Consider the following 141,611-nt stretch of genomic DNA (forward strand, 5'->3'; position numbering starts at 1 on the left):
AACACTACTATAAGTGAGATTCATCTCTTGGCTGGATTCATACGGTTTTAATGGAAGTGAGCAGCCTGAGACCACTCAGAGGAGGGAAAAGAAATGATTAAAAAGCAGTCAAAGTTTCTTTAGAAAAACAAAAAAAAATGGTTCCAAAAAAGCAAACAAAAAAACCCCGCTTCAAATTCTGCCCCCCCCCCCCCCCCCCCCCCCGTCACTGCATGCCAGACAGTTTCACACCGCCGATTCAGACTGGAGTCATGCGTCAGCTCTGGAGATGTCAGAGACGGCGCCGTCTGACCGCTGCTGGCTCAGATGAGCTCACTGAGGCAGCAGCACACATGGATCCCCCCCACCCCAACAAACAAATACAACCTAACCCTCCTTTACCATCAGGACAAATTAACCACACAAAACATTCCACTTTTTACAGTTTTATTCATTAATATTACAGATTATTGCTCATCTTCTAACATGATCACTTCAGATTTTTTTTTTTGTTTTTGACAACTTAAAGCATGACTGAGAATTTAGCCAGTTTGTACTGTATGAGGATTTACATCAATAAATACAGAAGACTTCTTTACACCTTCCTATACACCTACATTTGTTTTTTTTGTCAGATCTGTCTATAGTTTGTATACACATAAACAATGCTGGTGTCTTCCCTCATCCAGTTAACCGTATATTAAAACAGTTCTCCTCCCTAAACCCGCAGGTCAGGATCCTGAGGCAGCTGTTAAAAAATAACTACGGCCTGCGAGACAGAAATAAAAACATAAAAGACATGGACAAACACACACGCATACGCACATCATTCATTAGCACACATTTACCGAATTAAAGGGGGGAAAAATAGGCCTTAAGACAATGGGTCACACAATCCTGTGTGGAGATTCAACAGCACAAGGAGACGAGGACACACAGACACCGACTGTGACACAGAATGGAGGAACAGATTTTTATACTACACACTTCTTTTGGGCCACCATTCAACTCTTTTTGATATTAACGTTTTGAATGAAAGTCAGAGATAAATTGTAGATGAGTGAAGAGTTAAAAAAAAAAAAAAAAAAAAAAAAAAACTCTTTCAAACGCTGAGTTGGAAAAATAAGCTTGAAATGCGCATCACAGTATGAAATGCTTTCTGGTTGGGATAAACATCGGCTGATTCTGGTTCCAGACAAAGCACTGACACCCTGGGTAAAGATGCAAACAAAAAGCCTAAAGTAAAGGCGCGCTGACCTCACGGCGTTTGCATGTCGTACACCATATTAAGTGCAAGCCGTGGTACCAGCAACACCCTTCAGTGCAGACGTCGTTACTGAAGGAGGAAAGTCAGGCGTTTTCAATGTGAGTGAAGTGTAAAGAGTTCCTGAAAAAGAGATGCGTCTAAATTTAGTCAGGCTGTGAGAGCAAGAGACTTAAAGCGGATAATGGGAAGGCTAAACCAAATGTGGTACCATTTCTGTTTTATCCTTTCAGTCTATTTCTGGCATTATAGTGGATTTGTGAAATTTTAGACTAAAGGTAAGGGAATACATTCTTTAATACTCATGGAGACAAAATTATTAATTTTAATTCACTGATTTTAAGAATGTAGTACTTTTTGACGCTACTTTGCTTTAACTCGCACAGTGTGACATCGCCTCCGCTTCTAACTCACTAATTGCACTGATGTTCACTTGAGATGCAGACAAACTGACTGTTGATTAGAATCAAACAAATTTTCAGAACGATTGGATTCAACTTTGGTGGTCAGAAACTCAAAAATCCAATCATTAACCTGACCAATGAACGCAACATACCATTGTTACAAGTTGACAATAGTCTTTGGTGTTGAAGTTGTTACCGAAAGAAGATTAGTTTCAGTGTAAGTGTTTCAAATGAAGTTGGGAGATGCAAAAAAAAAAAAAAACAAACTGCAAGAAGCGCCTTTGAAAGAAAGACGTCTGCTCTTAATTTAGGCTGCAAAAGAGTACGAATTACAGAAGATAACAGGAAGTACAAATGCATTTCTAGCTTTCAATCCGTTGTCATGGAAGAAGAGGTGGAAATGTTCACAGGAAACTGGAAATGGTCATCTGTGCTATATCATTTTCATACAGCAGCGGAACAGGAAGTCGTATTTTAGGGTTGAAAAAAGGTATTTAAACACTGATCAAGGGGAAAAAATTTTTTTAAAGAAATGAAAGATTAATTTAAGGCTTCAGGTTGTAGCTTTACTTGGGGTGTCAAAAAATCTGGAGGGGATGCATGATGGATTTTTTTTTTATATTACATAGTATAGCGACACTGGTTTGGGTTTACATCTGGTTAAGCATTGAGGCCTGTGCAGATGAGATGTTAATAGTGATTGCATCTTATTACACAACAATAAAAGAAAAAAAAGTCCTTCAATAGTGGATGGAAAGTCGTCGCAAAATCTGATCTCCAAACATGAAGATGAATGTGCTTCTGTGATTAGGATAAAAACAATCGTCAGTCAGAAAGTTGGCGAGTAATTGACACATTTCAGTACCCTTAACCTGTTCAATGTGTATGGCAAGTACAAAAAAACAAAAACAAGCACCATACTTTTTTATGGAGTACCTGCAACAAACTGCTTCATGCTATGTAAATACTCTGTCACAGTATTCAGAATGAGGGTTTGAGTACATTTATTACAGATGGTTAGAACATTTAGTTGCTTCTCTGTGCGACACGACGATTCGGTCAAAAATGAAAAATTAGATGGAGAGATAGAAAAATCTTAAATTCTATATAAATATCTAAATATACAGTATACCTTTGTAATGATTTGACAATCTGCCATGCTTCTACTACAGTATAGTCTTTCTCGTTAAAGAAAAGGACAAAGAAAAATAAAAACGAAAATGATTAAATACTTGTTGTGACTTCAACACTGGTGTGTTTTGAGCAGCTGGAGACCAAAAGAGCAGCCAAAGAGATGGTTTCACTGTGGGTTTAAGAGACGGGTGAGGAGAGCAAGTCAACATCCAGTTATGTTTATACAAATGGGGGGAAAAAAGCATTAAAATACAAGATATGATTGGACCCCTGAGGCCCTCACACAAGACCAGCAGCCCGCCCTATTTTTGTTTTTTGAAAAAAACCCTGAAAATCAAAGGGTAGAAAACAAAAGACGATGAGGGAGAAAACAATAATAGCAAAAAAAGGGAAGAACTGTCCATGACTAAATCTTCATTTGCACACCTTTTTTTTAAAAAAAAGAGAAACAATCAAAGTTTTGCTTACAGAGTCTTCGTTTCATCTTTTTAAGAGATAAAGAATCAAAATTCTGGCAGCGTGGGGGGAGGATAGAGGACTAACAGACAACTCGACGCATCTAGAGAGATGAGGGAGAAAGTAAAACAACTCTTGTTTGACGAGGAGCGAGAGTGATTATTCGTTTTATTAAAACAATTATTACTGTGGGCGGGTGGGAATAAAATAAAGAAGGAAACAGGAAAAGTTAGGGCTTCTTCTTTGCTCCAGATGTAAAGCAGATGTTTTCACTATGCTGTCTATCCTTCCTTCCCCCCCTGTCCTCCTCTTCTCCCTCTGAGTCTGTGCGATTCATGGAGAACTGATATTTCCTCATTCAACTCAATGGTTTAATACCTGGAAAACAAAACAAAACAATAGAAAGGTCTAATCAGAAAGTGAACAGAAGGAAGAGAATTCAGTAACTTCTGTCCAATTAAAAACCACAAACTTTCATGTATTATATGCAATAAAAGTTGCGACTAATGTGGAGCGGAAGCAGCCATTTTGGAGCAGTTTACCTATAGTAGTTTGGCTTAAAGGGCCCGTTCTTGTTCAAGCCCAGGTACTTGGCCTGCTCATCAGTCAACTCTGTGAGATGCGCGTCAAACGTAGGGAGATGTAGGCTGGCCACATACTCATCTGGACAGCAGAGAAAAAAAAAAAAAGAGAGTAAACATCTTAGCATTTTTCCAGGATCTCTGACCTGAAAAATTACAATTTCAAGAAGGAAAAAGAGGAAATCCAGGGTAACTACTGTCTTCTTTTTCTCATACGAGCCCTTTTTCATTCACTGACAGCGTGACCTACATCTGCCTTTCTTTACCAAGCTTCTCTCTCAGCAATGAATGCATGATCCATTTTTAATAGCATCAAACTGAAGACATTTTTACCCATTTTCTTGGGCAGCAGATAAACATCCTGCTTGTACCGTCCCTCGGGGGCGTTGTAGAGCTCTATCAGGGCCAGAGCCTGCAGGGAAACAAATGACATAAACATGTTTGAGCAGACTTCTCAGTTTGTCGCAGGCAAAAAAAAAAAAGCTGTAAATGTAGAAAAAAAGAAGAAGAGAGAAACAAAATCAGTTAAAACAACAAAGGTGTACCTGGGTCGTGGCAGTGATGGAGAGCACAAACGTGGGCACAGTGGAGCAGCTGAGGTTCAGCAGACGGCCCTGGAGAGAAAATTAACAACAACACACACACACACACACACACAAAAACCCGTTAGAAACACACTTCTACTAGCTTGGTGTTGCTCAAGCTTTTACCAAGACCAAACTGAGTAAAAACCTATATTTTACATATCAGGGTTTCCTCTACATGTAACTGGTTACAGTGCACTGCCGAGGCAAAATAACAGCTGCCACACCTTCAGAATGAAGATGTTTAAACATATGCTAAAACGATTAAAGCATACGAGATGTTTACCTACATATCTAGTCTGTATTTGCACACTTAAACTAACCATAATCATCATCATCATAATGCTGGCTCCTGTCTGACTGCAAAGCCAACTACTGTGCGCTGCGCTGCTCTCAGTAGTGAAGTAGAGAGAAAGAAAACACAATAGAAAGCTGCCAAAAGGAGGTTAAGTTGCATGTACTTTTAGTTCAAGCTTGTGAAAAGCAACCCTAACGTTCCTTGAGTGATATTGGTGACTGAAACGAATTAGTCACTTAAAGAGGTTGAAGTAGAGTTTTTTCTTTTGTTTAAAAAAAAAAAAAGGTCTTAGAGGAAAGCCTGCAAATCATAATAGAAATATAAAACAAGACAAGCTTTTAATTCCAGGTTCACTGATGTAGTTCCAACCTGCTTCAGATCAAACGGGCTCAGAATCGTCGGCTCCAAGGAGCTGGCAGCTCGGCCGGCCCTGCTGAGCTGCTCTCATTCTGTCATGGCTCATGATTCACTCACAAATACACCGCTTCTTATCCAGGCAACACATGTGCCCTGATATATATTTCACACTAACTTCATAGATTTGGATGCAACCAGATCTGTTTTCTGTATCTTTAGTTGTTCTCCGACTAACATCGATCAGCTCAATCTGCAGTGCAGTTCACAACAATAAGTCAGGCCGATAGGATTTGTTTGGACATTTTCAGGCGGAGAGTAAAGCACCTCTGCCAGCAGGACTATCCTCTTGGCATCCGGCCAGATGATGTGGTCCACCTGTGAGCGAACCCTCTCCCAGGTTAGTTCAGGGGTCCGCAGGCTGGCCTGCGGAACAAAAACAATTTCGAACACTTAGTCCTTTGTGCTCCTACTTGACTTAAAAGCCCCAAAAATGAAAACACGTTTCCAAATTTCTTACAAAATCCTGCAGCATAAACAGTAAGAGCAGCAGGCAATGTTAAAGGCGTCTGATGTCGTTATTAAGAGTTGCAAACTGACCACATCGATCTCGGTGTTGGAGTGCCCCATGTTGCAGACAATGCAGCCGTTCTTCATGCGGTCCAGGTGCTCTCTCACCACAACGTTCTTATTACCTAGTGAAGAAGAAAAGAAGAGGTGAACGCGTGATTCAATCTGCGAAAAGGTGCAGGAAAAGAGCACACTTTAAAAAATAAAAATCATAGGAGGTCAGGATAAGACAACCAAGTCTGCCTCTATCACTTATAATTTAATTACTTATCTTAGAATGTGAGCAAAATTAATTAGGTCTGGAAATAGAATTCAATTAAGAGTTGGCTCAACATGTCGAAAGGATCTGAAGGTTTAAAGAATTTTGTTTTCGGATTAAAACGACAAGCAAATATTCTTTATGAAATATTTTAACAGTTACCCATTACTTTGTAAACCTACAAACACAAAGTAAGAGGGGTCAAAGTTCAAATGGCGTTTTCTTTGAGCCTACAAACATTTTGAAATTATTTGCATCCCTTGAACTTTATTTCTGTCCTTCACAACTAGAAACTAAACTGAATTTGACTGGGTGGGGATTTGAAGCTGGTCATGTTGATGCAGGATGGACTGAACTAAACGCTGGAAACCATAAAAAAGAAAGACTTCTTACAGGCTCGAAAAGCATGAACAGCACACATACATGTTGGAACAGAGCAGTCATAGCGCAAAAACAAATCAAATTGAAAATATGTAAAAAAAATAAAAAATAAACAAAGAATTAAAAAAAAAAAAAGACTTAAATTTATCCATCTCATCTGATAAAGACTGAGCAATTAAGCAAAGAAGAATGGCCAAAACCTGTTGATGTTCAAAGGTGGTAGATGCACATCATTTTCCTTTTTACGTTGTGATTATACACATCTTTTTGTTGGTGTACTATAAGGAAATGGACCTAAATACATTGAATCATATGAAGATGCTCAAAAGAAACAAAACTTTCTCAATGTGCTCTATATTTGCCAAAAAAAAAAAAAATTTTTTTACACTAATCTTCCACACAGCTGAATTGTCAACATCACTCTTTTTACCTAAAGGTGCAGATCTCATTCGGGGGGGGGGGGGGGGGGACGTGAATGTATGTTTTTTTTTTTTTTTTAACGTTTAGGTTTTTTTTAAGGCTGCCTTGTTCCTGTGCAACTCGCTACGACTGCAGAGCCTCTGCATCAACCCTGACGGGCGGTATTTGGTAACAAACTGGTGACCAGTAATTCTCTGCTCTAATCCAAAGGTCAGCATCGGCTCCCTCGCCCTCGAGGTTCAGAACTTTATTAGCAACCACTGCAGATGATTTCGCCGACTCAATGACCCGTCTAGTCACCTTGAACAAGACGCAACAGAAACTGTGAACGTCTGCACCCTGACTAGATTAGCAGAATGTCAAGATCAGCAGCCGAGGGTGAAAGCAGCAAGCCAACCTGTGCAGGTGATGACGATGTCCACTTGTCTGATGACTTCGTTGAGTTTCACCAGTCTGAAGCCATCCATGCTTAAAAAAAAAAAGAAAAGAAAGATGATTAATCACTAATGATTAACTGATAATCATGATTAATCAATGAATTGAAATAACTGCCAACTAATTTAGGAATGGATTAATCGTTCCTTCAGTTACGGCCATTTGCTGAAAGAACATACTCAGAGCAGCAACTAAAAAAACAAAACTGTACAAGAAATATACAAGTTGTGCATTTAAGATAAAAACCCTTCTATGTCTGTGAATATATTATACCCAGAATTCAAATAGCACAGTTTTAGCTCCATCTGCTTCAAATACTATAAGACAATAAAGCACTTTTTGCTATGTAATCATTAATTAGTCAATCCAAAAAATGAATCAACAGATCAGCCCTACACTGTATTGATAAGTCGAGTAGAAAGGGCTGAGCTTTTCACATGTTGATGTTAGAAGTATTTTTATATTTTAGGTGCAGACACATCTTTTTCCTTTTAGGCAATACAATGTTTATTTTCTCATTTTAAAAAGGAAATATTTGTTTGTATTTTTTTTTTTAAATATTGTATAAAAGATGAAGATGTTAAACAAAAACTGCACAGAAAGTGCCAATTTTTTAATCCGATTAATTGATTAATCGCTAGAATAATCGATTACTAAAATAATTGTTAGCTTAATAGTGAAAAGTGACTTTCCTGCAATATGAGTGAGCCAAAATAAAGAAAAAACTAAAGCTTACCAGGCCTGCAAGGCACAGATGGGGTCGATCTCTGTGACGTAGACGATGGAGCCCATGGCTTTGAGGGCAGCGCAGCAACCTTTTCCAACCTGAGGGTGGTGAAAACAGAAGGGCTGGTAATTTACAGTTAACAGGGGCGCATTCAGTGTGTTACAGAGAAACACAGCCAGAAATGCACACAGCATTCCCAGATAGCAGGCCAGAGCTCGAGCTGTGATCAGTGCAGTCGCGGTCTACTGTGATGTAATAACAACACAAACACTGACACCTCAGATGATGATGCATTGATTTTTAACAAGAATTGGGTGGGCACGTTTGATTACTGTGGATTTTCTCTCATTCTCACAGGCTGTGAATTTTTTTTATAGAGTTGAAGTTTCTGTAACTTCCAGTTTTGGGCAGAGTGGAGTTGCTTGGTTGTTCTCAATTTTCTTTCAATCAAAACCAACAGTTTGAGTCAGATGGTTAAAAATTGGACACAATTGGCCGTTCCAACATTTCTATAAACCAAAACATGCATCAAATGTGTTTTAGGTATGTATAAATCAGGCTAAGTTTGTTTGAACCGCCTTCCCAAATCTCTGACTGCCACTTGTTGAACATTTCAGGACCATTCTTAAAGATGAGGTTTGCTGGCAATTTAATGCTGGCAATTTTTCTCAAAAAGTGTTCAAACATCCTGCTGTTATAAGTGACACTGTGAAAATATTAGCAGTGTTTGACCTATGTTTCAATACCTGCGTTGATCACAGAAAATCCACAATAAATGTAAACTTTTTCACCCAATACTTATTTCAATTCTAGCGTGATTTTTTCCTCAGTTTTAGCAGAACACCAGCAGGAACACATGTGACTTAAACAAAACCATTAACCTTACCTCTCCATATCCACACACCACCACCTGTTTGCCTCCAAACATCACGTCAGTGGTCCTCTTCAAGCTGGAGACACAGATGCATGTTTCAGTGCTGCCGCTTCTCTACCACTGGAAGCAATTTGTACGGAAAGAAAACATGTTTTATACCCGTCTAAGATGGATTCTCTGCAGCAGTAAAGGTTGTCGAACTTTTGCTTGGTAACAGAGTCGTTGACGTTCATGGCTGGAACACACAGCTTCCCCGCCTTGGACAGTTGGTACAACCTTCACACACACGCCCACACACACAATTTCTTATTAGATCTTTTTGATGGCACAACTAAAAATAGAGTCCAAACATTAAGAGATCCAAATGTATTTTCTATTTTAAATCGTTTGCATCAAACTGTGAGTGCAGATAAAAATGTGTACCACTTTCCACCACCAGATGGCAATGTTGCCAAACTTGACAATGGATGCAAACAGGGCCTTATTCTGTTACTGTGCAGGTTTTTACAAATATTTTAATCTTTAAAGACACAGAGAATCAGTTTAATCATCTTTCAACTAAAACATGTCTGTAATATCCAGCATAAAGGACAAAAATCATGCAAAAAGAAGAGGACATGTGGACGCTGCTTATCCTACCTGTGGACACCAGTAACACTCTCCTCTACAATGCCCTTGATCTTCTTGAACATGTTGGGGTACTTTTTATAAATCCAGTGCGTCAGATCTCCACCGTCATCCAGGATCTGGGGAGAAAAATGGAGTTAAAATAAAGAAGTTAGGAAGAAAAATTGGAAAAGAAGTCAAGAATAAATTAAAAGAAAGGAAAGAAAATAGTGTTTTTGGTCACAAAGACGCATTTTATGAGACAGACCAACACATAGTAACACATGATTATGTGGGGTAAAAAAAAAACAATATAAAGGCCTTTGCGTTGTTTGGTTGGAGACAGTCTGACATGATTAGGTCTGCAACTAATAATTATTTTAGTAATTGATTATTCTATTGATAAATTGGCTAAAATTGAAAAGAATTTGGCAAATTCAGCAGATTTTTCATTCGACTACTTAAGCCATTTCATACAGTACCATAAATACATTAAAGATGAATAAACAAATAATTAAATTCCTTTTTAATAACGAAAATATACATTTTATTGCGTTGAACATGTGTCGAAAACTATGTAACAAAAAAAAAAAAAAAAAAAAAAAGACGGCTGCTACCATGTTGGGTTGCCAGCCTTCCACGTTGACGCAGCGGTCGATGCACCACCAGAAGTCATCCTCTGACTCACCCTTCCAGGCGAACACGCTGAAACCTGCAGAGTGGAAGGAAGCAAAGAGCGCAGAGTTGACAAAAACGTGACAAGAAGGAGAAGATAGAAAGATTTTAGATTAGAAGGCTTTCAAACTGTTCTCACCTCCTTCTGCCAGAGCTGCAGCCACTTCATTCTGGGTGGAGTAGATGTTGCAGGCTGCCCACCTGCACTGAGCGCCCAGAGCTGACAGAGTCTCCATCAGCACCTGAGAAAAAAAAACAACAAAGCTGCAGAGTTTGGCTTTTGTGCCAGACTAAAGACGTCAACACGTTGCCTTTTTTTTTTTTGTCGTGTCACTCACAGCGGTCTGCGCGGTGATGTGCGTGCAGCCCACCACCTTGGCACCGGCGAGGGGTTTCTCCCCCTGAGCTCGCTTCCTCAGCGCCATCAGTGCTGGCATCTCTGGCGGAGAGGGAAACACACACAAAGCGGAAGCTGGAATTAGCTGGAAGGTAAAAGGAATTCCCAGCTTTAATCTCATTAGCTGAACTCTAATCCATCCAGTCGTCCAGATGAAGGAGTTACAGATGCTACAAGATGCTATCAGTGTGTTTAGCCCTGCACTGCTTCGCACTGATGTGATCAAACGCCTTCCGAGTGTGTTGGATCTACCTTGCTCTGCGATCTCGATCTCTCTGCGCCCGAAGTCGGCCTGCTTGATGTTTTTGATGCAGAAATCTCCGTTGCCTTTGGAGTTCTTCTGCTGTTTGTCCCGGGGTGAGGTCTCATCGTCGGAGCTGTCGGTGTACGACGCCGCTGCAAGAAATCGCACGTGAGAACGTCAGTGAAGGGAAAGGACACAACGAGTTTATTTTCAGCAAACCTAAACCTGGCTTTGCAGAAAGGTTTCGCAGCACTGGCCTTTTTTTCTTAATACCCTGTAATTCAAACTTGACCAGGCCAAGCTTTCTGGATCACCCAGTAGAAGTGACAATAAATCTGTCTGGCACAGCTTCTCCTGTTACCGAGCAACAACAGAGAGACGGCGCGTCTGCCAGACTTCATGCTGCGGCTGCTTTTTCAGAGTTAAACTTTCACTCTGTGCTGTTTGTGCAGGATCATAATTACACCAAGTGTTACTCTGTTGGCTTTTATGTTTTAAAGTATAGAGATATTTGCTCTGATTAAAGACAAAATGACAAAACAATCACCTTTTACCCATTAGATCTACAGAAAATAATAACCTAATTAATCTCATTTATTGCCCAAAAAGTCACAACTTTTTGATAGAGACAATTTATTTTGAAGAACCGGAATTTTATTTATATTTTTACAATTTAAAATCAAGATAAATATAAAAAATAACAAGAGGATTAATTTTTTTTCTGTAGGATGAAAAATGATACTTAAAATTCACAGATTCCAACCTAACAACAATAAAAACAGATCCAAGAACATATTATTGGTACTTTTGTGAAAATTTGATTATTGTGGGAAAAAGGAGAACAACAAATGCAGGATTTTAACAGTTTTCCCATCTAAATTTCAACAATATTGGCTGGTTCTTTTTTTAATTCTACGCCAAAGTTATTAAGAGTCAATCAATCAATCAATCAAATTTTATTTGTATAGCACATTTCAGCAACAAGGCATTTCAAAGTGCTTTATTAAGAGTCACTCTTAATAAAGGCTGCAAGAGCCATAGGTTGGAGAAAACTTGCTTTCGAGTAAAGTTTGTGTATAAAAATGGCCTAATCAAATTTAGACTAAATTTAATTGAGAATCTGTGGGTTGAAAATTGATGGTCAGAGGCACTCCATGCAGCCTGAGAGTTGAGTTTGAACTATTTTGCAATGAAAAATTAACAACAGTGAATAAAATATGTCCCCATATGTAAAATAGATATAACCTCAGAATAATCTGAAGCTCTAATTGCAGCAAAAAATAGTTTTAAATTGACTCAATGGGGATGAATACACAGATTCTTATCTCTGCAAACCTTTTTAATCTGTGCATCATCGTCCTACCACTGCGACAAAACTCAAAGGTTTTGTCGCTCTAACATGACAAACTATCTCACTAAAAGCGCAGAGCGGCAAAAACTGCTTTTAAATCGCCTCTGATCCTGGGGCGTCCATCACTTCCCCTCCTCTAAGTGTGACTCAGCGTCCAAATGTCCATTTGGCAAAGCAGAGGACCACGGTGCAGATTAATTCATTAGGTTAATGGCTTCATTGGAGGCTCTGACTCCTGACACACAGCGGGGTATCAAAAAGCACAAGTCAGAGCACATTACGCAGAAAAGCATTTAAACGTTTACAAACACGAGGATGAGGTCAAAAGGTTAAGAGCAGTGAGCATCAAGAATGACAACAGGGTTCTGATGTTAGCCATTCCTCAGACTTTGCAACCTCTCCGCTCTGTCATCGTTCTAGGAAATCGGATAAATGAGTGTTTATGTAAAATGAGTGTTTACATACTCTGTCCTTTCTCAGAAAGGACACAGTAATTGTTCACAAAGGTGCTGTTCCCGTTAGTTATAAACTACAGAAAGTAGGTTGAATAGTTAATATTTTAACAGTTGTTTGTGCATCAATTTTCTAAGTCATCTCCTCTTTCACTAATTAACATTTCAACAACTAATCAATCTAAAGCTCAACTCTGCAGCCTCTTCCTGCTATAGCATAAGATACAGGATTTTATCTTATTTTATTTATTTTTTGGTTTCCTATTTAAAAAAAAAAAACCTGCGTGCACTCTGGAGACCACCGGCAGCTAATCCGCTAACACAGAGCCCACAGTTTCATGAAAACCACAGGGTTAGACTATGAGAGCAAGGACAGAGATGGTCGATGAGGAGACGGGGGGGATGGGAGGGTTAGTCAACCATTCATCCAGGTGGAATCAGAAGGAAAAGTGTTGTAAAGTCAGGAATGTCTGATAAGCGGCGAGTTGCGGTGACTTGAGTGACTGTCAGGCCGTTTGTTTACCTGAGCTGTAGCTGTCGGTGGAGGACTGGGAGATGGAGCGGGACAGAGAGCGCCGGCCGATCTTAGACGGGCGCTTGTTGAACTCCTGTTTCTGGTCTGCAAACTGGATCTGAGGAGAAGACAAAGAACAGGGATTCAGAACTAAAATGACACTTGAGACGCATGTAAAGCTCAAGTGCTGTCATACGTTAGAGATTAAAAACATCAAAATCTTGAAATTAGAAAACATCTTTGGTGGAACTATGTGGAATGAGTGTATGGCTACTCATTAGCAAACACGCAAAGTTTTAGAGTTCACAACACAACAGATCGCTCTAGTGGAATCTGTTGACATCAGGTGTTGTTTGTGAGCATAAACCTTTTCAGGTATTAAAAAAAAACAGTTTCACCACAGATTCTAGTTTTTTATTTATTTATCCATAGACCATGCTAATTCTACCAATAACCGCTCCCTTCAAGGGGTCTTTCAGCACAATTTACCCATAAGGACAAGCAGCAACGACTTGTTTTTTCTCTCAGCCAAATGAGAGACATGTTTAGTTGTTTTAACTTCCCCTCCAACCACCATATATGTACCTTTAGCTTTAAGTGATTTTTGTGCTGCAAGAAAATTCATTGTAGATGAACTCCCTCAAAAAAAAAAAAGACCCCAAAAAGATTTTAGAAGTTACATTAGTGCAGCTAAACTAAATAAAAGGCATTGGTTATGTGTAGAAAAGTGAGATTTACACAAATTTTCTTGGTTTTAAAATAAACCGGACTGCTTCTAAAGGCGGAATTTGGGAACGTCTAATCTGCGCCTTATTATACTTTTCATTCAAAAGTTTGGTCTTGGTTGGCCACTGGTTTATGGAGGGGTTTTATCCTCTCATGTATGTTTGGCAAAATACTATTTTCATTGAATTACTGTGAGCTACAAGCTTGAACAAATTTGTGAAGGAAAAGTTATAAAACTCTTGAGACTTTTTTTTAAATCAATAAATGTCAGCTTTTAAAATAAAAAGTTACAAAATCAAAACAATAAAAGGCAACCAAAGACGACAGAACAGCAGCAACGTCGGTGTGCGTACAGAGAGCCTAGCTTTGAGTTTTCACTCTCTTTGAAAGATAAAGCAAACAATAACTTTATTATCAAATCAAACAAGGCCACACAAGGTAGCACAGTCATACTAGCTCTTTGAAATGAGGCCACGCTCTGCAGCCAGACCACTAAACCGAGCATGATCCTATCACTTTCTTTCCACTCTTGCATCAGAGCTGATAGCCAGACGCATCATAATTCATGCTGATAGTTGTTCAGAGAACAAATGGCTAACCTATTAGGTAATAAATCCTGCAAGAAGGACTAAACATCCGAGTGGATGAGAATTAAATGCCAGAGACTGAAAAAAAAAAAAGATTGCTGAATGCCAAACAGAATTTAGAGCAATATTATTATTATTATTATTATTATTTATATAAAAGGCAGAGGTTTTTGCTAATTCTACAAATGACAAAAGTTGCAAGAAGCTTTGGAGAGTTGATAAATAGCCACAGCGTGCGTCATACTTCCTCCCCTGGTTCTCCGTCAGTTCGTCTTTGAAAAAAGACTGTCCTTGAAGACAGGTTTATGAAACGCAGCGGAGCTAAATAACTCCAGCCACTCGATTGTTTTGAGTCCTGTCGCTACAATGCAGGCCACAGAACAGACACGTCTACTGCGCGACGTTACGGTGTGCAGAAAACAAGCCCGTGCGCGCGCACTTAGATGCACGCATGGAAAACAAAACTTTTGATCCCGAAATTGTCCAAACCCAATTTGAGCCATTTAACAAAAATCCCTCCTCTCACCCCCAAAGAGCCAGCTGAATGTTGGCGAATGCTCGCCATTAGCTGATGAGCGTTCTGTCGTCATTTCAGCTGTTCTGACAAACCGACTGACTCTCTTCTCATCCAGATGCTAACATAACAGGATCAGGTTCCAACAGGACTCTATAGTCCTGGCTAAAACAGCCATTATTCTCTCCTTACCCTTTTCACACAGGGCTCAAAGCTCTCTTCCTCCTCCTCTTCTTCAGACCGGTCACAAGTGTGGGTGTGAAAGAGTAAAAGCATAATGTGCTTCTGATTCATACCAACTTCAAATCTTTAAAGGTCAGCTTCTTTTTTTGTTTTTTTAAAGAAGGTCAAATATTCTTTTAGCCATTTTTTCTTCCTCTCCTTTCCCACATTTGTAATTTTTTATAAAGACTGGAGTCCCTTAGAAACTTGATGATATCCAAAGTTTTACAAATTCAACATCACCATCAAATCAAGACATCCTTAAAATTGTGTTTTAGCTGATGTTGACTTTATCTCTGGATCAGAGAGAAGAAGTATCACAGCACTGAGAAGATTAGAAGGAATTTTATTGATGCATCAGGAGCTACGGGAGTTTCTGAGACGCTGCTCTACATCACTTCTATCGCGGTTCGGTTTCCCTGACCCCCTCCCTAAACGGGCCACAGCGAGGCTTTTGATCAGCTCAGGTTTATTAGATGGATGTTGTCTGGCAAGAGCTCTGGATTGCACTAAAGGACTGAAGGTCGTTTTATGAGCTCGTGGGGAGTGTATCAAGTGCTCACATGCTTTTTTTTTTCTGCTTTTTTTTTTTTTGGGACAAGATTACCACAGATTAGATTACGATTTAGAACGGGGGGTACTGCCAGAGAGAACAGGACATTCGCTTTTCTGGGTCTGACCAAACTAACCCTTTCTCTGCCCAGTTCCACTGTGTGGATGTTTGGCATCTGTAAAGGATAAATCCTGAGAGAACTAATTTTAGGTAGAGATTTTTTAAAAATTAAATTCCCAAGATACCTGTGTGTTTCACGTGTGCATTTATGACTAATGGAGAAAATAATGCACCTGTTTGATGGGAATTCAAGTGATTTTCATTTTGATTTCTCCCCCACCTGTTTGTCCTTACTTTACAATATGGGTGCTGTGTATTTATGAGGCTGTTGGCGTGGAAACCCTGCATGTTAATGCAATATTAGGACCCGCGGGACACACCGGTGTGTCCAGGACAAAGGACATATGGCTTGCTGTGAGGTCTGGGTGACATTATGGCTCAGGGAGGATGATTAGGCCTCCTGCTACTTTTATCTAGCAGTTTGTAGTAAAAATGGTGGGCAAAAGTTACTGTAGTACAGAAACCAATTGTGAAACTAGCAACAAATACTACATAAGTTTGTCATACAAGTTTCTGATTATTTATGGGTTTGATTTTCTTTATATCAAAGGACCTCTATAACCTCTTTAATATCAATTGGGTCAGTTCATTCCAGGAAAGCCTGGCTTTCAAGATATTTTTATTCGCGCTGCAGGAGAAATTTAAAAATAACCCGCAGTTGTGTTTTGAGCTGAAACAAAAGGTTGACATCCGAGCGCGACCGCAATAAATCTATATCCTTTTAACTCTAAATGGATGCCTCAAAGCACCCATAGAAAAAAAATGGTCAATTACTCACTTCATCCAGGGGCTTCATGTCCCATCTGCTTATTTAACGGCACGACATTATGTAAGGATGCTCTAAACGCCACTAGAAATACTAGAAAGTCCCTGGTTGGGTGGAAACGCTTTAGGATAGAATCCAGCAGAGCTGGTTGGACACATTCAGACCAGCTGAGCAGCAAAAAGACCCGCAGCACAAAGCAAGTATCCCATCTTGGCAGTGTTAAAAACCCCCCCAAAAAAAAAACAGAAACCCCCAGTGGGGTAAAAGGAAAACGTAAACAAACAGACACAGATGCAGCTGCGATGTGATATGATGCTGCAAGGTGTTTCCCGTGACCCAGTACTGGCAGAGACAGGGCGGACTAATTCAGGAAACTGCCCTTTAAATAAAAAAAAAAAAAAAAAAACAACCAAAACGTTTTACTTGGTTTCTCTCTGTGGTGTCGGTGTCTACCTCCAGAGACTGAACATGCTGCTCCGACATGCTCTGGCATTTATCTATGAAGCTCAAATAAACGGTTTCAGATTACTCAGATTTTTTTTTTTCTTCTTAAAAATAAAATAGAGAAAATCGAGAAGATCTAAAAGGAAACAAAAACAAGAGGGGCAGCAATCTGTGTTGGACCACTGGATTTGAAATTGATATTCAAAAGGTCAAAATCTCTTTCTGGATAAAGTCAAAAGGTTTCAGAATGACTCGCAAAGTTTTTAATAAATTTGTTTACTACTAAATGATACTTCGTTTTGATTTGTCCGTACAACATAAAAACAGCAGAGCCTGAACAGTGGTTTTAATTACAGACAGACTCATATTCAGCTATTGAAAGTGTATCTCAAAGAGGATTGGACAAGGAAGGAAAAAATGAAATCAGATATTCAACAGTTCAGGTTAAAACTTGGCATTAAACACAGGAGGAGTTCTGCAAACAATGGACATCATTCACACAAACACGTTAAGACTGACAAGTTAACAAAGCTTTATTCATTTTCTGTTATTTCATAGCAATTGTAGAGAAAACCCTGATAATTGAAACCTTTCAATAATAGCTTAATGTGCCGCTTATCAAAACACAGACCACAATTATTATTTTTTTTACATTAAAAAGTATTAAAAAAAATATAACTGCTTCCTGGTTTGATCATGCAAAAAATTCTATTTTCTTACTTTTCTAAAGTATATTTAATTACTACAGGATATTTCAAGCAGGAAGAAGAAGGTCTGCTTGTCAAATGATCCACAGTTGTCTGTGTGAGACTGTATGTTCAGCTGCAACAATTGGAGACAAGCTGGCCTTTATAATAAAAAGGAATGAAAAACAAGTGCAAATGTCTTCACAGCTGTGATTCCTGCTGGCTTTCTGTGCAAATATCTTCCATCTAGCTTTCCCCCCCACCCCCTTCTACAATCAAAATTAGGATTGTGGTTGTTAAAATGGCAAATTTTTAAACCATAACCACAATGATTCACCTTATTGAGTAAAGTGGAAAGGTGTCGGAATCAAACGCGCGACAGCTGAGGCCCCACAAATATCTCAGAGTTTCAATCTATTTGTTTCTCAGAACATTTAGAAAACGTGCATCTATGATATCAGATGAAAATTGGATGAAATTGTCAGGACAGCCCAACAGGGAAATTGTGGCATGCACCACCAGCAGGATGAAAGATGATGTAGTAAATTACTAATCTGCAATTAGATGGTGATGCTCAAAATACAAAAATGGCCAATCTGTTCTAACTTTGTTTGCTGCTATGCACACTGCTGTTAAATTATGTTTTAGTCTCTAGCTGAGCAATTTGCAATCATACAGCATTGGCCAAAAAAAAAAAAAAGGGTTAGAAACAAATTTGTCTAGATTGCACTCCCATTTTAACATGAAATTCAATAATTGTCAACTCACTATGCAGATGCGTTTTAGAAAACCAAGTTTTGAAAACAATCATTCATTTCTCATCTTCTTGTCAAGTAATACCTTAAAAACTATTATACTTGCTGACAGTAGGAAAGTAAATTTTCTCAAATTTACTTGTTTTTCAGTCTTAATAAGATGCACAGTAAAAGAGCAAAGTATGACTGTATGTCTAAGCTCAGTCACGTGGGTTGGAAAGGTCTAAGCACAGCAGTCATTAAATTTTACAGCGTTCAAAGCAAACAACTAAATATATGAAGCAGAGAAGGAAATTTTGTGAATTAAAACCCTTTACAATTGCCCCCAACATACCCCCAATCTTCTGAAAAAATAAAAAAATGAATGCATTTCATGAGTTCCTATTAGAGATGGATAATAATCTATATGTGTTCCATTATTGCTGAAACTATAAACATTGTGAGAACATCGAGTTGTCTCACGATAATGAAAAACTTAATATACTTTAATTCACCAAAGTTGGCTGTGGTATTAAACCATATTGTTATTAATGGCAACATCTTTTCGGTTCGCCAAGATCACCACCAAATGCTGCTTCCCTGCTTTAGCTACATACACCAAACAAACAAACACCACTTGGCCGGCCCCCTCTGCTACTTCACAAATAAACAGGCGAAAAGATGGAAATAAACAGTTATTAATATCAGTTTTACTTAGCAGTCTGATACTGAGAAAATTACCAACATCAGTTGATACCAAAGTTAATGCTAATATCGTTCAGCTCCACTTTTCATTGCTACTATAATGTAGGGATGGACAACGTGCCTGAAAAAAGCATCTGAATGTAAGCATTTCATAACAGTCGATAGATAATTATTGATTCGTTTAATGTTTTAAATATGTGAAATATTACCAAACTGGTGATTGGACCTTTCCTGTTATATCCACCGTTTTCCATGCTGTTTTTTTTTTTTTTTTTTGAAGGCGTTGAGTAACTGCTGCTGTGGAAATTACTAAACAGGTTGTTGCTAAGTAACCAAAGAGTGAGTTAGTTGATGCCACTAACCTCGCTTAGCTGGTCATAAAACGTTGAACAGCTAAAGTTTTCCTACATCCCCCAGAATGCTGAGCGGATCAGTGAAATTATATGATCTTTCAGACGTATTACCGATTGATATTGATCAAGATCAAGTGTCTATCGTGTTAAAATCCTAAAAGCAAAAAAAAAAAAGAAAAGAGTTCAAAATTACATCAGTAGTTCACTATTAAAGGGCAACAACAGCAATAATGATAAATGAATAACCACTCCATCTGCTTTAAAGACTCTTGTTTATAGACCAGCACAAAAAGCTCCACAGAGGATTAGGAACATGGTCACTCAACTCCTCATATATTCCAAGCAAAGAGCCATCACATAAAGGCCTTGTATCTTGTGCCACAGATACAAGGCCCCCCAACAGGCAGTAAAATTGAGTCCAGTTGAGATGACAAGCTCATGCATTTTAAAGCATTCCTGTGTATGAGTAAAGCCCCACGAACCAAATAAAGGAGAACATAAAAAGAGAGTGGCTAGAAGAAGAAGGAGAGGGGAGAATTGTAATTTTCCACCTCTGTTTAAAATCCTCAGTCACTTACACAACATGTACACCTCACAGCCACATAAAAAAAAAAAGGCAAAACGTGTTTAATCTAGTTTCCTAACACACAGAATCAGTGGACAAACAAGCCGAGAGAACCGAGACTATAAGAGTACATGTTGTACTGGGTCACACGTCTCTGTCGATAATTGCTTGCTTGTTTTAGTCCTAGTTGACAAGAGCAACATCAAGTGCTTGCACCCCATCATTTGTTGAAAAAAAAAAAAAAAACTACAGTCAGTCTAAACAGATCCAGAGCCAGCTGGGCCACCAGAGAGCTGAAATAAGAAGATGCTGGGCGACAAGACACAGGTGCTATATACGGTTGAACGAGGAAATCAGTTCATATTTTTCTCGCAGCATAGACAAAGAAACAGCTAACCACTCTTCTTTGACAAACTAGGAAGCTGACAAAAGCTCAGTTTCAGTGCAGTGCAATTACACGAGATTAGCCAACAAAGTTAAAAGTAGACCAGGCAGGCTGAGTGGAAGGATGAGTGCTCCAGAATCAAAATGCCAATGGACTCTTAATAGCTCTGTCTGTTTGGATGGCGTTAGCCAAAAAGCCTGGAAATGGCGTGATAGCAGTTAAAAGCCTAACGCCACAGACAAAAATCACAAAGTATCCTGAAAGCTAAATCCTAACAGAGCTTCTGTCAGACTATCTCTAATCTGAGACGGAGACTTTAAATGGAGAGTGAAGCCAACGAGAGCCAGGTCAGAAAATGAAACAGATCATCATAATCAATATCACACTGTAAAAGATGAACAACATGCCCAAACTGTGTGCATGACTCTATGGGTGTCGATCTAATTTAAATAATTTAGGGTTAGGGGCCTGTTGCAATAATATCTCCAATACAAGGTTCCCACAACATTATCATGACACATTTCTATACTCAGTTTTCTAGAAATTTATGGGTGGATATGTTGGACAGAAAGATGGTGTGATGGATATTTGACAGATGGGTGGAAGGGTAGATAGATGGCTGGCTAATATATGGATGGATAGATGGCTAACCAAACGGATGGTTGCTGAATCAAATGGATGGATGGATGGCTAGCTAATCAACAAATGATGGGCATATGGATAGAAGGATGATATGGATAAAGGAAGAATGAATAATGGACAATAGGATGATTGGAGGGATGATTACATAGAGGAACACCCTTCCACATAGCGGAAGTGGAAGGGTGGATCAATGGATAAATGGATGAATAAATGGAAACAATTTTTAGGAATTGAGAAAAGAGATGTCAGGAAACACAACTATGTTACCATCTGCTCCTTATTCTGTTCGCCCAAATATGAGAAAAACCAAACTCCCTCACACTGAAGTTGCATTACGACAAAGTTGCACCTCTGAGATCGGCCGTCGTCGGAAATAGTACCACTCACTTCAACTTACCTAATTATTCACTTTACATTTAGTCCCTACCAACTGGTTCAGCTTAATTATCTTGGTAGTTTCCTAATTATTTTTGCTCAGTTTCTCAATCCATGTCACGTAATATACAAATTACTCCTGGTGCGCAAATAAATCTCAGTAATGCGTCACCTTTTTCTAAAAACGTACTAGCCGGTGGCAGCAAGGTGCTCAACAGACCCACTGACGCAAAAGCGTATTGTCGGGACATCTTGTTACCTGCACACTCGGCCTTGGCAAAAAGACCTTTTAGTTTCTCCAATCTTTTAGGCCTGCAGGAGGGTCTCACAAGACAAAACAGCAGACGTCTTGTTCTTTAGCTCTCTGCCACAGTGCTCTGTGGAGGACTTATTCAGGCTTTCTTTTCATGTTGGTCACGTCAGCCTCTCCCTCCCTCTACTTGAACTAAAAGTAGCGAGCAGACAGCTAATTTTGACCATGTTTTTAACAACCTCTCGGATGCCACATCTAAGACTGGTTAGGCCGTTTCAAGTTTTTCCAAATGCTATTCCTGGTTTACCATTTTTGTGTTTGTGAAATTATACTTATATATATATATATACATATATATCACCAGAGACAGTGAAGGGCTTGTATTGTTTTAAATCTGATTCTGTTTCAAAAAACAAGGGTTTCCTTAATTGGAATCTTCTATAATGCATTTTATTTAAAAACTTTGCCCACTGGTCAGAGTAGAAAGCGTTCTGCATTCAGATCGTCCACCTCTAAGTTAGTTATGGGCTGTTTAAGGCAGTGGCAGCCAAACGTTTGGCCGTGAGGATGAAAATCGTTAAATTGAAAGCACATGCTGGACACAATTTATTTATTTATTTTTTTAACAAGATTTTTAAAACAGTGTGCCATTATTTTTCTGCTCAATAATAAACTAAAAATTACTATTTTACTGAAAAGCAACTGAATGGTATTTTTATATAAAAAAACTGATCAGTAAATCATCGGAGATACAAAGATTTTTTTAAAACGTCTTACAAGATTGCATCAGAGTAAGGCAGGCAAACAGTTGATTTTTTTTCCCCCCGTTGGGCTGATTTGCTTTCAAGGAAAAGCAGGTCAACAATTGTGGTTGTAGTTACTCCAAAATTAAGATGAACTCAACAACTTTGGTAATAAATAGGATTTTTTTGCACTTCATATATTTTTAGGTATAAAAAAGGTGAAAAAGCATCCATCTGCATCAAACAATATTTTGTGTTGCAGACACAAATTGTACCAACTACAACCATAACTAAATCTACCGACCATTAATCTATTTGTATTGTCTACAGCGACTTAAAATCTAACTAATTAAATCTTCCCAACTGTAATAAGGTTTCAACAATCAAAACAATATTATTTAGCAACAGTATAAATAGCTATTGATTTTCTGTTTAAATAAAAGTAATTCCATTATGTTACACCAGACATAAAGAGTTTAAAAAAAGGCTTCTGCAGTCAAGTTGCATTATTAATTGGAGTATTAAGGCATAAAGCGCAAAGTGGTAAAAAGTTGTCACAAGCCTAACTCCCACTACTCTAAGTATTTGCACAAAACACAACATCTATTTTATATCTTTTCTTTTCTAATATAAAACAATGTGAAGAAAATGTGCTTTTTACCAGCAGTCTATTATAACAAGACTGTTCTGCCTTTCAGTAGTTTACAAAATCCAGAAAAAATATGTATGTTGTTGTATTATATTGAGAGACTCTCATACCACCCCATGCATACCCTCAGTATGCGACTGTGAAGGTCAGAGGCAGTCTGAGTAAAACGTGAGGTCAAAGTTTAGTGAATTACATTTCCATAGAAGAATCAAAACTGTTTTTGTTTCTGAAGTTGGAAGTAACACAGATGGGAGGCTGTGCTGCACACAACCAAACAGATTCTGGAAAATCTTCCGAGCAGAGACAATGGTCCTGAACTCTAAGACCAGAGAAAAAAGACCAGACACATTTCTGGACATAGACATAAACGAGCGCAGGACTTTGGCAAAAACACACTTGGCAGTCGATAAAAAGACTCCATAGCTGGAGCTCTCACACAGAAAGGGAAAAAACAACCTGCAAATACATGCCTCCATGTTGAAGAGCAGCAGTGGGAGGCAACAGTGATCCTGCTGTTATGACCCTGACCTGACATTTACCCCTAGCAAAGCAAATGTGGCGCTACATTCCAACAATGGTCCACATATAACAAGTATCTCCTGTATAAAAGGGTTTATGCGGCAGCCATTATGAGTAATAAAACAATCCAGCTCCATCAGGACGGGTTGATATCTGAATACCAGAACCAATAAAGGGAATAGTAGAGAGGGGGGAAAAAGAGCTAGCGTGAGTTGAAGCGTGTTTCCATATCAAGCGTGCTGCCCCAGGGAAAGCTGGGATATAAGAACATTTCCTCCTGATTTATATACAGAGACATCCTCTGACTCTACATAATGACACACATGGACAGAAACTCAAGTCACGATTCACATGCCCTCACATAACCCGTTACCACACGTACGCAGAGCCCAGGCTCAATCAGCACCGGCCCAACACATGCCCAGCTTTGCCTCAGCCGTGATGCTCCAACAATGCTTTCTAACCGCGGATGGTATGCAGAGTGATCTGCAAAGAGCACTCCGTGCCGAAGCAATCCCACTTCCTCCGATATGGTCCGATAGTCACAGCAGAGAGGCCTGGGACACTGATACCAGGCAATGAATGATGGGCTTAGTAACAGATTAAACCCTGATTATTTGACACAGACGGGGAAGAGTACATCAGCAATTACATTCAAAACTTTCCACTGGTTTCCTCCCCGCCCCCCCCACTGCAGAAGCTGGACAATGGCCAAAACTGAAAGTTTCGGCCGTCCTCAAAACAGTTTGTTTTCCATTCATTTCATAGTTCATAGCGTTTTTGACATTCCTTTATAAATTGAGCGGTATATTCCAGTTGCTACTTCTCTCAGTTGCATAACCGCGTTCTGTTGCTCGTGTAGACCAAACCAGGGCACAATTTGGAAACCCAATGATCAGTCAGTGATGGAGGTCAAATAAGCTCCATTTACACAGACAGCAAAGTGATCGCTCATTGCTCCCATCGACCCAGTCCTTTAAAAGGGTTATCCCGTCTGCCTGTCTTCAGATTCCAGTTCTGTATTCAGATCAAATCGCCGATAATTCATACCCAAGATAACTTGGCTTTTGTATAAACTTATAAAGTCAGACCTGCATATACAACACTTCCACCAGTTTATGCTTTTCGCTGCATTTTACCAGTGGTAACAAACCTCATCTAGAATTAGACACAAATGGATTGGTAATGTATATTATTAGGCTAAATATAGCTATTAATTTCTAAAATATTAAAGGATTAACTGTAATTAATTAAGAAAAGGAAAAATAATAAGTCAGTCTTATTTGGGTTTTTTTCTAATTTTGCTCTTTCGAGTTGCCAAAAATAGCATCAGTCATTCCCTGAGGGGGAAGTATGATTACATCGAAGGCGCACAGCAAGGGGAGGTTCTGCTCTATTTCTGAACAAAGCCATTACTGGGTCAGTGGTCTACGTTTAATTGGGAGTGTGAAGTAATTTGCCAGTGGTTTATAGCTTTCATTTATTCATTTTCTTTTGTTTTAACCACCTATGTCAAACAATTACAGATTAATAAGAGAGTTTTGCTTCCTATTTTGGAATATAGCCCTCTCGACTTTCTAACATGTCTCGTCCACTCTAAGAGTGACATTTTTGGACGCATATGGAAGCCCTTTTTTGGACTATGCTGAAGGACACATGTCCATCATCCTGTCTCGAGCATTTATAAATGCTTATATGTGGACTATATAATGATGGAAGTACTGTATGTATGCCCCATATCTTATCTTTTCTTTTTGTCTCTTGTGGACTGCACTGCTGAGCTTTTGTTCTGTGTTATGTTATTAAACAAAAAATTAATAAACATATCTGTAAAAAAAAAAAAAAGGGTTTTGCTTCCTTTATAGTTTTTAAAATCCTTTACTGCTAGCATGTTTAGCAGTGGAGCAGAAAAATAAGCTTAATAAGTTGGTACAAGGCTCTAAGATTAGCAAGACTAGCCTTCTGTTTTTGTAACATCTTTGGCCAAATAGCTCAATTATAGAACATTGACATGTAGATGTGGTCAAGTGTGAATAAGAGCAAGGAGATATTCATATTTTACACACTTTGAACACCTCCGGTAATGTCCATTGTATCACATCTTTTAATCTTTATGTCTCCAAATCAATTTCCTCTCATCTTTGCTGTTGCCTAGTCAGATTTACCAGACCTGAATCTAAACTACAGTTTAGATCATTTACCAGACCACTGGAAAGTAGTGAGTCATAATTTAAATTACATACATACTGGATTTTATTGAAACCTGCATTTGTTTTGAAATGACTCCAAAAGCCTTCCCTCAATTTGTGTAAAGCCACAATTTTTCATATTTGATCTTTACAAAGTTCCCAACTTTCCCCAATACGCCGAGTTTCAGGCAATCCAGGAAGAACCATTAAAACCAATCTGCTTTAAGCTGCCGCATCAAAACCACCACTTTTCCTCAATCCTGACCATTATTAAAAGCGTCATATACCTTGAACCCATCAAAATACTTTCTGCAACCTTCACTTATTACAAAAGAGTCATTTTCACCACACTTCCAGAAGCCCAAAGACATTTCATGACTTCATAACTATTCCGTTCCACCCTGGAGTTCATTCAGCTTATTCTCTCACCAATGAATGAACTTTTCACCAGTTTGTAAAACCAGTTTGCATGCCAAGGTGCTAGATTTTACAAACCTTTGGACATGGAAATGGGAATGTGGTGTATCTCAGCTTGTATGCCTAAGTTTGACCCAGTTTAGGGAATATAAACATCTCTTTCAAAGCTCTGCAGTATTCAGGCATGAGCAGCTACACTCTCCATGTGCCAGGAGCTACTGGTTAGGCCTGACTAATAGGAAGTGAAGCAGACAGATGGATGCGTGGGGGATAAGGGGTGTGGGGGTTTGTTTCAGGCTTTGTGAGGCCTCTTTTGTGAGGCAGCACTTTTTGCACATAATGTCGCCTCTTTGTTCGCAAGCATCGCTTCAGAACGTGGCTGCATTCCTCTTCGTCCTGTGTAGGGAGTTCAGTGATAATGTTTCCTGATCCTCGTGTATCTCAACACCAGGGCCAACGAAGCTCTAACTCACACACACACACACACACACACACACGCACACACAACAACCTGGTCGGCACCCACTTGTTCAACTGAAACTATGGCGGCTTCCAATAAGCTAGAGCCTTAGAATCCCCCCTTTCCCTACCTTCACTGCTCATTTTTTGCTTCAGGGAGCTGAAACCTGCTGTAGGAGGATTTTGATGGAAAGATGTGTAACTCAATGAGCTGTAACGACGAGCCAGGAAATCTAACAGGGAAGTCAGAGTTGTAGATGTATGTAGGAGGTTCAGGGAAGCACAGACACAGTTACTGCCAGTACTAGCGACTCTCTTTACGTTTTCTTTCAAACGGTTCGTCTCCAGCTACCGCCACCACCAATGTGCCGCCTGCTCTGTGTGAGGCACACCGACCGCTTCAAAGCCTGTACAGAACATTCTGCTGCCTTCTTTATTTTTTTTAAAGCTTTTTATACGCCGCTAAATTTTTCCTCCATGTGCAGACACCAGCAAATGACAGGATACTAGAGCAAAGATTATAAAGAGTTTGCCGTCTCCTGCCTTCTGCCTGTCTGCACCCAATCCGCTCCGATGGAAGACTCACGCATAGGATTCACCCGCTTTTTCCGTTAAAAAAAAAACCTTTAAAATAAGTTTTACTGCAGTTCAAGGTTCCTTATAGTTAAGCTTGATTTCAACAGGTTGTCTTAACAACACACCACTGCATTCAACGTTCTGAAAAATTTGTACCTGTAGCTTTTTCACATTTTGACGTGTTTCCAACACACACTCAATTATTTTGGAAACTGACGCGAGTGTGACATACCTTTACAACCATAATGAAATCATTATTCGATTAGCAAATTGAGTCTACCTGTGTGCGAGTTCCTTTCAGCATAAATGCAAGCTGTACTACCGCAGAGGTTTGTTGGGTAACATTAGTGAACAAACAGCATCACGAAGACCTAAAAAACACAACAGCGTTTCTCCAGGTTTTACCAATTCAAATTTAAGAATTTTCAAGATCTTTTTAAGACCATTTTGAATGGAATTGAAGACCTCCATCTCCACAGAAATGTACAAACATTGTCCTGCATATAGCCATGATAGAAGTAAAAAAGCCAGCTAGCTAGCAAGGGTATGTTAGCAGCTAGTTAGTGGTAGCCTCAACCATCTCAAGTAGATGTCTGAGAGCAACTTAAGCTTTTGCAGACAGAAAAGTCCAGTGAGAAAAAAAAAATACGTAGAGTATACAGTGAACCCTCGCTATGTCGCAGTTCACCTTTCACGGTCTCGTGCTTCACGGATTTGCTTCTTGCATTGTGTTCTGCATTCTGATTGGCTAAACAGTCTCTCCGCTTCTTCTCTACCTGTGTGTCAACAACGTTGCGGTTTAATATGTACACCTACTAAACAGCTTGCCAAATTTAACATAATCGATGGTGGCATGTCGGTTTATAAGAATCTTTTTGCCCAGAAGAAAGAAGAGCGACAACAGCTACCGATAACTATGTTCTTCTCTCGAAAAAACACACCTGCACCGCGGGCTTTAGAAGAAAAAAAAACGCTACAGAGCGGAGTCAGGATGCAGCGGCTCAGTCAGAAGAGCAGTGAAATACACGGGAGTCACTATTTCTCCTACTGTACTTTGTTTTTCTTTTTTTCATAATCATTTTTTATTTTCTCCCGTTCTAATCCAATAACTCAGGTCGCGGTGGGGGGGTTGCTGATCTCCGTAATTCGGGCACGGGAATCCGCCTTCAGTTCGTATTAAAATGATTATTTTAAAGTACAGTAGTTATTTGTAAAAAAAAAAAAAAAAATGTTTATACAGTAGTTTTTGTTAAACAAATATTTGGGCCTGTAAAAAGGTTTTGTTCTTTGGTTTCAATGTATTATGGAGCATTTCATTGTATAATAATTGTAAAAAAAATAAAGGTTACTACTTCGCGGATTTCGCCTATCACGGGTTCTTTTTGGAACGTAACCCTCGCGAAAAATGAGGGTTCACTGTACAAGATTAAATAGTTCTGTCAAGACTAAATTTAAGACCTATAATTAGCATATGAAAGCCAACATACTTTAACGAATTTCAGATATTTTAAGGTTTTAATTTAAGATACACAAATTTAAGACTTATTAAGAATGCGCAAACACCGTCAGGGAGAAAGCAGGTAAGGTTATAAAACAATAAACCAAGCTTTGAATGTCTCACAGAGCTCTGTTCAATCATTCATCTGAAAATAGAAAGAGTGCGACACGACTGCAAACATACTAAAGCACGACCATAAACCTAATCTGACAGATAAGGGAAGAAGGTGGAATTAGTTAGAGGCATCCAAAAAGCCCATGGTAACACTGAAGGAGCTGCAGAGGTCCTTAAGTTTACGTTGGTGAATTGTTGATCGAACATCCTTTAATCTACAGCTCTAACAGTTCGCTCTGTGGACTTTGCACGTCAGGAACATCCCTTCGACCTTTGCCCCCTTGCTTGAGGTGCAGAAAATTTTAAATAATGAGAGTTGCACCAGATCAAATCTGCCAATATTCAACAATAGGGTGGGAGAAAAAGAACCTAAGGAGGATATGAATTCCTAGTAGACAACTCAAACTATCCAATTAGCGCTCATCCGTGTTTCTTTTAGTGACATTTTAACATAACTATTCTCTGTTTTCACATTTATTAAAAAATAAATAAATATGCATATTTTTTGTGCATGCAAATAATTGTAAAAATCCATGTGTGTATATGCTTCTGTTGTTCAATGTCATTCAGGTGATGGCAGAAATGCCAAATGTAAACAAGGCCTCAGTTGTGCATTCCACAAATCTGGCTTTTATGGGAGAATTGCAAAAAAAAAAAAAAAAAAAATCAAACCAAAAGGAAATCATAAGATGTCACATTTAAAACTTTGCCACAAGCCATGCCAGAAAGACAGCTGATATAGAAGACGGTGCTCTGGTTAGGCAAGATCACATTTTGGCCTTGCTATGTGTGATGCAAATGCAGGGCTACCGTGGAAGAAAGAAAAAGGGCCTAGTCAAAGTCTAGACCAGTGCTGGTAGCTTAGTTCATCAAATCACAAAAAAACAGGGAAGATTTAAGAAAGAAGAGATCTAGATGTACATTAGTTTGATTTTTAAAACATTTCTTAACAGGTTTTTATGACTCAACCCAGATTTATTTTTGTACCACTTACAGCTGGATTTTTATGCTCTTACCATGTCAAGTGGTCAGACTTCTATTTTTATTTTGAAATGTGTTTTGGCGTCCTCTAAACCCGAGATCAAATGTTCTGTTGGAGCCACTAAAATCAACTAAATACGGACTGTGATTTGCCGACGCAGGCTGAGAGAAACTAACTGGAGTAAAGTACCGACGGTCAATTCACCGAGTGGCTCCAAGTGGCACAGATAAAGATGGTTTGGGAGGTGTGAACTGACACCTGGCTGTTTACACAAAGAAAGAGAGAGAGAGGACACACAGTCTGCTGTGTTTAGGAACAGAATAAGACTGTGAGGAGGACAGACAGAGGAAGTGTCGGGTTTATTTTCAGAAGTCTCCCCCATCATTTGGAAAGCACTACAGAGCGATTTGACATCAGATTAACAGGCTGAGCTGAACCAAGAGGGAATATAAAGGAAATAGAAGTGCAGATTTGATGAGCAAAGGCAGCCAAGAATTACTTTCTGTAACAGAGGTTGGTAGTTCTGGTCATTGAAGACCTTGTACTGCATGTTTTAGATGCTCCATCAAACTTCTGTAAAATAACAGCTTGGCTTGGTATTTATACTTTCAAATTTACTAGCCCCTTAAATGGTTAAATGGTTAGGGTATTATATATTTTTTGGGCATATCATAGCAAAATCAAGTAACTAAATCACGTTCAGTCGTTCTAAAAATGCTGTACATATATCAAGCATAACTCAAAATAAAATTGACTTTGAAATTTGACACTTTGAAATTGGGTCTCTGTCTCTTTAAGAAGCTCCTGCTCTTTCCAACAGTTCATCTTCAGATCATTGTCACAGCGCTTCTCCAACATGCCATTTACAAACGTTCTTAGGAGAGTTGCACTGAGAAGTAGTTCATATGATGAGCTCAGTCACAGTTCCTATAGGTGTTTGCTAATTGCTGCTGCCGCTAGTCTAGAGGAGCTGAATGGGAAAGGGTGCTCTGTGGCTCTGTGGAAAAGATGTCGCTTTGTGAGAGAAAGTGTTTTGGCAATCGTGAATGAGATTCAATGATTTCTCAAACATGAATAAAAAATAAATAAATAAATCAAAGCAACACTTCAGGCAGGATTTTGATGAAGGAATTACATTATAAAGCAACATAAAGCGCTTAAAAATATTACACTTTACATAATGCCCACCTCTTAAGAGTGAATTTTTTAACTCCAAGTACTCCAATATTTAAAGAAAAAGTTGAAAACAAAACCATAGCTATAGACATATTTTCCTTCCACACAATTTTCCATCAATATTCCCAGTTACAACTGATTTGTCATTTTGTGAATGTATTTTAGTGAAGAAATACCCACTAGAGTGAATTATAAGTCTGTTACTGTATAAAAAACCGGGCTGAACAGAACAAGAAAATCATGGAATTTGTGGTATTATTAAATATTATTTTCATCAGTCCTCTCTCTCTCCGCCATTATGATGCTTTCAATTCTCTCTGAGGCTTTCAGCTACTTAAGCGCCATCTTCGCTGTCAGGTTTGGTGGCGTGAGCCTCCAGGCTCGATATGTAAAAGTGTGACAACAAGGTGTGAATTTGTGACACTTTAGAGCAGCCAACACTGCATTCCACAGAGCTCCTGCAACCTCACAGCGGTAAAATATCAGAGTCAACGGGTGAAGTTAAATACATAACTAAATAAATAACAGGTAATGCTTAATCTTTTATTGACCATCTGCTAAAAGTATTTGCTGGACATACGATAATGTAACATTAATGAAGGACAGAGTAGTATTACTTGAGGTAATGCATGTCGTTAACGCTACGCGCGCACTCATGAGCTCGTGTTTGCTGAAGTGACTCACAAACGATCGGGTGCCTGACGGAAAGACGGCCACACGTCCCTCCTTTAATGTTTTAGAGACATGAAGACACTCCAAGGCAAACCAAAGAGCAGCAATTCTCCTATAGACCCAAGAAGATATTTGAATAGCTATGATAATGATCCAAGCCGTTTAATACACAAGCAAGTCAGGTTTGCTTCAGCTCGCCATGATGACGTCACTTAAATAAAAACCTTCGGCAGGCCTGAATGCAGGGCAACTAAAAGCTTCCATTCAAAGTCGGATCTTAAAGTGCTTTGAAAATGTTTATAAATTACTTCTTTATCTAGATGACTGGAATTCTGGTCAGAACCACCGCAGTTCATTTACAATCCAAATCATTTAAATGTTTTCACAGTTTGGAATGGCGGTTGTGGCTTTCATGCCATAACCGCCATAAAATAATCTGAGATTAATGCTCCATTGGTCTGATTTTAATTGCACACTGGACTCCAATGTTGTGACGGGAGGAGATCTGTATCTCCAGACCACATAAAAAAAACAACAGCCAAGGCTGTTATGCTGTAGTGTACATGTCTAATGTGATGCTTCTCTCATGATAGTCCAAGCTTACTTCTGATTGGCTGATCAGTACCTCATCACGACTCCTCTACCTGAAGGGCAAGCCCCGGAAAAGTTTGGGCTCAGATAGGATGAATCAACCTTCCAGATTTTTGTGTGACGTTACATAGTACTTCATTTTTTATTCAAATATTGAACACAAACTCATCATTTAGTAACTTTCTATAAGGACGTTTCGCCATCATCTTCATCCCAGTTTCTTAAGTGAGGAACCAGAAGACATTTCAACACCATAAAACAAACAACAACAAAAAACATAGCGTAACGACTGCAACTCTCAGAATGACCTTTGAAATTTAAGTTGACAATTCCTTTCAGCTAAGTGAACATTTTTGCAAGGTACTCTGGAGAATGAGTTACATGTAGGGCTGAAATGATTAATCGGATTAATCATGAGGAACCGATTATTGAAATAATTGTCAACCAATTTAGTAACTGATTAACCGTTAACTGTATAATGCAAACTCAAGAAAAGTAATTAGCTGAAGAAAGAAAAAAAAACCAAGCATATTCAGTTTTATTTAACCAAAACTGTAGAAAATGTATATAAATTTTGCGTAAAAAAAAAGGTTTGTAGATATGCTCAAATTCACTTAAGTAATGTTATGTTACTGCATTAAAACAATTGAATTGTGTAGTGTATTTTTAGTATTGTATTAAATAGGCTTAAGTGGCTAATTGAAAAATCCGCAGTGTGCCAATTTCTTTACCCGATTAATCAATTAATCGTAGGAATAATCGACTAGCCCTAGCTACATGGTAAGAAAGTTGAAAGACATCTGGAAGAGAATGGTTAGAATTACATCCAACTATAAACCCAACCAGAATGTTTTTCTTGATCCAAGACATGTACTACTATGGGATGAAACACCACTTAGAGAGAAGAAGCCATAAAAAAAAACAAAAAACAACATGTTGCAGTTTGCAAATGTACTCAGAAACAAAGATGTTAAGGTTTCAGGATCACATAATTTGGTCATGTAAAACTAAAACTAAAGTGTTTGGCCATAATGGTTGTCATTTCACGTGAAGGAAAAAGTGGCCCAAACCAAAAAGGTGTGTACGAGGAAGTCTGCTTACAAACGTGACTCAGTACCACCAGTTCTGAAAGATTTAAAGGGACAAAGCTCCAGTAAATCACGGTGAGAAGCTTGTGGGAGGAAACCCAAAATGTTTGACAAGGTTGTCATACAGCCTAGAAGGAATTCTAAGAAATACCAAGGAAATGATTAATGTTTAAAAAAAAAAAAAAAAAAAAGGTCACACACCTAATTCTAGATTTTAGCACATAAAAACCATTTTATTAAACCTAACTGATCCAAAACATGAAAAGTGGTGTGCACTTTTTATAGCACATCTTCAAATCTTTAATTGGGTTGTTAAATTATTCCCCTCATCTTTTATTTTATGGGGTTTTTTTTTAAATTTCTTTTATATAGTTAATTATTTGTCACACTGAACCCAAAGAGACTGTGTTGTGATTAACGCAATTTAGCACAGAATGAAATCAGAATTAATTTGCCTTAAATCTCCTTCAGACCATTCTCTTACCAAGCAGAGCAGCCACAGGTCACTGTAAGCCTATAAACCATTAAGCGCTAGCAGGAACAACAGCTTAGTGCATGACATAACGTTTCTTTCAGACGGGGAAGAGCTTTCTCAACTGCTGCATTTCTGTGGAGTCATTCAGAAATGACTCCACAGAAATATCACCACCATCAGTATCCACTTCGCTCCGGCAGGTGGCCTCTTTGGCGGATACGTACGCGGCGTTTTTTGTTTTTTTTCCCACAATAACCGCAAACGGTGATAATGACAGCGTAAGCCGGTGTCGATGGGGGGGGGGGAATAAAAAGCTCTTTCAGGAAAGATCACTGGACTTCCCGGAGATAGGAGCCGTTCGTGCCAAACCACGCTGGTTGTGAATTCTGCTCATCGGCAGCTCAGAAGGAAAAAAAAAAGCTTACATCTGTCCTCACCTACGACAGGAAGATGGCCTTTTAATCCCATGTGGTGACATGATGAAGGCGGGGATTAAATGCTAGCCAGAAACTCGCTCACTCGGTCCACGCCGCCTGCTCGCACACTTGCATCATCAGCTGCAGAGCCGGACCAGCAGAACTCAGCAGATTATAAAAGGCTGGGCTGGGTTTGTGTACGTCGACGACGTTGCAGGGAGCTTGTTGCACCTATAAATACAGCCTGTGGACGTCCACAGCCGGGTATTTACATGAACAAACTGCTTACCTGGACAGATTTCCGCTCCGATGGATTTGCTGACTAGTGATGCTGAAAATTAAAAAAAAAAAAAAAAAAAATTCCCCCCCCAACTCTCTATGATTATGTTGATCCCCGAAGAGCACTTTAGCTTTTTTTTTTATTGCAATGATCTCCTCGTATCAAAGTGAATTACACAGATTGCCCTATAAATCGACATAATCATTGATGTCTGAGCACAGGTTGGAGGACAAAAGTTATGTAATGATTGCAATCAACATTAGATATTAACAGCCCATGTGCTTGGGGGGAGGAGGGGGAAACTGGAAGATATTTTAATTTTATTTGAAGAAACATTACATCCAGGGGGGGGGAATAAGAGCGACCACAAGAAAAAAAAAAGAGATTACAAAACGCATACGAGAATAAAGTTGGGATAATATGAGAATTACGACAAAGCATTATGACAATTCGGAAAATGACTTTATTCTCGTAATACGACTTTCATTTCTTGAAATATTACAACTTCTCTAAATTTCATGACAATTTTCAATTTACAACTTCATCCTCAGATCATAGCTTTAGTCCCAATGTATTATGACTTTATTCTTGTAATACCAACACTATTCTCATAATTTTGTAAATTAATTTTTTTATTAGCACGGCCCTGATGTTAATAACGCGATAATCCAGATGTTGCTGACCTGTAAATCTGGAGATAAAACCCAAAACATGATTTATCTCCATCGCCTAACACTCTCCGCTGCTGGAGGACGCTCGCGAAACTCCTCCACTGCTCTGTGCTGCAGCTACTGAACGGTTGCCCATTATTTGACTTTATGAACTACAGACCAGATGCTGCATCTGCTTGGTTGAAGTTTGGGATTCTAAAATGAGAGGGCAAATTAACAGTCATAGCATATATAACACCAAGTCCACTTGTTTCTTCCAACAAGATAAAAGACATCATATGCTGCGTACATGCTAAGCAGTTGTTTGGGATGGATGAAATAATAAAATATGTCCGATCTTAACCGTGGCATAAAAAACACGACAATGTTCAGCAAAACAACAGCCGACAGACCATAAAGAGCTGAAGTATCAAGTTAAGGAGAGGAGCATCTTTACAGACAACAAAAATGTATGAGTTGTCAGGTTCGTGTTTCAACAGAAGGACCTATTTACTATTGCTGGGAGGTGGAGATAATATCACCTCCACTTCATAGTTGTGAAGTTGAAAGCCATACAAATAAGCCTAAAAATACAACTAAAGGCAGTAAGTTGTTTTTTTTTTAAAGCAGCTAGCAAATCAAAGCGACATTATGAATGGGTGACCCTGAATCCAACAAAACACATAGCCTCCAAGGTAAAACATGGGGAAGGCAGCATTATGCTGTGGAGATGGGGTTTTTTTCCCCCAGAGCAGAACTTTAACAGGAAACAAAAATGCAATAATGCGTGAGATTTCAACTTCACGTGGCAACGAACAAACATCTTCCTTGTGGCTGGAAGGTACAGCATTGGCCCGGATTAAGAATAACCTACAACCTATCAGAATGAACTAAATTTTTTTTAATTGCCCTTTTTTTTTCCTCCAAATTATTTTAAGATCTGAAAATGGCACCATAAAGACCTGCATGCCGTAAACAAGTTTTGTTTTTCCGGACCTCTTTAAATTCACAAATCTGATCTCAGCAAAACTTTTACAACAGCGAAACTTCTAGGATGTGTTCAAGTCTTAATGAAACCGATTTGACAAAAAAAAAAAAAAAAAAAAACGAAAACAGCAGCAGAAACTCACCCTACTATAAAGGTGGATATAATGTGGTGTTTCGCCCTCATTAATGACACGGTAGGTTTCAGAGGGAACGCCGTGATTAAACGCGTTAACGGTCACCGCTGAATCCGCTCTGGGACCAGCTAGCCTGCTAGCATCGTCACACAATGCCAGCGTTCCCAGTCAGCTCTCGCCGCACCGTTTACCGCGGCTCCAACCGAGAAAAGCGTCCTCGTCGCTCACCTTTTTCATCCGCGGAGCCTCGGCGACCGTGCCGTCACGGTTCACGAAAGCGTCCCCGCCGTTCTGCTGCGGGTCCGAGTGCTTCAAAGCGGACGCCTGTGGCATCTTGGCGGCGCTCGGGGTGAGCAAGCCCCGGCTGCCTTCCCCGGCTTTCGCGGAGGGCTCCGCGGTGGGAGACGTAGCGGCTGCGGCGGAGGAACCGGCCTCCTTCTGCGGCTCGCTTCTGGCGAGGGTCTTCTCCTCCGAGGTCGGCGTCACCGGGGACTCGGCCGGCAGGGCTTTGCCGGCGGAGACGTCTTTGAGTTCGACCTCTGCCATTTTCGCTGCCACAACCTGGACTGACATCGCCGCAGTTTCTCAAAGTCCTTTCTCCAGCGCTGATAGCGAGGCGAGCGGATGTGAAAGCAGGAGCAGCGGCACCCAAATGCATTATGGGACTTGTAGTTTCACTGCCATACTCCTTTTCACTACCCTATTGGGCATATTTTTGCGACAGTTTTAACCTCTTGGTCTGAATATCTCCAAAACATTTCTAAACATAATAAACAAATGTTACACGACCACAAATTTATGAAACAATCAAGGACGCATTTCTGACCGAGACTACATTTCCCAAAAGGAACAGCAACGTGGCAATGCACTTCGTATTGGAACCTCTGAAAAATACAAAACATAATGCGGGTTTAAAAATAATCTCCCATACAATGTTCGCCATAAGATACAATAAGCTCACACGTTCTCATTAAAAAAAAAAAAGAAAAAAGAAATTCCACAAATTAATGTGATCAACCCACTGAATTGCTCGGCTGTATTTTCCACCAGATTAAGTCAGTTACTAGATGGCAGAGCATCTGTGGCAGCACATCATTACAAAACGAGTACAGCGGTAAGGTCAAACCGGAAAACAGAGCTACACTGCCACCATGCGGATTAGTTTGGCATTAAAATACATAACAGGATAGAGAAAACATTTTAGTACAGCAACAGTCAACACATCTTTTGAGAATTTTGCGCAAAAGACTTGGAACAGCAGTGAATGATAAGGAAGTGGAAACAAATTGATAACTTTTTTTTTTATTATTTAAAATCACGTCAAAAGGTCACTTGTCAGTTCTCTAAAGCACATCTTATGTTTTTCCATACCCACCTGGAGCATTATAGCCTTTAAATATCATAGTAAACATATGATTTACAGTGCATTTCAAGTTTTCTGATGTCGCACTGCTGCATCTACTCCAAATTCATGGTTCCAGGTTGATTCCAGCAGATGTCAGCAGTATTCCTTTACACTGCAAGGCATTTTTGTTTTTACTGAACAATGAGCAAACCAGTGACACTTTTTGCAAGTTGCTTACAAGAAATAAAAATATTTACATTCAGGTAAGTGGGTTTGAGCCCTTTTTTGCTATCATTCAGATAAATTTGAGGTATATAATTTACAAGGCTGCCAAGCTGTTAAATGACAATCAGGAAGAAAAAAAAAATCAATCAGGTCTAAAAGATGTAACAGAAATAGTCAATGAAAATACAGCATCTATCTTTACAGAAGTGGAAGTGTCCATTATTGTTCATGCAATTCTCTTTTCAAAGCAAAACAACTGTTTAGGGTTAAGCTTAAGAACCCCGGAAGAGTTCTCTTTAAGCTGATCCTTGCAGCTTAAGAACTGAAAGGAAAATAAAACAGCATTTGCAGCCATTTTTTGCTTTTAAAACACGATGCATCACTTCTCAAATATCCAGAGAATGTTCACTCCAGAGAGGCCCAGATTTACCCTCCTAGGAAAACAAAATCAACGTGAATACAGTAAAACCAATCCAAAACATAGGACCAGTAAAGTTTTGAATACAACATCCAAGAATTAGTCACAATACATGGTAAATATGTCAAAAAGAGCTCACCCCAGCATCCCTGACTCCTTGGTCTTGATGACATAGAGGAACATGAGGATTGTGTGGAATAGGTTGTTCCTTCCCTGTGACAGAAATCAAGATGGGTTTCATCTCACTGCTACTGTGTTCTTTAGTTAGCAACAAATTATGTGTTGAGCCAGAAAAATATATAATATGCTTTGGGAAAAAAACTTATTAAAATAGTATTGCCACACTACACCACACACATCAATTTATTTAATTTGAGATTTGATGTGATGGACCATAAAAGGTCATAATCCCAAGCAGTGTTGAATGAATCTGAAATACTTGCAAAACACTTATTTGTCACAGAAAACAATTACAAAATAAAAATAAGCATAATAAACATTTAGCATTCATGAAAAAAATATATACATCTTGTTTTCAGTCACCTTAGGGAGACTATAGATGTGTCCTTGGTATATAAGCTGGTAGTGAGGGGGCGTGGTGCTGCTCTGGTGGATGCAAAAGAGGTTCTCTTTGGTAACATCTACAGGAGTTAAAAACACAGACAATGGTATCAAAAAAAAGAAACCAGGAAAGTTGTGATTGTTTTTATAGTTTTGTTTCCCTCGCAGTTAACAGACCAGCTCTCACCAGGTTTGTCCGGAGTGTGGCTGAAGTGCTGAGAAGTAAAAGTCTTCCCATCCGGGTACTTTGGATGTGGGGGCAGCCTGGAGTCCAAATATGTGCAAAACATATGCATGAGGATCTGAGATGAAGAAAAAAAAAAAAAAGCAAGAGTGACCTGGGGGTTAAATATTTGTATTGATGCAACGCAAAGAGTCTTTACAGACACACACGTTAAGAGAGTGCCAGTTTAACATCGAGAAGGCGAGAGAGATTCAAAAAAATACCACAAAGAGTTCTAAACACCCACTAAAATAACAGACAAACAAAAAATTTGAGCAATTGTGACAATTCATTCATATTTGTTTGGACGCAGACTCACAGCGCAGTCGGTCGGGAGATCCGTGTCCCACTTCCTGTTCTTCAGATCACCGCCACCGTTCCAGCGAAAGGAGCTCATGCAGCCACTGTGAGACAGCTCTGAAATAATAAAAACGTATACACACTGGTGTGTTTTTTCTGCGTAATACGGCAATTTAAAAAAAAAAAAAGACACAATTTGGATAGTAGAACCAACCTCTTATGCGATCCACTAGATATTCCTGGTTGGATGTGATGTCCAGGTACTGGACAATAGAGGTCAGCGTGGGGATTAAGGAAGCTTTCATCAGTGCTGCCTGTCTCAGGCTGCTAATGCTGGCCTCTAGTGGAGGAAAGCGGGAAAGCTGCTAGCAGATTTGTTGCAGTAATTCCAACAGTTATTAAACATTTCCAGCTGGTCTAACCTCCGATCTGGAGCTCCGGACAGCCCATCCTCCTCAGCTGGCTGTTGACAGAGTCGATTTCTTTGATCAGAGGGACCAAGATGGTGTCACTGATCCACTGCGGACACAAATGTTATTTAGTCGGAGTTGACGTCTGCTTTTTACAGCCAAGCGCTCGAGACTTTATGAAGGACGTAACAGGTTTTCTGTCAAATTTAACACTATTACGAGTAGACGTTGAGGCCTGCATCTCCACAGAAATGCACGAACTTCGTCCAGCCAACTGGTAATTCATTTGCACTTAACCATGACAGACGCCATGTTAGCGCGTTAGCTAGCAAGAGTATATTAGCAGCTAATTAGCGGTAGCCTCAAAAGTTTCGACTCACAGAAGCAATTAAGATGTCTGAGTGCGACTCAAAGAAAAAAAAATACATAGAATATATTAAATGTAATAGTTCCGCTTAGACAATATTTAGCACCTGGGAATAACATAGTAAAGGTCAACCTGCTTTTTAAATGAATTTAAGAATTTTTATGGATGCGCAGACACCCTGGCATACAGAGAAAGACGTCCAGTGAAAAACATCAGGACTCACATTTCTAAGCTTGGCTGTCCAGCTGTCGACGTGATCCGCTACGGCTCTGCTGGTGGTGATTCTGGCCCACACCTAAATATAAAGATATTGGAGGGATATACACGGTTCCATGATTGTTTCTACAAATTAAAATCCGCATCTTTATTTAGCCACATTTAATCTGGTTCCCCTGAATGAAATCCAGTGCAACAAACATATTAAGAAGGCATCTTACTGGTAAATTATGTCCACCTGTGTTTTCATTTAATCTCAGTACAATCTCAGATTTTCGCTACAACATAAACAAAGGTGGTGGAATTATAGTGATGTGGGGATCTAGTCAAAGCCTACATCTAAATCCAATTAGGAATGGGGCATAACTTGAAAATAGATGTTCAAAAATGTTTTTTCCTATCATTCTAACAGTCTAGAGTCGTTTGCAAATAACAGAGAAGCATTTTCATCTCTACATTATGTGTACAAAAGTTGGTATTGAGATACCACAAAATATTGATTCTGTGCATTCTGAATGCAAATTGCACACAAGTAGCCTTTTTTTCTTAACTAATAGGGTTCTTCTGAAGATGACTGCAAAACAGTATTAGTGTATTACATAAAATCAACAAAATAGACCTCTTCTGCAGCGTGTTTAGAACCCAGGTCCGTCTCGTCCTTGTGTGCCGACGGCGCCTGAGAGCGGCACGCCGGCTGGTAGAGGAACTTCCTCAAGCTCTGGGCGTAATCTCCCACAGAACGATTGTAGTTCCAGAAAGTAGGGCTGTGGCTTGGAGACACGGACTCTGGACTGCCTGCAGATGGAATGAAGCAACAGAAAATATAAGTTCATAAAATATATATATATATATATATATATATATATATATATATATATATATATATATATATATATATATATATATATATATATATATGAAATTAAGCTTAGAAAGATTATTAGCACATCGACTGGTACTCTGCTGAAACTTCAGTTCATGTGTAAAAGGAACTGGTTTCAGCTGAAGAACTCCTTCCCACCGAGCTGACTGCGGTGACTTTTTTCCTCCTCGGAACGCAGGAACCGCTCGAGACTCTTCAGATCCTCCATGTAGTCTTCCTTGCTTCCTGGAGAGTTAAACACCGAAGGAGATGTGCGATACCGAGCTCTCAAGCCAGAGCCTTCTGCTGACCCAATGCTGTTCTGATAGGGAGAAGAGCCTGAAGACTGACTGTAGTTCAGCACCTAGGAATCGGACGACGAAGAATATGTAACACTAATTTAGATGCATTCTGTTTTCCTTGGCTTCTGGAAAAACATGCACCTTTCCAAAGGCCACTGAGGGGGTAAAAGGTCCTCCTGCGCTGCTTGGTGGGGATGGGCTGCCGAGAGGGGGGCTATAACCCGGTGTACAGCTCGGGGAGAACTTGGGGCTGCTGGAGGCGGGGCGAGAGGGACTGAAGCTCAGCACACTCTGGCCCTGGAGCGGAGAGGACTGGGTGGGAGCTGGAGTCTCTTTCTTCTCTGGCTTTTGTGGAGGAGAGGGCTGGATATCTGCAAGGGAAGTGACAAGAAGTCACTTCAGTATTCCGATAAAGGTATTAAGACAGCTTAAAAACAACTACCAGGCAGAAAGCAAACTAAAATCTGAAATTCTGTGCAGACGTCAAGAGAAACGTACTTGTGTTCCTCAGACCCAGAAGGTGATGCTGCTGAGGAGTAACAGCAATGGAGGACGGAGACATTGTGTATTTGAAATACTTCCAGAAGTCAAAAAGAGCATTGAGACTGAAAAGAGAGGCGAGGACCAGTTCTGCAAGAACATGAAGAAAAAAAAACACAACAAGAACTTAGGTGTAGGATTTAATTTTAGGAATTTATTTTGAGCGTCTCTGGAGTTAGAGGCCTAATTTAAGAAACCCTCGTATAGACGATGGTTAAGCAGCAGTCTTATTTTGTAAGAAGAAAAAAAAAACAGTGCAGTGGAATCTCACCGATGTACCAGATTGGCCAGTAGGTGATGTTGTAGTACCTGCTCAGCAGCTTCCCTGACCTACAATGAAGTAACAAAGACACAGCCAAAACGATGATGAGCTACAGAAAATGCTACATATTGCTTCACAGCTATGATTTCTTACATTTCCGTGTAAATCATGCCAGCTAAAGAGACGTTGAGCACAGCCCAGGCGAGAACGATCTGCCGAGCCTGCTCCTCCCTCCTCATCCTCAGCGCCTTGTCTATCATGCTGGGCATCCCTTCCTGCGGTGGGGTCAGCATGGCTGTCACTCAGACCAGGCTGGAAAAAGTTAAAAACATTGAGTAAAGAAGTCAAACACGAACTTCGCGCAACAGTACGCGGACTTGTTTAACTTATGTAGTTACACAACTTAAAGTAGTTTGACCTGAAACAGTACTGTGGAACATGAATGTCAGCAGAGCTGTTAGCTGAACGGTTAGCTAACAATCAAAACAACGGTAACAGTGCTCCAGAAGTTTGGTTTTACTTTAAAACTCCGATATCTTTAAAAGTAACAGTCGTTTAAAAAGGCAAAAAATGAGAAACAGAATGTGAAAAATGAAACAAGCCACATACCACGCTGAAATGAATGAAAGCAGCGGCGCTGAATATTTTGTATTTCTAAACGGAAGTCTCACGAGCACTTCCGGTACAGGGTTTTCATAGTAAGAGCTTTTGGTAGAATTACCGCAACTTACTTGAATGCGTTTTTTTAAAGAGAATATAGTATTTTTTACTGGTACTTAAAACATTGTAATAAATTATGTATTTAAATACAGTGTTTTTACAGGTCTGTCAGTTTGCGTGGGGTAATAGTCAGAAATAACGTTAAATATTAAAATTAAATTCGACTATTATAAAATAATAGTCAAAAGCTATTACAAAAGCTAACAGAGGACGTGAAAAAAGTGCCAACTGGAGGCGACAAAGAGCCCTCGATTTGGAGATCATATTTTCAAATATCTACTTTGGTTAATAAAAAAAATTATTTGAAAATTAAGAACAGACAAGTGTAATGAATGTAAATATTCAGAGGAAAAGTCAGTTTTATAGTTAAATAAACTGGTATGATTTAATGTCAGTTTGGTGTTTAGTTATTTGTGGCATGCGCTTGTTGTCCAATGTCATTTATTGCAAATCCATCAACCAACCATCTGATAAATGACAACTTTATCTGCATTCTTGCAAGCACAAGCAAAATGACAGATTTAATACAAAACAGTTCACGTAACAAGGACATACAACAATTTAAATCATCAAGTAAAAAACGGCTATTCCTGCAAATCCAATAGGATAACAGTTCCCACCATGTCAGGATATCATAAAAAAACTAGCTGGAAAAATAGATATTAAACAACAAGTTGGGCATAGGAGGCATCATTTTACTGATACGACAAATACTGTAGCAGCATTGATATGGCAAAAGAAAATGAAAAGAATTTTTATGTCATGTTATAAAATGTGGCATCGGTTTGACAGATCATTTTAGAAGTATGCGGTAAATCAGATAAGTAAGTAATAGTACTGCAAATACTATAAATAAATAAAATCATCTCAAGAGGCACTGTCTTCAAGGAGGAGGGGACAGGGACTTTTCAGAGCTATAACCTCCAACATCTAAACCATAGTCCTCATCATTCAGTTCGTCTCCACCTCTTCTCCCTCTGCTGTCCTCTTCTTCGTCGTCCTCCTCCTCGTCCTCTTCTTCTTCCTCCTCTTCCTTGAAAACGTTCTGTTCCTTTCGAGTGGTTCTGTCTCTCTTGGGCCCTTTGCAGATCTTGAGGTGACGTGTGAGGTGGTATTTAGTAAGAAAAGCTTTGTGGCACTTCTCGCAGACAAAGTCTCTCTTGCCCTCGTGAGAGTTCATGTGTTTTTTCAGGTGGTTGGTTTTCAGGAAGTGCTTGTTGCACTTTGTGCACTGAATCTGGCGCTCACTATCAAAACATAGGAATATATATATATATATACAAGGTATTTAATATAAAAAAAACAAACATAAAAACAACAATGAAGAAAACAACACGTACTTTGTGTGAGAGAACATGTGTTGTCTCAGATCTTGTTTCCTGATGAACGATCTGTCGCAAAGGTCACACTTGAGCTTCTCTGCGCCGGTGTGGATGAGCATGTGGGAAGCCACGTGAGATTTCTGAGTGAACGACTTCCCGCAAACTGTGCATTTGTAGTTCTTCTGACCTGTCCAAACAGAAAAAGGTAGGCGATGTATTCAGGAGTGCAGTTATTACTGATGCTTCACTGAAGGATAACTCAACTGTAACATCCTTTCCTTACCCTAAACGAAGGTTAGTATCAGAAGTGAGCCAGTGACGAAAACAAACGTTATCCAGCCAACAGGCAATAAATTTGCACTTTCACATAGATGCAGAAAAACTTGCCAGCCAGCAAGGGGTATGTTAGCAGGTAGTTAGCGGTAGCCTCCACTGCCTCGAGTCACAGAAGGTAAAGATGATGTCTGTGCGTGGCTCAAACTTTCTTTCTTTTTTGCCAGACAAAACAGTCTTGCAAGAAAAGAAACACTACACATACAAGACAAAATTCCAGACCTGTTATTAATTTATCTAATGCCAAATTAATAATAATAATAAAAAGGAAATGCAAGACATTTAAGACCATAATTTTGGATACATAAATTTAGGACTTTTTAAGGATGCACAGACACCCGGCGCAAGGAAAGAAAAATTCAGTGAAACTGGGTAACTCAATGCTCGACAAAATCCTTACAGTACCTGTGTGAATCTTGAGGTGCATCCTGAGGTTGCTGGGATCGCTGAACGCCTTGCTGCAGTACTCGCACTTGTGCGGCTTCATCCCTACGTGCCCCATGAAGTGCACGTTCAGCTTGGTGGAAGTGATGAAAGCCCGAGAGCACATGCTGCACTTGTACTTCTTCTCCCGCACGCTGCCCTGCCCTCTCCCCCTGGAGGTAATGCTGTTGGAGTTCCTGTTAGCGCTGCGGCTATCGCCGTTTGCCTGTCCCGCGGCGGGGTTGCTACAAGGCCAGGGGGAGGACGAGGCGCTGGAGCTGCTGTTGAGAAGCTTTTCCTCGGGTGGAACGTGTTGCTGTGACTGCAGCTCTTGTTGCTGCTGAGGTGGTGCCGGCTGTTGCTGTTGCTGTTGCTGCTGCGTCTGGGCGTGGTCCTGCAGCGATGGGCTGTGACTGTGTGCAGGCTGGTTATGGCTGTGGTTGCTGCTATGGCTGTTGAGGTGAGACTTGAGCTCGGAGAACGACGAGCACTCTTTGCCACACTGGCAGATCTGGCCGTCGGGGACCTGAGGAACACCTGGAAGAATAAAAACGGTCATCAATTTCTCAGGTCAATAAGCTCATTTTTTTTAAAAATGGAAAACCTAAAGTCATCTGAATCAATGGGAGATATCTCTGCAGTGAGCAGGCATCTAGACATCTACAGTTTTCTCACAGTAAAATTGAAGCGCTTTTAAAGCAGTTTCAAGGTCGGTTTTCAAACTTTTCCATTGCCGCACTTTGGAGATAAAAATAATCCAAATGAACTAAAGAAGACTGTTTCAATTTCACTTTTATTTTCATACATGATATATGATATGTATTACCGTTTTTAATGTCTTGTGATAGACATCGTCTTTGCTGTACAACCTACAGCAAAGACAAAGTAAACTAAAATGTAACAAAGTGTTAAGTTTTCAAATGTCTCATAAATACACCTTACAAAACACTAATTTGACAACAAAAAATCTCCCAATTTAATAACCTCATTTGACATCTAAAATATATTTTATTTATAAAATTTATTTATATATACTTCATTTTACTTACACAGACCAATAAGCCTTTGAGCCATTGGGAATAATAAAATTCCAAAATAAATTTTTGCACATTTTTTGGGGATGGGCGAGGGCGCAAATGAGCAAATATGAATAATTTTGGTAATTCTAAACGACCTAAAACAAGGGAAGTTTCGTCTAAATCAAATTCACACAGCGAGAAAAGGATGTGTGTCTTGTGAAAATACGGATTCAACTGGAAATAATGTTTTCCAAAAATATAGGCTTTTCAGAAAGCGTTCAGATTACAAAACGATGCGGTTTGAATTTGAAGCGCTTTCAAGGACCTTATACAGAAGTCAAGCTCTTTTCAAGCCTTGAAATTCTATCATGTTCAAGGATTTCAAGTATCCATATGAACCCTGAACCTGGGAGAAAAGATGGACACAAGTAACAAAATAAAGAATGACAATGACAATAATTGTTTCTTTCTCCGAAATCAAATCCCACGCTTTCCCAGATTGTGATGAAACCCTGTAATAAGTCCCCACTGGCTCAGCCAATCATAACCACATGCAGCGTCGTCTCCTCACCCATCAGCCTGCAGTAGTCTCGGTTGTAGTAGAAGAGCAGCTCCTGGTTGGGGTGAATCTCTGTGGACGTACAGAAGAACAGCTTCCCGTTGGCGGGGTACGCCACCAGATTTTGCTCTTCATGGGTCCTGAAACACCAAAACGTTGCATTTCGTTTGTAAAGGCAGCACACCGTTTTCCGCCTCCGGCGCGTGGGAGTGATCGGGGAATCTACCTCGCCTTGCGCACAAACATCATCCAGTTGCACTCGTTCTCATCGGTCGTCACGATGTAGAACTCCAGCACGTTGTTGTGGTACATCTACGGCGACGGACATGCATTTCCATTTGTTACTTTTGACGTAAAAAGCGCTACTGCTCGTGGATTTAGACAGCTGCGTGTCAACAGACCTTCCAGATCTGAGGCGTATCCTTTTCTGGCCAATCAGAGAGGTCCACGTTGCTGCAGTGCTGCCCCACCATTGGCCCGAAGCAGGTCCTGGGAGGAATGACGTCCCGCGCAAACACTCCTGTAAACATGTTGGGAAACATTTGATAATATAAAAATGAATTTCTAAAACCTAAAACAGGGCTGGGTGATAAGTCGATTTTATTGATTAATCCAATTTTTGGTTTTGAAGATTTAATTTTTGGAAAATCTGGATTTCTTTTTTTTTTTACATCAATGCACCGCTTGCTTCCACAGCTACGAGTGACCTTTATAATTCTAGAAGATTTTTCTCATTAAAATGATTTTATCTTGTTCATTTTAATAAGTTCTTCTGGCAAAAACACACTTTCTGCTAATATTATTGATTGTCTTTATGATTAATCCAAAAAATGTGAAGCTTTGTACTAAGTAGTTTGTCCCGCAACTCACAGAAATGATCGTTTGAAATAAAAAACACTTTTTGAAAATATTTTCTGTCACTTGTAATTTCTTTTGAAATCATTTATTAAAATTATAACATTTACATAAATTCCATTTTTAGGCCATATCGCCCAGCCGTAGCTAAGGGGTGTTTGATCTCTTACCAAGTGGTTCATCGGTTACAGAGATGCGAAGGCAGAGCGGACGCGGCAAAGAGAGGCGAGCCCGGCTTTGAATCGGTGCGTCGGGGATGAAGGTGACCGGACCGTGCTCCGGACAGTCGGAGGCGTATGAGCGCTCACACAGTGTGCACCCTGAGGAGAAATCAACAGACATCAGTAGATGTCAGAGTCAGAAATGTACCTTCGAATGTTTCAAATTGTTAATTTCAGGATTTTTATCTGATTATCTGATTTTTATTAGGTACCTGGTTTCAACTGTAAATCACATTTTCCAAACATTGGCTTTTAATCAAGCGTTGGATTGCACTTCATTACAAAACTATGACGTTTCAATATCAAGCACTTTCAAGGACTTTATACAGAAATAAAGCACTTTCCAAACCCAGGATTTCAAGCATCCGTACAAACCACGTGATTGTTTCTGGTCTTAACGAGCCGTCTGTAATTGTCCGCTTATACTCACAGATGGAGCAGGGGGCGGCCATGTTCTCCTTGCTGGGAGCCGGATCCTCCAGCTGCAGGGTGGAGTTGACGAGGACCAGGTTGTTCTCGGGGCCGAGGGCCACCTCGGCGGTGATGGAGGACACGTTGACCGCCTCCAGCCCCATCCCCGAATGTCCGTGGAGAGATACGGGCTCCAGCTGGCTGGGGTTGGACATGGAGCTGGTGAGCACCACGCTCACCACGCTCGGGTTCATCTCTCCGTTCCCGTGGAGCTGCTCCCCGAGCCCCCCGTTTCCACCGCCTCCCCCTCCCCCGCCCCCAGCTCCTCCCGTCCCGGAGCTTCCCACTCTGCCTCCCAGGTGGTCCGGCTCCATCACCACAGGCAGCTCCAGCACGGGGGGCCCGTGGAGAGGCATCACCCCCCCCTCGTGAGGCTGAGGCTGCCGTCCTCCGCCGAGCTGCTGGGCGTCAGACACCGCCACCGCCACCACCCGGTCCATGCTGGCTAGCTCCTCCCCCATCCGGTCAGGAGACAGCGGGCTGTTAACGCGTGACTCCATGGCCAGCCCTGTGGAGTCCAGCTCATGAGGGCCAGCCTGGTGAAGGTCTGCCTGACCGCTGACCTGCCTCGAGTCCAAGGGCACCAGGCCCTGCTCCAGAGGGCCCCCAGGCCCGCTATAGGGGTCCAGACTGGAGGGGTTGTTGCTGGCCACAGACAGCGTCCCGTCCATGTTAAGGCTGCTGGGATGAATGTACTGAGGAGGTGGACGGTCTGCCAGGTAGGACAAAATACCTTATAAAAAGAAAGAGACAGTAGATACTGGGATGAAATATGAGTTTCTGTTTGGTTTTTATGTCTAATAACAGATACAAATCACAAACCCACCTGGCAGTAAGTGTCGGAAGTAACTGCTCTCCAGGTGGGGATACGGCGGAGGAGGCAGGGAGTAATTCCTCTCAGGCAGGCCACACATCACCCCTCTGTCGCTGAGAGGACCCATGGGCAGCATCAGGGACAGAGCAGAGGGGAGAGAGCCGAGGGACGGGCCCAGACTGGGGATGGCCACCGGCATGCCTGAGAAAATCAAACATGCGAACAAACAGGGCTCAGACAGAAATAAATACATTAAATTAAACGACGAGAATATAGTTATAAAACTATAATGCTGCGAGAATAAAGTCATAATATTTCAAAAGGTCATAATATTACCAAAATAAAGTCATAGTATAACAAGAAAAAAAGTCATACAAGAATAAAGCCATTGCACTATGGAAATAAAGCTGTAATACTACAAGAAGTAACAATATTTCCAGAGTAAACTCACAATATTACCAGAATAAAGTTGTACTTTTATGAAAATAAAATTGTACGAGAACAAAGGCACAACAATACCAGAATAATCATAAATATAGCTAGAATAAAATCATAGTAATATGACAAAAAAAAGTCATTATTATGAGGATGAAGTCGAAGGACTGAGCAGAATAGTGTCATAACCCTTCCATAACATTACTTTATGTCATTTATTATTTTACAACTAAGGAATCACTTAAACTACCAACACATCAGCATCAGATTATTATCAGTAGCAAGCAGTGACTATATTCTTGCTTTACTACTGCAACTTCATTCTCGGAATTTTATACTTTTTTTTTTTTAATCCTCGTTTATACTGATTTAAGGGTGTCAAACAATCTTCGACTCGATCAACTGTTTCCATACCTGGGGTGGGAATGGGATTGTGAGTGGGAGAAGTGGGCAGACCCAGGTGGCTGGCGCTCACTGAGGGCACACTCAGCTGGTCCATGCCCACAGGACTCAGGTTCATGTCATTCATCCTGAAGAGGCAACATCAGAGTCAAGCGAGCCACTTGACCTCTTTACGTACAATAAGTCATCATTTACAGATGTTTCAGTCCAAATTTAGCTGTGTCCAGGTCTACATTTCTTTATGAAACTACAGGTTTGTAGCTTACCTGAATTCAACAACTGCTGTCCCTTTAAGAATCCAACGCTACATGTTCCCCCCCTTCAGCTTAAATATGAACGTCTCCAGGGAACCTCTGCGACAAAACGAGAATAATAATAATAATCACCGTTTTGGTGAATAACGATAAGAGGCGACAATGTAGCTTGTTAGCCGTAAAAAAACAAAAAAAAAAAACACCAGCTCTGGTTTTGCTGTTGAGCTAGCGTTAGCCTTGAACACTTACGTCTTCGCAGCACATAAAAGCGGAGCAGGCTGACGGGTTTCCACCAAACAGAAACTCGGCTATATCTCCGCGTGGCTGAAAAAGCGGCGTCCTTCCAGAAATGTTGCTAGTTTGTCGAAATAGAACAGCATAACAACACAACGCCTCCATGAACGGGGCCATGACAGCAACTTTGCCTCTATTGCGCATGCGCATTTTAATTTTTTTTCCCCCACACACGCAGTATGGTTTGACGTCTTCTTCTTCTTCTTCTTCTTCTTCTTCTTCTTCTTCTTCTTCTTCTTCTTCTTCTTCTTCTTCTTCTTCTTCTTCTTCTTTTCTATTATGGCGGATCACAAGCAACTTTAAGGTGCATACCGCCACCTACTGTACATGAGTGTGTAGCAGCATTACTTCACATCTATTAAATTCTATTTTTTTAATTTTGTATTCTTACGATAAATAAACAATGCTTCCCTTAATTTGTGAATATCTGTTATGTTTCCTTCATTTCCTAATATACCTTTAAGATTCCATTCATGCCCTATATTTCTAACTATTCTCTTTAATTCTTCCCTTTCGAGTTCATATGACTTACAGTTCGTCAGTATGTGTTCTACATTTTCTTTCTCTCCACATCTCTCACATTTATCATTATTTTTCCTCCTTATTGTGTAAAGCATGTCATTTAAGTAGGTATGACCTACTCTTAATCTACTAATTATTATTTCTTCTCTTCTGTTTCTTTCATTAATGCTTCGAATTCGAACTGACTTTTGTACTTCATATAATCTTCTTCCTTTCTTATCTTCATTCCACATTTTTTGCCATTTCTCCATTTCTTTACTTTCAGTTTGACGTCGATTTAGGTTAGTTGTTTTGGAGAGCCGCAGAATGGGACATAAATAAATGAGTAATTGGCATCTTTATTCCCATTTATATTTATTCGTTTATATATGAAATGGCTCTCCATAGTACAGTGCTAATAAAAATATTTAAACGTGCAATTTCTTATATTCAGGAATCTGTGCAAATTCATTATCACTTAATTATGCCTGGTGTCAGTTTGGGTTAGTTTTTATATATTACACGCGTAATTATCATTCTCTAATGCCAATATACTATTAATGTATAAAATAAACCACAAATGTTGAAGTAATCTCAAACTGTTGTTCTCTTTTACTTCCTATTAACAGTAAATGGCCTGTTGTTCCACTAGATGGCGCCATTCGGTTTAAATATGGTTAGGATATTAAACTTAGCAACTCTGATAGCTTAGGAGGTTTGAAAACGTATAAATATAACTAATAAAAATCTGCATAATTGTAGAGAAACTTGCAAAACCACGTTTCCACCTTTTATTTAGTTTTAACCACACATTTCAATTTTTTTTAATGTTCTGATTTTATGGGAAAAGACCAACACAAAGTAGTAGCTTTGCACATTAGAGACAGAAGTTGACACATAGGTCTCTCAGACTGGTGGGAGAGAATCTGTGAACAATGGTTTAAGTCTTGGCACACACTGTGAATTATCAAGACAAAACGGTCTTTTTCAGATTCTAAACAGGTTTTATTCCAAGATTGACATGTTCATAAAAGCAAACGCATCCGCACAGCATGATGTTGCCCTCACAACATTTCAGTCTTTCTGATCTGACTATCTTCTTTCTCTGGTTTAGAACAGGACTTCTTCCATCCTAGGCCAAAATCAGGGCGTCAGTCTCACAGAGGTAGTTACGTTTCCCAAAACAAATAATGTCATCCCAGCTGTTCATCCAGCCCTCAATTCCCACCTCATCCGGCGGTAGAATGGACACGCAGTCCTGACCGGACTCATCAGTGTCCCAGGCAGCTTTGGTGTTGTTGGGCTCGCCAGGTCTCCAGTATATGACATCATATTTGAGTCTCCACTGACCCAGAAGAAGCTTCCTTCCTTTAACCATGTCCTCCAGCCTGATCCACGCTGAGTGGAACGTACTGTTGGGATTTTCCATTTTAAACTGGAACGTCATGTTTGTCAGGAACGCCTGGTCTGCGGCGTCCAGGACGACAGCTACTGTAGGTCCCCCTTGTAGTCGAGGCAATCCCTGCGAGCATTTTCCCAGGTCTTCTCCACATTGGACAGGAGGAAGCACCGGGAAGCGTGCTCCCTCCACCCCGGCAGGCATCTGGAGCACTGCAGCGTGGTCCGGTTGCAAAGATTCCAGATGTAGTCGAGCCACTTGGAGGACAGGAGTTTTTGTAGTTCCTCGGCATTGCTCACTGCTAACTGTATCTGCTCTAGTCTCGTCCCCGTGTCTTTATTGTTGACAAACTCGCGAATGATGATTGATGTCAGTATGGCATGGAGCCCGCTCAAAATTCCGATCACAACAAGATAACACTTGGGTTTTCCGTTCCTGTTAGAGATGCTGCTTGTTAGGTCCCCAGGTGCATGGACAAGTTCTGAAGGTGAGCTGTTAGCAGACATGACAACAAACAAAAAACAGGGAATCAAGTTCATCCCGATGTAGTTAAACAAACTACCTAAAGCTGCAGTGCCCTTAAAATATTTCCACATTTTGCCACAAAATGACAATGTGATATATATCAACACAAATCTCTTCGTGAAGTGGAGAGGAAGTAAAAATAACTGGTCTAAATAGTGCAAATAAAAAGTAGCTCTTAAATTTCCAATCCCAGACCTTTGGAATAATTCTGCAGCCCAGACAGACTATTTTACATTTTGCATCTTAACCAGCTAATATAATAAATCAATATATCTGCGGTTCCTTCATCAATATCCGGTAATTTCATCCTTACCTGGAAAGACTTGTACCATTTCCTAAATACGTGAGCAATGACATGGCAATGGTCTGTTGACTTTGGCAGCATACATTTGACCAGGTGATTTTAAAAGGACAAAAATTTGCATTTTTTAAAAGAAAACAAGGCAGTATGGTTTCCATGGCAATCTCTCCATGCCAGTTCTAGGAATCCTGCTGCTGAATCATTGGAAAAACAAAACAAAACAAAAAAAACCCCAACATTACTTTGAGTTCTGGTGAATTCAAATAACACATAAGATGTGCTACTTGATCATCACAATTTTGAATAAAGATGAGTAAATACAGTCAGTTTTCAATGGAGAAAAAAAAAGCTATCCAAACCAACCTGAGTCTACATGAAAACGTCAGCCATCTTGTTAAAGCACAAAACTGCAAGTAAGCCAAACTGAGGCTCTGAGGTGAAAATATAGACATATTTAGTAAATCAGAATGCACTCAAGCGAGCCCCACTGTCGGATTAAAAGTACCATTTGAAGATAATCTATAAGCAAGGACTGAGCTTTCCATGAAGCCCACATTTTTGTATTAAACATGTTTCATTAATGGTCTGATTTAATATTCTAATTTCAAATGTCATGTTTTCATTGAAAAAGAGTGACAGGCAGATATGATGAATCTCGCCATGGGGAAAATTTACATGTCGCAGCAGCTAAGAACAAACCATTTAAAATGTAAAAGAAAAGCTATAGCGCCATCTAGAGTCGTCAGATAATTTCAAAAACAGTAGAAATCAAAGTCCCTGGCATCTATTTAGTCTGGAAAGGGTCACAAAATCAAATCAAACCAGTTTCTTTCTCACCTTTATTTGTCTTAAAATGGGAAAGACTGAAAAGTTACTCTATCTAAACTATCTGTAGTTTGAAACCTTTTATACAACTATACATCATATACAATTACAATGTTTTATTTTATACAATTATACATTTGATACAATTTTTCTGTTATGACTTGGATAATTAGCTGTAAATGTGAAGGTTTTAATCCTTTTTTTTAATGCAATGGTTTATAGAAACTTTCAACTTTTCTAACTTTCTGTATCCGGTAGCTGTGCTGTAGTGCAAACACTAGCTTCCTGATCAGGAACAGTTAGCTGGGATTCGGTTGCAGATCTGTTGTTGGTAATTGTGTATTCCCACATTTGTACATCAGACATACCAAAAGAAACATTTCTGTATTGTTAATTAAGGGAGTAAAAAAATTTTGAGTAATAAATCGAACAGTCATCTGCATACTGTGTGAACCATACAGGTCCCAATGTATAACCTAACTAACAATTCTTAAAATTAATTTGTCTCTTTTACTTCTTCTGTAATTTTAGATTTTCTTAGAGTATAGAATGATTTTTTTATCTCCATCTACCATCTCATTACTCCATCCCATCCCCACAGCATGATGCTGCCCCCACAATCTCTCACTCAGAGCTCAGAGTTTTGTGCTTTTTTTAACAAGAAAGATACATTTCAGACTCTCTGACCCGACTATTTCCTCCCACATGTGTCTTGTGGCCAGATTAAAACAGGACTTCTTCCATCCTAGGTCAAAATCAGGGCATCAGTCTCACAGATGTAGTGACATTTCCCAAGACAAGTAATGTCATCCCAGCTGTCCAACCAGCCCTTAGGTCCCACCTCATCTGGTGGTAGAATGGACACGCAGTCCTCACCAGCTTGCTCAGTGTCCCAATCAGCTTTGGCATTGTTGGGCTCGCCAGGTCTCCAGTATATGACATCCCATTTGATTCGCTCTCCATTGACCCAGAAGTGGACTCCTTCCTTGACCATATCCTGCAGCCCGATCCACGCTGAGTGGAAGGTCATGCCGGGATTTGCTTTTTTAAACTGGAACGTCAGGTTCGTCAGGAAAGCCTGGTCTGCGGCGTTCAGGACGACAGCTAGGTCTCCTTTGTAGTTGAGGCAATCGACGCGAGCATCTTCCCAGGTCTTCTCCACGTTGGACAGGAGGAAGCACCGGGAAGCGTGCTCCGTCCACCCCGGCAGGCAGCGGGAGCACTGCAGCGTGGTCCGGTCACAAAGATCCCAGATGTAGTCGAGATGCGTGGAGGACAGGAACGAACGCTGTTTCTTGTTCTCCAGCTCCGTAAGCTGGTCATTTTTCTGGGTAGACTTTAGTTGGGACGTCAACTGGTTGACTTCCCTCTCAACCTTTTCTTTAGATTTTAAAGCGTTGCTCAAAACCCCATGCAGGCTGACGACTTTCTTCTCCAGCTGGGTATAATTGCACAGATGTTCGAGCAACAGCCGTTCATACTCCGCCACCAGAATGGAGAAGTTTGTGTTGGTTAAGTTCAGCTGTTCTGAAATCCTGCTTTTCTCCTCTAGCAGCTTCTCGGTGTTGCTCTTCATCTCCTCTTTGACCTGCTCTATACTCATTCTCATGTTTTGCTTGGTGTTCCACTCGCTGATGATGATTAATACCACCATGGCGAGGATCCCGCTCAGAATTCCGATCAAAACAAGATGCCAGATGGGTTTCAGTATCCTCTTAAGCTCGACGATGGTAGCACTTTTGTTCTCAGGTCCATGTTCAGTTACTGAGGTCCTGTAGGTACCAGACCTGACAACAAATACAAAAAGAGAACCAAGCTCACTCAGATGTAGCTAAACAAACTAGCGTAAAGTTGCAATGCCCTCAGAAATGTTCCACATTTTGAAACATAATGACCCTAAGCATTTTTTAATGAGACAGACCAGGGGTGTCAAACTCATTTTCAATTTGGGCCACATTTGGATGTTCTCAAGGTGCCAAAATGCATTGATAAGACCCTTAAAAAACCTTTACCATGTTAATAAACAGCTGCCTCTGCATAACATCTTTTCACATTGATCAGTTTTCAGATTCCATGATTGTTTTTTTTTTTTAATGAGTTTAGAGTTATAAGTAAATTCAAACTAAACGCTTTTGACTATTGTTGCGGAGAATTTGCAATAAACTCACAGCTATGCATTAGCGCAAAAACCAAACAAACAAACAAAAAAAAACAATGCAGAGATTTGCTGATTTTTGCATGAATTTGAATTGGGAGGGAATGATGGATACAATTTCACATCTTTAGTCTATAAGCCACATTAAAAGATAAGGCGGGCCTGATTTGGCCCTGGGGCCTCGAGTTTGACACATGTTTACTAGACCAACAAAAATCAGTTCAGGGGAAGGAAAAAGGTACTTAGTCTAAATGGTGTAAATAAAAACTAGTTCTTACATTTCCAATCCCAGGTTTCTTAAACATCAATTTTGCAACCCAGAATAATGTATTTACAGTTACATTTTACTCTAACTTATAAACTAATATATCTGCAATTCCTTCATAAATGTCCAGTAAATCCTTCCTTACCTTGGACTCCTAAAATCGGTTCTTAGATATGTGAGTAAATGTACGATCCTGTCTTCAAACGACATTTCTTCTTCACACACTCAGCAGATTGTTGGCCTGCTGACTTTGGCAGATACATTTGACACCAGGTGGTTTAGAAGTCCGAATGTCTTAAATGAAAACAAGTAAGTCTGGGTTTCTTCTGGTTTCCATGGCAATTCACCATGGCAACTATAAGGAATCCGGCAAACTGCTGAATTATTGGAAAAAAAACTAATATTTCTTTTTCATTGGTTGTGTATTTAAATAACAAAAATGTGCACAAGAGGTTTTCAAATGCTGAATTTCATCCAGTTTAACCTGACCTTATGTAAAAATGTCATCCATCTTTTTAAAACACAAATTAACTGCAGTTGAACAATTTTTAGAAAGCTGAGCTCAATTTCGCAAGACAAACTCAGGCCAGATTATAACCAGACATGAAGATATATAGTTATATTCAATAAATAAATAAATTAGTGATTTAAGATTTTAGATCATTTGGGCATCTAAAGTCCAAATGACTTTAGATGGGCACAAAATCTTAGATCATTTGTGACCAAATGATCTAAAACTTTACATAATTTGCCTTTAGTTTGCAACACAACATAAAGATAACTAATGCAATACATTTTGTGCATTTTTTTCTGGGATAATTAGTTGTAAATATTAAGATTTGGTAGCAGATCTGTTGTTGGTAATTGTGTATTCCCACATTTGTACATCAGACATACCAACAGCAACATTTCTGTATTGTTAATTAAGGGGAGTAAAAAAATTTTGAGTAATAAATCGAACAGTCATCTGCATACTGTGTGAACCATACAGGTCCCAATGTATAACCTAACTAACAATTCTTAAAATTAATTTGTTCTCTTTTACTTCTTCTGTAATTTTAGATTTTCTTAGAGTATAGAATGATTTTTTTTTATCTCCATCTACCATCTCATTACTCCATCCCATCCCCACAGCATGATGCTGCCCCCACAATCTTTCACTCAGAGTTCAGAGTTTTGTGCTTTTTTATCAAGAAAGATACATTTCAGATTCTCTGACCCGACTATTTCCTCCCACATGTGTCTTGTGGCCAGATTAAAACAGGACTTCTTCCATCCTAGGTCAAAATCAGGGCATCAGTCTCACAGATGTAGTGACGTTTCCCAACACAAGTAATGTCATCCCAGCTGTCCAACCAGCCCTTAGGTCCCACCTCATCTGGTGGTAGAATGGACACGCAGTCCTGACCGGCTTGCTCAGTGTCCCAGGCAGCTACGGCGTTGTTGGGCTCGCCAGGTCTCCAGTATATGACATCCGGTTTGATTCTCTCTCCATTGACCCAGATGTGGTCTCCTTCCTTGACCATGTCCTGCAGCCCGATCCACGCTGAGTGGAAGGTCATGCCGGGATTTGCCTTTGCAAACTGGAACGTCAGGTTCGTCAGGAAAGCCTGGTCTGCGGCGTTCAGGACGACAGCTAGGTCTCCTTTGTAGTTGCGGCACTCGATTCGAGCATTTTCCCATTTCTCGTCCAAGTTGGACAGGAGGAAGCACCGGGAAGCGTGCTCCTTCCACCCCGGCAGGCAGCGGGAGCACTGCAGCGTGGTCCGGTTACAAAGATCCCAAATGTAGTCAAGATACTTGGAGGACAGGAACGAACGCTGTTTCTTGTTCTCCAGCTCCGTAAGCTGGTCATTTTTCTGGGTAGACTTTAGTTGGGACGTCAGCTGCTTGACTTCCCCCTCAACCTTTTCTTTAGTTTTTAAAGCGTTGCTCAAAACCTTATGCAGGCTGATAATTTTCTTCTCCAGCTGGGTATAATTGCACGGATGTTCGAGCAACAGCCGTTCATACTCCGCCATCAGAATGGAGAAGTTTGTGTTGGTTAAGTTCAGCTGTTCTGAAATCCTGCTTTTCTCCTCTAGCAGCTTTTCGGTGTTGCTCTTCATCTCCTCTTTGACCTTCTCTAGACTCGTTATCACGTTTTGCTTGGTGTTCCACTCGATGATGATGATTAATACCACCATGATGAGGATCCCGCTCAGAATTCCGATCAAAACAAGATGCCAGATGGGTTTCAGTATCTTCTTTAGCTCGACTATGGCAGCATTTTTGTTCTCAGGTTTATGTTCAGGTTCTGAGGTCCTGTAGGTACCAGACCTGACAAATACAAAAAGAGAACCAAGCTCACTCAGATGTAGCTAAACAAACTAGCGTAAAGTTGCAATGCCCTCAAGAATGTTCCACATTTTGAAACATAATGACCCTAAGCATTTTTTAATGAGACAGACCAGGGGTGTCAAACTCATTTTCAATTTGGGCCACATTTGGATGTTCTCAAGGTGCCAAAATGCATTGATAAGACCCTTAAAAAACCTTTACCATGTTAATAAACAGCTGCCTCTGCATAACATCTTTTCACATTGATCAGTCTTCGGATTCCGTGATTGTTTCTGTGATTTTTTTTTGAGTTTGGAGTTATAAGTAATGTAAACTAAACGCTTTTGACTATTTTTGTGGAGAATTTGCAATAAACTCACAGCTATGCATTAGCGCAACCCCCCCCCCAAAAACAATGCAGGGATTTGCTGACTTTTGCGTGAATTTTCGCTATTGGAAAAAATTGGAGGGAATGATGGATGCAATTTCACATCTGGAGTCTATAAGGCCACATAAAAAGATAAGGCGGGCCTGATTTGGCCTTGGGGCCTCGAGTTTGACACATGTTTACTAGACCAACAAAAATCAGTTCAGGGGAAGGAAAAAGGTACTTAGTCTAAATGGTGTAAATAAAAACTAGTTCTTACATTTCCAATCCCAGGTTTCTTAAACATCAATTTTGCAACCCAGAATAATGTATTTACAGTTACATTTTACTCTAACTTATAAACTAATATATCTGCAATTCCTTCATAAATGTCCAGTAAATCCTTCCTTACCTTGGACTCCTAAAATCGGTTCTTAAATATGCGAGTAAATGTATGATCCTGTCTTCAAACGACATTTCTTCTTCACACACTCAGCAGATTGTTGGCCTGCTGACTTTGGCAGATACATTTGACACCAGGTGGTTTAGAAGTCCGAATGTCTTAAATGAAAACAAGTAAGTCTGGGTTTCTTCTGGTTTCCATGGCAATTCACCATGGCAACTATAAGGAATCCGGCAAACTGCTGAATTATTGCAAAAAAAATATATTTCTTTTTTATTTGTTATGTATTTAAATAACAAAAATGTGCACAAGAAGTTTTCAAATGCTGAATTTCATCCAGTTTAACCTGACCTTATGTAAAAATGCCATCCATCTTTTTAAAACACAAATTAACTGCAGTTGAACAATTTTTAGAAAGCTGAGCTCAATTTCGCAAGACAAACTCAGGCCAGATTATAACCAGACATGAAGATATATAGTTATATTCAATAAATAAATAAATTAGTGATTTAAGATTTTAGATCATTTGGGCATCTAAAGTCCAAATGACTTTAGATGGGCACAAAATCTTAGCTCATTTGTGACCAAATGATCTAAAACTTTACATAATTTGCCTTTAGTTTGCAACACAACATAAAGATAACTAATGCAATACATTTTGTGCATTTTTTTCTGAGATAATTAGTTGTAAATTTTAAGGTTTATTGGCGTTTCAACTTTTCTAACTTTCTGTATCCGGTAGCTGTGCTGCAGTGCAAACACTAGCTTCCTGATCAGGAACAGTTAGCTGGGATTTGGTAGCAGATCTGTTGTTGGTAATTGTGTATTCCCACATTTGTACATCAGACATACCAACAGCAACATTTCTGTATTGTTAATTAAGGGGAGTAAAAAAATTTTGAGTAATAAATTGAACAGTCATCTGCATACTGTGTGAACCATACAGGTCCCAATGTATAACCTAACTAACAATTCTTAAAATTAATTTGTTCTCTTTTACTTCTTCTGTAATTTTAGATTTTCTTAGAGTATAGAATGATTATTTTTAATCTCCATCTACCATCTCATTACTCCATCCCATCCCCACAGCATGATGCTGCCCCCACAATCTCTCACTCAGAGTTCAGAGTTTTGTGTTTTTTTTAACAAGAAAGATACATTTCAGACTCTCTGACCCGACTATTTCCTCCCACATGTGTCTTGTGGCCAGATTAAAACAGGACTTCTTCCATCCTAGGTCAAAATCAGGGCATCAGTCTCACAGATGTAGTGACGTTTCCCAAGACAAGTAATGTCATCCCAGCTGTTCAACCAGCCCTTAGGTCCCACCTCATCTGGTGGTAGAATGGACACGCAGTCCTCACCAGCTTGCTCAGTGTCCCCGGCAGCTTTGGCGTTGTTGGGCTCGCCAGGTCTCCAGTATTTGACATCCCATGTGATTCTCTCTCCATTGACCCAGAAGTGGACTCCTTCCTTGACCATATCCTGCAGCCCGATCCACGCTGAGTGGAAGGTCATGCCGGGATTTGCCTTTTTAAACTGGAACGTCAGATTCGTCAGGAACGCCTGGTCTGCGGCGTTCAGGACGACAGCTAGGTCCCCTTTGTAGTTGCGGCAATCGACGCGAGCATCTTCCCAGGTTTTCTCTACATTGGACAGGAGGAAGCACCGGGAAGCGTGCTCCGTCCACCCCGGCAGGCAGTGGGAGCACTGCAGCGTGGTCCGGTTGCAACGATTCCAGATGTAGTCGAGCCGCTTGGACGACAGGATCGAACGCTGTTTCTTGTTCTCCAGCTCCGTAACCTGGTAATTATTCTGGGTAGACTTTAGTTGGGACGTCAACTGGTTGACTTTCCTGAGAGCCTGTTCTTTAGCTATTAACGCATTGCTCAAGAAACCATTCAGCGTGTTGATTTCCTGCTCCAGCAAGGTAAGATTGCAAGGAATTCTGCCCAACAGCCGTTCATACTCCGCCACCAGAATGGAGAAGTTTGTGTTGGTTAAGTTCAGCTGTTCTGAAATCCTGCTTTTCTCCTCTAGCAGCTTCTCGGTGTTGCTCTTCATCTCCTCTTTGATCTGCTCTATACTCATTGTTATGTTTTGCTTGGTGTTCCACTCGATGATGATGATTAATACCACCATGGCGAGGATCCCGCTCAGGATTCCGATCAAAACAAGATGCCAGATGGGTTTCAGTATCCTCTTAAGCTCGACGATGGTAGCACTTTTGTTCTCAGGTCCATGTTCAGTTACTGAGGTCCTGTAGGTACCAGACCTGACAACAAATACAAAAAGAGAACCAAGCTCACTCAGATGTAGCTAAACAAACTAGCGTAAAGTTGCAATGCCCTCAGAAATGTTCCACATTTTGAAACATAATGACCCTAAGCATTTTTTTTAATTTTTTACCCCTTCAGGGGGTCATTTTGTGGGCTCTAGTGTCCCTTATATGATAGTAGGCTCACAGGAAACGGGGAAGGAGAGGGGGGAAGACATGCGGCAAATGTCGTTGGGTCCGGGAGTCGAACCTGTGACGGCCGCGTCGAGGACTCAAGGCCTCCAAATACGGGTCGCGCTAACCGCTACGCCACCACGGCACGCCGCCCTAAGCATATTTTAATGAGACAGACCAGGGGTGTGAAACTCATTTTCAATTTGGGCCACATTTGGATGTTCTCAAGGTGCCAAAATGCATTGATAAGACCCTTAAAAAACTTTTACCATATTAATAAACAGTTGCCTCTGCATTTGATAAGTATTCAACATCTTTTCACATTGATCACATTCGGATTCCATTTTTGCTTTTGTGATTTTTTAATTATTTTGGAGTTACCAGTCATTTAAACTAAATGCTTTTGACTATTTTTGTGGAGAATTTACAATAAACTCACAGCTATGCATTAGCGCAAAAAAAAAAAAAAGACAAACAAAAAAAAAAACAATGCAGAAATTTGCTGACTTTTGCGTGAATTTTTGCTATTGCGAAAAATTGGAGGGAATGATGGATACAATTTCACATCTGGAGTCTATAAGCCACATTAAAAGATAAGGAGAGCCAAATTTGGCCCTGGGGCCTCGAGTTTGACACGTGTGGATTAGACCAACAAAAATCAGTTCAGGGGAAGGAAAAAGGTACTTAGTCTAAATGGTGTAAATAAAAACTAGTTCTTACATTTCCAATCCCAGGTTTCTTAAACATCAATTTTGCAACCCAGAATAATGTATTTACAGTTACATTTTACTCTAACTTATAAACTAATATATCTGCAATTCCTTCATAAATGTCCAGTAAATCCTTCCTTACCTTGGACTCCTAAAATCGGTTCTTAGATATGTGAGTAAATGTACGATCCTGTCTTCAAACGACATTTCTTCTTCACACACTCAGCAGATTGTTGGCCTACTGACTTTGGCAGATACATTTGACACCAGGTGGTTTAGAAGTCCGAATGTCTTAAATGAAAACAAGTAAGTCTGGGTTTCTTCTGGTTTCCATGGCAATTCACCATGGCAACTCTAGGAATCAGACAAACTGCTGAATTATTGGTTGTGTATTTAAATAACAAAAATGTGCACAAGAGGTTTTCAAATGCTGAATTTCATCCAGTTTAACCTGACCTTATGTAAAAATGTCATCCATCTTGTTAAAACACTAATTAACTGCAGTTGAACAATTTTTAGAAAGCTGAGCTCAATTTCGCAAGACAAACTCAGGCCAGATTATAACCAGACATGAAGATATATAATAGGCCTGTCGCGATAAACGATAAATCGATTAATCATACAATAAATTAAAACTATCGACGTCATTTTAATTATCGGCATTATGTCTCTTCCGGCCTTTTTCTCTTTCTGTTGATGACACCGAATGAAAAAAGCTTCAACTCCGGTGCTCTCCACTGACCCCCCCTTCCTCATTTCCTTAGTGTAAAGCCCAGCGCACACTATCTTATCCTGCACAATCTTAGAGCTATCGGCCGATTGTCGGCCCATTTTCAAAACCTGACAGACCAAACATTAGCCGACAGAAATCCCAGGTATAACGGTTCCATCGGGTTCGGTCCTGCCGTGTGGTGTCCAACAATGGGCACAAAATAATGGCTACAAGTTTAGTGAACTAATTTTAAAACCAGGCATTAATCAATGCTTTACTGCAATCTACCTGCAATGCATGTGGCTAGTGTCAGTCCTGACTGAATGAAAATCATTAGAACCTATTTACGTCACATTAACGAAGAACAGCTGAAAAGTTACCGGCTTTATCAACTGCGGTAGCAATTTCGCTCCAACTCCTCCTCTTGTCATTTCTATATTCTTTGCATGTTGTATAAACATTAATGTTGTTTCCACATATCATCTCCGATGTCCGCTGGACTTTGGTTGCGCCGTATCAGCTGTTCGGGATTCCCCTCCGTAATTTCTGATTGGCTACCTGTCACATTCAACAGGCTGCGTTAAGATCCCAGTCGGAGAAAATCCCTGATTTAGATCGGAGCGGCCACGACGATCTACCGTAACACACCACACAATCTTAGAAAGACCAACGTTTTAAGATTGTCGTAAGGGGAAAAATAGGAGCAAAAAATCATGTAGTGTGAACTATTGCATCAGGTAGTCGATGTGCCCATCTTCTCTATTTAAATCTAATTATTACTGAAGGGCAACATAATATACAGACTTCATATTCTCTTGGTTGAATGCAGTATTTATTTCCACTTTGGCTTTATGTTGTTTAGGTTTTTTTTTTCAAGTGAGTTTTTTGTTAATGGAGACTGAGAATCCATTTTATTTTTGTTTTTGGTTGTTTTGTTTATTTTGTTTATCAGCTCAAGTGTTAAGTGTTCTTTTGAAAATAAAGTGTATCTATCTTTGGCAGGAAATCGCATGCATTATTACGTCATTTCCATTAAATCAGTGTAAAAAGGTCTTCAAACAATATTATCGTTTATCGCAATAATTTTTGAGACAATTAATCGTTGAGCAAAATTTGCTATCGTGACAGGCCTGTATAGTCATATTCAATAAATAAATAAATTAGTGATTTAAGATTTTAGATCATTTGGGCATCTAAAGTCCAAATGACTTTAGATGGGCACAAAATCTTAGCTCATTTGTGACCAAATGATCTAAAACTTTACATAATTTGCCTTTAGTTTGCAACACAACATAAAGATAACTAATGCAATACATTTTGTACATTTTTTTCTGGGATAATTAGTTGTAAATATTAAGTTTTATTGGTGTTTCAACTTTTCTAACTTCCTGTATCCGGTAACTGTGCTGTAGTGCAAACACTAGCTTCCTGATCAGGAACAGTTAGCTGGGATTTGGTTGCAGATCTGTTGTTGGTAATTGTGTATTCCCACATTTGTACATCAGACATACCAACAGCAACATTTCTGTATTGTTAATTAAGGGGAGTAAAAAAATGTTTGAGTAATAAATCGAACAGTCATCTGCATACTGTGTGAACCATACAGGTCCCAATGTATAACCTAACTAACAATTCTTAAAATTAATTTGTTCTCTTTTACTTCTTCTGTAATTTTAGATTTTCTTAGAGTATAGAATGATTTTTTTTTCTCCAACTACCATCTCATTACTCCATCCCATCCCCACAGCATGATGCTGCCCCCACAATCTCTCACTCAGAGTTCAGAGTTTTGTGCTTTTTTTAACAAGAAAGATACATTTCAGACTCTCTGACCCGACTATTTCCTCCCACATGTGTCTTGTGGCCAGATTAAAACAGGACTTCTTCCATCCTAGGTCAAAATCAGGGCATCAGTCTCACAGATGTAGTTACGTTTCCCAAGACAAGTAATGTCATCCCAGCTGTTCATCCAGCCCTCAGGTCCCACCTCATCTGGTGGTAGAATGGACACGCAGTCCTGACCGGCTTGCTCAGTGTCCCAATCAGCTATGAAGTTGTTGGGCTCGTCAGGTCTCCAGTATATGACATCCCATTTGATTCTCTCTCCATTTACCCAGAAGTGGACTCCTTCATTGACCATGTCCTGCAGCCCGATCCACGCTGAGTGGAAGTACATGCCGGGATTTGCCTTTTTAAACTGGAATGTCAGGTTCGTCAGGAAAGCCTGGTCTGCGGCATCCAGGACGACAGCTAGGTCCCCTTTGTAGTTGAGGCAATCAACGCGAGCATCTTCCCAAGTTTTCTCTACATTGGACAGGAGGAAGCACCGGGAAGCGTGCTCCGTCCACCCCGGCAGGCAGTGGGAGCACTGCAGCGTGGTCCGGTCACAACGATTCCAGATGTAGTCGAGCCGCTTGGACGACAGGATCGAACGCTGTTTCTTGTTCTCCAGCTCCGTAACCTGGTAATTATTCTGGGTAGACTTTAGTTGGGACGTCAACTGGTTGACTTTCCTGAGAACCTGTTGTTTAGCTATTAAAGCATTGCTCAAGACCCCATTCAGCCTGTTGATTTCCCGCTCCAGCAAGGTAAGATTGCAAGGAATTCTGCCCAACAGCCGTTCATACTCCGCCACCAGAATGGAGAAGTTTGTGTTGGTTAAGTTCAGCTGTTCTGAAATCCTGCTTTTCTCCTCTAGCAGCTTCTCGGTGTTGCTCTTCATCTCCTCTTTGACCTGCTCTATACTCATTATCACGTTTTGCTTGGTGTTCCACTCAATGATGGTGATTAATACCACCATGGCGAGGATCCCGCTCAGAATTCCGATCAAAACAAGATGCCAGATGGGTTTCAGTATCCTCTTAAGCTCGACGATGGTAGCACTTTTGTTCCCAGGTCCATGTTCAGTTACTGAGGTCCTGTAGGTACCAGACCTGACAACAAATACAAAAAGAGAACCAAGCTCACTCAGATGTAGCTAAACAAACTAGCGTAAAGTTGCAATGCCCTCAGAAATGTTCCACATTTTGAAACATAATGACCCTAAGCATTTTTTTTATTTTTTACCCCTTCAGGGGGTCTATTTGTGGGCTCTAGTGTCCCTTATATGATAGTAGGCTCACAGGAAACGGGGAAGGAGAGGAGGGAAGACATGCGGCAAATGTCGTCGGGTCCGGGAGTCGAACCTGTGACGGCCGCGTCGAGGACTCAAGGCCTCCAAATACGGGTCGCGCTAACCGCTACGCCACCACGGCACGCCGCCCTAAGCATATTTTAATGAGACAGACCAGGGGTGTCAAACTCATTTTCAATTTGGGCCACATTTGGATGTTCTCAAGGTGCCAAAATGCATTGATAAGACCCTTTAAAAAACTTTTACCATATTAATAAACAGTTGCCTCTGCATTTGATAAGTATTCAACATCTTTTCACATTGATCACATTCGGATTCCATTTTTGCTTTTGTGATTTTTTAATTATTTTGGAGTTACCAGTCATTTAAACTAAACGCTTTTGACTATTTTTGTGGAGAATTTACAATAAACTCACAGCTATGCATTAGCGCAAACCCCCCACCCCCAAAACAATGCAGGGATTTGCTGAATTTTGCATGAATTTGAATTGGAGGGAATGATGGATACAATTTCACATCTTTAGTCTATAAGCCACCTTAAAAGATAAGGCGGGCCTGATTTGGCCCTGGGGCCTCGAGTTTGACACATGTTTACTAGACCAACAAAAATCAGTTCAGGGGAAGGAAAAAGGTACTTAGTCTAAATGGTGTAAATAAAAACTAGTTCTTACATTTCCAATCCCAGGTTTCTTAAACATCAATTTTGCAACCCAGAATAATGTATTGACAGTTACATTTTACTCTAACTTATAAACTAATATATCTGCAATTCCTTCATAAATGTCCAGTAAATCCTTCCTTACCTTGGACTCCTAAAATCGGTTCTTAGATATGTGAGTAAATGTACGATCCTGTCTTCAAACGACATTTCTTCTTCACACACTCAGCAGATTGTTGGCCTGCTGACTTTGGCAGATACATTTGACACCAGGTGGTTTAGAAGTCCGAATGTCTTAAATGAAAACAAGTAAGTCTGGGTTTCTTCTGGTTTCCATGGCAATTCACCATGGCAACTCTAGGAATCAATCAAACTGCTGAATTATTGGAAAAAAAACTAATATTTCTTTTTCATTGGTTGTGTATTTAAATAACAAAAATGTGCAAAGATGTTTTCAAATGCTGAATTTCATCCAGTTTAACCTGACCTTATGTAAAAATGTCATCCATCTTTTTAAAACACAAATTAACTGCAGTTGAACAATTTTTAGAACGCTGAGCTCAATTTCGCAAGACAAACTCAGGCCAGATTATAACCAGACATGAAGATATATAGTTATATTCAATAAATAAATAAATTAGTGATTTAAGATTTTAGATCATTTGGGCATCTAAAGTCCAAATGACTTTAGATGGGCACAAAATCTTAGCTCATTTGTGACCAAATGATCTAAAACTTTACATAATTTGCCTTTAGTTTGCAACACAACATAAAGATAACTAATGCAATACATTTTGTGCATTTTTTTCTGGGATAATTAGTTGTAAATATTAAGGTTTATTGGCATTTCAACTTTTCTAACTTCCTCTAACCAGTAGCTGTGCTGCAGTGCAAACACTAGCTTTCTGACCAGGAACAGTTAGCTGAGATTCGGTTGCAGGTTTATTGTTGTTATTTTTATATTCAAGTATTTCTACATCAAGGATACCAACACCAACACCTCAGCATATTAAGTTATCCTGTTTAATGTGGGTTTCTTTTTTTTAAAAAAAGAAGCTAAAAATAGTTTCAGTAACAAATCTGACAATCATCTGCATATTGTGTGAACAATACAGATACCAATCTTTAAAAACTCAAACTTTAAAAGCAATTAGGTTAAAATGTTTATTTTTTTTATTTAGTCTTTATTTATTTAGAGTTGTCATAAAAAAAATGTTTTATTAACTTCTAGATACAGCTGAAAAATGTCATAAATAGCGCTATGATGTATTTTTCATTTTCTTGCTGTGTTTTTGTCTTTTTCTGTAGTTAGTTTTAGATTTTCTTGTATCATGTTGGCATCGAGTAAGTATTTTACACAAGGAAAATAATTTGCTATCAATTGTATTTTTAATTTATATTTTACAGATTAGACTCTGGGTTGAAAACAGTCTTTAGAGGTTATTTTTGAGCTTAAAAAAAACTGTGACAAACTTATCTGTCATCTCAAAGTATACCCACATTGGTACACTACAGGTCTTTTCAGTACTGATGAACGATAAGGTTTGGGTTTGTTTTCTTGCAGTTTGTTGTTTTCTTCTTTGCGGTGAGAGTTCCTTCCCACCGAGCGGAAGGAAGGACATGTTTTGTAGTTTTATCTCGATCCAAGACCGTCTCCGCCACATATCACACCCCTATAGGCTAAGCGCCTCAGAGCTCTCCAGCAAGAACCAGGCTGTTTCTGTCCCTTCATCCATCAGCAGGAAACTTTTCCTGAAAAGCGTTGGACAGATGAGGAGAGTCTGACCGGGTGAGAAATTAGCCTTTTGGACAAAAAAAAAAAAGAAAAGAAAAGAAATCCTCGCATTAACTCACCTGAGTTATCCGTGTTTTTCCTGTTCATCACAAATGCTTGCTTTTTTTTTTTTTTCCAGAAATACATCTCATAATAAGGAGTTAATGGAGAATATCTTTGTGCCTCCGCTGGCTCTCCGCGGGATCTCCGTGAACGGCGGCTCCGCGCGCCACAAGGATGCGCTCCGGCTGGGGATGCCCTTCCACATCGACGCCGCCTACTTCGGCCAGGGGTTCCCCTGCGGGCGGTTGCCGTGCTTCCCCTTCCCGGCGCCCTTCGGCGTGTGCGAGTACTCCTCCTTCGAGCCCGCGTTCATCCAGAAGCGGAACGAGCGCGAGCGGCACCGCGTGCGCTGCGTCAACGAGGGGTACGCGCGCCTCAGAGAGCACCTGCCGCAGGAGTTTGAGGACAAGCGGCTCAGTAAAGTGGAGACGCTGCGAGCGGCCATTGACTACATCAAGCACCTGCAGGGCCTGCTGGACGCGGACGTCTCCCGGATGGAGATGTCGTTCAATGAGGCGCGCGACTGCGAGGCTCTGCGGCGGAGGACGGAGTGCGGAAGTGACGGAGAGTCCAAAGCTAGCATGAGCGACAGCGGGGACAATGTTTACTGAAGACTTCCACAAACTAAAATATAGTTTAGGTAAAGGGATAAAAAAAAAAAAAGTGTTGAAATTACTTTAATCTGACAAAAACGGAAAAAAAAAAAAATCTCAAAACTGAATACATTTATTCAGTTGAGAAAAATAAAATAGGTTTTAATAATATCACTCAAGATGTGCAACAGGTCCACAGCATGACAGATCCTTCACCTTATTTTGTGCTGAGCATGAATTGAATAACATGGCATAAATAATAATGAAAAAATACTTTGTGAGATTTCAGGGGCAGCAGTATTTGTGTTTTTCTTGTTTTACGAAGCAAGTAAATGTATTCAAATTTAAATTTAGGTTTAGAAAAATCTTATGCAACTGGAATTTATATACACAACTGTCCACTGAACTTCTCTAAATGTCGTCTAAAATCTGTTTAAAGTAAAAACCTTTCTTTATTAGGCTGTCACATTACCAGGGAATGCCTGGTAGAGTAACAAAAAATAAAAACTATATGCAGATGTATTATGGCAGTGACTTGTCTAAGATGTCAAAAGAGGCCTTGGCAAATAGTTAACAAAAACAATCAAAACAAAACTAATTATTAGTAGGCTATCCCTTGTAAATTTTAAAATATGCATAAAATTTTATAGTGTATATCTCATTAAAAAATGTTTATTTTTTGATAGGATTGAGACAATATAATGAGGTAAACAAAAAAATTTTTATTACAGTTTAAAACATGACATGTTGAAAATTATTTTTAACCCCTAATAGTGAGAAATATTTTTCCATGTTTAGCTGGCATTTTTTATTTATTTAACTTTGGGGATGAGGTCCAAGTCCAAACCTTCTTACATCACCTTCATTTTTTATCTCCCTTCACAGTTTCTCTGTCAATCTCATGTGACTTTGACTTTGAAATATCAATATAATTTACAGTCAGGTGTTCAAATTAAAAGTTTTCTTTAGACTTCAATCCGTCAGGGCCTAACTGTGCAATTATGTCAACATCACAACAGAAAAACAAAGAAATTAATATTTTGCGTAGGCTGAAAAATAAACAAATAATAAACTAATGCTAATTGCAAACGTTTGTTCAAATTCACCTAAAACTGTTTTTGTAATATTAAATTATTCCACACAAGAAGGTGGTGCATTTAATCTTCTGAGCAAACTTTAAATAAAAAAAAAAGTAGGAAATACGATGCTTTGTCTCTAAGCAGTGCAAAATGTAACTGGAGAGTAAAAGACAAAAAGAGTTCAGATAAAAGTTTTACACTAAATGATTCTTAATGTTAATTTGTAAGCTTCTTGTTTAATAACAGCTAAATTTGATGGTGTCAAATTATATCTTCAAATTTTGATCAGACATTAATTGAACGTTGTAAGAGTTAAGAGCTGTTGTAAGTGTTGTGGTTGAGAAACTTTACATCTTGTAGCAAGAGTTTAAGTTTGCATCCACCTACAGTTGGCTTAGCTACAGCACTGATGCTAAATCAACTGTGAAACAAGTTGAGCTTGTTTCCGTGCCACTTTGGTAGAACATATTTACTAATGTCTTATGCTTTAGTCATAAACCAAAAGATGCAAATGCAAAAGGGAAATGATCATAAAAATCTGTAAGAAATGTGAACTGATCTAGTACATTATTAAAATTGGGTGGAACTTGCGCGTGATTTTTATCTGGCATTAAATTACTTCGAGTCAGAAATAGTGATCAGTATCTGCTAAAATAAATTTCATAAAACCAATTATTTTCTTGTTTTTGCTATGTTTTAACACTGTATTTATGTTCAAATGTGGTTCAGAAAATTTGAACGGACCAAATAGACACGACTTTCATCATCTTTGTTTGAACTACACTGTTATTTTCTTTTGCCACTGAGAGCAAACTGACATCGTTTGATTTATATGGGACTGCATATAAATCCTTGTGCTGAAATCCCAATCCAACACCGGCAAAAATAACTATACCTGTTTAATTTCTTCACATTTTGTGACTTTAGTGCATTAATATCATTTTTTTGTGACAGACCATCTCTATCTCTATCTCTTTCTTTGGAGTTGGTGTGGTCTTGAAAGGTGAACCTCCGAGCATTGACCTGTGTTTAGCTCCATATTCTCCTTTCCGATTCTCACTACTGTAGTGCCAGACCCACCGTTTTTTGAAAGAGTAAACAAAACCGTTAATGCAAGTAAAAGGGATTAGGAAAGACCAGCAGAGTGCAGCTCAGGTGAACCGTGCTGTTATGGAACAGCGGCATTGACAACCTGGAAGCGTGACAATCCCTCACCAAAGGTGTTTGGCAGCGCTGTGTACGAATTAGACCCAATAATTAGCGGAGTGCTGGTAGCCCCAGGCTTGACGGTTCAACGGTGCTCTGAAGACCGAAAGCATGAAGCTACTTAAAGGCAAGCCTCCGTCATAATGGATGTTTTGTTTCCGGATGTGCAATAAGTTGATTGTAATCTGGTTCCTGCCCCGATTTCTTTCTTTCAGGAGGCACTTCTTTTACATTGCATAGTTTGAGCAGGAGTATTTGGTTTAGTTCCACTTTTTTTTTTTTGCATCAAGTTATGTCACAGACTGTACAAAAAAAAAAAAAAAAAAAAATTAATCAAAGTGCTCTTCTCATGCTTGTACAATCAGAGTACAGCAGCGACGATCTGATCAACCTATCCAAACAGAGGCAGCGACAAAGAGCCACCATAAGCCTTGATGTCAACAAACACTCAGGGAAGATGAGAAGTTGATGGAAAAATTTCGATATGAAAAGCTAAAAATAAAAAACAGTCATGTCTGTGCATGGAGCTACTGTCGAAATGGGCAAACAGATGCTGACTCTGATCAGACATCACCATCCGTCTAAAGGCCGTAAACAATCCAACCTTCCTTTCCTGTGTGCACAAAGCTACAGTTGTGCTACGCACCAGAGAAAATTCCTGCAAACGCTAAAGATGACTGCGTGCGATAAGGTTTTATCGGTTGCTGTAAGATCAGTGTGGGACCACCGGGGGAGGTTCCTGCGACGTGTCCGGACAGGGAGCCCTCATGTGGGGACGGAAACGGAAGAACTGGGACCCAAAATGATGCAGGGTACTCTCTACACCTCAGGTAAACAAAAGAAAAAAAACAGTACACCAGTTTGGTGATACCGTGTACTAAAAATGACAGTGTCAGCTGCAAAGAAGGTAATTTTATTCCCCCACCTCCGAAACTACATGAATGGGGAGCAAGATTGAAAAGAATTGAGATTACACTGAAGACATCACAGGAACATGGGATGGCTATGATGAGATCAATAAACACTAAATAACAGAGCTAAGTGGGGAAAATACTAAATAACTCAAAACACGGGATCCAAAATACAGAAGTCAGGAAAAAGTTAATCACAAAGTGAGTTGGATCATGAGAAACAGCTGTAAAATCAGATTTCATACTGTAGGGTTTGGCTTTTATAAATTGTGAGTGACTCACTGGTGAATTTTGCCAACAACATGTCAGGCAAGAAAACCCGTTGGCCAAGATTAGGATGTTGAAAAGAATACCAGAAAAAAAAGAGTAGGTAGAATTTATAGCAATTTATTCATTTAAATATAGATTTATATATTTACAAATGACTAAGCGCCTCAGAATGAGTCGATCTGGGAGGCGACGGTGTGCGGATCATCTCATTTGAATTCAGGCACTCAGCAGAATTGCAGATCCTCCAGCTCATCAAGGAGAGCCTCCTTTTCCAGCTCCAACACGGAGATCCGACGGTTCTTCTCACTCACCTTCTACGAGAGGATTTATTTTGAACTTGGTGTGAGAGCATGGACTGAGGAATTGAGAGAAATGAGCTAAAACTTATTCAGCTTTATATTTACCTGAGTCAGTACCGTGTTTCGCCAGCGGAGGTCACTGTCCGCCAGTGGATCACAGAGACAGGGATTGCTGCTGACGTTGGGTTCACTCATTATAGAGCCGAGGGAGCCGTTAACCTGCTGGATGTGTGTGGGGAGGCAGGACCGGGCCTACAGAGAAACAAACACTTCACCACAATTAAAGAGAATAGACATTATAATGTAAACGATGTTGTTATGAAATAATTAGTGAACGTTTCGGATGATGAGTTCCTAAATGCAAACGTGCACAATTAAGTTTGGTTTAATGCAACATCATAATTTCCAAACTTGCTTTCTCTTATCTTGAATAGCTATCTTGATAGACAGCTATCTCTCTAGCTATCCGGCTAGCTATCCATCTAGCTATCCGGCTGGCTATCCATCTAGCTATCTGGCTGGCTATCTCTCTAGCTATCCGGCTAGCTATCCGTCTAGCTATCTGCCTAGCTATACATCTAGCTATACGGCTGGCTATCTGTCTAGCTATCCGGCTATCTATCCGTCTAGCTATCTGGCTAGATATATACATCTAGCTATCTGGCTTGCTACTCATCTAGCTATCCGGCTTGCTACTCATCTAGCTATCCGACTAGCTATCCATCTAGCTATCCGGCTAGCTATCCGTCTAGCTATCTGGCTAGCTATCCGTCTAGCTATCCGTCTAGCTATCTGGCTAGCTATCTGCCTAGCTATCCGTCTAGCTATCTGCCTAGCTATCCGTCTAGCTATCTGCCTAGCTATCTGTCTAGCTATCTGGCTAGCTATCCGTCTAGCTATCTGGCTAGCTATATGGCTAGCTATCCGTCTAGCTATCTGGCTAGCTATATGGCTAGCTATCCGTCTAGCTATCTGCCTAGCTATCCGTCTAGCTATCCGGCTGGCTATCCGTCTAGCTATCCGTCTAGCTATCCGGCTAGCTATCTGGTTAGCTATCCAAGTTACACTTTCAACACGAGGTTTTTGCAGTAGTCCAGAAGCTTTTGGTGCATGTTTTTGCTGGTTATGCAAAAACATATTATTTTATTATTAAATTCTGTTATTTCTTAATTTAATTGGTTTCCTTGTTTTTAAAGCGTACTATGTAAATTTTTAAAAGGATTAAAATTCTTTGACTGCTTCAGCCAAAGAATTTCAGTCAGTTTCTTGGAACACACAAATGTCTCTAAGTTTCAACCATAAATCTGTTGATCTTAAGTTAAGCCATAAGAGTTTTGAGATAGTCCCTCATCATTGTTTTATTATTTTCTTCAGTGCTAGTTTAGCTCAATTGTTGTCTCATCTGATCAAGACCTTTGGGCTTGTCCGCGTGGGCAGCTGGACAAGCCCGGTGATAGTTTTTGTTTTTCTAACAACGTCTTTCCAATGCTATACATGAAACGAAAAATAAATGTCCAGTTCATTCTCAGGCCGACTCATCCACCGTTTGTTTTCTCAACAGCGCATGACCCTGTACCTCTGCTGCACGTTTGTGGTAAGCGCCGGTGCTGTATCTGGTCTCGACGCACCGCAGAGCCCTGTTCTCCCCGAGCCGCTGGAAGTACCACAGCCGACCCTTCTCCAGAACCTCCAGACCCGACCACAGAGCATCCTTCTCCTGTTCCAGGTCCTTCATCCGCTTAATCTAGTAGAAAGAAAAATCAAAATGTAGAAACTCTTCATTTGGATGGCAGTTCTACTACAAATTTCATGAACAGTAATCAGAACCACACTATTATTCTTACTTCCAGTGGTACTGGAGTGTTTGGTAGAAAAAGATTCAAATATATATCACAAAAGATAATGAACTGATGTACAACGTACTGAGGTCACTTTAATATTTAAAAAGTAATTAAAACTATGACGAAACAGAAAAACATCAGAAAATATGAACAATAGTAACAACGTAAGCACATCTGAAAATATTGAGTCTCCCCAATTGTACAGACGTCTAAATGAGGAACTTTGCAGAACAAGCGGGACGTGCGGGGATTTGTCACTCAGACAAATTACGCCAAAATGGAAATGCTGACTGATGATAGCAGGAAAAAAAATGAATAAACATGACGAATCATCAGAATCAGGAACATATCAGCTGCCTCAAAGAATGGCCGTAAATGTGTAGGCAAAAAAACCAATAACAACATAAAACTGTTTATTAAATTAGACTTTAGGGATATTAATAAAATTACTGACGCCAATTCAAAGTCCTCTTGTAATTATGGCATGGTGAAAAGCCAAAATTTTAAGCTTTTCCTTTCAGTCCAAAGTTTATAGGAGCAATAATACGTTACAATGTGGACTCGGGTCTAAAGGAGCAAAATTACAGGCTCAGAATGTACCAGAAAAATAGGAGCTTTTACAATGATTATCACTTGTGTCCCACAAGTGATAAATAATAAAGTTTTTACATATATAGACAAACACCAATCACACTCAGAGCAGCCTTGTGCAAAAAACCTTCATCATAACGTTACATCACGCTAAAATAAGGTTTTATTTCACAGATTTGGCTCCAGGCACACATGCTGATGTATTTATGGACACACACACACACAAAAAGTAAATAAATCAATGGAGGTTTCAAGGACAGTTCGCTGTTGGCCACTGTGGTCCTATAATGACAGCAGTGTGTTTTTGCTCCAAACAATCGATACATAACTTTAGGTTTTTCCCAATGTTCTGTCACTTCCCATAATAATGGATTGAATTTGTGTCATAATCATGCTTGAGGGTCCAGCATTAGGTTAGACCCAATGGATTCTTATTTTCTATGAGACTGAACTTCTTGGGAAATCCTTAAAATACTATCCCCCCACCCCCACAAAAAATACATTCAAAGTGATAAAAATACCCAAGCCCTTTAAATCCTCAGGGCCAGTGCCGTTGCCATAACAGTTGCTAGAGTCCATCCCTGTCTGGACTGGCTCCAAAGTTTCAGCGTTCGCCAGCTTTTCAAACCAGTTCCTAACAAGAAGAGCAAGTGTTACTAACCTAAAGTAACTGGGTGAGATTTAGGGTGTTTTCTGTACTGCAACAAGTTCAACTTGAATCCTTCCAGAGAGGAGGACCCACAAGCAGCAACAAGGACGTGGACAACTCACTCATAAAACTAGAGTAAAGCTAACGCTACCACCTAAGGTAGATATGAAGCTAACTAACTGTCTCACTTAGTTTGAGCAGCCAAAACTATGCCTTTCTAGCTAATTCTTCCATATTTACATTTAACTTATTTGTAGGCTTTAAATACATAGATTTGAAAACACCGACGACACCAATCAGAAGGTAAATATAGAAGAAAGATTTGAAGAAGTTTACCAGGAAGATTTTGAAGCAAACAACACTACTGGACTTTAAAAACATAAATCTGACACATTCTTTCTCTCATTATTGTGACATTTAGCAAATACAAACTACTTGAGTAATTCTAACTAAAATGGCTAGATTTTAGTTAGAGAAACTAACAAGAATTAGTTTTTAGCTCTAAAACAAAAGCAATTTGACTTCAGTTAGTCAGAAGAAAATGTTTGCTCGTCTTTTTATTCAGTGTCAATGACAATAAACTTCTGGTTTCAACTTTATGCATTTCATGTGTTGTTGAATTTCTTTGAGTCACGGCGTGGAGTGCTGCTTTTTGAACTCTTAGCCTACTTCGTGTCGTCAGACAGGCGCTGTTTAAGTGATTTCTTGATTCTGCAGTTCAAGCAGTGATCAGACCTGGGTGTGGCTAGTACAGCTGATCCAAAACAATGTGATTAATTACAATGAATTCAACAGTAAAATGATTTTAGTTTGACAACACTGCATTTAGCATTTATTAAGATTATATTTGTCTGAAATGGGTAAAAAAGAAATGCATTCACAGAAGTTATTTATCCATAATCAGGACCCTATATGAGTTTAAAGGCGAACTAACATCTTGTAGCCACTCTTGAAGCGTACGTGACAGCTGCTTCTCCAGAAAGACATATAGTTAGATAATATGTGCTAAATTCCAAGCTTCGGGAAAAAGTCAACAAAATGTACCGCAGCCAAATGCATCAACTTTGTGACACTTTTATGGACTCCAGAGGAAGTAAATTGTGATCTAGTTATCACGTCTGACCATAAAACACACACGGAGACAACATACACATACAGGCCCTCACCCATAGGTAGAAGCGAAGGGCCTCCTGGCTGTGAAGGCTGGTCCTCAGTGGGATGATGACTACGGTGTAGGAGCCAGAGGCGGAGAGACGACAGGCCATGGAGAGGAGGTCACGAACTGAGGGCTACCCCATACAGCTGCCTGCACCTCCTACAACAAACCACTGAGCTACACTGGTTTGTTTCAGAGAAAGAGTGAGTGTGTGTTTGCTTGAGAGACACACACACACAGAGAGAAAAAGGGAGAGTGAGAGAGAAAGAGAGAGAGAGAGAGAGAGAGAGAGAGGGGAAAAAGCAGAAGGACGCACAGGCAGCACGGCGCCCCGAGGGCGAGGTAAATTCCTCATGTCACTGCTATGACTGGTTCATCAGCAGGGTGGAGAGCGCCCGAGCGAATGCAACAGAAAACACAACAGTATAAAAAAATATAAAAATTAGAGCAGGAAACATGAAAGGTGGCAGATTTCTAAGGGTGTGGACTGGCGTGGTTTGGAGCCTCAGTGTCACTCCTGGATTTAAATCAAAACTCCACTGAGGCTGGAAAACTAGTCTGGGTCTCTTGTATCCGTCTTCCTCTGTTTAAGGACTGGCAGACGTTTCCAAGTATCGCATGAAGCATTCCCGCGCCGGTGCCGCTGAACGAAAACAGCACATGTAACTGGTTTCTTATTGTAATGCGCCTTCTGTCCCGACATGCTTCCAGGAATGCGACACAACCTGAGGAGGAAAAGGGTACAGAATAAAACATGTAGATACTGTATATGTTTATATTGTTTTGAACATGAACTCAGAACAGAAAGTACAGAAGATTTTACTCACCTGCAATAACTTCTGAGGATGAAACAACAAAAAAACTGTTTCTTATTGGTGGCTGAAGTGAGATTTGACCGACAGTTTCCTCGACTCTTCATAGTTCATTTAGTTCATACCGTCATGATACCATTACACGGTTCCTGCAGATTTGTCCACATCCCAAAGATGCTCTGTTGGAGTCACATCTAATGACTGCATGGTTTGGACTACAGTGAACTCATAGCCATGTTCAAGCAAAATTAGCAATTTAAGGTAAGGAGCAACTAAAATATTTTAAAAATCTTTTTGCACTAGTTTGTAATCTCGGAATAGTTTAAAATAACATCTGAAGAGTGTTATTTTAACAAGAATAAACACAACAGTCACAAGACTGCCGACCTGTCCGTGCGTTCCCTGCTTTTCACCCATTGACCCCTACGGAAAAGCACCAGCGCCCCCTGCTGGATGTGGATGTCAAGCTGCTTCATGTTAATCAGTGGATGCTGATCTGTACATCTGAAAACACTCAAAATACAAAAATGTTCACTTGAAGCGCTCATCATCTTCCAAATAAGCTGCACATTCAGCATTAAGTACGTTTAATGATACAAAGGTCGCGGTTGAGCCAGTTTCTACTGACAGTAAAACATGTTAACACATTTCTCTTTTTGCAGGGCGTTCCACTATTATACACAGTTTACTGCAAATAAATTTTAATCGTCTCTGAAATTTTATAGGCAATTTTGAGTCCGTTAAAGCTGCAGCTCTGTCTGTCAACCAGCAGGGGGAGCAGTGGGCCTGCTTGTTGAAGGCAGCAAACTTCCACAGCGGCTGTTTTCTAAAGGAATGTAAAGGCTATGACTTCTGTGAAACACCAGGTGGCGCAACACAGTCAGAACACGGTTGGGTGGAACCTCTCTGGTCAGACCAGACAGTTTTCAAAACGTGCTTTGATGTGAAAACATACAAAATTAAAGCAATAATAATAATAAAAAAAGATAAAAAATTTCAACTTCACATACAGACACTTACCATTTAGACTTATTGAAATCACCTTCACTGTTTGTTACATTACAGGTACCATTTTGTTTCCTTTATTTTATGGGGAAAATCAGCAAATGGTAACATTTTATTCTAAAAAAATAAAAGTAAAAACAATCTACAAAGTGTATTCATCCCTTCATGACTTTTGTAGAACTTCTTACCAGCTGAAATAGATTGAATCTCATCTACTCTTTTTTTTTTTTTTTTGCAAAACAGCTCAAGCACAGATTTTAAATCAAATTTACATCTGAACTTTGACTAGGCCATTCTGTCTTGTGAGTGTGCTTTAATCTAAACAGTTACATTGGTTATAATGACCTTGCCTCTTAAGGGCCTTTTTCTTCGAGATGGTGGGATGTTCATTTAGAAATGACACAGTTTAAGATATTTTTTTAAAAAATAATTCTTTCAGTATAATCCAGCGTAATCAGCTTCCTTGACATTCATTTGTGAGTTATTTAATCCCAGTGTAGGTGGATGCTAGTTGCTACTTATAAAGTACATCTAGTTTTCAAATTCTTTTACGCTCGGTTGAACAAATTTATTCTGTTTTAAAAACAGGATTTGGGTTATTTTCTTCCAAGATGCCTCCTATATTTAGCAGGGTTTAATAAATTAAATAACAGCTGATTTGGGTGCAGCAAGCTCAGTCTCTCAGTAAAAGTCTCTGGGTAGACATGGCTCTGCCGATAAAAGTTTGATTCTAATCAAACAACTACTTTTAAGTTCAAGTTTATCTGCATAAGCACATTTCAGCGACGAGGCAGTTCAAAGTTCTTTGCGTCGTCAAAACATCGTACAGTCACCAGTTGTGGAAGGAACGACACTTTTTGACAAAATGCCATCTTCAAAACCATCAAAGCACATCAAAGATTTTAACCTTGATTCAAAGGAAATCAGTGGTTCGGCTGCTCTGCAGTTTTCTGGAGGTTTGTTCCAGATTTGTGGTGCACTTTAACACTTTCAACTGCAAGAACAGTAATAATTTGATTCTCAGTAAAAAAAAAAAAATAAGTTAAATAAATCTGTGTCATTCTTGAATCGCAGTTGGGCACCACAAAAATCAGTTCAAGTGCCACAAACACTCCTGCTTTAGACTGCAGTTGGATGTAAGTTTTTTATTTGGTTTGTCAGAATAAAAGGGGCGAGATACAAACATTTTGCAGAGGTTTTGGCTATAAGGGGACAGAATTTACTCCCTGCGGAGACGGACGAGCCGCGCTCTGTGTCAGCGTCCCGGGGATAGAGCCTGCAGGAGCGGACCCATGACTCCGTTACATCACGAGACGTGTGATCCCCCCTAAATCACGGCCTAAAGCTCCATGTGCTCATTGTTTCAATCCCCAACAAAATGGGGATTGCCGTGTCCCCATTTGGAAGCCCATTGCAGCTGGTCAGAGTGGATTTCTGGGCGGGTCAAATAATAAAACGAGTCTTTATGTAAATATCCCGTCCAACAAGAAGCAGCGTCTCGTTCTGGCCGTTTCTGCTGCTGCTGCAGACGTGCAGCATGCAGATTTGGAGTAATTTTCCACTCTTGGGCCCTTGCATAAAGAGGAAGTTACCTAAATATCGCATTAAACTGTGTGACTATATTTACAGCTTAGTTAGTAGTGGTAGTAGTAATCTGAACACACATCAGTAGAAGGGGGAAGGTTGTGATAGGAGCCCTACAGTGAGACGCTTCCACTTCTACAACTTTGTGGCTAAAACTGGGGGGCCCCTTCGCTTCCTGTGTTACTCTTCCGTGCTTTATCACACACCTAATGCTTTTGCTTTCTCACTGCAACTACTCACACGTACTTTTAATAACGGCTGCGAAAAAGCCGGGGGACACGTGGACGCGAACTTTGCAGCTCGGGCAACTCCACGGTTGCCGTTCCAGAAAATCTGAGGTCAACATTTTCAACACGTTGCGGCACAAGCCGATGGGAAAACACGTCGTCTTTCATTGCAGACAAAGTCTAACCAATCAAAGATAAATATCTGGTTATGAAATGTCTACAAAATATAAAGTCCAAACAGATTTTGTAAAGCCATCAACAAGTCCTATCACGATTCGGCCTTATTTGTCACAGTTTTGGTTTTCACGTTGGCTCACAAAACATGAAAGCTTTCACAGTTTTCATCTTCCATGTGGTTTGTGTGAAGATCTTTCGCCTCCATATGTGACCTGATTCACTGCTGAAAACTTTAAATAATAAAAAAATAAAGAAAAAGAAACGCAATACCACCAGCGACAAGGAGGATTCAAACACTGATCTAAAGTTCTCCCTCTCCTCCTGCGGTTTCGACATCTGGATCTGGACGCAACAGCGAGAAATCCTCAAACTCGATCAGGATGCAAAAGAGATAAAGAGGCGTTAAGGAAAATACATGGAGATGATCTGATTCGGCTCTAACTGAGCACACAACCTTCGCAAAAACAACACCACGGAGAACGCCGGGTCGCCGTGCAGGTAACATGACCACACACACGAGAAGCCAGTCGGGCCACAAATGGACTCCACCACCGGCCCCGCATGCATGCCCTTCACCTTCCTTTTGCCTCTCTGTTGCACTGTCATGCACCGCTCAATAGGTCTTGGACAGATGCAAACCAGATGTTGCAAAGATGTAGATAAAGGGGGAAAAAAAACAACAAAAAAACCCCCCACACAGATCAGCTGTAGCAGGCCACTTTTTCTCCTCAGCTGTGCAGAGAAGAAACAACCCAGAAGGAGCTGCTTGTGTTGACACACATGCATCTGTTTTGATGGAGCGCCACGAAAAACCTAGCGAAGTGGAGGATTATTTTCTGTTTTCCGTTCTCATTTTGGATCGCAGATACCAACAAGACAAATGCTTCTCAGGAGAAAAAACAAAGGATTGATTTACCCCTCCCACCTCCCCCCTTTGCTCCCCACGCCCACAATCCAACTCTGCAAAAACAGTATTTCAGATAGCGATCGCCAACAGGAGAGGCTTCACGCGCAACGTGAGCGGCTCTGAAATCAGCACCTCGTCGATGCAATAAACCACTCGTGTGTGTGTGTGTGTGTGTGTGTGTGTGTGGCAAGAGAAACTGGAGCGTGTCTAACGTTTGATTCCAGCTATGATTTTCTGTTCCGCAATGGAAGGAAGAATCTGACCTGAAATGTAGCTTTTTGTCTCATTTCAGTAGAAACTTCAGTAGAAATGAGACAAAAAAAATAAGTCAAACTAACAGCTTTTGCCACTTGTTACAGCCTGGAATCCTGCAGAGTTTTTTGAGAGTATCCAGGTGGAAGTGTTGCTCCTTCCCATCATTTCCCCCCCCCCCCCCGTTTCAAAATTACATTTCAGATTTTTACCAGAGTAAAATTCCTGAACGTTTCAGTCGGCTCTTGTTCCATGTTCGACGTGCTGAAGTCAAAACGTTGACACTGCGTTTGAAGTTGATCAAAAGCCAAAAGACGGCGGCGGCTGGAGAGTTAAAACCTGCTTAGATTGTATTTTGGCATCCGTCCATCTTTTAGTATTCCACTCCCTTGCTGTGTTTTTTTTTTTTTTTTTTTAAAGATTTCTATCATTTATATCCCAGAGCAAAATAGTGAAGTAGTTTGAAAAAAAGAAAAACCGTTTGCTTCCTTGCCCTCCTTTTTTTGTCTTATCAAACTTTTATGTTTCAGATCCTTAAACCAATTTTGAATGGTTGCTACATGAGGAAATGCTCTTCTTTGGTTTGATTTCACTACATCAAGCCAAATCCACGCAGGATCAAGAAAACAGTAAGATCTGTGTGAAGATCTAAAGAGGTTCAGACAAGCATACATGGTAGACCAACATGGTGGTGGTAGTGTGATGGTCTGGAGTTGCTCTGCTGCTTCGGGACGTGGACAACCTGCTGTAACTGGTGGAACCACAAATTCTGGAAGGAAAAGCCATCGACCATCTTGAGCTGAAATGCTCTTGGGTCATGCAGCAGAAAGTCCATCCTCTCCAAGTTTCTCATAAATGACAGATAAAGATTTTGGTTGGCCAACTCAAAAGGTTTGGTTAAATGTGGTGTGACCTTAAAGGACACACACACACGCACACACACGGCTTCAGTGAGGTTGAAGTAAAACAAATGCAGGTGGTCCAAAGTTCCTTTGCTTGGGTAGATCTTTTTCTGCAGAACAACTGATTTCATGCCTAATGCAGGAGGCGAGTCATTTTATATCCTTGCAGACATTTGATAACAATCACAAACTGTGCACCTTTTACATTAAACGTCAGAAAGCGTCTGAAATTGCTCATTTTCCTCTTTTGCCATATTTCGCGTCGCATTTCTGCGTCTTTGCATTGTTTGCGTCTCGTCGTGGCGCGTCAGGAAACAAGGATCTGACGTAAACAAGCTCTGGTCTTGCGGCGAGACTCTCTGCAGCGCTTGGCTTCCGCAGCTGAAGGGCAAGAGGACCGTGGAAACCCCCACGCCGCACCTGTGTGCCAAAAACCTGCTCTCTACTGTGATCCTTTTCTTCTTCTTCTTCTTCTCCTTCCACTTCCTGCCGAGAGGAAACTGACTCACAGTACGTGTCAAGCGTCTTCCTGAGGCGTCTTCGGCTCCAGATATCTCGCGGTGGCGGTGGAGGGCCTTTGAGTCGCAACTTTTTCCTCAAAACGGCTTTTTGCCTAAATAAAAATGATGTCGACGATGCAGAAATGTGGGAAGGGAGTTGGAAATTTAGCTCAATTAGATTTCAAATGCTGCCATTTATTCTCAAGGGGACTTTGACTGGCCCATTCTAACTCTTTTATCCTCTGGCTAGAAGTAATGCGTGGGGAAACACGAGGCCCACCAGGACAGTTCCAGAGTCACATTGCGCTGTGTGACTGTCGTTTCTTACGAGCTTGCTAATGTATTCAAAAGTGGCCAAACAATGGGCTTAATGACTGCGTAGCTACATGTAACACACAGCTCAGGATTAGGGATGGAGAGAGGAGGCGGGGGGGGGAAGCCCACCAGAAACCTACGTAGCCCAGTGGAGGACAAGAGGATTAGGCATTTAACATGGAACAACAAGCTGACTGTAAATACAGGTCAAAACAACCTCATTAAGCTACTCCACACACAGATTTGTGGAGCATTAGGAAGCAGGGACACACGCTATTTATTTTCACGAGAGAGGCCTAAAAACCCTGAATAATAAGACGTCTTCTCATGAGGGATTATGGCCCGAAAAACAAAACAAAACAAAGCACGCGTTGTTTCTTCTTGCTCTACGTGAATAAAGTGTCTCCGGTAACAACACGGAGCTTGTTGGATCTCCAGACGCCGAATAGAGCTGTTCGCTTTTTCTGGGTAAAAAGTGGGAGCAGAGCTGCAGAGTGAGGGGCGTTGTCTGGTCAGCGGGTCGCTCAGATGACTCAGATGGCTTTAATGGCACATCAGAACGAGCACATAGTGTGCCAGGAGAAGAAAAAGAAAAGAAAAATTCTACTGTGCTTCTGGGTTTGTTTGTTTTTTGTTTTTTCAACCCAATTATTTGTCTAACTATCACAGAGTCAGATAAATTCTAAAGAATTCTAAATATTCTAAAAATAAATAAATAAAAATAATTTCCCTGCTGGGATGAAGAAAGTAATTCTATTCTATTCTATTCTATTCTATAAATCATGAAATCTTTTCTTCATGCATCATGAAAAAAAAGGAAAACGATGTCTGTGGAATTATTTCCCTTCTCTTGCTCCGACACTAAAATCCAGTGAAAGCATGTTTAGTTTATTTTTAGAGACGTAGACATTCCAGTGCTTTGCTAAAGTATTTTTTTCTTTTGTTTCGCTACAACCTCAAGTTTCGGTTAATGTAAGTTTGCGTGACTGACCAGCTTCAAACACATAACTCTTTTAGTGCAGGACTTGATGCCGGCCGTTACTGCACATCTGCGCTTAAACAATAGAAATACGATCCGTTTCAGTTCACGCTCATGCCACGCGCGAGGTGATTTCATCAGATTGTGGCTTTATTTACATTCATGCTGGTATCTGTGCAACTTTAATGACATTTTTCATCGTCACTGTTTATGTGAGTATTTGCTGTTTGTGCTGATGTTGCACAGATATTTCCCCATTGTGAGATGGGGAAATTTCCTTCACTGCTCTACAATAGAGCACAATTTCCATTTTGCATAAATGTGCTCCATTTTTGTTCCTGAAATGTATTTACACACGGCTTTATTTTGCTAATCATCATAGGAATCAAATTGAATAATTTTCCTGGACATAATAGGACACTTTTTTTTGTTGATGAACGAAACCATTTTCTGAGTACCGGGCAGATACCAAGAATCTGCCCGGTACTCAGGGGTACCTGAGGAGCCAAAAGCAGTAAAGTGAATATCCTTTACTGCTCTAAAATAGAGCAGTAAAGGATATTTCTGCTCTATTGTAGGATTTGCATGTGTGATTCTTTAAAAGCATGTGCATGCTGAACATTTTGTATTATTATTTAAAACCAGATTGAAAATAAACTGGTAACGAAGCCATGAAGTTAAACATTTGGTCTGCTGAAAGGGCAAAAATAAATTTGGCAATGCAGCCAGTGCGACAGTTTTCATCACTTTTGAATTCTTTTGTCATAACCACAAACCTCAATGTATTATACTTGGTTTTTTATGTTGGATATAAAGCACTGCATGATTAGGAAGTGCATGGAAATGGATGAATATATATACATATATATATTTTTAATAAAAATCCAAAAAGTATGCCCTGCATTTTAAAATGCATTGAAGTTCTGCACATATGCAACTTTCCGATGGCTGTAAAGCAATAGAAACCTTGTTCGAGACACAACTGACATAAGTTGTACGTTGTTTCTTATCTGATGCTTTGTGCATCCGTTTCAGTTCTCATCCTACTTGTGTGGTGCTTTATGCCGCCCTGGGCGACTGCCCATCAGGCCCATATCACAAACCACAACTCGCTGGGTCAAAACGCAGACCTAAAACCAATCGAGGATCAGTTTCAAGATAAGAAAACTGGCCTCTGTCTCTAGTCTAAGACTTATCTATTTTTTATCAAAGACAAATGGTCAAAGGTTTCAGTCTGTGAATGTGTAAAGCTGGGAGACTAAGGTGGAAGGTGACGAGTTAAAACTACACTGGTTTTATTCAGACTTAATGAGGTCAGGTCAGTAGGTCAGCTGGGGAGAAAAAAACGTTTTCAGTAGCTGTGCAGCTTGTTTCACTGCCCCTTCCTCTTTACGCGGGAATACTAAAATAATTTCCCCTCTTTGGGATGTGAAGGAGAGGAGAAAGTGTTCCTGCTCACGTTGCAGCTCAACGTGACTTGAGGTACTGGCGAGGAGCCAAAAATCAAACGTGATTCCAGGGCTACACGAGAATGTGTGTCACATTTGAGGAAAAAGGAGGGAAATGGCGGTCCGTGCCAAAATATTTGACCTACTTTCAGCCGCTCAGAGAGAGAGAGAGAGGAGGAGAGAGAGAGAGAGAGGGGAGGAGAGAAAGCAGTGAGAGCTGCAGCTAAAACAAGAAGCAGACTAAAACTGGAGAGCATTTTCGCTTCACGGACTCATGAAATAAATGCACGAGCAGCATTGCACGCACCAACTCCTCGCAGCTTAGTTTGCAGGCACTTTGCGCTGCGTTCACTGACGCTGAGAGTCTGGAGTTGCGCTCCACCTCGGTCGGGTCTCGGCACCGAGAAAGACTGTTTTGACGGAAACCACGTGACCGTCTCCTCCTCGTAGGACGTCCCCTCCTGTCTCCTGAGTCCACAACAAACAAGTCACACCGATAAGAAGGCTAAAAGTACCCTTTCGTGGGCACTGACTCCTGGAACTTGACAACGTGACGGTGTTTGTATCCACGGGGTGTTTGTCACGCAGCTCACTCCACGGGAGTCGGTGATTATTTTTTCCGTCATTCGTCTTGGGAAAAACTTCATATTAAGATACTTAAGCTGATGGTAAGAGGGAGTTTTTATTTTTCTTTGCATGTGAATGTAAAAGTTCATTGCGCATTAACAAGTGAACGAGTGAAATTTGATAGTCGCACGTTTTGTTTTGGTCTAATCGTTTTTCGATTTAAAATGTGTTGCCACGCATGTTTTTTTTAAACTTTATTTTGTTTTTCTTCTTCTGTACAAGATGAATTTGCGTGTGTTGTGCAGCAAAGTGGATGTTGACACGATGCGCAGCGTTTCTGTGTCGCATCTCATTAACCCACATCCTCTGTGAATCTAACTGCGTCACTCAGTACAGCCCGAGATTTGACCTCCCGTTACTGCGACACGTTCACTTTTCACTGCGTTTCTCCAGCGTGGGCGCACACACAGAAAATAAAAATAAAAAAAGTTGGATATTGGAATATATGTGCTTGTTATATTTACTTGTGTTGGTTTTTCCGGAAGGCTCGAGAATTTTCTCACCGTTATTCTGGAAGCGGGGACGCCGACCGCGGTGGAAACCTGAGCCGCACGCACACCGCGCCCACTCCACTCTCCGCAAACAACTTTCACTCGCGCTGTTAAGCCTCCAACGAGAAAAACAACTTAGAAAAAAAAAAAGCGGCTTTCCCTCAACTAAAAGACTCCAAACTGGCCTTTATAGGCTCTTTAGAGGATGCAGTGTTAACTTTGAGGTGCGGGTTTCTGACAGCTGTTTTTACCAATTCTGTACATTTTGTTCTGGATGTGTCAAACCACTGAAGCATTGCTTAATTCGCCTCCCACGGGCCCCTCAGGGGCCCCAAATTTCTGCGTTCACACCAACGTGGCCCCTGTTTGGGTTTTTTTTTTTTTTTCCAGCTCACCAGTTCAGGTTAAGCTCGACAACTAAACGACGATTAGAGCTTGTGCAAAGTTGGGAGTTTGCAAGGTTTACAAAAACAACTGCTCATCCAAGATGGCATCATTTATTAACTGGGGTGAAAAAAAACGTTTGGCTCACCAGAGAAGATTCCGTGTCAACTAGTGGAATTTAGATAAATTTTCAATACAGAGAAAATCCAGATTTTATATTTAAGTTATTTTCGTCAGAGAAAAAGTTTCACAAATCAAAACCAACGTTTCAAGAACCTGCTTAAACCAATCCAGTTCTGGTTTGATTACCTTTTTATGCTTTCATCCATTGCTTTATCCATTTTAGCCATCTTAAATCTTAAAAAACAATCTAATTGGGTGTTAAGACTTCATTCTCTTGTGAAATGATTGTTTACAATGAACCTCCTGCCAGTGGATATTATGTATTGGATTTCAATAATTGTACTTGCCTATCTGGAAATTACTGGAGAGACAGAGGCTGCGTTTCCATTGACCATATAGTTGGATTTACAGAAACATATCTGCTTAATGGAAACACTAAATAAATTTTAAAAAAAAAAGACATTTGTGACAAGTTTTGCGCTAGCATGAGGTGCTTTTTCAGATGCACCGAAATTTGTTATTTCGCAAAACTACGATGGAAACACTAGTTGCAACACGAGTCATGTGATCAACAACCGGACATTACTACTGGCGGAAAAGACAAAATACATCAGGAAGTGGTAGGAGGATGATGGCATAGCATATATTTCAATAAATTATTGCGTGAACAAACATGGTTTTAATTCCTTATTTAATAGAAACACCAACATCCAATTGTGAAATTGTGTATTTCGACGTTATCGACAAAGTTTTGCACACACTAGTGATGGAAACTCAGGCGTCTCAGAGTGGCTTGACCTGGTTGATGGTTCATCTTTCTGTCTGACTCTTCTGAACTAATTTAATAAACTGCAGATATAAGTGAGCTTTGCTAACAGAGAGCGGAAAACGCAGAGTTGGAGCTCCATCTAGGAATTCAGCTGCATTGCTCTAATTAACTGTGGCAGAGGGGGGGGAATGCAGGAAACATTCCTCATCAAAAGCCTTCACGGACCTCTCCTGCGTGACCTTTGACTGGCAGGCTCCAGAGCAGGTGGAGACTCTGGCCGTTTCTGACACAGCTGGGCAGGCGCTGAACATTGTTGGAGATTTATTTGGTGTTAGTCCACGAACCTGCTGGTGCAGTAATTGCTCAGCAGGTTCGACCACATGTGTTTCTGATCCATACATGGGGCAAATAATGCTTGCTTGTGGGGGAAAATCCAGTTTACTCTTTCTTCGAGTCGCAACGGAATGCATGCAGCACTTATATACGGCTTGTTTTCCTAACAGGGATATGATGATGGCTTCTACGTCAGCATCGTCCGGAGGAACCATGAAGTCTGAGTCCGAGACCTCGACTCTCCAAGGCATCGACGCCTTGAAGCTGAAGGTAGGGCCGGTGCGGAGAAACCTCTTCGGCCCTGTTGACCACCAGCAGCTCCAGCGGGACTTCCAGCAGCTGCTCCGCATGAGCGTGGAGGTCGCCAACAAGCGCTGGAACTTTGACTTCCAGAGAGACGTGCCAGGAGAGGGCGCCGACGTGCAGTGGGTGGAGCTCGGGTGCCAGGACGTGCCGGCGTTTTACCGGACCTGCTTGGTGAGGCCCGGGGTGTTGGCCAGAAAAATCACGAGGAGCACCTCAACGTCGTCCATGGAGGAAGACGGCTCTCCTGTCTCTGAGAGCTCGTCTGGGGAAGAATACCTGGAAGTGACCACTAGAGGGAGCTACCCAATTCGGCGGCTGGGAAAACGCAGACAATCTGCAATCACAGGTCAGCCTGCTGCACATATGCATTATAAGTATTTTTACTTTTGTAAAATTCACTTAACTTTTAGAAAGTATTGAAATATATATATATTTTTTCCCTTTCAGATTTCTTTAAGGTGAAGAAGAGGAAACTCATGCCCAGCAAAGCTTCCTCTCAGCAGTAGAAAAGTTCAACAATCATCACTAAGTGGCCTCCAGCCCTCTACACTCAACATGATATAGTTCATATGTACATATGTAGCAATTTATAACAGACTGTTTATAAGCTTATCCAATGTTGGGCCTTAAAACTTCAGACGCCAACTCGCATTTAACTTACAGTACAAGGAAGCTACCTTTCTTTTTATTCAGTCAAGCTCAGACTCTAGTTTTCAGTGGATAAATATTTGATAAATATATATATATATACTGTATATACGTACACACTGTATATTTTATATACCGTTTTATTCAGCTTCTTTTAATACTGTGAAATAATTTTAATGCACTCATTCAAGATACTAAAACAGCAAAAAGGAGGTTGACCTCAGCCCATGACCCCCGTTTCTTTTTTTTATTCTTTTTCTTTTGCTCCAAGTCATTCCAGGTTTCTGATCCGAGTGGTTACTGCCTCAGCACACTTAGCCTTTTGGATTCACCCCGAGACTCTTAAAGCTGGAGTCGGAGCAGGGGTCAAAACCTCAGCCAGGGTTCAAAACGTGGCAGCACGACTGTCATTAGCTCCAGGTCGGAGGTCGGCGGGTGCAGGCTAAGCATTTTAAATGCTGTACGACAGAGACTTCCATTTTGAGTATTAGGTATTTTCTATTTATTTTTAAGATCATTGTCCAAGATAAAAATGAAAAGAAAAAAAAAAAATAGATCATGACTGTTCATTGTGCAAAACGAGGTAAAATAAATAACTCTCTGAACTGCAGTGCTTTGCAATAGCGTTCAACATATTTCACTTACAACCTAAAACTTAAATGTATGTGACTGGGAAAAATGGAAAATGATGCAGTCAGAAATTACTTAAAATAGTAAAAACTGTCCAATGATCTCAATAAAACTCCAAATTCAAAATCTATGAATCCTTTGCGAGGTACTGCATACTTTAACTCAAGAAGTCATTTAAACGTCAGAATAATGTACAAAAGGCAAACTTCTATTTTTGCTAAGTAATATTTGCATTATGGAGGCTTTTTGGCAATGTGATGAGAAATCCTGTTTGCTGTGATTTAGTCAGCATTTTGCTTGTAATATGTAGCATTTTCCACTTTTTTTTTTTTTTTTTACTCATTAAGGGAACGCAGCGTTTTCTGTTTTCAGAGCTCAGAGAAGTCAAAACTTTTTACTTCTGCTTTTGTTTTGTTTTTTTTTCCTTCGAAAGAGTTTTTATATGAAGAGTCCAGCTCGCCTGTTCTTTTGCAATCCAGTTCCTCGATTCTGCATGCATGCGAGGGTTTGTGACGCAAGTTGTTAAAAGATCAACCAAAGCAATCGATGTGTTGGCAACCAAGAGCTACAGATCCCAAACTAGTTCACTTTAAATTGCTTAAGGGGCTTTAAAATACCAAACTGCATCTGCTTCAGTTTTTCTAGAGCCTAGACTTAAAACTACTGACAGCAAAGTCAAATCAAATGAATTTCCAATAATTTGTCACATTTTTTTTTTTTTTTTTTTTACCATTTTGTTGTAAAATGTCTTTAAAATCTAGATACTCTTGGAAAAAAAAACAGGTTTAATGCAGACATGCCCCTGAAGGCATCACATTAGACCACAGATGCAAGTGGTTTTGTTTATGCTGTATATTCTTTCATCTATTCCTGTGTTTCCATGTCTTGTGCCCCTTGTGATGTCATTCAAACACAAAGCAGGATTAGCAGTTCTAGTGAACATTAGTGGGGGAAAAAAAAACCTTCACACCACTGGATTGTTTCTTCAACAGGATATTGCAGCAGTAATTAAAAATAAATAGCCATATGCTGGATTTATCCTCTAATACTACCTCAATAAGGTTGTTCAACAATACAGAGACAAGGTAAAAAGCTGAGTTTGTTTGTGTTTGGCGGCCATGAAAGCGAAGACTAAAGAGAGAGTCGTGTTCTGTTGTGGTGAAAAAGCATCAGGTAAAAGAGTCAGTGTGTCAGAACACGGGGTGGGCGGGTGGGTTTGACTGCTTTCGTCTTGCTTCACTTTCCGTGTGACTGCTTTCCCAGAATAGATCGAGCGAGTGGAGCGGCATTGAGGGGGGAGTGGGTTAAAAAAATACAGACCGTCCTGAGAAAATGTCACACCTAGACCCCTAAATCTCCATCAAAGGATTTTTCCATCCTTTTTGTTTAGTAGCTTAATGATAAATCTGTCAATGTGTGCCAAGAGTTTTCAAACAGCAGGAACATAATTCAAAGTTTCTTATCTTTTTTTCCCCTAACTATAAAGTCAGATTACTTTAAAAAAAAAAAAAAAAAACTACATCTTTGCACTATTTATCTAAGAACTACTTTTATTGTGATCGCGAAATCTGCGGAAAACAGACACAGGGCAGCAGGCTCGGCTTCAGACTGAGACTTTCAGCATTATCCACATTATTCCTTGTTAAAGTGTTTTGGGAAAAAAAATAAAATAAAATAAAACAATGAATCCGTTTCCAGAGGCTGCGAACTATTATTTTGCAGTGTTTATTTTATTTTGTACATGCATGAATGTAAGATATTTGTACACCATTTTGTAATAATTCTACTGTAATTTAATGCTGGTTCATGTATCTTTGTATCGCCATCTTTTTGGATGATATTTGTATTGTTGCTCTCCTGCTTTTCATAACACATTTCATTTGGTTTGTTTCATCAATAAATAAATGTAAAGAGAAATCACATTGCTGTAGATCTCGCATGACTGGCTTTGAGAGAATCCAAGGAAAAGGTGGAATTTGAAGTTTAACCTGCGCCCCCTAGCGGACCTGACGCAAAACTGCTTGTAGCTTGAAGGCGACTTTGCATTTATTTCAAACAGAAGTAGAAGTTACAGTTAAAAGATGCACATAAATGAAACCATTAAAAAAATACAGAAGATAAATTTCACACCTAATTATTTTACAATCTATTACATGTGTTTGGCTCCTCCCATAAACAGAGTTACAGTTGAATATATAATGATATCAGATGGCATCAAAATTAATGCAACTAAAAAAAATAATTTTTGACAAACGATATCTACTTCTAGTCATGAAAAGAAGTTGGCAACTGGCAAAATTTTATATTCTGGTTGCACTGGTTATAAAGGTTTGATTTTACACTTAGCCAAAAATAAATGTAAAGTCTATGGCACAGCCTGGATAAAGATACAACTCTCTTCACATTTATTTGCATCCCTGATCAAATGAGACACAAAATGTTACAGCTAATTATTTTTCTCTGCAGTAATGATGGAAAATTTTTACTTAAAGTAAAATTAATTACTTCCGAAGTAATTAATTTGAAATAAGTAATTAAGGAAACATTTTCCTCCATGCGATGCTGACGTTTGTGGAAAGCGGTTTTCAACCTAATGACAGAAGAAAAAAAAAAATCTAAAATAATTTTAGCGTTAGTTTCCTTCTGTTGTAGAAATTCAATTTCAAGCTTGTCCTGTATTTTTAAGCAGCCGACTGCTTTTCTACAGTTTATATATTTGGACAGGACTCAAATGGCCTCATTTTATGAGACAAAGACTTTTATCCTTGACAAAATGTTAACAATTTTTACTCTTAAATGTAAAAAAATAATTAATTTGTTTTCATAAAACCAAGTTTTATTTGGTGGACAAACAGATTTTTTTTTTTCTCACCAAGAGTTAAAAGGTTTAGTGGGTCTTGACAAAATTTCTTTGCTCTTTGGACCGAAATACATAAGAAATATATACAATTTAACCACATATTTTTTCCAAAAAAAAAAAAAAAAAGAATACTTAAATTTGAGGAGTTTCTAATTTGTCCATTTTTTTTGATTAGGAGATGACACAGAGGTTCTTCATCAGTCTTATAAAGTAAGATCTGTCATAAAATAGCAAAAGCCCTGATCATCTTCACATGTCCATACTGCCAATAATTAAAAATATTGAAAACAACCAGAACTATGATAAATTAGGATGAGGGCCCAAATTTATACGGAAATCTTTATTGAAATATAAAAAACGGTTTATAAATAGTTTCTAAAATATTTAGGCACCAAACATCTACGTAGTGGAGTTTTGTTAGCTGGATGCTCCGAAGGCCATGCAGCCAAATGCTAAAATTAGCTTCTGATTCTGAAAAAAGTATTGTTTTACTTCTTTTCAAGTTTTTTTCCACTCAAATTAACTCCATTAAAAAAAAACAAAAAACTATAAAATTAAATTGTTTTAATCTGGGTGATTCTTTAAAGAACAGCTTGTTGCTTTAAATACTTTTATTGGGTTTGTAAAAAGCCAATAAAAGATGTAAGGGAATATACCCAACCCTCACTGAGAGAGAGTTAAAGCCTCTTTTTATGGTGCAAGTTCAGGCTACAGAACAAAAACATACATTTATTTTAGGGTTTTTTATGAGGGCTCAGATAAATGTGGAAGCCGCTGTGAGTTTAAACCTACAGAGCACGCCACATTTAGAGAGTGCGAGTTAGTCACAAATTAAGAAACAGAAACTAAAATTGTAAACATTTCTGAGAAAAGAAAGCGAAAACAAAACGAGTCGGTGGCGTAAGCGAACGATAGGACCAGTCCCCCCCGATTGTAAACAAAGACGAAGATTAAAGTGGTTCACTGAAGTATTTTCACACCTATTAAGGAAACTCAAATCTGAGTGCAAGATTACAAAACTGCAATCACTATTCACATTCTTCATTTTAACCTCAGGCCTCACGTTTACGTTCCTGATTTAAGACTCACATCAACTGAAGTGCATAAGGAAAAAGAAGTATTTACATTAATTTACAGCGTTAAAATATGTACACCAGTATGGCTCAGGCCAAATCCCTTCACACGCCTCAGGCGCTTCAGCTAAACCCTCCCTGTATTGAGCTCAGTGAAGTCTTACAGTACGTTTTAATGTTTCTGTTCTGGCTGACAGCGAACCTTCTGGATCCTGGTACCGACCTAATGAGCAGAACCGGAGCCGACGGTCGGGCTCTCAGAGCTGGTGGCGCAGAGCTTGCCTGTCTCTCCACATGTCTCGCAGTTCTCTAACAAGCAACGGCGCGATGAAGACAATGCTGCCCCCTGTCTGTCGTTACACAAACAAAATAATGCACATTAAAAAAAACAAAACAAACATGAAAAGCTATTGAGATGAATAGTCATTTATGTGGAAACTTGGAAAGTTAGGTTACCATGACGATGAAGAAGTAGAAAACACTCATCCAGCCCAGTCTGCTCTCAATTAGCGACACCAGGTACTGCAGGATTAGAAATGGAACGGTGACCATGAAGGGTAAATATTCAAGGTACACTATTCAGATTTTTATATATATATAAAAAAAAATAAAAACAATAATAAAGACTTCTATCTGTGACGATCTTTTACCCTCTTAATGTGTTTTCAATGTCAGCCAAAAAGTTACATTTTGTTTCTTATGTGACCAGAGTATCTTCTTCCACATGGTGTGGAAATGCAGGTATCACCAAGTCAAATGTAAGACTTTTTAAGACCATTATTAACAAAATTGACCACAGACATGACAGAAAATGGTAAATAAAAGAAAATAAAAAAATTGCATTGGCTGGAAACGGAAGTAAGCCAATGACTAATATGAACTTTGTCCAGCCAACTGGTGATAAACTTTAGCAAAGGTAAAGCTAGTTAGTCTTTTAATGTCTGGTAACTATCTGCTAATGTACCTGTAGCTAGCTTGCCTGCTAGCAAGCAAGCTAAAGATATATTAGCTAATAATATACTCTTGCTAATGTAGGTTAATGTAACCTCGCTAGCCAAGTAGCTACTTACTACTAGCTAAGTAGCTGGCAAGGTTACATTAGCAGCTAGCTACCAATAGCCACAACCGTGTGAGACTCAAATCTTTGCTCAATAGTAAAGTTCTGTCAGGAAAAAGAAAACTACATAGACTATATGAGATTTTATAGTGTGCCACAACAAAATTTAAGACCTGTGATTAACATTTATTTCTTCTCAATTAATTCAAGACTTTTTAAGACTGTAATTTTAGATAGATGAATTTAAGAATTTTTAAGGATGAGCCGACATGGTGAATTTTCTCCAAACCTGTTTTGATGAAATGCCCATCTAAGTGCAACATCAGCATTTTAAAAGCATTTGTTTGGTTAATCCTCCAGGAATGGCCTTAGTGATTTTTCTCCCAATCCTCATTCCGGCTCACCTGTCCTACAGCAGCTCCTATACTCCCGGTTCCATCCACTATCCCGGTGACGGTTGCCAGGGCCTCCTGGCTGCCCCTCAGGATGTCCTGTCTCCCCAGATCTGCAGAAATGGCCGAGCTGATCATGTTGGACGGGCCGCCGATGAAGAAGCCAGTGATCGCCAGGATCACTGCGTTGATCACTTTGTCGTTAGGAGAGCCTGAGGAATTCAGAGGCAGAACTATAAACTCTGACCCTACGTTTCACATGGAAGCAGTAGTCGATGCTGTGGGTGCAAAAAAACTCACGGCTGTATCCCACCAGGGAGCCCATTGCCATTACGAGGCTGAAAACCAACACAGGCGCTCTCTTCCCCATGAAGTCAGAGATCAGACCTTGAAGGGTTCCCCCTGCCACAGACGCATAATGTCACGCACTCAAGTAGAAATCACAAAACCAAACCAAGCAACCAACACAAAATGGTGTCATTACCCACGATTCCGCCGACATCGTACCATACGGACAGCTGGTCGGCCTTGGCCTCCTTCCACCCGTAGTTGTTGCTCAGGTAGAACGGCAGCCAGAAGAAGAAGGAGTAGTTGACCAGCTTCAGGCACGCGTACGCCAAGGAGTACTGAGACGTGAGCAGAAGAGATTTACGTCATAATCAAAAGCAGAAGTCTGTTCTCTGGAGCAAGAAACTCCTTCAATCAGAGTCAAGAGATTTCAGGAACCTCGAATGCCTGATTCAAAGCCTATTTTAGATGTGTTTGTTGGGCCAATCAGACTCACTAGCAGGACTCCAGGAAGGCGGAACGCCTGGAAAAAGCCAATGGCGTGAGGAGGCTCGTCCACAGGCTCCTCCGGTTGCTGATCCGCGCGGCATCGTTGGTTGTACGTCTCCACCTCCTGTTCATCCTCCTCCTCGTCACTCATCAGCGGCCTGTGGCTGTCCGTGTCCGTCTCCACCGGGCTCAGTCCGGTTTCTAACTCCAAGTGCAAACCTGCCACGCAAACACAAGCAAGTCTCATCGAAGGTGTAGTAGATACAGTCAGAGTTAGTCGTGGCAGACGGAGTTTGTCACGTGACTCTTTGCAATCGTTCGTACTTCTTTCGGCTCTTACCGACTTCTTTCGGCGAGGTTAGGAGGCCAAAGAACACCACCACCCCGCCAGCAAACTGCACCACAGAAGTCACCAGGAAGGCGTACTACAAACAGGAATACCACATACTTGACATTAGTATCTAAAGCCAGGCAGTGCTAGAGGAAGCAGATGATAATTGGGTAAAGAGACTTGATCTCACACTTGCTTTGAAATACCAAATTTCTAAGATTAAAAAACAGACGTGGTACGTGTTTGCTGTGCTTCAGCCACTAGAAACATGTGATATCTAGATATGTTCTCCCTTTATTCAGCAGCGAACAAAGACATTTTTGTATTTCTCAAAATAGTTTGACTTTATATTTTCATTTAAAAAGAAAGAAAACTGTCGCTAAAACTTCAAAAGTGTCAGAAGTTAAAGAAACAAGCTGACACTGACGCTGTAAAAGACCAACCTCATATCCGTACTTGAGCACACTTGAAGCCAGAAAGGCACCCAGTATGTTCCCCACCGAGGCGCAGGCACTCCACAATCCAAACACGAAGCCGCGCCTGGAAAACAACACGGATGTATCAAACAACTGAATCCTTCTTTGTTGTCATTCACCTTCTACAAATAAAGCAGCTGTAACTCAAAAAGACAACTCTCTAACTTGTGTTAATACTTCCTCCTGCAGACAAAACTGAATCTAAATGAAGTCTATGTTTGAGCGACTATGAATGGGCATCACTGTCCGTCTCTGACTACGCGTTTCAGGATGTTTAAGTGTCCGTGGCTCATCACGCACCCCGTTTTGCCGAACCAGTTGCCCATGACGGCCACCACGCAGGGCCAGACGGCCGACTGCAGCAGGCCGTTCAGCACCCAGAGGCTACAGTACAGATAGACGTTGTAGACGTGGAGCCATTCGGTCAGGGTGCCGAAGAGGAATTCCTGCAAACGCAGGGATTACGCGTCAGACGAGGGGAGATGTTTAAAGCGTCAGCCATGAGGTTCATGGCACTCACCACTATGGCGGATCCGCACAGGCCGAAGCAGAGCACATAGCGCAGGTTGACTCTGTCCCCGATGATGCCGCTCAGATACAGACCCTGCATGTTGATCATCAAACACACGACGCTTTGAATGAAACCTTGGGCAGGACGGGTCTCACTTTTTGCTTCGCTTTCATCCGACTCACCACCGCGTATGAGAAGAGGAAGATCGAGTCCAGAGCTCCCAAAAAAAGTGTGGCCTGCTTTTCATCAGCAAACAGGTGATTGTCCTCCCATGTCTGTACGGTCAAAGAAATCACAGAAACTTCCTCAGACACACACTCCTGACCCCCCCAAGAACACATTTTTGTGGAAGAAAGTTTATTTGTTGCAGGGTATCGGCTGCCTGTACCTCGTTCGGAGAGAACGCAGGAGCGCTGTCGTTCTGGACGGACGGCGTCCACTGGGCCGAGATGCTGACCTTCACATTGCTGAAGGTCTTTCTGGATGCGTGCAGCAACACATAGCTGGGAAGAGACAGAGAGGAAGAACGTGACTCTGCTGAGAAGCAAAAAAAACCAGCTGGATTCATCTAGTTCAAGACAACAAAGATTTTCCTCACAGTGTTTAAGTTGTACAAATTATCTATTGGAAATCTTTACTGTCTTCGATATCTGACCTCTGCTCTGAGCAAATCTCTTCTTGTTGACCTTCACTCTTTAACACAAACATGAGGCACGTTAGAAGAAACTGCAACTCTCGCACAACTCAGTCAATAAATATCCAAACTAGCTACATAGCAAATCTCCATTTTCAGATAGTTGACTGAAGGTGCAGGGTTATCATTAAAACTAACAAAATAACAAAAATTAGAAGCAAAAAAGCAGAAAAACATTTTTGTTAACTGAAATAAAAATATTCCAGAATTTTTTAAAAGTTACTCTGCTATATATCTTTTATAATTCACTGGTATGCATGGTCGTTCGTTTGCGCTAAATTAACACATTTTCTTTAAAATTATTACTTTTTTTTTTTTTTTAAGATTTTGCTACCCAAAAACTAAATTTATTTTCTGCCTCGCCCCTGTTATGTAACAGACAAAAACCAAACTATAACTGAAACTAATAAAAACTAAACTGAAACTAAGCATTCTCAAAAAATACAATACTAAAAAAAACTGGCTTAAACTAATAAAGACAAAAACAGAATTGAAAATCTGATGTCACAACTAAAATAAAATGAAAAACAATAACTATTCAAAGTGATTTTGAACACATTTTCATTCCAAGTCATGGTAATGTGATACTTTCTGTTGGTCTATCCCATGGAATCACAACGTTGAAGTTTGAGGCTGCAACGTGACAAAACGTGAAGAAGGCGAAGGGAAACGTTTTGCAAGGTCTAAAATATTTAGGGCGACCTAAAAGCCTGCTAAATATTCAACATTGGGAAATTCTCAGAGAATGTGAAGGTATGTCATGTTGAACAGGAAAGGGAGCAGCTTATCTTCTGTTAGACTTAAGTTGAACTAAAAAGTCAAAACTGTGAAATTGAAAAGGAAAATTACATCAACCTAGCAGAGAAGATAAAGAACACAGATCCATATTTGGGGCTGGAAGTCTGACCCCCAAAGAACAGTGAACTATGTATTTAGACTGAGCGGACAAACTTTCACTCAATTTAAAAGCCACAATTTAAACAGTTACAAAAGTTCTTACAGTATAGTCACTAAAAAGAAAAAAAGCAATACGCATGACATCACCATCCCATTTTCTAGATTACCTAAAGAAGGTGAGGAGGAAAACCACCAGATGATGATGGGTGTACTGTGACAGACAGCCAAAGCACGAGGGAGGCATCACAGGGGCAGCTGGAGGGAGGAAGAGGAGGCAGAGGAGGAGGACGAAGGAGGTGGTGTCAGGTCAGTGGAGGTCTTTGCAGGAAAGGGAGGGGGAGGCTTACATGAGGACCTCCACTACTAACTCAGATGAGACAAACGCATCACTACGGGAGGAAAGCTGTGCCTGCAGAGGAAAGAGGCCCAAATTAAATTCATTTACTGAACAAAAGTCTTTATGGCAAAAAATTAAAAAAATAGGAAGTAGACACATTTATTGGCACTGCTGGAAAATATGTGGAAAAAGCCATTTCATTTATACCAAAACAAAGTCATAGATTACTAATAGGTTCCAAAATACTCTAATTAACTTTTTAAAAAGTATACATTAAATCAGATGCCACATTCATTTTAAAGGGGGTTGTTAGGGTATTAGCATTGCTATTTGTAATTTTTCTATTAAATAATTGTTTTGAACAAAATTACAGATTTTTAACATGAACATTTTCCTGAAAGAAGCCATTGTTCTGCCTTTCAAGAGATATACCTGGTCTGAATGCTGCCCTATGTGCAGCCAAGGCCACCTATCAATGGCTCCAGTCAGGGGAGGCTGACTGACTTAAAACTGTGACACCTCCCCCACCAGCTTCAAGTTGCATCCAGAAGAGTCCTCAACTCTTAAAAAAGGGAAGCTTTGTCCTGATCAATCAGCTCAGGGGATCACAGTTCTTCTTAAATATTAAAATCCTACATATTTCAGTAATTGTTGTGCGTATTTTTTATTGAAATTGATCAAATAGGTGTGCATCTACAGCAGCTTGAGCTGCTGTTCATTTTTAGGTTTAGAGACACCAATATGTGTAAGCAAGTTTTGTTTCCTCACAAACACTAATCATGCATCAATGCGGTTGATAACAGCTGTTTGTATATCACTCAGATTTCCCTGTGCCCTCCGACTTGTCTTTACAAAAATACATTGCATCTGATAAACATGTAAGCGATTATACGTTGTTTTCTACTTGCTATATTAAAATGTACTTTTTACTTCCATACTTTTATTATTCCTACAGCTACATTTGCCACTGAGTGACATGGCACATGATCGCTTAGCTTCAGCAGCTATATAAACAGTCAGTTCCGGGTTCATTTAACATAAGAGTCTTTATAAAAAGCTACGCAATAATCACTAAGCTACGGCCTAGAAACAAACAGAAGATCTCACCTTTCCGTAGAGGTTCTGCGAGCCCAGTTTACTCTTGATATAGCGACTGTACGTCTATGTTTACTGTGAATTTCTTTGCCACTGTTCAAAGGCACAGACCGCTGCGAAGAGTGCCCCACTACTGCCACCTGCAGGACAGGAGTGAAAATACGTTCACAATAACAGATCATGGTTGATGAAGACAGAAATACGGTAAGCTATTTAGATAAATATTCAAGGATTCTTTTTTTTTTTTAGGCACGAAATTTGGACTCAGGTCCAAGATTAAGGAGTCAAATACATAAATAAATAATATAGTGTAAAGTATAAATATGCCATATCCTTGGCATAAGACGTCATTCTTTGTGTCAAAATGTCATTTTTACTGTAAAGGTGTGGAGGACCACATAAGGAAGGTTGGCCCAAGATTGTAATTGGCTCCTATGCAGAATTCTAGTGGAGGGCCAATTTATCGTCCACCTAAACTATACAATAACATTTATTGAACAAAAACTACAAAATAAATACTCAAATATATGGTAATAAACAGAAAAACAGAGGTAGATTTTAACTAATTTATCTAAGGTCTGTTTTACAAGAGTGACCTGGTGGTGGTTCTCCAAATAAAAAAAATTAAAAATTGACTCAAGGGGGCTGAATTAAAATTGTGAATTTTTACACAAATAGCTTGGCATAGACAGCTGCTAAGACGAGAGACCCCGTGTTCCTGTTCCTCCTGATGGTTGAAACAACTGCTGTTGGCCCTCAAAAACTAGTTATTTAGTTATTGAACCACCTTTAAACTCTATTAGTTGTGGAAGTATGCTATGCTTCCAAATCTAGCATAATATTAACAGTGCCAAAAAAAACTATTCACTCCTTCAGCTTTTTTGTCACATTACAACAAACTTCAATGCTTTTTAAGAAATGTTATATTCTAGACTAATGCAAAGAAGATGTAAAGTGGAAATCAAAGGATAATGTACTGGAAATTCTTCACAAAAAATCTAAAAAGTTTGGCGTGCATGTGTTTCGCTCTCAGCAGGTTCTAGAACCACCTTTTGGTAAGTCTTTTCTAGTATCTCATCAGCTTTGCACATCTGGAAATACAAATGAATCATTCTTGGTTATGAAAACAACTCAAGCCCAACAACGTTCTCCCTTACCTGTTTGCTCTGTTCCTTGGTCTTTGTTCACTAATTTTCTCTAATAAATCTCTGAAGCCTTCACTGAACATATGGATTTATACTTACATCAAATTACACAAAGGTGGATGAAGAAGGTGATATAAGAGTGTGAGAATAAAGGGGGGCGAATACAACTATGTAAAAAAAAAAAAAACGAGAGATCACAAACGTAAAGATTAAGACAAATCAAAGAAAAAAAGAAGAGGAATGACCGAAAATATTAACACAAAAACGGATCCTGTGTGTTAAACGACAGATAAGTGGGGAGGGGCTGATCTGCTGCAGCTGCGTAAGCAACCACAGTTCAGGAACAGCTGGGACAGAAATTCCAACAAACTTCAAATTTGGTAGGGAGGTGATTTAATGTGATGATGCATGTCCCATGGAACAAAAAAACGGGTTAAAAACGTGGCTTCTGAATCGTTTCAGGGAGCATCAGGACACAGCCATTCATTCTGCTTGTTCAGCTGTGAGAGGGGCATGCAGCAACTCAAAGAGGGGAGAGGAGCAGGAAGTTGCATTCAGAGTTATGGGAGAGTGAGGGTGAATGAAAGCTGCAGATTGGAAGAGAGTCAGGGCGCAGGGGGGGGGGAGAGTTTGTTAGTTGGAGAGAGAAACTTTTTACCATCTGCTCAAGATTTGAGTGAAGCTGGGAAGCCTGTCAGATTGTCTTTACATATGGAACACTACTGGGGTCTGGACGCCGTACCGATGGATACAGATTTAGGAGCAGCAAATGCAGCCAGCCACAGTTTTATCGAATGGATGGAGGTGAGAAATGATTTTGAAATATGGTGACAGAAATATTGTTCTTGGGTTGTTCATTGTTCCTAATTTATTTGCAAGTTGAAAGATGGTGAAGTGTTGATATTTGTCATCTTTGGGTTTTTTTTAAAAAAAAAAACACTTAAGATGGGATCAAAGCAGAAGGTTGTGGGGTTTGTTTCTACATTTTACTCTTCTGGTCAAAATCAATAATGTCACTCTGGGTTCTCTTAATCCTCTTTTGCTTTAAAATGCCAATATGCATCTGTGCTTCTTCTCTGTGTCTTCTCTATAGATGCATGCTGTCCCTCTGCTCATAGTGACTGTAAACGGTAACAGCAGTCACAGTTCTGGGAAATTACCAAGTGCTATCTTGGAGGACATTGAACTTTAAATTGTTGCCCCTAGAGACATGTGAAAGTATGCTGAGCATGTTTGTCCTCACAGGAGGCTAGTTTTTGACCTGTGCAGTGACTAAGTGACAGAGGAATTGATTTCTGAGCATGTCATACTGCGGTGTTTTCCTTGAATTTGGCCAACTCCTTTTGATTGATTGAGAGGAATGCTGTGAAATTGAATTTTAGGAGCAATATGTTATTGTAACCTGTCCAAAACAATTGACCCTGTGACTATTGCAGGTGTCCAGTGATCATGGAGACTGCTGAGAGAACCAACACAACTGTCGACAGGTTTGTTCGAAGGCCCAGATTATTGTTTCAACCTCTGCTGCACGTAAATGATTTCACCAGTGGGAAGTTGAACCAGCAACCCACTGGCTACAGGTCAAACCCTCTGCTCCACTGTCGCCCCAACTGAAAATCTTCAGAAATCTGGACCCCAGTCTGCAAAAACGTCCTGTTCCTTCTCTAAGATAGCAACTAAAACCAGCCGAAAAACTTCATAACTCAAATGACAATCACAGAGAAACTAATATTATAGTCCTGGAAAAACAAAACAATAAAATGTGCTTTGAAAGTCATTTTATGACCAAGATTCAGAAAAATCACGGTCATCTAAAGGCAATGTGGAGGGCAGCAAATTATATAGCAAAGTGTTGACTATAACATTGTGTTCTTGCTATTGAAGAAAATCGGCAAAATGTGGAGGAAGCAGCATGTGTATGAATAATCACCATAGTGACCTTTAAATATAGAGTTATCTGCATAAAGGTGCGCCTTACCTGAAACCTGTTCTTCCAAATGTGATTAATAAATGAGGGGATAAATGAAGATAATTACATTCATAGACTAAAAAAAGTCTAGAGAGGCTTGTTTATATAAATGTTACTCCATGTGAAGGATGTGGATATCAGTTTCAATATATCAATATATGAGCTTAAATAGATGCAACTTGGTGAGAATATGAGGTGATATGTGAGAAAAAGTGTAAAATCTTTTCTGACTCAGTCACTTTATGAAAATAATGCTGGTAAAGATCTTGGGAAAACCAAGAAAGCTATGAACAAATGCATGTCAGTGACGGTGAAATTGTTTAGCTATTCTTATAAAAGAATAGATAAAAATATGCCAAAAATATGATGTTTCTAAGTATTTTGCCTGTAAGGAGGTCATATTTCCAGGGCAATACAAAATAGTGAAACCTGTATAAATTTCAAAAATGCAAAACATTTCCCTTTCCAAGCCTGAGAAATGAGGAAAAGCTGGCCTTTAATCCTCCCATCCATAGAAGGTCCTTAAACTTGGGGCTTCCCATTTCCTCTAGTTTATTTATTAAAACTTAACAGTGCAGCAAAATTTGGCCCCAGTCCAAGAATGTGTTTATTTTGCAAAGATGATGAGAAGAAGATGATCATGAGCTTCCCCTCTGGCATTTACTCTCAGGCTCAGTTTTCCCACTGTCACCAGGAAAACTGAGCGTCCTATGACTGGTCGCCCCACTGACCGCATGAGAAGTTCAGAAAACTCTGGTGGTTTTGTTTCTTTAGAAATTAGAAGTCTACATTTATTTTATTTCTGGCACAATATAAAGACTGACCAATTCATTATGAATCAAAAGTTAAAAGTGTGCTTTTATCCTTTGTTCAGGCAAAAGTTGGGCTTTCTTCGAGGGAAAAGTGTGACAGTGGAAGTTGAGGACATTGGGCAAAAAGTAAAAGAGACAAAAAGACAACCTTTTGCCCTTTTAGACAATCTGTGGAACCAGAGAGAAGATTCATCAAGAATGGATTTCAGGAGACCAGTTTGTGACCTCTACCCCAGCGACAGCACCACCGTCAGAACCAAACTTTCAAGATCCAATGGGGGAAACATCAAGGACAAGATTTCTCTTTGGGAGAACAAAGAATCCACTCTTTCACATTTACCTTCAAGTAGCTTGAGCAAGTGTGCCAGCATTAAAGGAACCGACTCTTTGACAAACGGCAGCAACAAAACTGTGGATAAGCAAAGGACTGAAAGTACCAGGACAGTAGCCAGTAAGGAGAAGGACCTTGGGAAAGAAAATGTATTAACGCGTGACGATTCAAGACCTTGTTCCCCCGATGAACTGCCAAAACAACCTCGAGTGGCTAATAGTGGCCCTAGGTCTAGTGAAAACAGGGAAAAGACTGCCTCAAAGAGATATACAGGTCACAAAGAAACTCCTCGAGATGATTCAACTCCTTGTTCACCTCACGTACCTGGGAATCAGCCCCAAGTGATCAATCCAAGCTCTAGGTCCAGTGACAACACAGCAAAAGCTCACGAGAGAAACGCAGGCCACAAAGACACTCTTAGTGATGATTCAAGACCTTGTTCTCCACCAACGACTGAGAAACAGCAAGTTGGGATGCTAAAAAAGAGCAGTGAAAAGAAATCGTCAGAACAAACCAGTGAGGAGACGAGAGCGGTGTTTACTCTTTTCAAGAAACTAGAGACTTTGGGGAAGAACCATGGCAAAGCCCCCGCAGAGCTTGGAAACTACTTCAGCCCACCGGGCAAGGACAAGAAAGTTGAGGTGAAAAAGAAAGAACTAAATGATTCAGTTGAGAGTAGATCTTTGTGGGATAGAGAAGGAAGGGAGGATCAGGAGAACGTGTACACGGAGCCGGGTGCCCTGCCCATCAATCCGGTGCCCAAACCCAAGCGTACCTTTCAACATCCGGCGACTGCCTCCATGGGAATGAGTTCGAAGGAGGGGAGAGGGAAGAGGAACCTCCCTCCACTGCCATCCATTTCCTCTAAAGCATCCTCAAAGCCCCCCTGTGGTTACTATGGGAAACTTAGGGCAGACAGGTACCTTAACAACAGGTACGAATGGTTTGAAACCAAATCAACGAGGCTTCTGGGAAGATTATGTCAAACAAAGTATTAAATAAAATCCATTGAGATCATCTAAATAACTTGCACTTTTGTGCCAACTGTGACAGGAAACCATTTGACTTTGAAGACCGTACAAGGTCACCCAGCCCAGTTTTCGCCAGCCCCACATCTCAGGAACATCACTATGAAGACATCTTGGGTCAGACAACTGCTTCATTTGATCATTTCCCCATTATAACATATTTTTGTGATTGAACATTTTCACTTTCTCTATTTTCTAGAAATATTTATGAACATAACTCTGTGTTGAGGGCCATGCCACCATGTCTACATATCTAAAAAAATATTATATAAACATATGTTTGTTTCTGCAGACTCATCCAATGAGAACCCATATGAAGACATAGAGTTGGAGAGTCAATGTTCGCAGCAGTCTGTCCCCTCATCTCCTGGTGCCGATACAACAAAGGTTCACAAACAGAAAAGTAACAAAAGTACGAGGCAGCCGCAACATAAATGAGGTTATCGTAACGTTTTCCTGTCATTAGGCATCTAGGCCTGGTTTCTTCAGACAGAACTCAGGCAGAAGCTTCAAGCTACTGGATCTGAAGAGATCCAACCAGTCAGCCCACAGCATCAACAGTGGAGGCGTTTCATCTCCGCCCCAGCTCAGCCCGCCCTCCACCCCGCCTGGGCCTGAACACGGCGCCTGGATCCCAGGGGATCCCTACAGCCGCACCTGTCGCAGGATACCAACAGTCTGCATTACAAATCACAGGATAAATACTTTTAGAAAACTGTATTTCTTAACACTAACTCAACCCTTTTCCCTCCTCTACAGGTTGTGCTGAGAATAAACAGTATATTTGAGGGTCGGAGCAGAAAAAAACAGCTGCGAAGGATGTATCACTACGCCGAAACCATTTCTGGAAGAGGTTTTAGTGTTTATTTTGCTCTGAAAAATTACAGTTGAGTTCTTTTAATATTTGGGACAACAATGGGGATTGTTTGGCTTCCGTTCACAGTAACTGATGAGAACAGCGACTCAGAGAGTGAAGTTGAAGACAGATTAAAAGGTAAGGTGTGATTTTTGCAGTACATCACAAAAGCATTCTTAGCTCAAGAGGTATGAATACTTCCACAAGGAAGTATTATTTTATGCAGCCATTTTTAAATCGATCTTATCTTTGTGTCCTGTTCCAGTTCGATCTCTCCTGAGGCAGCCGAGAAAGACACAGGTCCACTACAAAGACTCCACCACCAGAAGCTGCTCTCTGGATCAGGAGCGCCACCAACGCAAGCTGTTTGAGTACTTCCTCGTTGTTTCACTGCAGAAGTCAAAGGTCGGCGACCACTATATGCCAGAAGTCACACAGCAGTTCCCCCTTAAGGTCAGCAGAGAAGCACTAAAGTTGTCTAGTTTGAAAAAAAAAAAAAAGTCAGCTATGGCATTTATTCGTTCATGTTAATCCAAAGGTCAAGACAGAATTGGATTATCTATCTGGACCCTACTATTCTATAGAGTTAGGATGAAATTTATTTTTAAGAATAGAGAAAATCCACTCAATTGTTTTCATATATGTTGCAGTTGGAGCAAAGCTTCAAGTTTCTGAGGGAGACGGAGGATCAGCTGAAGATCATACCTCAGTTCTGTTTCCCAGACGCAAAAAACTGGGAGCCTGTGGAGATGTACCCAAGGTGAGAACTCTACAATGTTACACAACTCTTATTGCCTTACAAAACTGGAATGTAGATCATAGTTAATGTAATAAAAAACTATACTGATTATGCTTTTATTTTCAATTTTACAGTGAGATGTTCTCCTTTGTTTTGACCGGCGAGGACGGCAGCAGGAGGTTCGGATACTGCCGCCGCTTACTGGTAAATATCAACGAGCAGGGTAAATAAAATAAAAATGACGTCACTGAACAGGAAGTGGCTGAATACCAAATGTCGGCTGAGTAAATAAACATGCCAAAATGGTGGACGTGCCTGTGGGAAAACGGCTCATCTCAGAGCCGAGGCGGAAGTGTCCGAGACTGGGAACCGTACTCTGCATGTGAAAGTGTGCATATGGTCCCGTTTATGGATCTCCAAAGGGAGTGAGGTCACTTCGTCAAACCCTAATGCGTCTAGAGTTCTACTGATGACCTTTGACGTTTCAAGATGCGACAAATATGTTTGTTTTTGAGCAAATGGAAGTGAGTTTTCTCCTGTGTTTCAGCCCAGTGGAAAAGGCCAACGCCTGCCAGAGGTTTATTGTATCGTTAGTCACCTCGGCTGTTTCAACCTGTTCTCCAAGGTAAACGCCTGCTACTGTGGAACCAATGCTACTGCATTGCAGGACTTTAGTGTTCGTTCGTACTTGGCAGGTGTTGGATGAAGTGGAGAGGCGGCGAGCGCTCTCCCCAGCACTGGTCCAGCCATTTATGAGAGCCATCATGGAAGCCCAGTTTCCAGCTCCAGGAAGAACCATCAACATCAAAACCTTTCTCCCTGGTTCTGGCACTGAGGTGAGACAAGACGACAAAACACACACAGAACATTAAGAAATGCCTTTCAATGCACCTCCATCAAATCTGTGATAATCCATCTTTGTATGCAAGTTACTTTAAGCAGATTGAGTGGAAGTGTATTGTTTTAGTTTTTTCCTGCATAGTGTTTAAGTGTACTATATGTTTTGAATCATTATCCAGCTGAAAGACCCAAGAAGAACCCACTTACACTTTCCCTTTAGACTCCAGTAGATTTTTTTTCGTTCTTTAAAATGTCCTGATATCCTAGAGAATCCATAATGCAATAAAATCTGACAACATTCTCTGCTCCTTTGGAAGAGAACCAGGCCCACAGCATCACAGATTCTCTTCCATACCCCACACTGGGCATGAGGTGCTGTGTTTGTTACCCAAAATTTTGATCTCATCTGACCGAAGTACATAGTTTGTCAAAGAAATTATGAAACATCCCTATTAATCTAAGTTTTAAATTGTATTTATGGTAAACTGTATTGAATGTGCAGGTGATGGAGCTCTGCCGGCCATCTGACTCGCGTCTAGAGCATGTGGACTTTGAATGCCTGTTCTCCTGCTTGAGTCTGCGGCTTCTCCTCCGCGTGTTCAGCTCTCTGCTGCTGGAGAGAAGAGTGATCTTCACCGCTGATAAGCTCAGGTTGGCGCGTTCACGTTCAGTGCGACCAATTTCCTCAAGCTTCCCAGCAAGCAAAATCTCTTTGGAATTAGATTTTGTTCCAGACGCCCTCCTTCCAGTGTTTATTAAACTGTGCTGGTGGGACTGTTGCCTAGGGGGGGAAAAATGTATCTCTAGGATGTTGTCATTATGGAGGTGGATAAATTGTGGGTGGTCCAGAGCAATGTTTTTAAATAAATGTAAGGCATCCCAGGGATTAGGAGCTCATGCAAGAGTGACATCTGGAGCTCTGGTGGATGAGTTGTTGGCCAGTTTGTTTGCTCCACTGGGAAAAGCCAGAAATGGTGGCGTTTGATTTTCCATGATTAGTGTTGAGCTTTGGCACCCTCTAGTGGTGGAAAAGTGTTCTTCTATTAAATCCTCCAGCATAATTTCACAGCTTAACCCCATGTTCTCTCCTTGCAGTACCCTCTCCCAGTGCTGCCACGCAGTTGTTGCTCTGCTCTACCCCTTCGTCTGGCAGCACACCTACATTCCGGTGCTGCCCTCCGCCATGTTGGACATCGTCTGCACTCCGACCCCTTTCATTGTCGGCCTGCTGTCCAGCTCTTTAACCCAACTCAACGAGCTTCCCCTGGAGGAGGTCAGACTTAAAGCAGCAAACTTAAAGCAGCAGTTTTATGTAAAATGGACTTTTCTGAGCTTTACATCACGTTATGTTATTCCCTCATCAAATCATACCTTCAATATTGCCTTGATTCTTTCATGCATGTTTGAGGAATCTTTTAATCTCCCGTGGCAACCATTCAGCTGAGTATAAACTCCTGGATGAATCTAGTGCCGGCATTGAAATCTAGATCCTCCTCAGAGCTGTTTCCTAGCTTCCGCCTCTCTCCTGCCATCCTCCCACTCAGCTCCTTCAGACTAGTCAGCAGCAATTAGCAAACACCTTGTGTAAGAGCTACTTCTCAGTACAGCACTGATAAAAGTGCTGTACTGAGAGGAGCAATGTTGTGATTACTTCCTGAAGGCGGAGTTTCAGAAAGAGCAGGAGTTTTTAAAGAGCCACAGGCCCAATTTCGAGGTGTTGAATTAAAAAGTCAGATTTCTTTTAAGTCATTTTTATAACAACTGGAGGTAACAGTTACTAGATTGTGCTATGAGTCTGGACAATACATAATGGTGCCCCTTTAAATTTTGCATCCGACACTTATTCTTGCTTTTGTTTGTTTATTGGTACAGTTTTATGTTTGCTTGTTAAAGATAATACCACTTAGTTTTTCTGTGTGCAGGTTCTTGTCGTGGATCTAGGCAATAATCGACTCCTCAGACAGGTGAGTGCATATTTCTACATTTTAAGTGATCTTTATGAATCAGGACCAGCTTTGGCCTTCACATTAATAATCATCTTTCTCTGCTGTCACATTTAGTTGGATGACGAGGACTCAATACTACCCTCTAAGCTCCAGTCGGCTCTAGAGAATGTTCTAGAAAGAAGAAGAGAACTTGCTAATGACAGAGGAGCAGACTCAATCAGTGGTGAGACAAAACAGGGCTTTAAAGTGATCAGTCTGTGAAAGTATGATTATGTGAAAAAGGCCCCAAGCAGTCAACATCTTATGTTTAGCTTCTTAATCTAAAGGCTTCTTCAGGTCCTGGGTTAGGAGTTTCATTTTTATAAGTTGTTGATAGGGCCGTTAAGATAAATGAAAAGGCATTCCGAGTCAGTGACCCGTCTCTTTATTACCTTGGTGACTATTATATCCTAATATGGCACATTCACACGAGTCACTTCGACCTTGAAGACTATACACTCTTCTATTTTTAGCTCAGCTGAACAAAGACATACAATGTTTTCATTACGATCTCTTGGAGAGTGATAATGAACTGGATCATAGACCATTTTACACAGAAGAATAGAAAAGAAACAATCGTAAACTTATTCCCACTGGGATTATCCCAGACCTGCCTGATATAGAAATAAGAAATTAAGACAGTGCAAAAAACAATCAATAAATTAGCATTCATTGAAAATTTGCTTCAGGCACTCTGACCAGAACCACCAATCTAAATGTGTAATGAATGAATAGGGCCAGGAGCTACTGCAGGTAAAATATTAACCGTCCACGACTTTCCCCAAAAACATAACTTAAATATACCTCTGATTTCGGTTGAAACCCATTTGTGATTACACACATTTCTTTGAGAAATACTTGAAGTTAAACAGAAACCACATATTCAAAATTAGAAGAAAAAAAACCCCTCTTTGAACTCATGGCCAACTAAAATCAAAAGGTTTTTATTTAAGAATGCATCAATTATTGAATAGAGCATAAAAAGTGGAGGAAAAAGTTGATGTTTCTTTAGATGTTTTGTAGCATTGTCTATGTGTTTGCAAAGGGGGTTCCTGACCAGAAGGTAATGCTATTGAAGGGGTGATGGCATGGAAAAGTTTGGGAGCCCTTGAGTTTTATTAGACTGAAAAGGTGGGTGGACTGGTTGATAAAAATTCACCTCTTTGTCTTTTTAGACACTGGTCATCTTAGCACCGTTGTGTCTGAGGCCTTTGTCCGCTTCTTTGTGGAGTTAGTTGGACACTATCCGCTGTTCATCACCGCCGAACGTGAAGACGGATATTCCTCCTCTTCGTCGTCTTCTCCCGCTTCCTGCGCGTTCCAACGCGAGGGGTTCCGGAAAGCGATCCCTTCCAAGACCGTGCGCCGCTTCTTGGAGGTCTTCATGGACACCCAGATGTTTGGCTGGTTTATCCAGGAGAGAGAGCTCCATCGGCAAGCTCTGAGAGGTACCAAAAGGAGAAAAAGGGGCTTCGGGTTTGGGAGATTGAGTGAATGTTGATGATTTTGACCCTCCCCGTTGTTAACAGGACTATTTGAAGTGAGAGTGCAGGAGTATTTGGACTCCATCAATGAGAATGAACACCGGAGGGTCAACAGATTTCTCAAAGGATTGGGTAAGAATGATTCGGATCAGTTAGCTTAACAAGATGTTGACTCAGTCCCACCTTAAATTATTCTTTTTTGATTCCTCCAGGAAACAGAATGAAATTTCTTTCTAAGAGATAATGAAGAGAGACAACAAACAAAAGAAGAAGATCCTGATTAGAAGCTCAAGGATATTTCTTGGAACTTGTCCTGTTTTTTGAGAACTTTTGACCAGTGAGGTCAAAAGTTTCAAGAATGCCTGGAGACACTTTGACTGAAAAGTTGGTGAACCATTTAAAAGCAGCATTTAATATCTGGAAAGATGAGGACACCTGGAACTAAGGATTTATATAAATATTTCAGATCTTGGTTGGGAGATTTTCAAATGGGAATGTACAGTATATGGTGCCATCTTTTTTGGCATTGTGCAGTATGCTGATGACAAACTCATTTTCAAGCACACCAGAAAAATAAAACAATGGTTTGACTTTATGTTTGTAGTTTTTTTCTACTGTTTCCAGCAGGGGGCTGTATTAGAGAGAAGAAAATGACAAACCTGCACGCTGCTCTGAAAATCCTTCAGGTTTCTTATGGCCATAATATTTGTGTCTTTCTATATTTTTGTTTGGAAAATTGATTAAATTACATCAGGTCAAACAAAAACTACATTCTTGGGGGGGGGTGTATACGTTTGTATACCAGTATAAATGTATCAGTGTCCTTTTCTACTATTTTAATGTAGTTGAAGATCTTTTGCATTTTTGACTGTGACGAACATCAGCGTGGAGTTGTTGGTAAAAGCTTCACTGCTCGATTCTTTTAGTGATAGAAACGAAACGGATATAAACCCCACAGGAAAGACGGCATTCAGTGTCAGTATGAGCACATAACACATCTGCAAAGCAAAGGATAAGTAGTGCATTGTTTAAAATAAAGGCATATGCCTGGTTAGTGCCTGTTGAGGATTCCTGAGTAGAGAGTCAAGACATTACTTTCTGACATCATGAAGTAGGCAAAAAGGTCTCGTAAAGCAACGCATCCTGGTTTATAGAAGTTTAAGACAGGAACCTAAATTATTGTAACCCTTTCCAGACTGATAAATGACATATTTCTATGGCTGTGAGACTCCAGTGAACCACAGAAGAAAATATCTAACAGAGGTTAAATCAAGGTCACATCTACCTTCAAAACCAAGATTCACTGTGCCTTCTCTTCTAGTGAAACTACATAAGCCAAATGATCAGATCTGTTTCAAGAACGCTTTTGTATTTTTCTCCCAATTCCCCTGTTTTTAAATCAAATCGTTCCTCAAAGGGACATCCTGTACAAGAACTCCAAAGTTAATAACATATCTGAAAACGCCACATGAATTTGAGGAAAATTGGAAGCAATGAAATATGTTAAAGTGGTTTGTAATGAGAACCAGAGCAGACTATAATACTCTATTGCCACAACAAAATCCCCAGAAACTCATCTGCTATCAAATTTGTTAATGCCAATTGAACACTTGAGTTTCTCTTTTGATCTCATCAAACAAAACATACACAAAGCAGACTAAATAGTGTTTGTATTTTGTGAAATTCTGTCATGATAATCTGTTCTTCACGGCGCACGGATTGTTTTTCAGTCATTTACTGTAAGTCAGTTAAGTGAAAAAACAAAAAAATTCAGATAAGTTACTTGAAACTTGTATTTACTGTACTGCGTTACTGGCAATTATCCAAATTTTGGGTTGCATGTAAAAAAAAAAACAGAAATTTTTTACCGCAGCCACATTTTTTACTTTTTTCCCCCCACTAAGCTTTTATGTCAAAAGTGGTTTGGTCTCAATCTAGTCATCCTCATTTTAGCTTATAAAAGTAATGATTCCTGAGCTTAAAGCTGCAAATCAAGTCTTGTCAAATTAAGAAATAAATCTTTTAGGGGAATTAAAGTTTAAATACAACAACATTTAGGAATGGAAAGTTAGCAAAAATAAAACTGATCAACTTTTAAAACCAACTCAAGAAACACGGTTTAATAATTTTTCTAAAAATAGATGTTCAATATCTGTGTTTAACTATACCTTTAGTTCCTTTACCTGTTTTAGTGTAAATCGTTTCTAAACATGAACAAACTTGAGCTTTTTCAAGTCATGGGATAAAACTAATTTACAACTTCAAATTGCTCACCATGGATAAAAATATATTTATTGGCTGAATGTACCAACTACTGAAAAGCGATAAATTAAGAGAATGTTCTTTAAAGTTACACACCTTTGCTTATTATCTTCACACTAGAAATGATCTTCCAGCTATTTCATGCCAACTTCTAATTATTCACAGTATCACGTTTGACTTTTTGCTTGTAGATTGCGTGGCCTCCCATTGGTTAAGGGATTTGCTCCTTGCTAGAAGTTCTGTATAAGCTAGCTTTAGCGTGCAGCTTTTTTGGGCTACCATATATTAACAGAGAAATTATTTTAGCTGTCACATCTTTGCCTCTCTGGCTGACAAATGACATCACAAAAAGCTGTAATAGTGAAATGATAATCTGTTTTAGAGATGTATAGAGTCAAATGAAGAGATTCATTGTAGCATTTGTTGCTTAGCTTAAGCGACTCATGGCTTAAAATATAAGAGGGTAAGATTAACTTCGCACCATGCCACATTTATTTGGAACTGTATATGCTGTACGCAGTCTGTACCAGATAAGAGAAGCTGCTAAAAGAGGTTAGCTTAAAAACAGTTCATATTGTTAGCTACAAACAGCTAATTTATATCTCAGATGCTACTCTGAACAGCTGAATTTGAACAAAACCTCCTGTTGTGATTCTTTGATTGAATAAATAACCTGTATTACCTGTAATGTTGATGATAAGACCGAGAATGTATTAAGTAGCATGAGTTGACACAAAAACAGTTAGCTTACCGCAGGGGTGCCCAGCTCTAGTCCCGGAGAGCAACTATGGTGCAACTTTTAGAGGCATTTCTTCTTCAACAGACCTGAACTTAATTAGGTGATTACCAGGTCAAGACATGCTAATGAGGGAATTTGACTCTGGTATAGTGAAGAGGGGATAAGAGGTTGGACTCTCTTAACTGGTTTCTAAATAATGCGGTTTCAGTGCCCACCATATTTATTCGAGCCACAGGTAAAAATTTGTAGCACTTCTTGAAATGTGAGCTTTAATTTTCTTATTTATCATCCATAGCATCTCCATTAGAGGCAAGATAACTTTCTTCCCACCTGGTACTTCCAGTTGTTTTAGTCTTTTACTTTCATTGTTGACAAGGGCAAAGTGATTGCCTGGCATCATATTTATAACCCAGGGATAAGTTATTAACAGCTAATTAAAGGTTATTGAGCAATGGGAGCTGAAAGTATCATCACAAGATCATAACAAGATGAAGGGAACTAATGAAAAAGCACAACTAATAGCAGTAGATTTTTATAGAGTACTGAGTACAACTTTTGTAGAGAAGTCTGTTTGGAAGTCGGACTGTGATGTGCTTCACTGACACAGACTTCTTTCATAATTTTATAATTATAATTTTAAGGTATCACTTACGTGCGTCTGGCTTCTTCTTATTTACGTCATTGACGTCATTTTTATATCATCAATGACACTTTGAAAACAATCGTATACGTATCCGGAATAACTATATGTGACGGCCACAAATCAGATTTTTTTGGGGGGTTGAAAAGATGGGAATCAGACTGCTATGAAAAAGCCGGATTTGGGTAAATGTGAGAATGATAAAACAAGAAATACCAATAAGAACTTGAATGCAAAATTCAAACGTTACAACCTAGTCTTCAGTTCAAATATTAATAAGTAAAAATTGTGTCTTATACAGCCCACACTCACATTTGATTTGTATTAAAACCTAAATCCAAGTTTTTACAGCAGCAACACCTCTAACATATATTTATTTAATAAAACATTTCCAACATGAGGAGTGCAATCTATAAGAGCTTAAGAAGAAAAGCAAAGGTTTCACAACACAACTCAACACATCCACCTTCAGTAAGGCTGTCAGAGTTACAAATGTGAAAATCCCTGAATTGCTCCTCGATTGGGAAAGAAGCTGCAGTGCAGAAGTCATTTCAGGAAGATGAATGGATGTGATGAGTGAGGTGAACTGACTGCAGCTGAAATGTTTGATCAGCTTGCTCGTGCTGTTGGAGCCTGAATGTGTTATTGTTCTGCTTGTGGATTTGTGTGGACTATGTGCAGATGTCTGAACCCCAGACCTCATATAGTCATACCTCGTTTCCTGCCAAGCACCTGGCTGTGATTTCAAGAAAGTTAGTTAACCGGTAATTATAGGTCTGATTAATCCCAACCAGCAGGAGTTAACCTCCAGAACCTTGCGTCCTGCATCAGTAAATTTCTGTGGCTAAACTTCCTAAACCCTCACTTCTCACACCTTGTGTTTCTTCAGTCAGGTGGTAAGTACTCTTCTCCACCACTTACAAACAATAATAGTTTGTAGAAACTCTAATCTTCCCTCCAAAGTGCATTTCACTGGTGTCTCTTACCCAACTGGATTCCACATTTATGAGACACTTTGCAGCCATCACCTCTGAAAATATCTACCTACATGTCAGAACCTGCTGGAAGATTCAGCAGTGCAACACACTGCATCAAAAACCATCCAACCAGCAATAAAATCACTCTATCATCATGGTCCATTAAAAACCAACCACCGATTCAATTAAGAATCCTCTGCGGAGATTTAACGGCCTCATTCCAAGGCTTTGCAAGCTTGCATTTCGAACTCCCTTGAGGTTGCTTTTACTAATTACAGGATTCATGGTGTGATTTACGAAGGCGCGGAGGTGCAGGAGCCAAGCGCCTCTTGCCATTAATCAAAATGGAGAGTTTAGTGTCTGCTGCTGACATTTTGTTTCAGCCTTTTCTTTGTACATTCACACCTACAACCCTGGAGCCAAAGGATCTGCATAGATTTGAGAGGGGAAGAAAAAGCTTAGTTCATGGTGGCTGTAACTCCCAAGTGTCAGAACCAGTGCAGAACAAATTACCCAGACCCGAGACTTTGTTGGGCTCCAGTATGGTATGTAGATGTCCTTGACAAGTGCTTTTGTGCTCGACTGAAACTTGGAAGTCTGGTTCACAAGTGTAACGGCGGTGCCACGCTATGTTTTCTCGAGTGGAAAAGTGCAAGTCACTGTTAAAGAAGGGGTATGAGGAGCCTTAGAGAGTTGCTAGAGAACTCAACATTGTGAATATAACGCAAAGAAATGCATCTAAACTGACATGCCAGGCAAGGAGAACATCAATCTGACAAGGAATGTAAAGGCCAATGGTAACTTTGTAGGATTCACAGCTCAATTAGGATGAATTTATTGACAAGATAATTATTAGCCAGCACTACATAATCCATCCTTAATGGAAGAGTGGCAAGGAGTAAGCCATGGTTGAAATCCAGCTATAAGAAGTACCATAACACACGAAAGAAGGTACTCTGGTCAGAAGAGACCCCAACACAAGTTTACACATAATGTGTGGCAGAAATCTAGCAGCACATTGTACTGAACACAACATCCCAATGGTAAAACAAGATGGTTGCCAAAATGTTAAAAAGTTCAAAGGAGTTTCGATACTTTTCCAAGACTCCGTGGAAAAAATCTCAACGTGCAGCTTGTTTTCTGGAGATGCAGGTTCCGCGTCCAACTAAAACCCAGACAAATAAGACCAAAGATCTGAAATCCACCATTTTACACAGAAGAAACCATCAAAGCTTATGGAGCGTTTTAGAATGCGGGGAAAAGAAAAGGCACATTTGTGAAGAAATCAAGTGCAGCAAAGCTTATTAAAAGTGGAGAGTTTCCATTTACCTGCTGCTTACGCCGGCCGATTCAAACCAAGAGCTCGCAAAGAGGATGAGCAGCAAAGGAGGAAGGCTGTTGAATGCATAAAGCATGGGTTGTATATTTAATCTTTTTTTTCACCCCTTTAATCTCAGATTTTAAAACGAGGAGAAAGGCCGAGGCTCAAAAATAGAGCCCTGGATGGAAAAAAAAGAGGGGTGGATGTTAAGGTGCGGGGGGGAAGGGCAGCAAAGCTTCAGGCCACACACAGAGATCTTCAGGGCTGAGGGTTGAGTCAGTCGGCCTTGTCTGCATGTGGTCTGTTGGATGTGTCCAAGTTTATCCCCACTTCTGTTGCACCACCGTTTGTTACGACAAATAGTTAATATCCTCCTCTCCCAACTCATGCTCTCGTCTCTCATTCATTCAGCTGACATTATCTTTTAAAAATACATATTTAAAAACAAAACAACAGGGACACTATCTGAGGATTAATAATTTCACAGCTAGGCGGGAAGAGGAGTCTGTCTGGATGTGAACAAACATAATCTTGCACACATGGACTGGCTGAAGGGAATTCTCTATCAGGCTGCTGCAGGGTGGTCCGGTCTATAAGTGTCATAATGGAGAGCCATCGCTCCTCTAAGGCTTCTGTGTCTAGACTCTGAGGAACTTATGACTTTTCTTCAACTGCGGTAGGTGCTTTCCTTTTTAAGGATTGTTCATGAGGAAGGAGGATTGCAGGATCTTGTCTTTGAAATTCAATAATCAAAAAACAGAAGAAAAAAATCACAGCAGTAGCATCATTATCTGTTTGATGGACTGCAAAGAAGTTATCTCAATATATCAAAAATGTGTTCATAGAAGATGGAGCTCTAAACAACTTTAAAATTAATTCGTTCTGTAAATGTTTTTCCTTATTTATTAAACCAGCATGAATAATTTTTTTTTTTTTTTTTTTTTACTATTTTTAACATCTCAACTGCTCATTTTTGTCAAAATTTGATTTCATTTTCTGGACCAAAAGCAATAATAAAAATATTTTTTCAAAATACTTCCAGAAGAACCGAGGATTTTGTTGCCATTGTGGCAACCTAGTATATGTGGAGCACAAGCAGCAACACTTTTTAATAAACTTTATCTCTTGGGAAGTCATAGTTCACAACATTCTCACAAAGTAAACAATACTCTCATGGTGAGGACTTATTAGTTTTAATGTAAAAATGTCATTAATTGGTTAAAAATGTAAATATTACTCATTTAAAAATCATAGCATGTGGATAAAGCTCCACAATGTTCCCGTACAACTGATCAGCATCATAAGTACTTCTTGTGCTATTCAGTCTGTGCATTTGGGCTGTAATTACATTACGACACCACAGTTCCCTTGAGCACTACTCTCAAATGTTTTCAGCTTCTTTTAGGAACCATTTCCCTCAAGGGCAACATAACAACTGTGACTGATTAAGGGCAGGACTGTTGGATGAACAACACAATAAGAATTTTTCCAAGTACACACTAAAGTGATCACATCCCTGACAGATCTAGATTTAAAATAGTTTTTAATCAGAAGTTGACTTCTATTTGTCTCGGCATTGAGCCAATTAGAATTACAGAAATAGATTTGCTTAATGGAAACAGCAATTTAGAAAAAACTATAAAATTATTGCTTCTTGGTGTATTTCACAAAACCGCAATGGAAACACTTTTTTCGCATCACACGAGTCACGTGATCAACAACAGGATGTTACTACTGGTGGAAAAGCCGGAGACAGGAAGTGGCAGGAGGATGATGGCATGGCATGTCTTAATGACTTATTGTGTGAACAAACTTATTCACATGCGACTTTAACTGTTTTTCCTACTCAATGGAAACACCATCATTGCGAAATTGTGTTTTTTGACATTAGCCGACGTTTTGTAAACATTTATAACGGACATGTAGCAGATGACGGATCAATTTTTACCCTTCTCCCGTTGAATCAACTTATAGAGTCAATAAGCAAAAGTGTCCACAATAAGTTACACTTTGCAGCCTGAGACTTACAGGGTCTTGTCCAAGTAAATATACAGCCTCAGACTTTAATGTATTTTATTGGAATTTTATGGAAAAAAAAAACTCCCAACAAAATAGAGCATAATTGCAAGATAGAAATAAAAATTATGCATTTTTACACAATGCACATGTACTTAATGCCTTTAGGAAATGTACAGGGAATGCAGAGAACCACAACTGAGGTGGGAGAAAAACTCCACAAATCTTGCTTTTATGACAGATTAACAAGAAGAAAACCGATGATAGTTTGTCACTCTCACTTTTCCACATATAATAGGAGGAAAAATTGAACCCAAAAAACATGAAAACACAACCGTGGTCACATTCATATCCCTGTATTTGCTCACTCCATATTCAGCTTTGACTCTACTGTCTATTGTCCTACAGGCTTGCCAAAATTAACAACATGAGTGCATGTAGGAGTCCACAATCCTAATGGCCTTTCCTGTAAAGTCTGCCATCTGTTAAAGTGATAATCTACATGAAATGTGACCTTTGATGGCAGTTTAAAGACGTTTTACTGAGGTCTAAGAAAGCATATTAAAGAGCCAGGGTTACAGCTACAGCTCACTATAAAGAGTAAATACAGAGTAATAGGTATTTCTATTATCAGCTCTGTGTGTGTTTTGTGTCATTTCTGCAAACCACAGTTTTTAAGGTGTGTCCAAAATGAGGTGCAACATACAGGTATGTTTAACACGACGAGAGCGAGTTTGTGAAGAGGGAAAATGACTTGGCAGTAATGTTGCCAAATTGATTCTGTCTTTATGCTGTCAGTCAAGACTTTTATTATTTATAGGGATTATAGTTTAACTCTAGGTGGCTCGGAGTTAAATTTGCTTTTCTGTTTACTCACATTGCTTCTCTGAGAAGGAAAAACCCCGTCATGATCGGACAACGTCCAAGAAGTCCAAGCACTGAATATTTTTCCTACAGTTTTTAATCTATAGCTGCTTTTTGTAGTGTCTCTTTTAATTTTCCATTTCAGTTTGTGTCTAAAATGATTTGTTTCTACTGGTAGCCTGGTCTTCCAAAAGTCTGGAAGTGTGTTTTTTTTTTTGTTTCAGATGTTTCACATTGGCTGAGGTCAAACATAGCAGAGAATCCAAGATCGAAGGTCAGAAAATACCTCAGGTTACACTTTTATAACAAAACAGCAAAGAAAAAAAATCACTAACAGTAAAAGGGCTGTAAATATGTTCAACATGGATTTATTTTTGAATGATTTGAAAAGCTCAGAGAACAGAAAGATGTCCAATAAAAACCGGTGTGGATTTCCTTAGCATGTGGCAAATAGATTTACTATTACATTATTAACAAGGACGAGTGTGTGCATTGGGGTGTGTGTGTGTGTGTGTGTGTGTGTGTGTGTGTGTGTGTAAAGAACAGATTCAGAAAAGCTGTTTTCATGTCGGCGAGTCTTTGGGGTGCAGATTATATAAAATAAACTGGATTCATTGAAGGCGATTAAACAAATTACTCCACAGGGAAAATGTAAAATTTCTATGAAATGGTACGCTGAACACACAAACTCACTCAAAGGGAATACACATCATTTGTATAAAAGTAACTACACCACGTGCAATGTGAACGTTTAGTATCATAATTATTGAGAACAAAAGACTAGAATCTGACCATAAAGGGATTATACACCCTAACAAATACAAAAGTAGTAAAGCAAACTTTTGTGCTGAAAAAAAGTGTTACATTCTGTATTTGAGTGTATTAATCAATCAAACGTTATCCAGAACATTTGCTTGATCACACTTTTAGTAATTTGTAATGGCGCCTTGTGGCTTCTTGTGCAAAGGAATCCCCTTTCATTTCATATTATTTATTTTACTACAAATAATTTTATTGCTGTTGCACAACAGCACTGTAGGGGGAACCCAAAAAAACTGCTTTTTGAACAGCAAACAGTAAGTTTTCTGTAAACTCTTGTTTTTGTTGGTTAATTTGATTTTGTTTTGATAGGGGTGGTAGGCGGGCGGTGCACAAGCGACACCCGGGGAGTGACAAGAACAGTTGTGTTTGTGATGTCTGGCAGCCATCTTCTGCCTGTTTATCTCCACAACAGAGAGAAACGCCGCTGGGTTTGCTTCCCTCACTTGCCTGGTGATGTTCGATGGCACTGAGAAGTTTTGTCTGCAACATTTGTGCAGGGCAAAGAAAAGGAATAAGCAACTGGAAAATACTCTGCAGCTATGCATAAGCATGGATCTGGCCAGAGAGCACAGAATACATTGAAATATGAGCTGATTTGGCTGTGATCGGCACTAAATATCTCAACATTCTCCCTTAAAACGAGATAAACATTAATTGGAACACTATGAAACTTTGCTTTGCCAAAAATCACATTGAAATCTCAACAGGCTGCGCTTTCTGTATTGTAGTAGCAGTGAAAAATGAGATTCCCAAAAGCATTCCTCTCTTTAATTTCACATCACAATCTCAACTTCTGCCAATTTTTTTTTTTTTTTTTGCCTTTTCAGTTTTTGGACTGTAGGCTGGAGCTTATTGATTGACCGGTGGACGCTGGCCAGCGTGTCCTTATTTGAACCGCTGGCGTTAGAATGGCCAAGACTGCAGCGAGAGATAAACTTTTCTCTGCCGAAAACCGCAGCAGGTGGTTTGTGTTTGGGTTGTATGCTGGCTTAGTATCGTGTTACGCACTTCTACACATGTAATCAATTAGTGCATAGTAGATCCTCAGTGTGGCGGGCGATTCCTCGTATGGCTCCACATTCACAATATGGAGAGGGCAACAGAAAGCAATGGGATAACCTGAGCTGACCTGCAACGTTTATATTGTATTTCTGCTAATTTTACAGTAAGTTACCTGTTCAAATTCCCGGGAACAAATCAGATGTTCCAGAGTCTAAAGGGTTATTGCAAATAATAAAAAAAGATCCTGCAGGATTTTTGATTTTCTTTCTTAACAGTGCCCTTCAAACTAACTACCTTTCCTAATACAGATGCAGCCTTAAAATAAATGAATCTTACATTGGAGGAGGAAGATTTCCCCCCCGATTAGGAATTATTATGTATGGCACCAAGAGTGCCATTGAGGAAGAAGGAACATTTTGTGTCTCGAGAACCATTTCTGTGTTTACAATATGTTTTGAATCATCATTTTTGTTGAAAGATGAAATAATGACCCATGCTCAGATTTCTGTTTGTGGTAAGCAGAATTGTAATTGTGCTTGTAATTTATATGTTGATGTTGTCATGCAGTCCAACAAGGTCTCAACAGTCTTTTTGAAGGGGAGCAACAGCATCACATGTCTTCCACCATGCCTTATATTTGATCAATATATATATATATATATTTTTTTACAATGGACTGGAATATTAGAACTATGCTGAATAGAAGTTTAAAATGTTACGAGAATAAAGTTGAAGTACTACCAGGATAAAGTCATAATATTTCGAGAATAGTCAAGTGACAAAGTCAAAGTCATAATATTACAACTTTATTCTCATTATATTATGACTTTGCTCACGTAATTTTATTTTTCTTAGCATGGCTGCAAGTGTGAAGGACATTAAAATAAGTAGGGAAACACTGACTGGACAATAGTGTTGCAAGAATATTCACGCATCTTTTCAGTGCCTGCAGATAAATTCCTGACAAGTGAGGCACATGTCCAATGATCTACGGGGATTGAGAGGGAAAAGGTTCCAATTTTGAAGATCCACCATTGTGTTGTCTCATTGACAAATATGTCTGGCACTAGCCTAATGGGAAACACTTGTACAAATACAGACTCTGTCCTTTTGTCTGTTAGTGGTAGAGAGAGTTGCCTCCAGGGAAAGGTCTCCTAGTCATAACCACCGCAGCTCAACTTGGCTGTGGAGACTGTGACCAAATGTACAAGTTTCTTCTAGCCGAAGGGCTGTTGTAGTATTCACACTGGACTTAGTGTTGGGTACACAATGAAGAGACTCAAAAACATTCAATAAATTAGCAAACCATGCAGAAAAACACTTAAATTAATATAGATAATATCACTGATCAAATTTAGAGGGTTAACTCCTTTATAGCATATCCATCAGTAAATATACAGCTCTGAAAAAACATGAAGAGCCCACTGCACTGAACCCCATTGAAAACCTCCTGGTTATTCCACCAAATATTAATTTCTGAACTCTTCCCGAGTTAAAACATTAGTATTGTTTCTAAATTAATATGAACTTGTTTTCTTGCATTATTTGAGGGCTGACCATTTGATTTTTTGAAAAAAAAATTGCAGTTTTCCTTGGAATTTCAGAGATATGTTGTCAGTAGTTCATAGAATAAAAGAACAATGTTCATTTTACTCAAATATATACTTATAAAGAGTGAAATCAGAGAAACTGATAATTTTAAGTGGTTCCTTAATTTTTTTCCAGAGCTGCATATATGTACACACACACACACACACACACGCACACACACACACACACACACACACACAATTTAGGGCTGTAGCAATAAATCAATGATTGAAATAACTGTCAAATAAATCAGTAATCAATTAATCACTAAATGGAGTATACAGACTCAAATAAACATATTCAGAGCAGTAAATAAGCCACAACTGTACAAAATATATTTACAATTTGCATTTAAGTTAAAATCACCTTTATCTGTAAAAATGTTTTAGCCAAAACTCCTCAAGCAGCTTCGTTTTTTTGTTATTTTTTCCTAAAGAAATGCTCCAGCGTTGCATTTTAAGGAATTATTGTTCATTTTCTTTTTTTTAAAAATGGACTTTGATGCATTTCTAATATTGCATAAAAAAGGATTGAGGTTAAATAAATAAATAAATTGCAGAATATGCCATTTTTTAAAAATCTAATCAATCAGAACAATCAATTAATCAATTACCAAAACAACAGATATTTGCAATCCTAATACAGCGTCCAAATAAAGTTAATATACAAACACGTCATACATCTGACTACCTACTGATGCGTGTTACAAAACAACCCGAGTCAAATCAAGGCAGCTGAAGTTTCGTTTTTTGGGTCTACTTTGCCGTTTCAGGATTGGGACAACTTCCCGTCTGTGATTGTGGAATGATTTCTGCTCTCTGGCAGAAAATCCTGAAGGACAGCGTCTCTCCATGAGCTCCTGACCCTAAGCTCAAGGACACGGGTTATCAGCAGGACAACGACCCAATGACTTTCCAGCTCCCCTCACCATTATCTGCAGGGACCTGTTGGCCGCTGCAGTGCATTGGGAAAGTATTAACCCGATCCTCTGAAACTTCGGTCTGTGCTGTGATAATTTCACAATCCTTGCGGTGGTTGTGCAGCCTTCGCATTTTGGGAACTAACTTTCTGATGAACGCAAGTTGGACAGGGTGGGACTACCCAAGGCGTAAATAATCTCGCAAGTTGTGGTTTGTTACCATTAAATCCAGATGTTCTCCAACAGGTAAGGCCTGCAGCCTCGTCAAAAACTCACCAAATCCCTCGGCTCTCTGTGCTGATCCTGACACAGCTCATTAAACTGTGATTACACACCTCCCGAGGGTTAAGGCCTCGGACCTGCTCGTTATGACGGCAACAGAAAACAGAGCTCGCAAAATGAATCCGAACGTGTCCACCAATAATCCTCCATTGTAGTTTACCTCAGAAAAAAATGCGCATGTAAGCAGTAGGATGTAAACAAACATTAAACGGGAAGCATTTTTTCACAAAGAGGACTGATCAGAAGGTGCCACAAGCTGTGACAGCCTCCTACCATAGCATTAGCTATTGGCTGACCTCAGTGGTGCTCTCCACGTCTCTCCTTCCTTCCTCGCATTTTCCAGAAAGTTATTGGGGATCCGGGGAGAGAGGCCGAATTAGCCCGAGATGATGAAGAACAGATTTCAGATACAGGTGTTTCAGAGGAAACGGATGGGAGGTCCAGCCACATTTAGCTAACTCGGTTAGATAATTAAATAGTTTTAGACATGCAGTCCAAGAATGGAGCTTTTATTGGTTAATTTTATTAGAAGATTCCCCGTTCTGCTTGCTTAGCATGTCCTCGGAGTTGGATTACGGAAAACATGTCAATCCTAGCTGCAATAATACTTCTCGTCTTCTTCCTCTATTTTAATGGTCACTCTTTTCTGCTTAGTTTTAAACTTGACCCATAAACTTGACCCTGACCTTTTTTGGAATCTGCATACAATTATTCGATTACTAAATTAGTTGAGGATTATTTCTGTAATTGATTAATTGTGATTAATCTAATTAATCGTTTCAGCCTTATTATCAAATACCTTCTTACCTCACTGTGAGACTCCGTTCCAGAAAATATCAACCATTCTTCTGAAATGTATTGCTTGCATTTCCAGACTCAACCAAGAGCCATTCAACAATTAAAGGTTTGCTCCCAAAACTTACTGAGAATTTATTGGAACTTGGTGACTTGCCTAGAACCTATTAAATATTTCGCTGGAACTTAAAGGTTTTTGTCCAAAGTTTACAAGATACTTTCCAGGAAATGCTATGGGATTATTGGTTACCCTTCCATAATTTACCAAGTAGCCTCTGAGAACTTGGAGATTAGTTTCCCAAACTATTTAACTCGATGGTTACTTTTCCAAAACCTCTCAAGTACTTTATCAGAACTATGAGATTACTTTGGATTTCCCTGGAACTTACTGGTTGCTTTCCCAGACTATAGAAAGTACTTCACTAAAACCTAAAGGTAACTTTGCTAGAACCTACCCCATCAGGCATTTTCTGTTTACTTTACAGAATCCACCTGTCAAGAAGTGCGGGTGGTGTTGGTGGTGAGGCAGATGCAGCGGACCCAGGTTAGATGAATTATGATGATGTTTAATTATAAATAAGTCCAGCAACAAGCAGCAGGCACAAGGAAACACTGACGAAACATAGACGTAACAATGATGAACATTGACGAGGACCCGACGAGGAACAAGGGACACAGGTGGGGTTAAATACACGGGAGGGTAATCACAGAACGAGACACACCTGGGAACAATCAAGGGGAGGACAGGACAACGAAGAGACTAAGGACACAGAAAACTCTAAATAAACACAGAAAAACACAGATCCTGACAGTACCCCTCCCTCAAGGGCGGCTACCAGACGCCCAAAAAAAAAAACCACAACAAGGGTGGGCGGAGGGGCGCCGGATGGGGGGCCAGAGTCCAGAAAAAACAAAAACACAACAAGGGTGGGCGGAGGGGCGCTGGACGGGGGGGCCAGAGTCAAGAAAAACAAAAAACTACCCACCATCGTGGGCGGAAACACAAGAAGGGCCAAGAGTCCATAAACAAACAAAAAACTACCCACAGGGTGGGCGGAGGCAAAGGAGGCGGGAACCACGGAGGTGGTCCGGTGGTCGTCCGCGGCGGCGGGAACCACGGAGGTGGTCCGGTGGTCGTCCGCGGCGCTGGAGGCGGGAACCACAGAGGCGGTCCGGCGGCCGTCCGCGGCGCTGGAGGCGGGAACCACGGAGGCGGGAACCACGGAGGCGGTCCGGCGGCCGTCCGCGGCGCTGGAGGCGGGAACCACGGAGGCGGTCCGGCGGCCGTCCGCGGCGCTGGAGGCGGGAACCACGGAGGCGGTCCGGCGGCCGTCCGCGGCGCTGGAGGCGGGAACCACGGAGGCGGTCCGGCGGCCGTCCGCGGCGCTGGAGGCGGGAACCACGGAGGCGGTCCGGCGGCCGTCCGCGGCGCTGGAGGCGGGAACCACGGAGACGGGAACCCCGGAGGCGGGAACCACGGAGGCGGTCCGGCGGCCGTCCGCGGCGCTGGAGGCGGGAACCACGGAGGCGGTCCGGCGGCCGTCCGCGGCGCTGGAGGTGGCGATGAGTCCCGGGGGCCGCCCACAGACGGCGACGACGAGCCCCCCGAGGCAGGGTCTCGGTCGGAGCACAAGGGGTCTCGGTCGGAACGCTGGGGGTCTCGGTCTCGGGAGGAACGCTGGGGGTCTCGGTCTCGGGAGGAACGCTGGGGGTCTCGGTCTCGGGAGGAACGCTGGGGGTCTCGGTCTCGGGAGGAACGCTGGGGGTCTCGGTCTCGGGAGGAACGCTGGGGGTCTCGGTCTCGGGAGGAACGCTGGGGGTCAGGGTCTCGGGAGGAACGCTGGGGGTCAGGGTCTCTGGAGGAACGCTGGAGGTCAGGGTCTCTGGAGGAACGCTGGAGGTCAGGGTCTCTGGAGGAACGCTGGAGGTCAGGGTCTCTGGAGGAACGCTGGAGGTCAGGGTCTCTGGAGGAACGCAGGGAGTCTCGGTAGGAACACAGGGAGTCTCGGTCTCAGGTGCACCGGCTGGAACGCCGGCTGATTCGGCCTCGGGTGCGCCGGCTGGAACGCCGGCTGATTCGGCCTCGGGTGCGCCGGCTGGAACGCCGGCTGACTCGGCCTCGGGTGCGCCGGCAGGAACGCCGGCTGACTCGGCCTCGGGTGCGCCGGCAGGAACGCCGGCTGACTCGGCCTCGGGTGCGCCGGCAGGAACGCCGGCTGACTCGGCCTCGGGTGCGCCGGCAGGAACGCCGGCTGACTCGGCCTCGGGTGCGCCGGCAGGAACGCCGGCTGACTCGGCCTTGGGTGCGCCGGAGCGAAGCCTTGGAACCGGCCGCGTAGGCGAGCCGCGGCGAAGCCTTGGAACCGGCCGCGTAGGCGAGCCGCGGCGAAGCCTTGGAACCGGCCGCGTAGGCGAGCCGCGGCGAAGCCTTGGAACCGGCCGCGTAGGCGAGCCGCAGCGAAGCCTTGGAACCGGCCGCGGGGGCGAGCCGCAGCGAAGCCTTGGAACCGGCCGCGGGGGCGAGCCGCAGCGAAGCCTTGGAACCGGCCGCGGGGGCGAGCCGCAGCGAAGCCTTGGAACCGGCCGCGGGGGCGAGCCGCAGCGAAGCCTTGGAACCGGCCGCGGGGGCGAGCCGCAGCGAAGCCTTGGAACCGGCCGCGGGGGCGAGCCGCAGCGAAGCCTTGGAACCGGCCGCGGGGGCGAGCCGCAGCGAAGCCTTGGAACCGGCCGCGGGGGCGAGCCGCAGCGAAGCCTTGGAACCGGCTGCGGGGGTGACAGCTCCGGAAGGCGACGAGGGGCCGGGTCCACCGGCGGCTCACGTCGCTGTCTCCGGGCTGACCGTGGAGGTGGCGGCTCCGGAAAGCGACGAGGGGCCGGGTGCACCGGCGGCTCACGTCGCTGTCTCCGATATGGCAGCGGAGGTGACGGATCCGGAAGGCGACGAGGGGCCGGGTCCACCGGCGGCTCACGTCGCTGTCTCCGGGCTGACCGTGGAGGTGGCGGCTCCGGAAAGCGACGAGGGACCGGGTCTGCCGGCGGCTCACGTCGCTGTCTCCGAGCGGGCAGCGGAGGTGGCGGCTCCGGAAAGCGACGAGGGGCCGGCTCCACCGGCGGCTCAGGTCGCTGGCTTCCCGGACGGAGGTATCGACGGGGGCCATATCCGGGGGGTGCCAACACCAGTCTTGTCCCCCGGAATAGCTCCCGCTGCAGGTCGGCGAGGGCTTCAGCCAGCTCCCTGTCCTCCCTGCCGGACCTCCGCCTCGGGCCGCTCTGCCCTTTAGGAGGTAACCTCCTGAATGCTGGGTCCATGTTAGCAGCCTCACCGATCGGTCTGGTCGGGTCCTTCTGTCAAGAAGTGCGGGTGGTGTTGGTGGTGAGGCAGATGCAGCGGACCCAGGTTAGATGAATTATGATGATGTTTAATTATAAATAAGTCCAGCAACAAGCAGCAGGCACAAGGAAACACTGACGAAACATAGACGTAACAATGATGAACATTGACGAGGACCCGACGAGGAACAAGGGACACAGGTGGGGTTAAATACACGGGAGGGTAATCACAGAACGAGACACACCTGGGAACAATCAAGGGGAGGACAGGACAACGAAGAGACTAAGGACACAGAAAACTCTAAATAAACACAGAAAAACACAGATCCTGACACCACCAAAGAATTTCTTGCAACTCTTATGGACTGTGTAGGTTACTTTACCAGGAAATTTCCAGGGAACTTCTCTAAAGCAAAACGTCCATTTGGTTCCATTTGGCTGCCGGTCCACTGAGGTAGTTAGGAGGAAACATTGTCCCAGTGGCAGAACAAAAATGTTCCCCAGTTGAGACAAGGTTTGAGACCTGACACGCTGGTTTCAAACTTATAACTGCAGTCCACCTCGTTTTGGGGAACTTTTATGTTTCTTGGTCTTTATAGGCTCAAGTGTTACAATGATGCACACCATGAACCATCCTCCAGTCAAAACCGTGTGAGCCAAAAGTGTTTATTTTAAACTCTCCAGTAATTACCTAAATATGCCTCGAAGATATGCGCGGTGGAAGAAGAATGTCATGTGTATATTTAGAGTAAATGCTATGATAGTTACAGTCAAAACACGACACAGCAGCTAATACACCGCTGCCTTAAAAACGAGCAGCTTCCTGGCACTAATGTGCTGGAAAGTCATTAAAAGAGCTGGACTTCTTCTATTAATGTTTCACAGAGCATTTTAAAAGCGGCGCTGAGAAGATCTGTGGTTGGTGTGCCGTCGGGAGAGCTTTCAAACAATAGACAGAATGGGGTTTCCGCTGCTTTGTGATGGAAAACTCGCCAGGCTGTGGCTGTCTGCCATTACAGTGAGCCGGCCACAATTAAGAGGAAGACTTCAATGTGAAAGCGGCTTGGTGCAACAGCATGCACGACGCTTTGTCTTCAAACGCAGTCTGATGCGTCTACTAAAAGGGAAGAATGAACTCGGAATGCGGTCCGTTTTATTCATAAAAGCGAATCTGAAGAGTTTAAAAGTTCACGTTGCCACAAAAATAAAGAAAGGAAGAAAACAGAGCATAACGGTGAATTTTAAATCACCATCTCTGATAGAAATGAGTCTGCTGAATGTAATAAACAGTGAAAAAAAAAAAAGCCCAACTCTAACAAACATTATTCTTGGTGAGCCGCCAGGTTTTTGTCCTCATCCAGGCCCAGAGTACTCTCAAGTGGGCCTGAGTGTTGTCCTGGTGTTTAAAGAAAAGGAAAACAAGCCAGAGGCTCCACTGCGAGACATACAGCTACACTCCACTCTAAACACGCACAAAAATGCACAACTGTCCACATTTCTGTCTTCCCTTTTGCCTGCCTGCTGTGCTTGAACACACAAGATTTACTGTTATTAATCTATATTTCACAGTCTAATTTTCTACTGACACCTCCAGTTAACGCTCGTCCAGCTCAGACTCAAACCAACCAAAGGAAGTTGCGTTTGTAGCTTCATCGTCAAGACATTGCGGTTATTTTATAGGCATGTTTCATTTGGTTGTGTTGGGTTCCAGTCTCAATTTGAAATGATTATTACTAAATTGTTTCAGCATATCATTTCTACAGCTCAAAGTCATTTTAGTGAGACAACAGAGCGACTAGATGTTTGTTTTGTGGGTGCAGCAGTGGCCCTAAAACACCTGTTACTGTGCATTGTAAGATGGCCATCAAAAAGAAAACACTTATCCTTTGCTTACAAAAAAAGTGAAAAATTTTAAGAAAAATATGAATAGGCAATAAAGAAGTACCACTCTTTTTAAGGTGGCACTGTTTAAATCTAGAGTTTGTGACAAACTCTAGACTTTGTGGCCTGATAGCTGTCTGTGCTGTCAGATTGCACAGATAGCTAGGCAACAAGATAGCTAAAATTATCTTGTTATAAGAGCAGGATGGTAAGAAACGTTCTCCATTTACTGCGCATTCTATATTTTTGCATTCAAATTTTCAGTTATTTGTCATTTTGTTTCACTGAGGCCTTGTTTTGATGTTTTCTGTCCATGAAGCCAAATTTTTGTTGATTATGATTGATTTGCAAAAGCAACAAAAAGGGGTAAAATATTTTCCTAATCATTTCTTCAGGTAAAATGGCCCAAAACGAAATTTAACCGACCCTGAAAAGCCAAAAATGACAAACAGTCGATTGGAGGGATGCAGCGCTCTCAAAATTACTAAGATATTGTAGTGTGATCACAGAACCAAACATTTTGTTGCAAATAGTCAACAGGGTCACAAGAAACACGTTGAGAAATAAAACAGATAAAAATAAAAAAAAAGTGAAAGAAGGGAAAATGCGTTTTCCTTTTTTTCATGTAGTTTTGTAATAATTCTGAACAATAGTAGTTGCTAAATAGCCGTGCACATGTAGATACTCTCTATTATATAAGTTATATTGAATAACTTCTTCAATATGTTATTAACATTTTTGGATTAACAGAGTTGGTAATGAATAGAAATGATTTTTAGTCAGAGAAAACAAAAACAAACTTGCCTAATAATTGTGCAAAGTGCATCTTAATCAGTAGCACACAATTCACCATACAATATGTATTTATGAGCACGTCCCCTCATGGTTTATTGCATAACATCCAGAGAAAAATATCACCAATATATCAGTTGTAAGTACCATTAAAAGTAGTGAAGTCTAACTTGGACAGTAAGTACTAAACTGAGTTTAAGGAATGTTTGTGTGCAAATTTAGCCATTTTCAAAGGGCATAAATGTGAGGATGTAATAATTTATTCCTTCACAGAAACTGCATTTATCTGGTTACAATTTGAAAAATAATTTTTAAAAGTCAAATATCACTTTTCTTTAACCAATACTAAATTTTATGTGTCCAGTCATGTTAAAACACAGGCGGGCTTTGTTCCCACATTGTTCCCACATGACTTTGTGTCATTTTTGCTCTTGACAGGTGGATTTTAAAACCAATGGAGGTCAAAGCTGTTCACTCTGCAACAAAGTCAGCCAATAGGAAGAAAGAGATATAGGGCGGGTCCTTATAGAGACAGACTGTTTTGTAGAGCTAATTCGAGGTGCTTTTGAATTTTTTTCATAACAGGGAAGCATTCAAAACCCCAAGATTTCTCATAAAATACTGCATATAAAACATAACGGGGATGCTTATGGAGTTAAAGAAGTGGAAGTGAAGATGAAAATTAAGATTTTTTTGTTATAATTAAGAAAAGATGATGTGAAAATATGTGTGTGCTGTGCTTATTTGATAAATAATTCTGGATATAAAATGGTTCTAATTGAGGTTAATGACTCTAGTGAGTCTAATCTTAGCCTGAATACTTTGCCTCGTATGTTTCCCATGCCCCACTGTCACCCAAGAGCGCAAGCCACATATTTTAAACAAAAGGTATTTCCTCGGCCATTATTTTTATTTTTAATAAGATTTCTGCTCATAGCGACCAAGTGAGGACCCTGTGTGCTCCACTGCATAGCTCACATTTTTACACACGGGCTGTTTATACAGCTGCATAACTCTCGGAGCCTGGTTTTGGGCCGAGCAGGGTGACGCAGATGTTTGGGTTCTGGTCGGTGCCATCTGGTAACTCCGGCTCCCAGGAGAACATAGCGGGACGAGGATTCAACTGTGGAAGGTGGAGCATGGAAAACAGATACGGTGTCCGTTGTGATAAGAAGCGTACGGGGGAAAAAAGAAAGCATTAAGAGTAAAACGTTTGGAGGATGAAAAACGTCTGAATGGAACAGGTTGAAGAGGAGATGGAGGGCAGGGTGAAGGGTTTAGTTGGGGTAGCTGGTGTGAACTAAACGACAGCAGGTTGGATGGTGGGAATGTTGTGAAATTGAGGGCATTAAGAAGCGAAATTGCGGGCATTAAGAAGCGAGGAAATGGCAGGGTAAGAGGGCACGGTGTGAGCATCTCGGTGAGTGTTGCAGTGGGGAAAAAAAGAAAACGTACAGTTCCTCGCAAACATGTCCATACGTCTTGATCCCCATCACATTTTTTCACGCTATAACCACAGACGGATGTGAAAAAGCAAAACAAAGCGGTACGAAAGAGGCAAGTTTGGAAGAATCCTTACATTTTTCATATTAAGATTTCAAATCTGTGGCATGCACAGTTATTCAGTCCCCTCATGGAGCCAACTTCCTTCAGATGCCATCTAATTATAACAGAGTCCAGCTGTCTGTAATTTAATCTCAGAGATAACGCTGTGAACAAGTTTAGAGCACAGTTGAGGTATGAAACAACATCCCAAGCTTTGGACATATCGCACAATCCGTCAGCCAAACACTTAAAGAATATAACAAAAACAAAAAATACAAAGACATGGCAAGAAGAAACCCTTTGTTGAAAGAAATGCATAAGGTATGCATGTTAGAAAAATGACACTGCACATTTTCCTGAAAACATCCGAGCCTGTAGAGAGTGTGAAAGATTCAGGATTAAGAAATTCATCTTTTAGCAGCAACAATCTTAAATATACAGCCGGTGATGCAGTAGATTAAAGCATTAAAATGGACCAGTCAAAGTCTAGACCTAAAGCACAATGAGAATATGATTCACAGATCATATTCAGATTGACTGAACTTGTGAACCCAAAACAACAGCCGTAAGGTCAAATAGGGGTTGGAAACTTATGCAAATCAGCCTTTTTGGATGTCTTTTAGAAAAAAATAAAGTAAACCATGCATCGTTCTTTCCTTCTTCTTTGCAATAATGCACTTCTTTGTGTTGGTCTTTCACATAAAACCCCAATAAAACAATGGTTTATAGCTCATGAAGTCACATCTTCCATCTAACATCATTCCATTCCTCTCATCCTTGCAGCTAAATTGGTCCCTGCTCAACACTAAACCACATCAGTAACACGACTACCATCGCTCTCTGGAAGTGCCGCCGTGAGACGCGTACGGTTTATATGTGTATAATTAGTAGGTAACTGGTCAGATGGCATAAACCAACACCTAATTACAACTCATTAACTTCACCAACCAACTCAGTCTTATGACAATTTACTGGATGCATCTATTAGGAGAGCACTTCTTCAGCATGTTGAAAAGATTACACGTTTTGATTGCAAACACATTCCCAGCAGGTTTCTGTTGGCAAAATTCATCAGCCAATCAGCAAAACAGCTGCATTATGTTAAACAAGGGCCAAAAGTACCAAACATATGCACAATTATTGCTCTCCATGCTCGTGAACAAGAATCATGTTCATCTGACATGTGTAATTCTGCGCTATCTGAGTCATAGTTCATGTCAGGCCTCCCCATCTGGACAAATAATGACTAATAAAGACTCTTTTGTCCCCTGAAGGAATTTAGTTGCAGAAGACGGTCGAGGGAGATAAGTGGAAGAGCAGAACTTCTGAAAAGAAGCGGATCCAGTGGGGGGGTGACCACCGCTGCAGCACAGAGTGTACACGAAATGAGTTTCATTTCCTAGCCGACGAGCACGTCCACGCGAGGAAATGGAGTTCGCGGCCCAGACACGTAAAAATTCCACTTCGAGCCGATTCGTCCAAACGTCCGATGAGTCGTCTGAGGATTGAGGCCTCGGGCCACTTCGATTCCGCTCCCTTCGCTGCCTTTCCTGTCTGAGCTTCTGGCACTCTTTGATTCAGCTCAGCTGTAACAACAGTAAATCTGAAGGCTGCAGGTTGTTTCGGGTGGAGGAGTTGGAGGCAGTATGGGAGTGGAACTTTGCTTCACTCAACCCTGTTTTATGGGATCCCTTCGAGATTGGGCATCGTGTGTTTTTTAACAGAGAGCTAAAGAAAAACGGTATCCTCCAAACTTATTGCCTGCCTTTTTATAGATGCGTGAAAAGCTTTTAAATCAGCTCAGCAGTACAATCACAGTGGCTCCTCTTTGTCCAATTTCCGTCAGATCAGATCTACTATCCTCCAACATATCTGAATCAAATTAATGGTTTGTTACCAGTCATCTGTAGACCAACTCCAGTCCAGTTACAGTTTCAGTGGAGGTCAGGAAACTCCGCTGGTTTATGTTTGTGGCAGTGGGACAGAAAAAGCTTTTTTTTTTTTACTGGTATGCTACCCAAACAACAAGTTGGTGTAAAAGAACCAACTTGTTGAGTAATGATTTTTGAGTCTTGATTTTTGCATGATGTCACTCTTTGTGTTTTTTTCGACATTGGCAGCATATCAAAGTTTTCCATACATTTGTCATTGAAATGCAGCTGGAGACCAACAGCAATGTTGCAATTGCTGTTTCCATTAACTAAGAAATGCAATAAAAATTTTTTTAAAAAGTATTCACACGTGAATGAGTTTGATCACACGATGAGTCATAAAAGAAATAAAATAAAATCGCCACGCCGTAAATGTTTTATTATTTTACCTTTGTAGGTCAGTGCAAACATAGCTTCTAATTTTCTTCTTTGATTTTTTTTTTTTTTTACTTTTCTTGTTACTTTCTTGCTCTTTGTCTTGTAGAAAGATAGAAATGAGTCCTTATCCACCCTGCTGGTCAGGGGCTAAATAAAATCTGTCATAATTTCCCAGAAACCTAAAAAGGTAAAATAATAAAACATTTAATGTAAATCTTTCAAAGTCCAAATAATTTAAAACAAGATTTGTGTTTGTGTGATTTTCTTTGTGTAGAAAAAAATGTACTCAAATAAAACAGTTTTTTTTTTCTTTTGATTGAGAAAATGTTACTTCAGTTAAGATCCATTTTCAAAGGCATTTTATAGACCTTTACCATGTGAGCATAAACTAAAATTGAACAAAAGCAAATACAGTTCATTTCTGGAGATGGAAGAGCCAAGAGTAATTTTTTTTCAATTAAGAATTGCAGTTGTACTTAAAAAATAGTAATAATAACTCCATCAGTTAGGTAACTACTAGCCAATTTACAACTCATTAGGCAAAAAAACACGACTTGGATCGAGGAGTAACAGGTTAAAGGTCAATATCCCTCTCCACAGCAACACTCTCAAGCTCAGGATCCTGCACTGTAGGCCTTTGAGTAAAGCAGGGAAGTAATTTTGTTAACTTAACAAAACAGTATTTTGCTGGTTAAGTGCACACACTATAATAGGTTGTCTTTATCTCAGCTACAACAAACCTGAAATCCAAAGACTTTGGAAACTTGGTGAACTATTTCTCAAAGCTCTTTACCAATTCAGCTTGAACTTTTGCACCGTCACAGTGAAACTGCACTGTGGAAAAAAAAAAAAAAAAACTTTACAGGAAAATATCCAGTCTCTTTCCAAACCTATAGGCAAATATGACCAAGATCCAGTTCATGTGTATTTTAAGTTCCACCAGGGGGCGGTGCATTCAAGTCTGAACGGCAGTCCGCTTGCGGTTTAAGCAGAAATGGCAAAACTCAAACGTCAATATTCGTATAAACCCACACAAATTGTATAAAAAGAATATTTTTGACACAATTCACATGAACTTATTTGTAATGGAGAGCATTATTTTATGTTTGTAATCCCATAGAAGGAAGCTTGCTGCAGTATCTTTGCTGCAATCAGTGTGTGAAGACTGCATCAAACTGGAAAGAATAACACTGTCTGTGTAAACTGAAACTGGCTCCCGAACTAAATTCAACTAGGCCGTTGAAGAGGAGAGGCCGTGTGCACTGAGCTGTGCTTTTCCATCCGAGGTGTAAGAAACCAACTCAAATCATGTAAACCGTAGGAAAAAGAAGGCGACAATAAGTTTGAGCTCGGTTTTAATGTTGCAGCAGAGATCAAAAATATTGTTGCCCTTCTTTTACTCTGCCCTCCCCCATCATTCTTCTCACAGACTCCCAAAACAATTCGTCTCGTAAAACCCAAACTCGCCTCGCCATATGTGAAAACGCATGGCTCCCGTGGGTGCCCTGAAAGAAAATTACTGGCCACAAGACAGCAGTATAGGATTCTTGTTTTCGTGCTTTGTTTTTTTGGAAAGTTTGTCAGAATCAGACGCTGCAGACCTAAACTCCAGCAGCTCTAACTGATGTAATAATGGCTTTTCTTTTTTTTTTATACTTTGAGTATGATTGTGGTCTTCTGTAATATTAGACCTGTTTGCACTTTGGGTTACATTGCACAAAGAGGGGGGAGGAGGAGATAGTATACACACTGCTGAAAAAGGACGCTAAGTATCTAAATCCCTTCTGTAAACACCGCTCCTATGGCCACGTGCCAATTTGCAGCACTCGTCAAACCCACATATATCATGTGTGCTATATTGCCTGCGGTGCCTTCCTGTTCCCCTCGGCATGTTTTATTGTTCCAGTTTCAACATTAAACATTGTTTTTATTGTGTATTTTTGATAAATGACTTTAGTTCTGACAAGTGATATTTAAACATTTGTTTACGGGGTCTAAATGTATCCTCTTGGTGCTAAATGTCAGTCTCACCGAAACACCGTTCTACAAGTCAAGACGCCCCAAAAGAGTTTGCATTGCAATATATATTTTTTTACCTGTTTAAAGTAGACATTTGGATCGATGATAGAATAGGGAAAACAGATCCTCTTAAGGAAGTGAGCTCTTCAAAATTCCCTTTAAATGGGAATTTGCAGAGCGAGCTAGCTAGCTAGTTGTTAGCACTGACTTTGGCAATGGACCAACCATCTATAATCCTAGAAACTGAGGACCAATCTAAATGGTCATTTATATTCATGGTCTTTTACAAAGAAGGTCATGTTAGGCCAGCTAAACCTGCTAACTGTTAGCTTTGATACTCCTTTTAAAGCTAATCTCTTTCGACAAAATGCAACAGTTCCACAAGCCTTCCACTGCAGTTAGACAAACAAATGGAAACATAAACCCGACCTATCATTTAAACTACAGTCAGTCACAAGTTCAAATTTGAAGCTACAGTTTTGCAATAATGGAAGTGGGGTCAAAATCATCTCAGAGACGTTCTGACCAGCGAGGCAAGGAGTCATCAAAGCAGCATTCAGCCATTTTAAAACAACTGGATCCTTATGGAAACACGATGATCTGAATCTTTACATCTAATGACATTCACTTGAAACGGATATTTGGATAAAAACCTGGCTAATTAACTTGACTCTCAAGTGAGAACCTCTCTCTGTTTCTAAAAATCGAGGCAAAATTAAGAGAAGCTGTTAAAATCTGATATAGTCAGAAAAAGCTAAGCCAAAAGGCCCTCAAATACACAGAGTAGCTTTACAAAATGAAAGTGTCACAAAACACCATTGTAAATTAAATCATAAAATAAACTGGTTGACAAAATAAGCTCCCCATTTAAAAAAAATTTGTTTTAATTTCTAGACATTTATTTGATGAAATATTTATTAATAGTTGTATTTATTTATGTATTTAGTTTCATATGATGCAGGTCACCATACCTGCATTGATCAGGCTCAAAAGGGATTGCTGAATTGGAGTGTCCAAACCAAACGTGTGTGTTGCCTCTCAGAGTCGGATTTTCCAACCTCCACAGAAACCTAGACAAAAAAGGGCGAAAAAAGTCAATTAGTTTAACAAGTCACAGATTTAAGCTATGTTTGTGGAAGAAGTATTCTAGGCTGTTTGTCTTATTTTGTTGTCTCTCTAGAATGCATGTGAAGAAAAGAAAATCTAGACATATCTTTATAAGTAGCAAGACGTGAAAACACAGCACATGTAGTGTGAAATCAGTAAGAAGAAACGCCCAACATAAGGAAGCATACTTTATGGTTTATTATCGTTTTCGGTGTAGGGTTTCGTTAGGATTATCTCTCAACTGACACAAGAAGCATTTCGGTGCCATTATCCCCGTTTTGTTAAACCCAGCCAAGTTTTAAACATCAGGCTTCACTTCTCCGTCTCTAGTGGAAACCGTGAGCGTTCGGAATGATGGGAAACTTTTACTACACCAACATGTAAACTTTGAGGAAACTAATTGTGTGTCATTATGCCCACTGCACTGCTCTGGCACTTTTCTTTGTTTACTTAAACTGAAAACAAACCCCAAGAAGCTTGGCTCTAATTGTGTGGTTGGTTTATTTTATTTGTATAGAGCAGCATTATGTTCCTTCAAGCTTTGGATTACACTCTGATATTTCCCCCCTACTTTAAAAACACACTACTTGTATGTCTCTGTGCGAAACATCTGGATCACAAAGCTACTTTCTCTCTCTCTTTTTCTTTCTCCCACTACCCAAATCAAAACCAGCGATCTTTGACTTATAACATTCGAGTTGGGTAAGATGTGCTGCTAATATATGTCAGCCCATATTGCTTTTGAACATCTGCCAAGCACTTCCAAGTGTTTCAACCAACTTGTTGTGACCAAGCTGAAGCATGGAGTTTAAATGGCCCGTGTATCAACAAGTAGGCCACAAGCACGCACGCAAGCAGAGCAACGCCCACATCATGTCTCTCGTCATTTACGCTAGCTGAGCTAGCAGCGTGCTGGATGTCATAACGGCGCCTCGTGAAAGTATTCACGCCCCTGGACCTGTCGCCACGTCACATCTTAATTCATTTTATTGGGATTTTATATCATAGGCCAACGCAGAGTGACACAAATGTAGTATTTTGCGTATAAAAATCTGAAAAGTGTGGCGTGCATTTTACGCTGGTCGCTGTAATTAGCATCTGCAACAAAAAAAAAAAAGACAAAAAAAATATTTTTCTAATTATAACAGGTTTTACTCTAACATTAATTTTAACAGATGTCCATCTCTGAGTAGCTTTTTCGTTTCTGTATTCCCACAGCATTGTGCTACTACTACCATGTTTAACCCAAGGTACGGTGGAAAACTTTAATCCTGTAAGTCCTAAACAGAGTGCCGGCAACCTGCAACACGTTGCGCCATCTGAAAAATTTCAACGGTTTCTGGAAGGGGAGACGTTGCACTTTCCAGCCACTCTCGGGTTAGTACGGTAATTTCGCCTCCGCCGTAACAGAGTGAAATTCATCTGAGGGGCGCTCTTTTAATAGACGGTAAATAGCGAACATAACTTGTTGGATATTGAAAGTTCCAGTTGTTATGGATAAATGGGCAAACATATTTACTCATCGGACATTTAAAGAACCGCGTACAATTAACATAAGGAAAAATTTCCAGGCGGAGATTTTAAATTTAGGACATAAAGGGTTAAACAGGACTTCTTTCAGCAATGACTTCTACAACTCTTCTATAAATGCCAGTGAACAAATGATAGTTGTCAAAAATACATTTAGTTAGTTCGCAACAAGTTTGCGTTCACAAAGATTTGCATACGGTCAAAAAAAAAAAAAAGAGGCAAATTTTATTTCATTTTGACTAATGTT

The 141,611-nt window shown here is 40.5% G+C and overlaps 10 protein-coding genes and 1 pseudogene across 21 annotated transcripts; 3 read left to right on the forward strand and 8 right to left on the reverse strand.

Annotated features, from left to right (window-relative positions):
- Positions 1–412: 412 nt before the first annotated feature.
- Positions 413–36,878, reverse strand: LOC102228098 (putative adenosylhomocysteinase 3). Of its 2 annotated transcripts, XM_005797202.2 has the most exons (17): positions 36,433–36,875; positions 12,969–13,077; positions 10,651–10,794; positions 10,340–10,440; positions 10,141–10,243; positions 9,944–10,038; positions 9,360–9,466; positions 8,880–8,996; positions 8,733–8,796; positions 7,856–7,944; positions 7,082–7,152; positions 5,655–5,749; positions 5,382–5,480; positions 4,364–4,432; positions 4,152–4,230; positions 3,780–3,900; positions 413–3,615 (listed from the first exon to the last, which is right to left on the reverse strand). In XM_005797202.2, the coding sequence occupies exons 1-17, from the start codon at positions 36,775–36,777 to the stop codon at positions 3,609–3,611; spliced, it is 1,815 nt and encodes a 604-aa protein (XP_005797259.2). In that variant the 5' UTR covers positions 36,778–36,875; the 3' UTR covers positions 413–3,608. The 2 variants fall into 2 exon arrangements, with proteins under 2 accessions (XP_005797259.2, XP_005797258.1); XM_005797201.2 differs by lacking the exon at positions 413–3,615 and having other exon boundaries at positions 3,776–3,900; positions 36,433–36,878.
- Positions 36,879–37,907: 1,029 nt separating this feature from the next.
- Positions 37,908–42,542, reverse strand: tmem209 (transmembrane protein 209). The gene is made up of 14 exons (XM_005797253.3): positions 42,389–42,542; positions 42,245–42,303; positions 41,932–42,063; positions 41,575–41,804; positions 41,291–41,495; positions 40,889–41,064; positions 40,277–40,348; positions 39,699–39,795; positions 39,491–39,616; positions 39,296–39,393; positions 38,941–39,055; positions 38,736–38,833; positions 38,332–38,405; positions 37,908–38,208 (listed from the first exon to the last, which is right to left on the reverse strand). Exons 1-14 carry the CDS (start codon positions 42,526–42,528, stop codon positions 38,154–38,156), a joined length of 1,677 nt encoding a protein of 558 aa, XP_005797310.1. The 5' UTR covers positions 42,529–42,542; the 3' UTR covers positions 37,908–38,153.
- On the reverse strand, positions 42,462–50,525 carry prdm4 (PR/SET domain 4). Of its 2 annotated transcripts, none has more exons than XM_023349891.1 (12): positions 50,313–50,525; positions 50,076–50,162; positions 49,822–49,937; positions 48,985–49,173; positions 48,118–48,891; positions 47,637–47,786; positions 47,013–47,131; positions 46,838–46,923; positions 46,624–46,751; positions 45,016–45,570; positions 44,296–44,464; positions 42,462–42,547 (listed from the first exon to the last, which is right to left on the reverse strand). In XM_023349891.1, the coding sequence occupies exons 3-12, from the start codon at positions 49,934–49,936 to the stop codon at positions 42,538–42,540; spliced, it is 2,295 nt and encodes a 764-aa protein (XP_023205659.1). In that variant the 5' UTR covers position 49,937; positions 50,076–50,162; positions 50,313–50,525; the 3' UTR covers positions 42,462–42,537. The 2 variants fall into 2 exon arrangements, with proteins under 2 accessions (XP_023205659.1, XP_014331533.2); XM_014476047.2 differs by lacking the exon at positions 42,462–42,547 and adding an exon at positions 43,380–44,202 and having other exon boundaries at positions 50,313–50,523.
- A 1,170-nt stretch (positions 50,526–51,695) lies between these two features.
- Positions 51,696–52,863, reverse strand: LOC111611863 (annotated as a pseudogene).
- A 1,777-nt stretch (positions 52,864–54,640) lies between these two features.
- LOC111611862 (low affinity immunoglobulin epsilon Fc receptor-like) lies at positions 54,641–69,013 on the reverse strand. Of its 9 annotated transcripts, none has more exons than XM_023350543.1 (3): positions 62,722–63,214; positions 60,747–61,692; positions 55,569–55,695 (listed from the first exon to the last, which is right to left on the reverse strand). In XM_023350543.1, exons 1-3 carry the CDS (start codon positions 62,784–62,786, stop codon positions 55,666–55,668), a joined length of 1,041 nt encoding a protein of 346 aa, XP_023206311.1. In that variant the 5' UTR covers positions 62,787–63,214; the 3' UTR covers positions 55,569–55,665. The 9 variants fall into 9 exon arrangements, with proteins under 9 accessions (XP_023206305.1, XP_023206310.1, XP_023206307.1 ...); XM_023350538.1 differs by lacking the exons at positions 55,569–55,695; positions 62,722–63,214 and adding exons at positions 65,279–66,224; positions 68,583–68,762 and having other exon boundaries at positions 61,576–61,692; XM_023350537.1 differs by lacking the exon at positions 62,722–63,214 and having other exon boundaries at positions 54,641–55,695; positions 60,747–60,967.
- Positions 57,573–59,538, reverse strand: LOC102225340 (low affinity immunoglobulin epsilon Fc receptor-like). Its single transcript, XM_023350545.1, has 2 exons — positions 59,427–59,538; positions 57,573–58,647 (listed from the first exon to the last, which is right to left on the reverse strand). The coding sequence occupies exons 1-2, from the start codon at positions 59,489–59,491 to the stop codon at positions 57,606–57,608; spliced, it is 1,107 nt and encodes a 368-aa protein (XP_023206313.1). The 5' UTR covers positions 59,492–59,538; the 3' UTR covers positions 57,573–57,605.
- ascl4 (achaete-scute family bHLH transcription factor 4) lies at positions 68,773–69,616 on the forward strand. The gene is made up of 2 exons (XM_005797254.2): positions 68,773–68,871; positions 68,996–69,616. The coding sequence occupies exon 2, from the start codon at positions 69,021–69,023 to the stop codon at positions 69,528–69,530; it is 510 nt and encodes a 169-aa protein (XP_005797311.1). The 5' UTR covers positions 68,773–68,871; positions 68,996–69,020; the 3' UTR covers positions 69,531–69,616.
- Positions 69,617–73,066: 3,450 nt separating this feature from the next.
- sapcd1 (suppressor APC domain containing 1) lies at positions 73,067–79,548 on the reverse strand. 2 transcript variants are annotated; one of them, XM_023349794.1, is made up of 5 exons: positions 78,342–79,548; positions 77,525–78,239; positions 74,854–75,021; positions 73,383–73,529; positions 73,067–73,292 (listed from the first exon to the last, which is right to left on the reverse strand). In XM_023349794.1, exons 2-5 carry the CDS (start codon positions 77,621–77,623, stop codon positions 73,203–73,205), a joined length of 504 nt encoding a protein of 167 aa, XP_023205562.1. In that variant the 5' UTR covers positions 77,624–78,239; positions 78,342–79,548; the 3' UTR covers positions 73,067–73,202. The 2 variants fall into 2 exon arrangements, with proteins under 2 accessions (XP_023205562.1, XP_005797312.1); XM_005797255.2 differs by having other exon boundaries at positions 77,525–79,548.
- A 7,308-nt stretch (positions 79,549–86,856) lies between these two features.
- Positions 86,857–92,853, forward strand: LOC102228793 (cyclin-dependent kinase inhibitor 1-like). Its single transcript, XM_005797204.2, has 3 exons — positions 86,857–87,290; positions 89,520–90,001; positions 90,103–92,853. Exons 2-3 carry the CDS (start codon positions 89,524–89,526, stop codon positions 90,159–90,161), a joined length of 537 nt encoding a protein of 178 aa, XP_005797261.1. The 5' UTR covers positions 86,857–87,290; positions 89,520–89,523; the 3' UTR covers positions 90,162–92,853.
- slc37a3 (solute carrier family 37 member 3) lies at positions 91,254–101,560 on the reverse strand. Its single transcript, XM_023350594.1, has 14 exons — positions 101,446–101,560; positions 100,169–100,410; positions 98,799–98,913; positions 98,593–98,685; positions 98,420–98,503; positions 98,200–98,345; positions 97,867–97,963; positions 97,433–97,517; positions 97,100–97,311; positions 96,800–96,941; positions 96,616–96,717; positions 96,328–96,527; positions 95,323–95,388; positions 91,254–95,216 (listed from the first exon to the last, which is right to left on the reverse strand). The coding sequence occupies exons 2-14, from the start codon at positions 100,243–100,245 to the stop codon at positions 95,124–95,126; spliced, it is 1,512 nt and encodes a 503-aa protein (XP_023206362.1). The 5' UTR covers positions 100,246–100,410; positions 101,446–101,560; the 3' UTR covers positions 91,254–95,123.
- Positions 101,561–103,021: 1,461 nt separating this feature from the next.
- LOC102220770 (DENN domain-containing protein 2A) lies at positions 103,022–113,217 on the forward strand. The gene is made up of 20 exons (XM_005797257.3): positions 103,022–103,382; positions 104,015–104,065; positions 105,422–106,624; positions 106,744–106,835; positions 107,011–107,105; positions 107,185–107,394; positions 107,478–107,571; positions 107,662–107,712; positions 107,840–108,027; positions 108,225–108,334; positions 108,448–108,517; positions 108,861–108,938; positions 109,009–109,149; positions 109,656–109,804; positions 110,249–110,426; positions 111,076–111,117; positions 111,214–111,322; positions 112,314–112,586; positions 112,668–112,754; positions 112,835–113,217. Exons 1-20 carry the CDS (start codon positions 103,348–103,350, stop codon positions 112,864–112,866), a joined length of 3,288 nt encoding a protein of 1,095 aa, XP_005797314.2. The 5' UTR covers positions 103,022–103,347; the 3' UTR covers positions 112,867–113,217.
- The last annotated feature ends 28,394 nt before the right edge of the window (positions 113,218–141,611 follow it).

The sequence above is a fragment of the Xiphophorus maculatus genome, chromosome 17 (genome assembly GCF_002775205.1).
Source record: "Xiphophorus maculatus strain JP 163 A chromosome 17, X_maculatus-5.0-male, whole genome shotgun sequence".
Taxonomy (NCBI): domain Eukaryota; kingdom Metazoa; phylum Chordata; class Actinopteri; order Cyprinodontiformes; family Poeciliidae; genus Xiphophorus; species Xiphophorus maculatus.

Coding starts and splice junctions, on each gene's coding strand:
- LOC102228098 (XM_005797202.2), bottom strand. CDS start 36,777: ATGTCAGTCCAGGTTGTGGCAGCGAAAATGGCAGAGGTCGAACTCAAA. Junction 10,244..10,339: donor ACATCACCGCGCAGACCGCT/GTGAGTGACACG, acceptor TTTTTTTCTCAG/GTGCTGATGGAGACTCTGTC. Junction 8,997..9,359: donor AGTGTTACTGGTGTCCACAG/GTAGGATAAGCA, acceptor GTGTGTGTGAAG/GTTGTACCAACTGTCCAAGG.
- tmem209 (XM_005797253.3), bottom strand. CDS start 42,528: ATGCTGACCCCACCGCAGGAAGGGATGCCCAGCATGATAGACAAGGCG. Junction 41,496..41,574: donor CCTCAGTGGCCTTTGGAAAG/GTGCATGTTTTT, acceptor TCCGATTCCTAG/GTGCTGAACTACAGTCAGTC. Junction 39,394..39,490: donor TCTAGTGGATCGCATAAGAG/GTTGGTTCTACT, acceptor TTATTATTTCAG/AGCTGTCTCACAGTGGCTGC.
- prdm4 (XM_014476047.2), bottom strand. CDS start 49,936: ATGAATGACATGAACCTGAGTCCTGTGGGCATGGACCAGCTGAGTGTG. Junction 49,174..49,821: donor CAATCCCATTCCCACCCCAG/GTATGGAAACAG, acceptor TGATTTTCTCAG/GCATGCCGGTGGCCATCCCC. Junction 46,752..46,837: donor ATGTTTGTGCGCAAGGCGAG/GTAGATTCCCCG, acceptor TTGGTGTTTCAG/GACCCATGAAGAGCAAAATC.
- LOC102225340 (XM_023350545.1), bottom strand. CDS start 59,491: ATGTCGTTTGAAGACAGGATCATACATTTACTCGCATATTTAAGAACC. Junction 58,648..59,426: donor ACCGATTTTAGGAGTCCAAG/GTAAGGAAGGAT, acceptor TGTATTTGTCAG/GTCTGGTACCTACAGGACCT.
- LOC111611862 (XM_023350536.1), bottom strand. CDS start 68,746: ATGTGGCGGAGACGGTCTTGGATCGAGATAAAACTACAAAACATGTCC. Junction 66,225..68,582: donor AAGACCTGTAGTGTACCAAT/GTGGGTATACTT, acceptor ATTTGTTGTCAG/GTCTGGTACCTACAGGACCT.
- ascl4 (XM_005797254.2), top strand. CDS start 69,021: ATGGAGAATATCTTTGTGCCTCCGCTGGCTCTCCGCGGGATCTCCGTG.
- sapcd1 (XM_023349794.1), bottom strand. CDS start 77,623: ATGGCCTGTCGTCTCTCCGCCTCTGGCTCCTACACCGTAGTCATCATC. Junction 73,530..74,853: donor ACCACAAACGTGCAGCAGAG/GTACAGGGTCAT, acceptor GTTTCTCTGTAG/GCCCGGTCCTGCCTCCCCAC. Junction 73,293..73,382: donor GAAACACGGTACTGACTCAG/GTAAATATAAAG, acceptor ATCCTCTCGTAG/AAGGTGAGTGAGAAGAACCG.
- LOC102228793 (XM_005797204.2), top strand. CDS start 89,524: ATGATGATGGCTTCTACGTCAGCATCGTCCGGAGGAACCATGAAGTCT. Junction 90,002..90,102: donor CAGACAATCTGCAATCACAG/GTCAGCCTGCTG, acceptor TTTCCCTTTCAG/ATTTCTTTAAGGTGAAGAAG.
- slc37a3 (XM_023350594.1), bottom strand. CDS start 100,245: ATGCCTCCCTCGTGCTTTGGCTGTCTGTCACAGTACACCCATCATCAT. Junction 98,914..100,168: donor TTCCTCCTCACCTTCTTTAG/GTAATCTAGAAA, acceptor GTCTCTTCCCAG/CTATGTGTTGCTGCACGCAT. Junction 98,686..98,798: donor CTGCGTTCTCTCCGAACGAG/GTACAGGCAGCC, acceptor TTGACCGTACAG/ACATGGGAGGACAATCACCT.
- LOC102220770 (XM_005797257.3), top strand. CDS start 103,348: ATGCAGCCAGCCACAGTTTTATCGAATGGATGGAG. Junction 106,836..107,010: donor TCACTATGAAGACATCTTGG/GTCAGACAACTG, acceptor TTGTTTCTGCAG/ACTCATCCAATGAGAACCCA. Junction 107,395..107,477: donor CCTGTCGCAGGATACCAACA/GTCTGCATTACA, acceptor CCTCCTCTACAG/GTTGTGCTGAGAATAAACAG.